General features: G+C 50.8%; 2 protein-coding genes across 2 annotated transcripts; one reads left to right on the forward strand and one right to left on the reverse strand.

The window, feature by feature from the left end:
• Positions 1-33,465: 33,465 nt before the first annotated feature.
• Positions 33,466-92,652, reverse strand: LOC128906121 (tektin-3-like). The gene is made up of 9 exons (XM_054192984.1): positions 92,577-92,652; positions 39,133-39,217; positions 37,814-38,421; positions 37,225-37,308; positions 36,928-36,998; positions 36,535-36,678; positions 35,794-36,016; positions 34,779-34,933; positions 33,466-33,682 (listed from the first exon to the last, which is right to left on the reverse strand). Exons 3-9 carry the CDS (start codon positions 38,390-38,392, stop codon positions 33,466-33,468), a joined length of 1,473 nt encoding a protein of 490 aa, XP_054048959.1. The 5' UTR covers positions 38,393-38,421; positions 39,133-39,217; positions 92,577-92,652.
• Positions 92,653-101,819: 9,167 nt separating this feature from the next.
• On the forward strand, positions 101,820-106,723 carry LOC128906124 (tektin-3-like). Its single transcript, XM_054192986.1, has 8 exons — positions 101,820-101,886; positions 102,578-103,185; positions 103,691-103,774; positions 104,001-104,071; positions 104,321-104,464; positions 104,968-105,190; positions 106,051-106,205; positions 106,507-106,723. Exons 2-8 carry the CDS (start codon positions 102,607-102,609, stop codon positions 106,721-106,723), a joined length of 1,473 nt encoding a protein of 490 aa, XP_054048961.1. The 5' UTR covers positions 101,820-101,886; positions 102,578-102,606.
• The last annotated feature ends 34,639 nt before the right edge of the window (positions 106,724-141,362 follow it).

Here is a 141,362-nt window from a genome sequence, read left to right on the forward strand (position 1 = left end):
CAGCTCCTTCTGATGCTGCGATAAGTTAAAAAATTACAGGCTGATGAGGAAAAAAAGGGGGTCCTGCCCAGCCGAGCGGGGCCAAGGCCAGGATCCTGTCTTTCATGGAATCGGAGAAGCAGAGAATGGCTTGGGTTGGAAGGGACCTTAAAGATCATCTGAGAGATCCCATGGGCAGGGACACCTCCCACCAGACCAGCTTGCTCCAAGCCCCCTCCAACCTGGCCTCGGACACCTCCAGGGATGGGGCAGCCACAGCTTCTCTGGGCAACCTGGGCCAGAGAAGGGCTCACCACCCTCACAGCAAAGAATTTCTGCCCGAGATCTTATCTAAATCTCCCCTCCTTCCCTTTGAAACCAGCACCCCTTGTTCTGTCGCTCCCCTCCCTGATCCAGAGTCCCTCCCCAGCTCTCCTGGAGCCCCTTTAGGGACTGGAAGGGGCTCTAAGGTCTCCCCGGAGCCTTCTCTTCTCCAGGCTGGACACCCCTAACTCCCTCAGCCTGTCCTCCCAGCAGAGGGGCTCCAGCTCTCCCAGCATCTCCGGGGCCTCCTCTGGCCCCGCTCCAACAGCTCCGTGTCCTTCTGCTCTTGGTGGCACCAGAGCTGGATGCAGTGCTCCAAATGCGGGGTCTCACGGGAACCCCCACGGTCCCTAGAGCTGTGCTCTTTCCCTCCCACCCATCGGGCACCAGGGACACAGTGCCACGGAGAGGTGGCCCCCGAGGGGGGAAGGCTCCGGTGCCGCTCCTGTAACACTTCAAAGCACCAAATCACGGCACTCGTCACGCCCACGTGTTTTGGAAACAAAAGAAATCCCCTCCCTGCCTCTAGCATGAGCAATCACCAAAAGAGCATCAGTTTTCACCTTTGCTGTCCCCCCGCCATCCCCAGCCGAGGATGACTCTGCTCCTGGTAGACCTGTGGTCACTGGCCATGCGAGGCCAGGTCTGAGCCAGCCTTGGGGGCTGAGCCCCCTCCACGGCCTTCCTGTGAGCAAGGACCACCTCACGGGGCAGCCGGCAGCGTCACAACTGTGCGAAGCCCCATGGGGAGTGTGTGTGTCCCCTGCCCCGCCGAGGGCCCCAGGGCATTACTCACACCGCACACGCGTGTCCTTACCCCACTCCCCCCTCTGCAGGGCTTGTTTTCTGGTTCATTGGGGTTTTTTCCCCAAAAAAACCCCAAATTCTGCTTTTGCACTCAGCAGAGCACAGGGTCAGCCTCAAAACTGCAGCCCCCAGACAGCGAGAACCGAAGGGAAGGGGAAAGGACAGTTCGAGCATTCAGCTACTGCGTCCTAGCGGTAATAAACAGCTAAAATCTTCCACGTCCTCCGGGAGCCCGGGAAGATGAAGTATCTCCTGGAGGGACAAACCACGACACATTGCCTTTGCAATAGTTCTTCCTTTGGAGAATCTCCTCTGATTTGGGGACGGATTAAGCTCATCAGTTTGAAAGCAGAGAGCGATGTGGCTGCTGACCCACACCACAGCCAAACCACCGCGTCAGCCGGCCCAGGAGAGCAGACCTTCAGGCGAGGAGCAGCACCGGGAAGGCTGATCCCACCCATGGCGACAGAGGGCATGGCCCCAAAATCACCAGCTTTCCCCCAAAGCTGAGGAGAGGAGAGACCGCATCCGCGGGCAGGAATCGCCTCCCATGATGGTAACTGCCATTACAGAGACAACACCACACGGTCATTTATACAAGCGTTCCAACACGGGGCTTCCAAACCACCTCTTGGGCAATTTTTCCTCTGCGATGGTCAAGGAAAGACCTGAAATCCCACTCCAGCTCCGGAGTGTAAGCTAGAGGGGGGGAAAAAATGAAAGGCTTGTCCCTTCAGGATTTTGGGACAATCGCTTGGAGGTTCTGATGCTCTGATACCCAGCCTGGCCAGAGTCGTCTTCCTCCAGAGACTGTGAGTGAGCTAAAACCCACATTGATATGTCAACCTTTTCTTCAATGACCAAACAAAAAAAATAAAAAATCACTCTCATTACCAGATCAAGTTTCATTCCAGCAAGGCTCTTCAAATAATTTAAATATTTATTTTAATAAAAATAAATAAATACTTCTCTTTTCACATTATAAAACTCCCTGGAGACAGAAAAAGACCAAACCAACCCCAACCACAGGGGTTTCTCTCCCAACTCAAAAGACGGTAAATGCTTTCTTCTGATGGTCATCACAAATCCACTTGTAGGCATCAAGTAGATGGTAGATTATTCCAGAAACAGAAGAAAACTCTCTTGGAGGAAACAGTAGTTCAGCACCTTGTTGTTGGGATGAGAAGTTCAGCTCACACAACTGTTGCCACCACCAGATGAGTCCCATTTGTCCATAACGTGACCACGTGTGCTGTGAGAGAAGTTCAGCTCATGCAACTCTTGCCACCACCAGATGAGTCCCATTCGTCCATAAGGTGGCCACGTGCGCTGCGAAGTGGGAGCAGCCCTCTCTGCGATGGAAGTTCACAGCATTTCTTCTTAAGCTTTCCCTTGGCCAGGTGACACCAGCCTTTCCAGCTTGCACTTAAGGTGTGTTAGCTAATTTCAAAGAGAGTTACTGTCTCCAAAATAGGGGCAGGCGGGGGATGGGGGGGCAAATAATCTTAACCACTACTTCTTAACCTACAGAGAAAAACTCTTTCCTTAACCTACAGAGAAAAACTCTTTCCTTAACCTACAGAGAGAAACGTCCAACAACAATAAGGTATGAGAAAAATAACTAGAAGAAGGGTTACTCCTGTAGTGCGGGTCTCACAGCAGCTCTTGGTGGAGGATTTCCCACACCATCTTCTTACGGAAGTAAGGCATGTGGGTCTGAAAAGAAAAGAAAATCCATGAAATACACCTCATGGCAGAAAGAGACACAAAATACGCAGAAACACCCAGTTAATTCTTTACTATGAAGTTCCTTTTAAGAACTGTCAACACTTGCCCTTCGGGTACAGCCTGGCTTTCACCCACACAGCTCCTAAGAGGGTGACATGCCACCAAAACCAGATCTCCTTGACTACACAACAGCTTACAAGCACTTTCACAGAAGAGCACTGCCTTGGAAAAGAACCAGTGTCTTCATTGGTCAGAGGCTGAGACCCATTTCTCCCAAAGATCCAAAGGCCAGATCCCACAAACCCACTGGCTGCGGTATCTCCCCCAAGCGGGATCTCACTGGGAGCAGACACCTCAGCCGCTGCGTAACTTCCCTGGCTCTTGGCTCTGTGCGGAAGAAGCTGGAGCTGTTTAGAACCTTCACTCACCTGTGTAAAGGTCATCGGTCTGTCTCTCGAGATGTAGTCTGTGTATTTGCAGATGAAAACACCGCAGTCGCTTCCGTTCGATTGCTGAGGGATTTCCTAACGAATGCAAAGAAGATGGAGAATTTGCCTCTATCTTCAAGGAAAAGCAACTTGGAAGTAGCACCCATTACCAAAAATACCCTAACCAGACACTCCTGAACTTGCACCATCCCCAATAACCGCTCCCCAACACAAGGAACACACCCCAGGAACTGCACATCATCCCTCCCCTCGGCTTCCTGCGCTCCGATGTTACAATCCAAATTCCTCGCAGGCTGATAAGGGACAGCAGGCTTCCTCCCTGCAAGGTGTCTTGAGGTTTGTACTGTGTCTTTCTGAAGTGACGTTCCTTAAATCGAGTCTTTAGGTGCTGCTTTTCATTATTAACTTGTTGAGAAACATCAGCTCAACCCCTTGCTTTGTCACGTGCCAGGATTTGGGCTGCAAACCAGAAGCCTACGTGCTCTGACAACTGCTAAAGAGACTTGAAATTTGACTTGTGAAATGGGGGCAAAGCCAAATTCACCTTCACGTGGCAGAGGAATTAAAAAAAAAAAACCCAACAAAGTATTCAGCCAGCAAGGAGAGGCACTGCTCAAAGATTTCATCCAAAAATTCATCTGCTGAGATTTCATCCCAGCATGGTTTCCTGGTCCTCTTGCAGCCCGATGTGGTACCAGAAGAAGATGCTTATGGCTGTTCTCTAAAGTCCTGGCCTTATGAGAAAGCGTTAAGAGCTCTGTGACAAGGAGTTCTAGTTCACATTTCAAGTGCAAGTAGTGTTCGCTCACATGGGGCTCCATGCTGTGAATAGTCCACTCTGAAGCATTCAGCTTCACATTTCTTTTTTCGCAGCTTTCTTCTTGCAGGTATTTGCTGTTTAAAACAAAAGAAAAATCACTCTTCATCGCTGTAATTTAGTCCGAGAAAAATACAGCTGCTGAAAGATCCCAGGAAGACGAATGGCAGGAGAGTAAAGTGTCAGAGGATCCTCAGAGCAGCTGATTTAAGGCATTGGGAGGAAAAATCCAAATCTTGAATTTACAAACACTGCGAGAGGCTGTGAGCTAATGACCAGCAATGAGACCGACAATTCCAACAGAGGCCTCCACAAAAGCCTAAGTTCATTGCTTAGTAGAGGTCAAAAAACCCCAAATCACATGTTATCAGAGGAAGAACAGAAAAACCAAGCGAGGAACCCTCATGTCGTCATTCCACCCTGTGCCTGAATCCCACAGACTGCGTGCACCTCCGGAAGAACAAATACAAAAGCTTTTGGGCCAGTACCTCTGGCCGAGGAAGTTTCCAGGCCACCACTTGCTGGAAAAAAGGACTGGATGCAGACCTGTTCTTATACCCTTTCCCAGGCAGCTGCTGTTAACTGGTCAGGAGAGCACCACACTAAACCAACGCTTGGTTTCTCTCTGAGGGGCCGCTCTCCTTGCTCTTGGGCTACAAAGCTGTTGCATTAAGGGTTTTTACTCCTTCTGCATCAGTGGCAGAGACTTCTAAGGATGCCTGCTGGCACAACAGGAAAACCTGTCCCCGTTCCATTGGAGAGGTGTGCGTGCCAGCCGACACAGCTGGAAAAGCTTGCTACACGGTACCTGTCTTGAGCGAGAATGTCAGAATGACAAAGAACACCCAGTGGCATCTTGAAACACTTCTTCCCTGAAACGCTTCCCTTTCGTCAACAGCCCGGTTTTATCGATCACTAACGCAGTTGGTGCCCCTGTGCCACGGGGCTACCATGTCTTTGTCTGGGATATAGGGGGAAGGTGGCAGAAGCCAGGCACCCAAGACACTGGCTGGAGGGGACGACGTGAGACTAGATAAGGAGTCACTGTCAGACAACTCGCAGCAAGCGAATCCAACATTTCTGCTTTGTTTTCTACAAGAAATGGGAAAACTTGCAGCCGTGTCACAGGGGCAAAATCCAAAACCCTTCTCCTAATTCACAACACAACAGCACTGACTGAGCGGTTACTTACAGCAAAGTCTCACAAATCTGGTCCCCTTCTTGTCCCAGGGAGTCGTAGTATTTGACCGTCTTCTTTCTGGTGTCGATGACCTGTTATTAAAAGGTGACTGTTAGACAAAGCGCAACCCTGTGCTGCACAAACCTCAATGATTTTTCTTGCTGGCTTTTTCTCCCCACCCAACTCTAAATAACAAGCCCGTTTGACTCACCGCTAGTGTCCAGTGCAAGCGCAAGTTAATGGGCACTAAGATGATGTCCTTGTGGAAGAGATCCACACGCCTGGTCCATCTTCCTACGGCTTCATAGCCCCCAGAAGTAAGTTTTTGGTAAAAGAAAGAACTAAAAGCGTGGACTGATGGATATCCTTCTTTCTTACTTCTTTCCATCACAAGAGCCATGTAGAAATTAATGACCTGTACCATAAAGAGGAAGCTTGAGATGTAAAATAAGACACTAGCTTACCAAATGAAAAGCACAGCAACGTCTCTTTTCTGGCCACCCTGAAGTACGCAGCTGAGAGAACTCCAGCCTCAGCTGTCAGCTTTTGTTGTGAGAATTTCGCACTTGGTTACAGTTGTTTGTCAAACTGCACTTTGGTAAAAACACCTGCCACCCACTCCAAGAACCTAGACTAACTCCTGGAAGCTGCACAAGACAAGTAAAGGAACTGCCAGAAGCACTGGACCCTTCAGTACCTAAAATAAGAACTGTGCAGAGATTTCTGGGCTCTGCAGTGCAGCTCATCAAATCACTTTGCAAAGACTTCTGTACACCCTGAAGGGGTATTTTGAAATAAACGCTCCGTTAGAAGATCCCTGTGCTGCAGCTACTTTTACCTCATCGTTTAGCCAGCAAAGGTTCCTTAGGGTGCGGATGTCCTTGCGCGTGACCCTTAGTTTGAAGACACTGCTCATGATCTCATCCGGCTCACCTTTGCCTAATGCGGCAATGACCTCTCTCTCCATGGCCTGAAATGAACAATTAAATGGGGAAGGACTTGTGAAACAGAGCATCGAGCATGCCAACCTGTGGGCAGCTTTCAACTCAAACACGGCCTGGAAATGAAGCTCAGGTGACAGAGCAACCGCCTTTGCCGGCTTTCGGCTAAAGTAGCAATCGCCCTTTTTGTTGCTTGGTTGGTTTCAGCATCTTAACCTAGAACTTTAGGGCCCAGGTTTGCCTCAATTTGTTTTCGCCAAGGAAGCTGAGATAAAACGCAGGGACTGGCAAACACACAGCAAACGCCTTTCCCATGTGGTGCTGCAGCCCTCGCAACGCTGAGGTTTAAGCCAACTGCAGCAGGCATTCTCCATGCCAAGGCAGCTGAGTCAGGAGCCTGAAAGAATGTGAGGGTGGGGGAACTTCAAGGGACCTGAAGCACCAGCAAAGGGGGAAACTGAGGCAGCTACACTGCAGTCAGGCAATCGGGAGCCCAGGCTGTGCATGCAACTGGTTGCAATTTGGACGTTTCCATCTAAGTCTGCCTAAGGAATGCAAATAAACCACTAGGTCTGTTAGTATAAAATACTCTGAACTGCAAGAGCATCTTCTTCTCGGTTGAACGTGGGCTAGCAGCATAAGAAAACCCCTGGTTTTCCTTGTACTGAGCATCACCCCGCAGACTTTGTAAACTCTGGACTTGCTAGCCCTTTCCAAGTCAATCCTCTGTAGGCAAAAAAGGGGGCGCTCAGTTAGACTGCAACTCCCAAGAACAAAAGCAGCCAAAATTCAGACAAGCAGGGGAACCTCAACTCCCCCTCCCTGTTGCATAGCGTAACTAAGTGAACTCCTGTGACCACTGCTACACGCAGCGCAACCATGCCCAGTGCGCATCCACGGCTCGGTGAGATCCTGAGGACGTACGCACGCAGGATGCTCAGGTCCCCCACAAGCAAGGCAACACCAGGGATCAGGAAAAGCTTCTCTTTCAAGTTCTATCTTCATGGTAGGACAGGTTGAGAGGCAGATCCCATATAACTGTAGGAATCAGGTTAGCACTGCTCTGGGAGACTGTTGTTAAACCCAGACTCATTTTTGCCCGAGTAACAGAAGCCCCACAAACCCTTAGGTTAGAGCGCAACTGAAGGAGTGCGTGGAGCATAAGATGCTTAAATCCTGTAAATCCTTCAAACCAGCTTTAGTGCTGACCTTTGCACCGGGAAGTCACAGCCGCAGACACTCCCTAACAGGTTAAACCCAAGTTCTTCAGATTTCAAAAAGCCTGAAGAACCACCTATAACAAATGGGGTTCCTTGCAGCTGTTTCACAGCCTTCAGTTTTGTCCAACAGCCTGTCAGCTACAGTACCTCTGTGAGCGGAGTAAAGCCGCCTGCTCTTTTCTGCAGCCTTGGGAGTTTCTTTTCTTCCGCATCAAGGGCGGGTGACTTTTGGGCCCCAGCAGGTGCCAGAGGTACTCGGGATAACCCATCTTCTGAGGTCTGAGCTCCATGCTGTTCCTGTTAGACAAAAGGACGTCAAGCTAGCAATCCAGCACAGATTTTTTTCTAGGGGATAGTACAGAAGATCTTGCTCAGGTCTAAATCTGGAAGGGCTTTTGTACACACAGCCAACCAGCAAACTCCAAAGTTACTTTTTGTCGAGGACTGCATTCCAACTGCGCACCCATGGAGTGCTGCACTCAAACTAAACGGAGGCAAGAGAGCCAGAAAGTTAGTTTGCCTTGGAGCAGCATTAAGAACCCCAGCAAAGCCTCCACGTATAGGTAGGAGGTTGAGACTGACATGAATATTTCTGATTTCCACGACTAAAATGTAATTTTGATCTCAATCCTGACCAGGGATGAAAGTCAAAGAGATGTACTTCCTATCTCACAAAACAAGACACGACTAAAGACACCACAGGCCAGCTTTGCAGGTAACTAAACCTGTGCGGTAAAGGCTTTGAGGCTGTACCCAGCTCATTAAAGGGGAAGAAGAAAAATAGCGGGAAACCCTTTGTGATAGTGCTACTCAACAAACCATGTTCCCGCTTTCCTTGGGGAAAACGACCTGCACAAATACAGATATTGTTGAGTAAGTACTGAAAGTGAGGAGCGCAAAAATTTCTCATCACCAATAGCTAAATTTTCCTAATAAACAAAATAATGAATAATACAAGCTTACCCCTGCAACAGCTTGTTTCACTGCTGCGTCCTGTTCCAGAGACTCTTCTGCTGGTGGGGAGCCCCTGTGAGGAGACGGGGAGAGAAAGAGAGAGAGCAGTGAGCTGTGTACCTGTACTTTCCCACGGAATTCTCAAGAATTCACCTTCGGGATAAGAAATACTTTTTCAAGGCTCCTGCTGACTGGAGCCTCGGTTGCACCCCTGTGACAACATCCTCTCAGCTTCCAGCATGATTCTTTCGGAGCAGCAAGACTGGGATAGAATGAAGCGCTGGGAGCTTTGTAAATTCCTTCCCATCTACCTGTGCAAGACTCCTTTGGTTTCTCTTGATCAGTTTCATTCTTTGGAAAACAGGGAAGCAACCAGCACTTCCTCTGTCAAGTGCTCTGGGATCTACTGGGGATAAAGGCTGCGTGCCAGGGCTTATACTGCAAGGTATAACATGAACGTCTGCAACTCTACCTGCAGCCAAATCGAGTTAGCTTACGGAAACTAAGACCAGCACAGGGAACTACAAATGGGACACCTACAGGATATTTACTTGCCTTCTGTAGGCTAGTCAAGAGAGTGACTGTCCCCATTTGGAGGGAATTATCAGTAAAACCACACAGACTCTGAAGAGCAAACACATGCACAGACATTAAAGTTGTCCGTATACGTGTGCCTTCTTCAAAAACAAGAATTTGCCTTGTCACCAAAGACCCCCTTTTCCAGGAGGGAGACCTACTACAGACTCTCACGGTATTCTCCCCTTTCAGTCCAGCGTGGTAAGAGTAGGCATCACAAGCTTTGTCAAATGACTTCCCTTGGTAGTTAAAGCCACAAAAAAAGGCAAGAAAACGTTCCTGTTACTTGAACCCATCCTACTCTCTCAGTTCCTTTCTTTCCTTCTCTCCCCTCAAGCTTAGGTGAACCACTGACAATTTAAGCACACAACAGTGCTGCACGGCTAAATAGAGCACTAGTGTTTCAAGCGGGGAGAAGAATAGGGACGGAAAAAAGACACGCACACAGAGCCAAAAGAAACAAGAACCACGATTAAAAGAGACTCTACCCGGTCATAAGCTCTCCCTGAGATGGCTCTGGGCAGCAAACGTCTAGCCATTTGATATCTGCACAGAAAAGCAGCAGTATTAAAAAAGTGAACTTTCAATTTCACTTTTCAAGTCAAAAGAAGTACAGAAGCCAGAGTTTTCTAAGGTAGGTGAAACCTAAGAAAGATCAGGCATATTAAATACTTCTGTAACATGCAATACCTGTCCTTCTCTTTTTTGCTGCAGTCTCAGCAGGATCGTCCGCAGGTGTACAAATGCTGAGGAAAGAACACACAGAACAGTGGTTTGGAACTTCCTTCAGCTTCTGCCAGGCTGACTCCCCTTCACAGGACCCAAACTTCCAACGTTACTTTTCATAGCCCAAAGGTTTCCCCCTCCGAGCGCCCCTGGCATCATCTCAGGCACACACACCCAACTGCCACCGCTGAGCATCCCCCACCGACACCCCCCAAACGGACCACTCACACAGAGCTAATTATCCCACTACAGCATATTAGGCCTCTCTGCCTCATTCTGTTAACGCTTTCTAACCTTTGACATTTGTTCCCATCACCAAAAACTCGCGGAAGTTAATATGTCACGTTTCCCTCTTTCCTCAAGGAAAGCAGCGTACCAGCGATTCCTAAGCCATCCGAGTTCATCAGTCACTACACCGAGTTGCAAAGAAAAGACTAAGTAGGACAGGAAAGAAAAGGTGGGAAAGCAACTCATGCATACGCCCACTTCAATAACTCACGGCTAAATCAGTGCCCGTGAACTAGGTTTTGAAACGATTCTCGGCTGCACCCTTTCTTATTAAGCCTAAGTCCAAATACTAGATCAGCTGATAACAACGATAAAATCCAGTAAAACTCTGTACTTTGGGAATGGAGCACAAAGGTTGTTCCCGGCTGGTTTTTTCCTCTGCTTGCCTCCCAAAATGCCATGACAGACGGCAAGGATTCTTGCAAGAATTCTTTGGTCTTTCTTACACAAAATAATTTCTTTTAAACTGTTATGCCCACGAACCCTGCTGGAACCCCTGCGAGCCCACGCCGAGCCCCGCCGCCCCGCAGGGGGGACTCTGGGCGAGCAGAGGGGCCGAGCCCAGCCCAGCAGCGTGGCGGGAACCCCAGGGCGAGACACCCCCCTGCGCCCCAGCCCGCAGAGCGGCTAACGGCTCAAGCCCCTCAGGCCGAGGCGGTGGGGCCGAGGCTCCCGCTCCCCGCAAGCAGGCCCCGGGGGGGTTCCGCAGCCCCCACAGCCGGGGCAGGCCGCGGGCGACGGGCTTGGGCGATGGGGCGATGGGACGGGGCGATGGGACGGGGCGAGGCCCTCGGGCAGCCCGGAGGCGGCGGGGCGGCTCGCTGACCTGGGCGGCGGCCTCTCGGGCGGCGGCGAGACCCTCGGGCGGCGCGGGGCGGCGGCGAGGAGGGCGCCGAGGGCCCCCAGCAGCCATGGCCACAGAGGCCTCGCGCCGGCACGCGGCGGAAGGGCGCCCGGCCCGCGAGCCCGGCGCCGCCTCCCTATTGGCTGCCGGGGAGCGCCCCCGCCCCTGCGAAATGGAGCGGAGGGACGGGGAGGTGGCGGGGCGCGCGCATGCGCGGTGCCATCTTGGCGCTGCCTGAGGGAGGCGGTAGCGGCCGCCCAGCCCTCCGCCGCCTCCTCCCCGCTTGGGCCGGGCCTGTGCCGGCCTGCCTCCGGCCAGGTGAGGAGCCTTCCCTCCCAGAAAGCCCCGAGCCGAGGCCTGGACGGCCGTGGAGGGTGACGGGCTCGTCTCCCTTTAGGGAGAGGCCCCGCAGAGGCCGTAGGGGAGGCCGCAGGGGCTCAACAGAGGCCGAGGGACCTCGCGGGGGACCCACAGAGGCCGGGGGCCCCCATGGAGGACCCAGAGGCCGGAGAAGCCGTTCCGCCTCCCGCAGGACGGAGGCGGGCATCACGGGTCCTTGCGCGCCCCCTGCTGCCTCCTGTGCTCCCCGGCGGTGAGGGAATGGCATTGCCGGGCTTACCCAGCGCTATGGAGGTAGCGCAGCCACCGCTTTTTGCCCATCCGCTGGGGAGCTGCGGTGCCTGCGCCCGGCTCCGCCATGGCAGCGGTGCAACTAGGGACGCGGACGCGGCGTTCGACCATGGTGACGAAGCGTGATGTAGCGGCGGCCAAGGGCCCGCTGCAGGGAGCCCGGCTAAAGCGGCCGCTGTGGGGCTGGCAAGCAGGCTGGCGAGTGCTGGGCTGGCTCCTGGTGGCCTCGGCTGGCTCTCGGGGGCAATCCCTTGCCCTGCCCCGCTGTTAAAGGGTTTTTTTTTGATACAGTGCTTCCTAATGGTTTAAGAGCTGTTGCCTCTGGGGTGGAAATGTGCACGTTGTTGCTGCAGCCACGTCCTGGAGAGACTTTTCTCTCCTGGAGAGGCACATGAGGTGTGAAAACAAGTTTTGAAGTCTAAGAGGAGCAAAGGGGGCAGATGAAAGCTCTCAGGGCAGGAATGGCCGTTTGGAGCAGCACTTGTCACAGGAGGTCCCACTAGCTTTTTATGCCTGCAGGGAGTCTTAAGTGATGGTGGGGTCTGGTTTAATGAAAACGACCTTCCTCATTCCTTTAGGAACTTAATTGCCGCTTCACTTCTGCTTCAGGGCTCTGACTAAGGCTTCTCCCTCCCTCTCCTCTCCCCATCCATTTGTTTGAGTTCCTGGGTAAGGAAAGATGCAAGGTTTTTCTGGGTTTAGCTCTGTGAAGCCAAAACTCACCTGCAGCGCTCCTGTTTCTGTCCACAGCGGAGAGAAAGCCAGAGCGCTGAACCCACCGGACAATATTCCAGGAAAGGGGGAAGGGTGGTCTTTTGGGGAAGGGCTCTTCCCTGCCCCCAAGGCAGATGTGTCCCACGTGAGAGTCGTACAGCTGCCCTGTGGCACAGGGTGATGCTGAGGCTTCTCTCCTGCCTTGGGACCCCGTACCCTGGGCACAGGCGTGGAGCCAGCCCTGGGGCTGCAGGATTCCTCTGCCAGGCATGTCCCCCCAGCCGCAGTTTCTCCCACCCTGTAGCAGAACCCACCACAGGACAATTCTCAGAAAAAGATGAGAAATCTTCTCTGGGAACTGTGTTTGTTATTCTAAAGCAGCTCCTCTGTGCTTCCTGGTAACACCACTTCCTTGTCCTCACCAGGACAGGGGTTTTAATGCTGTTAAATGATTTTAAAACACCTGTGTGAATGGCTTTGTGTGTGCTGGAAAAGTACCTGACAGTGATGGCAGGGTCAGTGTGGCTGCGGTGCCCGTCCAAAGGTTTTGTCCCAATCGGATTCCTTTGTGCGTGGTGTTTGGTGTGGAGACTGTTGTCATCTCTAAACATCAAAAACCAAACACACAAAAAAGTGACAGTTTCATTAAATTAATGCCACCAGACTGAGAGTCTTTCTTTTTGGAGTGGAGTCTCTTGTTGCACCTTACATTAAATTCTTTTTTTTTCCCCTCTCTGTCTCCTGTATATGGCAAAAAATTCCCATTTTTCTAAAGGCAAATACAACAACAGCTGGATGTGCCAGAGGCTGTACGTCGTAATTCCTGGCATGTCTTTACAGTGCAGTTTTACATCAGTTACATTTCTCAGTGCCTGTGATTTATGCAGCTGATGGTCAGGACTTAATTCCTTACTGCGCCTTTGAGCTTCTTGCTCAGTACATTGATGTGTAATGACTCAAAATTAGGATGTTTGGTGCACGTAAATCCGGAATCCCGTTACCAGACATTGACATGTTTACATGGATTACTGGAGTCCCATCTCCAATCCGATAGTGAATGCAGATCATTCCAGAATCTGAGCTCATTAATTGTGCGTTACCCAAAGTCTCCGCCTTTAGAGCAGCTTCAGTGTGAAAGCAGCTTCACACAGCTGGATGCTGAAGCTGCATATTTCAAATTAGTGGCACAACAAACTGAACAATTAACTTTGGGGCTGGAGGAAGGGTTGGTAATTTTAGCTATACCCCTAATTTTAGGTATGGAAAGCGTAATATACTTAACCTGGCATTTCAATCTCTTTATTTCGCATGTGTTCGGGATGATGCCGGGTGGCACAGCGCTATCCCAGGCTCCAGCGCTGCGACTCCCCACAGCGCGCCTTTGCTGGGGCTTTCGCTGGCTAATCTTGGCGGTTCTTTGCCTTGGGCACCTTCCCCCTAAATATGAGTCCGTTTGTCAACAAAGCTGCCTCATGACTCGTGTGTGTTTAGCCGGTCAGCCCGTTCTGTACAGTCGCTCTCTATGGAGTGGGATCGCACGCGGCAGCAGAAGCGGTTGGAAAAACAGCTTATATTTCACGCCGGGTAGCTCTGAGGCTGAAACTCGCTCGCTCTTTCCCACTGCCCCAGTTCAGCAAGGTCACGCGTTACAATGCGGCGCCTGTAGTTAAGGTGCATTCATAATACTGGTTCACACCGGTTGCATTTTTCATTCCCTGTAATTTACAGAGCTGCAGGTGACGTTCACGGCTTCGCTGTGGATTATCCCTTTTGGTTTCCTGCTCGGGACGGGAACAGCTCTCAGCACCTCTCTGTCCCGTTTATGGTGCATCGTAGCCGGTGGGCTGTATTTCACCCAAGCGCCGTCTCTCCAGCGTGCCGGGCTGGGGAACCTCACGCGCATGCCAACAGGGCACCTAAAGGCACATGGTGGGAGCAGAGATGACTTTCCTTTGAGGACCTCGCAGCTTGTCCCTGCGTCCAACCCCAAAACGGGCACTCCAGGAGGCAGACTCCGTCTCGTGGCCAAGCATGGGTCTGGGTGGTCTTACTCGGGGTGTAAAATCGCAGACCGTGAACTCGGCTCCTGCCTGAGCTGAGCAGGGCACATCTGAATTCCTGCCCGTCTTCTCCCCTGCCCACCAACCCCTCCCAGACGTTCCTCCTTCTCCACGGGCTGTCGCGGTGGTGTTTGTCACTCAGCTCAGAAGGGACACCGCCATAACCACCACTTTGTGGACTGAGAAGGACTAGGAGTGCTGGGCAGGGGGTCCCTCAGCTTCCCGCCACCATTGCCGTGGCAGGGGCTTGCATTGGGGTGGCACATCATCTCACCGAAGCCCGGCTGCAGTGCCTGGTCCACATCTGATCTGGGCTGGGAGGATGGGTTTGGGGGAGGCGTGCGGAGACCCTGTTCTGTCCTCCCGGTGTCACCAGAGAGGTGGTCAGCAATCCTGGAGATGGGCTCTGCTCCCTCCCCTGCTGCGTGGTGCATATATATGCATATATACACACACCGGCACAAGTGTCATTACATATGCAGGCTTCACACTTCCAAACAAATCATCATTTTGCACCGACCGAAAACGCAATTCTGTGTAACACACTCAAACACTGTTCTAAAATAACACCCCATCTACTCCATTATTTACTTGTAAGCTTCTTTGGTAATGACAGAACCTAATTAGCCTTTTAGACTTTGTTTTTAATCAGCATAAAGCTTAACTTCAGTCACGTGGCTTAAACACTTGGTTTGAACACACTAGAAGGTTTTCTTTCTTTCAAGATATTAAGACCATTTAAAATTCAGCAGCAGAATTCTATTTGTTCCTAAAGACCAAGAGTTCTAAATTTTGTGTCAATTCTGATCAAGAATGCTCACTCATGACACCGGAGTACCAGATTTTTTTCAAAAATCACCTGGTTTATCTTTGTAGCATCTCTTAAACCTGGATATTCACCCTAATGGGCACTCTATGTTAAGCACTCAGAAATTCATTTGCTAAACCAAAATTTAATCGTGCTTAAGCCACTGCCAAACCACTTCAAGTTCAACCATTTACAATTGCCTACCATAGGACACTGTGGGGACGGCGGGGGACACAACTGGCAGGATAAAGCAGATTTTCAATTAATACCAAGAGCAAGAGAATCAAGGCCGTATTCTTCTCCGTCAAAATATTTAAGGAGGTGTTCTAAACTGTGGCCACCTCACATATTAACCCTGCAAAGGGCAGTGCAAATCCTGAGAACTAATTTAGGTTACAAACAACAAGTTTAACCTAAACGCATGATTACCTTCAAAAGAAAACAATCCACAGACATGAGTTCTGAGTTCATGTATTAATTGAGCTGTAAGAAGTCTTCAACTCTTTGTAAAAGAGTTAGACAAAGCCAGATTAAAGAAGGGCTAAAAACCGAAACTAAGGCTGTTCTTCCTTTGGGGAAAAGTCCTTCTGTTCATAAAACGTAACCCTCTTGGCAGAAGCAGGCAAGGCAGGAGGCAGCACGTCGAAATACAGGTGGTCTGACACTGAGAAGGGCACGAGAAGTGCACGACTGGAGGGAAGCAGCACGGAGACTCTTGCCCATCAACATACCCCACACCCCTTTTTAGCTTTTAGAAGGTAATAAGCTTGGAAGAAATCAGTAGAGAAATCATATTAGCATAAGCAAATGACTGAAGTCTCCATCTCTTTGATATATTTTTACAATGATCTTTGCTCTATTATGTTAAGATGGATGTGGAAGCGAGACACCTGTGATCTGAGAAGAAATAGATGTGTACCTGAAACAGAAAATTAAACAGCTGGCTTAGATTCATTCAGCTCTTTTGGACTTTACAACATTTTCCAGTTTTTAAACATCCACAGTTTTGTTTCCAGATCACCAGTCTTTGAAACCTCTCTCTTCAATCTACCACGTTTTACAGGATTATGCCACTTCTTCATTACTTGCAGCCTCGAAGGAGTTCCCGGCACCTCACCTGCTCCGGGTATCACTAAGACTGGTCACAACCCCTAAAATGTCAAAGCTCTTACCCCCCCGCCCAAGCCCCAGGAAATCCTCCCTACCTAAAATTTCAAACACCAGGAGCCTGCATCGCTCCAAAATCAGTTTCTGCCCCATTATCCTGACACATACTGAGGGCTCGTACAAGCCGCTCCCACAGCTCACAGAAACTGCAGAGTTTCTGCTACCTCATTTGGTTGTTCTTCATCCATTTTCTTCGCCTAATTTTTGCTCTTTTGCCAAACTAGGCTCCTGTAATGAATATGGAAGAAAAAAGAAGAAAAACCAGACTTCTTTATCCTCCCTATATTCAAACTCTGCTGGTAAGCAGGTCACGACTGGTGTTTGCTATTAAACAACCATTTTATTCTAACCTTGAATCTGTGAAGCGTACATTTTAAAAATCACCAGATCCCTTGATGGTTACCAACAGTTCTTCCCCTTCCTTGGGCATTACTGGAATTGAGGTGGAAGCCCTGAACTCCAGGCTTGTGTCTTTCCAAATTATTCTCTCCATACTTGCAGCATATTGAAAACAACGTGCAATGCTGCAGGGATGACGTTTTTAAGCACATTCCTAAAGGTGCGTTACAGTCACCTACTCCAACGGCAGGGAATGCCAGGGCAGCAGGATTATTTTGGGGGCAGTGGACAGAAAAGGTTTCCATGGACAGAAGCAGCGTGTCAGGAATAACAGAAGATGGTGCGAGTGAGACACAAGGGAAAATTACTAAGTGGACCATTCCCATTCCCATTCCTTCCACCTCCCTGCTACTCGATTTAGCAATTGATCCAACAGAGAAGGAACAGCTTTTGCCTCTCTCCCCCTGAAGCACACCATCACCAGAGCAGATCACTGCTGGGGGCGCTGGGAATCCACTGGGAGGGAAAGCAGAGCAGCCCCTTCCCATGACAGTTTCCACACTCCAAAAATCAAACTCACAGACAAGAAGCACGGAAGCCCAGCTTCCTCCCACCACCTCTGCCGCTTGCACTGGCCCTGGGGCTCACTCCGTGCCACCAAGCCGGCAGGTGACTAATCCAGCAGCAAAAAGCAAACGATTTTCTGACAGCTTCGGGCACTGAGCAGCCCAACAAAACGTCAGATCAAGGGCAGCTGATGAAGGAGGAACACAAAGAACGACCGATCCTTTTGGTGGCATCAAGCTGTCAGATTGTTTCCAGCCTTCTCAAACTGCTTCCTTAGTTCTTCCTCCACAACTTAGTAAGAAAAATCAGCATTTTAAAAAATAGATGTGTGGAGTATCTTGTAAGTAGATCTATAAATTGAGCATTTATACTATACAAGTTACTCTGATTTAAAAAAACAACCAACGAAACAAAAGACCTGACTACCACATTAAACAATTTCTGACCAGACACGTACCAAGTAATCACCACCACCATTAACTAATTCACACAATGAGACTCACTATTTTTTCCTTTAACTAGTCTTCTTCCCGACCCTTCCATGCCTGAATCACGTGCACTCCAGTGAGCACAATTTCCATGAATGAAAACACAATCAAAGTGACTTGGAAAAACGTGGCAATTATTACAGCGTACCGATGGTATCTGAAGCGTACTCCAGTATTTGAAGTATCAGTAGCGTCTAATAAAATAACTTAGAGTCTCTTAGTTAAAAAGAGTTTCCAGAGTTTAATCCCACTATGGAGTATAAGCTGTGAAAGGGAATTTGAGTGGGGACTTTTTTCCCCCCTTTCCCCCCCTACCTTTGCTTTGCTGCTGAAATAGCAAGTCCCATTACTTGCGAAAGCACCTCGTATTTCTTCTCCATCCCCAATGCTGACATTAGGGCTCGTGGCTACACAGTCAAGTCAAGCCTGCAAAGCAATGCAGCCGGAAACGGAATCAGGAAAAAAATAATCTTGCTCCTCTGTCTTTTTAATGGTTGATTCATTCTCCCTACTTGCCCACTCGATTGGGGTCTCCAAGGGGTATGCAAATCCCATTTTAGCCCTAAAGCCCTTCCTAAAGTCCGAACCACTTCTGCCGCAAAATGTGGTCCCCTGTCTGATGACATTCCCGTCGGGATTCCAAACCTCAGAATAATTTCCCTCAGTAACACCTTCACTACCTCCCGTGCCTGGCTGGTACGGCAGGGAAAAGCTTCAGGCCATCCAGAAAAAGTACCCACTAGAACCAACAAACACCGGTACCCGACTTGCCCGGGAAGCTCAGAAAAATCAATTTGCCAGTAATCCCCTGGTGTGTTTCCTTTCTTTATTGCTCCTGGTGGGGGTCTCGGCTCACTGCGGGGATTATTCTTCTGACATATTTCACATCTGTTTACAACACTGTTTGCAATACTAGTCATTCCCACTCCCAAAGCTTACGTCTGAGTATTATCTACTAAAGCCTCCATTCCCCAATGGGTTTCTTTATGAGTTTTCTCTGAAATGTCTCTCCCAAGATTCTCAGCTGATATCACACGCTGATCCTTGGCCATCCACCATCCGTTTTCATCCTCACCGGACATTAACAACTTAGCTAATTGCTCATCCCTTCCTGTAGACTTGGGAGGCTGACTTAAATGTTGGGATCTTCCAGGCCACGTCCCCAGGATTTTCTTTTCTGCAGCTTGCCCAGCAGTCAGAGCCGCCTTTCGGTTTTCTGTAATGGTGAAAGAGTTGCCAAATTGATGAGCCTTACAGTGCATCCCAGCAAGTTGTTTAGGCAATTGCGCCACTTCTAACAACTTCTTTATTAAATTTCCGTATTTAGCTGGTGTTCCTTGAGCAGACAGGAGACCTCTTTCCTTCCACAATGCTCCGTGTGCATGTAACACCCTGAAAGCACATCTCGAGTCAGTCCCTATGTTCGCAAGTTTCCCAGCTGCTATTCCCAGAGCTCTGATTAATGCAATTAATTCTGCTTTTTGTGCTGAAGTTCCTGGAGGGAGTGCTTCTGCCGCTATAACTTCTTCTTCTAGGACTGCAGCATATCCTGCCTTTCTAGTTCTGTTAGCAACAAAACCACTCCCGTCCACAAATAGATTCATTTCTGCTGAGTCTATAGGTTCATCCTTTAAATCCGCTCGACTAGAATAAACCTGTTCGATTGTTACCAGACAGTCACGTTCTAATTCTGTCTCACTCGCTAAAGGTAACAAGGTTGCTGGGTTCAGCACTGAAGTCACTTTTAATTCTACATCATCCTGTTCTAATAAAATAGCCTGATATTTCCTCATTCGGCGAGGGGACAACCAATGCCCCCCCTCTTGCTCTAAAACAGTAGCCGCCGCATGTGGTACCTGAACGACCAGCTTCTGTCCCAGGGTTAACTTCCGCGCCTCTTGCATGAGCGTTACGGTCGCTGCCACCGCCCGCAAACAAGAAGCCAACCTTGACTTACTTGGTCCAGCTGCTTGGAAAGATATCCTACCGGTCTTTTCCAGGATCCGGTCTTCTGAATCAGTACTCCCAAAGCAATACGGTGTTTCTCGTAAACAAATAACTCCAAAGGTTTTTCCAGGTTTGGCAGTCCGAGGCGCTAACAAGCCAAAATCAATGATCCACAGGCAACACCATCCGGCCATTCCCAAAAACGCTCTCAGCTCCTGTTTAGAGTTTGGTTCAGGCATTGGACAGATTGCTTCTTTCTGCCCCATTCCCAGGCTCCGTTCTCCCTGCGTAACCGTAAAACCCAGATAAACAACGGTTTGTTGCACCACTTGAGCCGCCTTCTGAGATACTCCATATCCAGCTGCTCCTAGAAAATTCAAGGGATCAATCGTATGTTGCACACAATCAGGTTCTGTCTGTGTCCCCAGGAGAATATCGTCCACGTACTGTAACAAGGTTACTGCCACATTTCAAACCATTGATCTCTTTCCTTTATAGTGGTCAGCAGAGTGTACGGATTAGCCACTACGGAGTACTATTATATTCTGATTGTCGTTCCTGCAACAGTCTGTATTTAATAAACTTTTCTATCGATGGTTCAAGTCCTCTTTTTCCTTCTAATTTTACTGGATATTGTTTTCGTCTTACCGGTCGTGCATTCGGCTTTAAGTCAGTTTTTACCGGTTCTGCTGCTTTAGATCGTCCCGGCGTTCCCGCTTCCCATACGAGAGGATTCACTGCATTCATCACTCCTCCGGGACTGTAGATGTCTGCACATCTTGGTTTTGCTGGAATAAGAAGACTTGCGCCTCCAACGCTTTTTCTTCTGGTATTTGCACATGGATATGATTATCTTCAAATGCAATCTGAGCATTAAGTTTACTTCATAAATCCCTTCCCAATAACAGCATAGGGCAGTCGGGTACATACAGGAACGTATGCACACAGGCTCGAGATCCACATCCACATTTCATAGGCTGAAAGAAAAGCCTTATTTCTCTGTTCCCTCTGGCACCAATAATAGACATATTTTCACTGCTCAGTTTTCCTTTACAAGAGTTCAAAACGGAGCACGCTGCTCCTGTTTCCACTAAAAACTCTACCTTTTCATTCCCCAACTTCAGGGTAACCAGGGGTTCCGTTGAGGACACTTTCTGGTTTATTTTTCCTGGTCCCCGTCACTCGGAATCCTGGTCCAGAGTGAGCAACCCTGTTACCCTGGGATTGTGCCATGTTTTAGGGAAATCGTTTCTGAAATCTGTTCTGGGGACATTCTCTCTTCCAATGTCCCTTTCGTTTACCAAGCACACACTGATTCTTTTCCAGAGCGGGGCAAAAATTCCCATCTATTGCCCCTACGTTTTGGTTCCTTCTGTTCCCATCCCATCTCCTGCCTCCTTGATTTCCTTCTGCAATAGCTGCTGTTAACAACCGACCATTCCTCACTTGCTCTCTGCCCTGTCTCTTTTCTATTGTAGACCCTGAGCCGCCTTCTGCACATATTCTCCGTAAATTCCTGACATTTCCTCCCAAGCTTTTAAATCTGCCTTTTCCTGGAGCACCGCTCCCCCGCCTCGCCCAGTACCACCAGCCACAGCTCATCATGACGCTGCCCATCCTCTATCCCTTCTTCAGCTTCTCCTTTCCTCTCTCGGTGCTGCCACCAGCGACTGACTATCTTCCTCTTCCACTTCATCCTCCTCTTTACACTTATTACATCTTTTGTCAATACTACAAGCCGGACAACATCGCTTCAACAATCTTGATTTCACAGTTTCCTGTTCTAATGCCAGCACATTAGTATCTTTAACTATTAACCCACAATCTTGTCTGCTCTTACAGTCATTTCTTAAGGTAAAAAAAATTAAAAATAAATCAACATAGGGAACTTCATCCCATTTACCTTCCCTTCTACAAAACAACATTAATTGCAACATGGTATTATACTTTAACGTGCCATTCTTTCGCCATTGTTCCTTATCTTCCAACACATTGGAAGGCCCCCATTGATTACAATATTCAATCAATTTCTTCCGCATTAGGGGATCTTTCCCAAATTTTCCCCAATGTTTCAAAATACATCCTAAGGGAGAAGCCTTTGCAATTCCCCCTTCCCAGAATGATGAAACATTTCCCATTATTCCGACCCTTTACCTGCTCCGGTCGCCACCGTACCAGCGCAGGAAAGGAACCAACCCAGCAGCTGCAAATAGCAATTCACCCACCGACACGTACCCCTTCTGGGACGATTTACTCGGGGGGGTTACCATGCAGTTCTTACCACACAATTTTCAATTTTTACCATGCAATATCTCAACTGGTTGCTCCGCTGGTTACTCACCACCCGACAGGGAGTCACCAGGGAAGTCCCCGGAGAAGAGAGAAGAGGTCCGGTGCGCGCTGGAGTTCTGCTTGTGATTCCCCGCAGTGATGAGAAGCCGTCAAACGCCAAGCCTATATGCAAAGTCCCGTCTGGGTCGCCAAAAACTGTTACCTGAAATAAAAGCTCTTGAACCCAAAAGTAGTTTAGAGAGGAGACATTGCTTTATTCGACGTCGGGTTTGAGAAAACCCATACCAATTTAGTGTTGTTCAGACAATTATTCTTGAACCTGATGACCCTCCCCAACCGGGAAAGGGAATCGGGGAAAGCAAGGAAACACAAGGGCTGAAATATTAATAGATTTAATAGGATAGAACCAAATAATTGCCAATGACACTCAAGAAACACTGTTCATGCCCACATCAATATAAGATAAAGAAGAAGGATGCTCAGGCAATTTTATCGGCAGGAAGCCGTGCGCTCCCAACCGGGGACAGCAAATGTGGGACACCGCGAGCGCTGCGGCTTCGGGAGGAAGGGAAGGGCTCCATCGGAGCCAGACGGGGAGCACGTGTGCATCCGCACACACCGGTGGCACCCAGGAGCGCCGGAGGAGAAGAGCTCCGCCAGCAGCACCCGGCACAGGGGCAATGCCAAAAAGCCACGCTGGCCGTGCCCCACAGATAACCCCCAACCCGCCCTCCTCCAGGGACCGTGGCCGCGGGGTGGCACAGGCAGGGGGTCCCGGCCTGGGGCCGCACTCACCCACGGACTCGGTGCAAGCCCTGCAGCTCCCCGCCATCCGCCTTCTCGTACGCGGCCACGGTTTCCCCCCGCTGGAGGACGCAGTCCCAGACGCCTCGGAAAATGCCGGCATTTTGGTAAAAGCGGGCGGTGCCCGATGCCAGCAGCCCGGCCAGGTGCCCTGCCAGCCACCGACGGGGTCGGCGTGAGCGCCCAGACCTCGGGGGACAGAGCCCACCTGCCCCCCGGGCTCACCTGGGCACCCCGGGGCCACCACCGTGCCGGTGCCACCCGGGCACGGCGAGCTGCCCCTTCCACGCAGGACACGCACCAACCTCCCGCCGCCCCTCGCCCCTGCCCAGCCCCGCTGGCCTTTGCAGAGAGCCCGAAAGCGCCGCTCCGCCGGGGCAGGGAGCCCGTGCGAGGGCAGCCGGGGCACCCCGCAGCCAGCACCGGCACCCCCGGCCCGGGGCCCGGGGCAGGGACAGCCGGGGGGACGCGGCCAGCTCGGCACCGGCAGCCGGCACCCACCGGCCGCACACGCACGGCCCCGACCCAGCCACAGCGAGAGGGGACCCGCATCGCCCCCCGCCTCCGCACCCCGGGGAGCGGCCCCTCCCCAGCCCGGCACCCCACAGCCCCCCCCGGGCACCCCGCAGCCCGACCCCCGCCCGGGCAGCCTCCCCCAGGGCCAGCAGCAGCACGGCCCTGCCCCGCCGCCTCCCACCGGCACCGGGCTCCAGCCCCGCCGCTGCCGCTGCCCGCACCCCCGTGGCCGGCAGCGCTCCCCGCCCGCCTCCGGCTGCCGCTGAGGAGCGGCTGTGGCCGCGGCTAATGAAGGAGCGGGCGGGGCCGCCGCTCCCGAGCGCCCGGGGGCAGCCCCGTGCCCGCAGCCCCGGCCCCCCGCGGCTCCCCGCATCCTGCACCCCCGGCCCGCACAGCATCGCCCCCCCTCGGCACTCTGCCAGCAGCCACGGCTCCCCGCAGCCCGGCACCCTGCGCCCACGGGCCCCGCGGCACCTCTGCACCAGCTCCCTCTCCCCAAAGCCCCCCGCAGCCGCCCCCCCGTCGCGTTGAAAGGACCGTAGTTTCCATATTTCTCCGTCAGGGTCCCAGGACTTTCCCTGATTTACTGTCAGAGTCCCAGCAAAGGACTTTGGCTGAGTCACATTCACAAATAATCGAAATTAGTCGAGCAAAATTAATGACAGTCCCGATATTTGTCTGTCAGAGTCCCACCAAAGGACGTTCACTGAATCAGATTCAAAACCAATCGAAATCAGTTATTTTATTGAGAGCGACAGTTACAGATTCGGGATTGTCCTTGATAAATTCACTGACTACAATAGCGCTAATTCATTAAGGTTAATATTGCTAGCAAAAGTAACGATAGTACCTTAGACTTCATTCCTGTCTTAAGCAGCTCTTTCTTTGTCTCATCAAGACCTGGCAGTGTTTCAGGAAAGCATCCTCTGTCGGTGGCCGGTTTGACTGCACGGCAGCTCCGGGGCTGTGCCAGACGCTCACCTGGGGCTGCCCGGGAAAGTCCCAGGAGGTGACAGCCCATCTTTTCTATTCCCACTGCTGCTCCCCTCCATCCCTGGCAGAGGGAACACATCCCCACGTCTCAGGCCACTTTCTGCACAAGCTGCTACCACTTTCCTCTTAAGAATGGGAGTTTTCCCTCTCCCCAGCCCCACGGCACTGGGGGTGACGCGCACAAGGACGCTTGGAGTCTCCCTGTAGGGCTGCCCACATTTTCTGCATTTCCTCTCCAGTAAAACGGGTCCCCTTCTGTCTCTCTCATATCAGGGGACACTAAACCCAGGAATCAGCGCTCCGCAATTGGTTTTGCCACAGCTGTTTCATCCGCATGTTTCCAAGGCCAGGCCTGCAGCCTGAGAACACATCCAAGGTGACAAGGACACTCTCAAAGTTACACCATTGGAGCACCTGAGGAGAGGAAATTTGCCAATTTTCAGAGAATCATAGAATGGTTTGGGTTTAGAAGGGACCTTAAAGATCATCCAGTTCCAGCCCCCCTGCCCTGGGCAGGGACACCTCCCACTAGACCAGGCTGCTCAAAGCCCCGTCCAACCAGGTCTTGATCACTTCCAGGGATGGGGCATCCACAGCCTCCCTGGGCAACCTGTTCCAGTGCCTCACCACCCTCACCGCAAAGAATTTCTTCCCAATAGCCAATCTAAATCTACCCTCCTTCAGTTTGAAACCGTTACCCCTCGTCCTATCACTACATTCCCTGATGAAGAGTCCCTCCCCTTCCTTCCTGTAGGCCCCCGTTAGGTACTGGAAGGCTGCTCTAAGGTCTCCCCGGAGCCTTCTCTTCTCCAGGCTGAACAGCCCCAACTCTCTCAGCCTGTCCTCATAGCAGAGGTGTTCCAGCCCTCAGACCATCTTTGTGGCCCTCCGCTGGACCCATTCCAACAGGTCCGTGTCCTTCTTGTGCTGAGGACTCCAGAGGTGGACACAGTACTCCAGCTGGGGCCTCACCAGAGCGGAGCAGAGGGGCACAATCCCCTCCCTCGCCCTGCTGGCCACGCTGCTTTTGATGCAGCCCAGGATGCGGTTGGCTTTCTGGGCTGGAGTGCACGTTGCCGGCTCATGGTGAGCTTCTCGTCAACCAGCTCCCCCAAGGCCTTCTGCTCAGGGCTCTCTCAATCCATTCTCTGCCCAGCCTGTGTTTGTGCTTAGTCTGAGAAGAAAAAGTTTGCTGGTAATTCACCATTCACCTGCTAAAATGTTTTGTGTCAAGCCCCGCACTAATGAAAGAACTACGCAGCTTGCCGTTAAAATTAATGCGAGTCCAAAAGCTGGGGGTGGGCGATTGGTTCTCTCCTATCTAGGCAAGATTAACCAACACGTTGTGGCTGGGATTTGGCATGGAAAGGAAAGGGCACAGCTGACCAAACGAACGTACTAAACGTAGTAGAATTTTGTAAGGGTGGCTGAACAGCAGCGACACTGACGGTGCTTAGAGGACGCTTTCAGAGGTGGAGATTTCTGAGCTCCAGCTTTTCCAGGGTATTAGAGAGAATGGAATCGGTACCGTTGGCTGGTCAGGTTGAAGGCTTCATTGCGCATTCAGGGTGTACGTGTGCAGCAGGGCAAAAAGCATGCAGGCAAACTTGTGTGGATTTCTCCAAGGTGATGTGGAGGAGGGCCCCTGGGGAGGGAGAGCGTTGTTTTGGGCTCTGGAGCAGGAGGAGAAGAAGGGACATAGCACTGTCCGTTCCTTCGTGGGCACTCTCCCCGACGTGTCCATTCTGGCCCTTCTCTCCTTGATGTGGCGCCAGCTCACATCGTCTCCTCTCTGAATCCCCGGCAGGCCATTGCAGAAGGGCAGCGGCTGTCCTGGCTCTCAGAGAAGAGACTCCTGTCGCAGCGGCTGGAACGTCTGCAGCGAGCGGTTGCAAGGCTGGAGCAGGAGAAGACGGAGCTGAAGCAATACAGTGCTGAGGAGCTCAGGAGGACTCCTGAGGAGGTAAAACAGGCTTTCGCTGCCTCTGCACAGCCTCAGGGCCTCTGGAAGACAAGGCGTTTCCACAGCCAGCACCTTGGAGCCCTCGGCTGGTTTCCTTCCCTCTCCCACTGTCCCCTGTGGCCACACACTTTTGTCTTTTCTCTCTCTTCTGGCAGCCCGTTGCCTTCGCAAATGCACATTCACTGCGGTACCACCCTCCTTGCCCCAGTGTCCCCATACACACACGTTGGACACTCTTGGGTCAGGAACTCTTTCCTCCTGCTCGCTCTTTTCCATTGGCTACTTCGAGTGCCTTTTGGCTTTTTGGCCCCAGCGTCCTCTGGTGCGATTCACAGTCTCTGAGCAGCCATCTCCTTGCCGTGATGTCCAGAGGTCCTTTTGCGCCTTGTTTGGTGGCAGGTTTCTGTGACCCTTTCTGCTAGCCAACGTGCAGGTGGAACGTGAACGGAGGAGACTGGGAGATATTGCAGAGGTCGGGCGCTGCCAGATGCGGGCGGATTTTCTCTCTCCGAGGCTGAGCAGCACAAGATGCCGGCTTTTCGGCAGGTGAGAACGGGACCTTGGTGGGAGAGGCTCTGGCCAGATGGCAGAACGATGGCAGCAGCCCCCCAGTATAGACCTGTGTGTTGTACGTGCGAATGGTGTGCCAGAGAGAAACTCAAATTGTCTATAATCTGAGCTGAGGCCAGGGTGACGCCGGGAACCCGTGACTTCCATTCCCCGAGGACCGAGTGTTTGTCGGCACTGGCGTTAGAGGGTGCGTCTTCCCCGACAGCTGGTACCGTGGAGCTACAGCTGGTCCTACCAGTGTGGGCTTGTCTGAGCTCGGCCTTTGGCCCCGTTCGGGTGTTTCTTCTGCAGACACAGCTAGCGCAAGAACAGGCAGGACTATATTGAGCGCTGTGCGCAGACCGGGCAGGAACTTCAAGACCTTCGCCAAGAGCTGTCTGGCTTCTCAGCAGCTGCCGTCTGGGAGCCCAAAGCTGCTGCTCCGGCGGCAGAGCCTCGGGAGCTGCGCTGAACCTTCTTGTCCTGCCGAGGAGCAGCTGCAGCATCGCGGGGTTCCCGTCCTGTGCCCTTCCCTGCACTGTGTCTGTTTTCCTGTGGGCAGTTGGGGGTGCATTTGTTCTGTGTTGGTTTTGAAGCATCTCCTAGTGATAGCGGGTTTTTACGTTTTTGTAACAAAACCCATTTTGTACTATTTCTGAAGGAAAAAGAGAGTCGGGTTTTTACCATTTCATAATAAAAGCTATTTTGTACTATTTCTGAAGGAGAAAGAGGGTGGCTGGTACATTCACGGGTTGGGAAAAGATCAGAGTAGGGATGGCAAAAGAATATGGTTAAAAAGTTACAGAAGCGCTTTGTATAGAACTGTCATAGAACTTTGATGGAACTTTAGCTGAACTCCTGAAATTAAACCTTAATTGGGCTAAATAGGGGGATCTCCCAAAATGTTCCGAGCACGGACTTGAATGCACAGGGATGATGAGGGACGGTAAGGGAGCTGTAGCTCACCCCTCGGCTCTATCCTGTCACTATAAACCTGGGACTGTCCACGGCGTGTGGTGTGCTGGCTGCTGTTAAACGCCCGGCACCCGATTCTGCAGAACTGAAATCAAGACAACTCTCCTGACTGAGTGCGTTGATTGGTTTTTGCGCAGCGGGTGAAGAACCCTGATTTAGGGACATCTCCTCCCGCCCTGGTTTTTCCCATTCCCGGCTTGCGGCTCCCTTTGGGTGAGCCCTGGCACCGGCTGCTCGACCCTGCTCACCTGCACCATTCTGGGCCTCCACAATAGAGCTGCCTCCCCGCTGCGGAGCGAGGAGACCCAAAGGACATGTGGCAGAGCGGTCCCCAGGGGGAGACGCCACCGTCCGTCCCCGGAGCAGCCAGAAGAAGGGTTTCGTGCAGGGCTGCTTGGTCTGAGGAGAAAGAGCCCTGGAGACAAGATCTCAACACAAACACTGCCAGAACCCAGGCTCAACAGGGCTGGACCAGCCCCTCCGATAGCCCGGCCGCAAAGCTTCCCAAACGAGACAAAAGCTGGGTCTTCGCCTGACCCAGGCTGTAGGAGGGAGGAAGAAGAGGGAAAGCGTTGCAGGGAAGATGCCCAGACAGACGCAGACGGGGGAGTAAACTGTTTATTGCAACACAAGCGGGTAAGGTCTGTCTCTGCTGCCCAGGGGCTCTACACCTCTCTTGCCGCACACCTCCTCAGGACATCGTCCACAAGCCTTCCCACGAACGCCCTCCTTTCTGACGCGGGCGGCTGGGGCTCGCCTGCGACAGGCTTTACACGCAGTGATCTGCGCCGGGCTCCTGTCTGGGCAGGGGGCTTGGGACCCGCTGGAGGGACGGGCTGGCGGGACCACTGCGGGCCCATGGAGGAGAGGGCGTCCTTAGCGGGACAGCACTGCTTCGGATCTCGTGGTGTGTCTGGTTTTGTGACACCCCTCCCGGAACTCGGTTCGGGGGACAGTGCAGGCCCACGTTGACAGATCCGCTGCAATACAGAGTCGACTGTGCGACGTGACCTGGTCCTTACACTCAAAGGGCTGTCTAAGGACGTGTCAGAGTCAGCGTCGCTACTGACCCTCCTGGGCAGCTTGGCACCTTCCTGTCCCCGCTCATGCTGGGGGAAGGTGTGGCCTTCCTCCAGATCTGATCCCGCTCTGCTGCATCGCCCTGATATCAGGGAGATCCTGGAGCTCTTGGGTGGAGGTGGGCAAGCTGGGCTTCGAGCCTGCAGCAGCGGCTGGGCCAGGCGAGAAGTGTTGATGGCCCCCGGCGGTTTGGGGGCATCCTTCAACTTGGTCAGGTGTTGCCGAAGCCTTTCCTGAGAAGGAGACACCAGGTTGTGGCTCGCTGTTGCCTGGACAAGCGCTCGCACCCCTGCGTGCCGAGGCTTCACGCGGGCGCAGGCCAGGGCTCTGCTTCAGCCGTGCCACGAGGGCAGAAGAGAAAGGCTTCCCTCGGGACTCTGCGTGGCTGCCCATGCCCACCCCAGCACCTCGCGCCGGCTCAGCTCCGAGCCCGGTAGTCCTTTCCCCGCCACACCGCCCGGCCCCCCCAGCACAGCCCTCGCCTCTGCTGCACCGACCGCCTCCCCAGCACGCAGCAAGTGAAGCCCCAGCCCTCGGCACCGTGCCGCTGACCGGTGCCCACCAACGCTCGGCTTTGCCTACCTCTTCTGGCCTGGACACTTGCTGGGCGCGCAGCTTGAGCGTGGTCAGGTACTGCCTGTACTCGTTGAACTCCTTCAGAGTGCAGACCACCTCTGGAGAGAGGAGGGGAGAAACCCCCAGGAACAGTCAAGCCAGCAGACTGCCTTCCCCGAAAGAGCCCCAGCCCAGCCAAGGGGAGCTGCTCCTCTGCAGGAGGGGGATCCCTGCTCCCAGGGAACCGCTTCTATCAGCCCGATGACGTCCAAACCTACTCTGCCCTCACTGGTGACCAGGCCCTGTCTCTGCAGCCTCTGCAAGTTGTCTTTGCGCTTGTGATACTCCTGCAGATACGGGTCGTGCAGGCTGTTGTACTCCGTGCGCAGCAGGCGACAGTAGGGATCTCCCAGGTCATAAAAGCCTGAGGGCCGTTGAAGCTGTAAGAACAATGTTCCAGAGCGTGAAAGGGGCAGGAGAGAGCAGCAGGGACGAACGCCCTCCCGAGCTCCTCACGCACACAGGGTGGCATTGCCAAACCCGTGAGGTGTAGCCTAATTCCTGGCTTACTTCCCACCGCGAGGAAACATCTCCCTACTTCGGAGAATCTCCAGTGCTCTTCTCCACCCAGCTCTGGGCAGCTCTGCTATGGGCAGCTCTCCTTTCTCTCGGCACCACGGCGCCAGGAGCTTCCCTCGACTCCCCAGCCCCATCCGATTGAAGGGCTGCAGCCCCCGCCGTAGCGCAAGTGGCCACAAGGACTTCTCCGAACGATGGGGACCCCATAAAAGGGGAGAGCTTTTCTACCCTTTCCTGCTGCCTTTACCTTTTCCCCCAGCTTTGCTCGGCACTTTGCCTACTCGCTACCCTGAGCCAACATTTCATCAAATGTTGATGAAATGCTGTCCTTTGTGGGAACTTTGCTCATTATAACGTACCAAAACACACCTCCATCCCAGAGGCTACCCGCCTCCAAGGTGCGACCACTCCTCCTTGAGTACACCAATCATAATAAAAGTATTCATGACTCAGGTCACTCAAACTCCACTTTGAACATGAAAAATAGTATAAAAATAGCCCGAGAGAGGGGGGATATCAGGGAAGTCACCATCGTGAACAAGGCGAGGAGGACTCCATCACCGACTTCCGGGATCAGTCGACGGGCTGAGCCTTCCTTCCCCCCCACAGGGACGCCTTTGGTAAGACTTGGACTATACCGAGTGCTTCCTCGGGAAACTTAGAAATCTCTCTAGAGAATCTCTCTCCTACAGTTGTAGCCAGGCTGTACTGTTTATAACTTTGTCGCGCGTTTTGTATATTGAACAACACCTTTCTTTGCACGTGCTTTGCAGACAGTGTGTTTCTCACCGGCAATCCTAAGAACCTATAGATGTGTTGTTTAAATAAACTGCACTGTTTAAGCAGCTAGTCGTTCCGGTTTCTCACTGAACGCGACCAAAGACTCGAGAGTGTCCGTGCTAGTTCATGAGCACGACTAGGCTGAAGGTGCAGTCCACTATTAGTGTTTCCAAATCATAACAGTTTAATACATATTAAACGCGACTGGACTGCTAGTGGCGAATTGGGCATCACTCAGAACTTAAACCTGGCCGCACCTAGCCTCCCACCTCGGTGAGGAGTGTTAGAACACAAGGGGGTCTATTTTCTGCCAAAACTCCTTTGCCCCTTTCACGCAACACTCCCATATCAAAGGAGCCAACCCGCTGCAAGCTGCTCTGTCGCACCTACAGAGGATACAGAGCTAAACCAGCTTTCAGCTACCTTTTTGCCCAAGCAATTCAGTTTTAGACTTTTGGCTTCAGCAGTCCCCGGTCTGGCCCCTCTTTCAGCCTCCTCCAGGGACCCAAGAGTGGCCGCCGATGCGCTGAGGGTGAGGATGCTCATCAAGGCTGGCAGCCGGGAAAGCGGAGCAGGGAAGTATTGCTATCTGTCATCGAATTTAAAGTTAACCATGGCTCTGTAGTTAATCAAGTTTTATGTACTGGCTCCATAGTGTGGTGGTGCAGCTCCCCACCCCCGCCATCCTTCAGGCCACTCGGTACTTGGCGTGATCTCCCTCCCAGCCTGGGCCGCAGAACGTGACACAACGGTGTAACATGAAAGAGAAGGTAGAGAGCCACAGAGCAGAGCACAGTAGTGTGCCCAGTCCCCACGGCTCCTACTGTTTGAAGATGATAACCTCAATGGATCGCTCCTGACACCGTATGGATTGTGGCCACAGCGCGGGGAGTACCAGGACCCTCAAGACCTACCAAGCTCTGGGGGTGCGTAACCATCGTCCGAGTCGGGCCGGAGTGGAAAAGTACCTGACAAAAGTCAATTGTCTCGGATCCTGTAGGTAGCGATTCTAGTAAAGACCCTTTGAGCTCTTCTGGATCGCAGCGGGCTGTGGCCAGTAACCGCCCTGAGTTGAGGTACCTCTCAGGCTGACACCTCGAGGCCGGGGCAGGAGAAGACCCTTCTCAAGCCTCAACTGTCGCCCGTTGAGGAACGTCGAGGCATCGTGAGTATTTACCCTAAATCTGAGAAAGGGAAATTTTAGCTATAGGCTAGTCTCTCTCTCTCTCACCCACCTCTCCACCTGTATGCAGTGAGATACACATTAGCTGTATGGATGGGGATGCTCTTCTGTCCACCCATGCGTGTGCAGGACCTAAAAGCGGCACCTTTTGGCTCGCTGGCATTGCCTGCTATTAAGAAATTCCCGACGACAGACCTGTACGTGTGTGTGCTTAGATATTATTCAATTATTTTGTTTGCTCACTTTGTGAATCCCTAAGTCAGTTAATGGTTAAATGCTGCTAAAATTCAACCTCTCAATCTACCTTACATCATTAATAACTTTTGCTAAATCATAACCGTGTCAAGTATTTTCATCCGCGACACAATAGTTAAGGATGATTGCAGGTAGTTGCTAAGGAGAGGATCAAAGGGAATTGTTTGAAGGAACATCTGTAGCCTAATTATTTGGTCTACCTGGGACACTAAGACCTTAACTGAACATCTAATCAAGATGTTTCTCCCAACAATGCCAATTTGGCAGTGAATACCCAAGTCCAGCCGTCCTTGACTGAACCGTCTTCATGATAATACTAAAAAACACAGCCGCAGGACAAGAAGCCCCTTGCCCAGGTGAAGACCCTTCCTCCAGGCAGGAGCAGTGATTGAAGATATGAGGCTGGTGTGTAAATTCCTGAGCAGCCCTTGTAACTGGGAGTGTACTGCCTTGTGACTTTGGTGTCTAAATACATGGAGGAAACCGGCATGGGCTGTGCTTGATGTGTGGGGATCCACCAAGCACCGGGGCCTGAATAAAATGCAGAGTCTGCATCAGTGGACAAGGGAAGAGCTACGGATATCACCTATTTGGACCCCTGCAAGGCCTTTGACACGGTTCCCCACAACACCCTTCTCTCTAAGTTGGATAGATACGCATTTGATGGGCGGACTGTTCAGTGGGTAAGGAACTGGCTGGGTGGTCGCATCCAGAGGGTGGTGGTCAATGGCTCGATGTCCAGATGGAGAGGAGTGACAAGCGGTGTCCCTCAGGGATCCGTACTGGGACCAGTGCTGTTTAATATCTTCATCAATGATTTAGACAGTGGGATCAAGTGCACCCTCAGCAAGTTTGCAGGTGACACCAAGCTGAATGGTGCGGTTGACATGCCAGAGGGACGGGTTGTCATCCAGAGGGACCTGGACAAGCCAGAGAGGTGGGCCTGAGCGAACCTCATGAAACTCAAGAAGGCCGAGTGCAAGGTCCTGCACTTGGGTCGGGACAATCCTCCTTATCAATACAGGCTGGGGGTTGATGTGATAGAGCAGCCCTGCGGAAAAGGACTTGGGGGTGCTGGTTGATGAAAAGCTGAACATGAGCCAACGATGTGCACTTGCAGCCCAGAAGGCCAATCCCATCCTGGGCTGCATCAAAAGAAGCGTGGCCAGCAGGTTGAGAGAGGTGATTCTCCCCCTCTACTCTGCTCTCGTGAGACCCCACCTGGAGTACTGCCATTTAACCACAAAATTTAACACACAAAATGAGCGTTTAATTTCTACTCGGGGCTTTCATCAGGAAGTGAAAATCTAATCATGGATTTTCAAAGCATCTTATCAACACTGGGGATCCCTCCTGCAACAGAGAACATGAGGTTGGCTGAGCCCAGCCTAAACAGAATCCAGCAGCCACGCAGTGCTGGGAAAGGTCTTGCGCATCCCCATGCACTTCTCCTGGTCGATGAAGAGCGAGTTGGCTTTGACGGCCAGGTCATGCTGCAAGACCGACTTGGCATGAGCCAACATTTGCAGGGTGTCCTCGGTGTCTCTCAGCTGCTGCTGAAGGCTCTGGACCGTCTCGTCGATTTTGTGGACCTCATTGACAAGGCTGGAAAACAGCAAGGAACCCTCGTTAACGGTCCCGTCACGAGGGTGGTTTCGAGCCTGGCCCTGCTGAAGGGCGCCTTGGGCACAGGATTTCCCCCTTCAGCGTGCTCAGACTAACTCGGACCCCCTGTTTCTGGCAGATGCATGGGAAAGCTGAGGGCAGAGCTCCTCCAGACCTCAGCGGGGAGGCATGGCTAAGTCTGCGCGAAGGCTTTGGCAACGCGCAGGCACGTCTCCCAGAGCAGCTCGTGCCACCGAGAAGAGGGATGAGCAGCTGTGGTGTCCTGTTCCCCTTTGGTTTTGCAGGTTTGTTGGGTCCCCCTCCTGGATTTCCCTGTGCAGGGGTCCTGCCCACACCCACGGATGCACACAGAGCGAAACAGGACAGCTGGGAGAGGCAAAAATTGAATGGGAAACAAGTGGAGGATGGAGAAAACAACGGTGTGCGAGATGCTAAACAGGCTCTGGGGCTGGGTTTCACTTGCTTCTAAAAGGCTCCATCTGGAGTCTTGCCCAGCAGGCTCCCCGGAGGAGGTGTGAAGTTTGGGGTGCCTCACAGGGGATGCTGCTGGGCACTCAGGGCAGCCTGCTCCTCCACAGCCCCTCGGGGTGCAATCCCACAGAGCTCACAATGTCCTTGAAAGGGTTTGTCCCCAGGGGAGGTGAGGACAGCCCTTACTCCTTCTCCAGAGGGTGCACCCTTCCTGGAGGTTCCCCAAAAGGAAGGACCTAAGTGCTCTCAGCGCAAGCCTTTTGGAGAGTAAAGGCTTATCCTAAAAAACTGAGCACATCCAACTGCTGGGAAGCAGGCAGGAGAGAAGATGAGGTTTACCCAAGTGGGAAAAACCCAGCCCCTCACGGGGTGGCATCAGGCCATGGTGTACAGCCATGGTGTACAGCCTCCTTTGTGGGTGCAGAGCTCTGCCAGCACCCAAAGGCTGGGAAACCTGCTCATTCCTTTTGATTAGAGCAGAGCCCTTCTGGAAGGACTATTTAGGAAAAACATCCCATGACTAGTTTTGTCATCCAGTGATGTTCCTGAGTGCTACTACCCGGGACTCCTCAAGGACCCTACCGGCCCCGTGCTCCTGCCTTACCGGAGCTGGGCAGTGTCCCGGCACAGCTCCATGTTTGGTCTCCGTGTGCGCTCTTCCAGCCGGGTCTGAGCCACTTTGAACGGAGGTCCTTGGTCCCTCATGGCTTTTTGGATGGCTTCCATGTTCATCTCCATTTGGAAGATTTCCCGCAGCGTCTGCCGCAAAAAAGAAACACACGGATGAATGAAAAAATACCTTCTCAAGTGACAACATAATTTCCTTTTTCTCCTGTCCGTCTGCAGAAAAAACAAGCCTGTCTTTGCTGGTGCTGTCACGTCAGAGGAGGTGTTGGAGCAGTGATGGACACAGTGAGTTACCAGCTTCCCAAAGCTACTGCTTGCAGAAACTGATCATCCATCAATAGCAACTCAGAGAGGGAAGGTTTTTCAGGCATGAAAAATTTTCATTTTTCACTGAAGGACGTGGCACCAGCCCGCAACACTGCCAGCCCAGTCTCCGTTCAGTGAATCAATACGGTGTGGAGCACTTTTCAGGAGGCTTTCCATGAGACCCACTGGTCCGAGCCAGGTGCCCGTCACTGCTCTCCACTTCCTCTGCTTGGCAGAGCAAGCACACGGATACCCGTGCAGCAACCACAGAGCACTGAGAGTGAAAGCACGTCCTTGGGGGAGAAGCAAGCCTGCGAACCCCCCGGCAGGCAGCCCAGCAGAGGCCCAGCAAAGACTCTCTGCAGGGCAGCCAGCGCTTCTGAAGTAACTCCCAGGAGATGCAACCAGCGGTGGCCTTTTCTGCTGGAAATCCCTGTGCTGCCAGGCTGTCAGTTAGGATGCGCTAGCAAAAGACAGGATCCCTTGAGATGAAATCACAGTGCCAGCTCCTCCTGCTCCAAGAAGAAAGTCCCCAGGACTTGGAGTTTCTAACAGAAAATGACACTATAACCAGCTTCCTGCGGCCACCGTTCCTCTCCTTGGGCCAGGTCTGCGTGGAGGGTCCTGCTTCGGAGGTGTCCCTGGGAAGTGACAGTGTCACACCCAAAGGGAGGGGTTCAGGCTACCTTGGCCAGGTGGGTCTGAATCTTGCTCTTGGCGTCCGCTGTCTCGGCGATGCGGCTGGTGAAGGCGACGTTCACCCTGTTGAACTGGCACCGCATCTCGTTGGCCGTCACCTCCAGCAGGTTCCTGGTGTTGTCCCGCAGCTTGGCAGAGGCCGCCCGTTCGCTCTGGGAGCGGAGGATGTTGCCGTCTGTGAACTTGGCCCAGGACTCCGGCACCGAGATCCTGGGAGGAAGGAGAGGCCCCTGGTAAGCCCGTGCTGCTGAAGCTGGACGTGGGCAGGCAAGGACCCTGCCAGGGAGCAGCGTGGGTCAAATGTAGCTTTAATCTGTGCTTTTATTTTGACCATAGGTCGTGTTTTAGCCCCAGCCGGCAGCTAGGACCATGCAGCCACTCGTGCAGTTCTCCCCCTTTCCTCCAGAAACCCAAGGAGAAGAAGGAGAATAGGAGGGGAAAGGGAAGGGAAGGGAAAACTTGTGTGTGGAGATAAAAGACAGTTAAATAGAAGAACAATAACAGAAAGGAAAAGAACAGCAACAATAGAATAAGAATGAGAATAATAATGATGATGATAATAATAATAATAATAGAGCAGAGAGAAATGGCCTCTCTGAAGCCGGTGTCTCCAGGCAGGACGGACCTGCCTTTACAGTGGGCTGGGGACCAGCAGCTCCCTGCCAGGGAAAGGCACCGCACATCCCCGGGACAGCTTGCTGCTTGCGTGCCACCCAGTGTGCACTCACGTGGCATCGACCCGCTCCACCCCTCGGTAGTAGCTGATGCCGTGGGAGGTGTTCCTCAGGTGGTGGCACTTGTCATCGATGCGGTGGGCCGCCTGCTTGTTGGCCAGGTCTCTCTCCAGCTCGTGCTGGGCCGCCCTGTTGGACCTTCAACATGCAAACAACAGCCATCGGTGGGGATGTACGGGTGGAACGGCTTCCTCCCCGTTCCACTTCCCCGCAGCTCCCGCCCGGGCAGCTCTGTCCTCCCATGAGCATCACCGCCCGCTTCCCATGGAGCCTGCGTGGGTTTTACAGCTGCGGGATGTGGGTAGAGGTCGGGGTCTGCTGGGGGTTCACATCCCAACTGCAAAGGCCCATCGGCCCTACGGCATGAGATAAGGAGCTTCTCCTTACGCGAGCTGGGCTTTTGCCTTATCCAGGTACTGCTGCATCCTCTCCTGGCATGATCTGATGACATCCACTTCCTGGGCAAAGGCAAAACATGTAATGATGTCATCTCTTTTATTAGACCAACTAAGAGAGCTGCTGCGTGGGGGAACACCGTTCCCTGGCCCAGCAGGTTTTGGGGGTTGGAAGGGTTGAGCACCTCGCCAGCAGTAAGGAGCCAGGTAGGGAACAAGGCTGCAAAGCCTCCTCGGGGCAGTTTACGTAAAAATAGCTTTCACACATGATCTGAGATGCCAAGCTTACTGTGAAGAGCTGTTTCTCCACGTCATCATGGACGAGGTCGATGCCCATCCTCTTCTCCCGCTGAAGCAAGCACTCCTGAGCGGCCTGTTGGGGACATGCCATGACTGTTGGCTGCAGGGGCAGGGTTCTCTAGAGGGACGGGCCCCATCTCAAGATGGGAAGAAAATGGAAGAAAAAAGTGCCCCGGGCAGCTGGTTTAGCTGACAATGAGCAGCCGAGCTGCAACATCAGCGTTAAAGCAACGTGAGGGAGCACACGTGTCCCTGGTGCAACCACAGCTGAATGCAGGGCCCTGTGTCAGCCTTCATGCTGACCTCGCCAGAGCCTTGTAGCAAGACCTGAGCTTGTGTCTCCCAAACCAGGATTTTGGATGTGCCGCTTATAAAAATATTTGGTTCTGGTGGGCTCAGAATGTGCTGATAGGAGATGCAGCAGATGGCAAGGGATTTGTTGATCACTAACTAATGGTCTCTTCCTAAAAGCTTTCTAGATGTTACGGAGCTGCAGTGAAACTTAACTGGACGTCTGAGTGGCTGCAGATGTTTCAGCAGTGGGCTACAGCTTGCAGGCCACTGCACAGGGTGCTTACCTGGAGAGGGGCCTCCGTCTCGGCCAAGGCTCTCTCCAGCCTTTTCTTCAAGTCTGTGAGGGCGTTGGTCTCCCCGATCATCTCACCCAGCTCACGGCAGAGCTCCGATTTCCAAAATCCAATATCATGGACACGAACTCCCAGGCTTTTGGTGCTTTCTCCTTGTGTTTTCTCTGTCTGCTGATATTTATCCTGAATCATGCGGGAGGTATCAACTCTCAGACGCTCCGCGTTGTGCTGGCAAGTTTCTGACTCTGTGTAGTTGGTCAGGTTGGACCTGTGCCAGTCCTCAGGGGTGTACCGGGTGATGAAGGTTGTTCTGTTGGCAATGACAGGAAGCTTCTTGCTGGCGGTCATCCCCTGGGAACTTTTGGAAAAGGGAGCCAAAGTTGGGTTGATGGCAGCTGGTTTGTAGTAGGTGCTGGGCATCCAGGGGAGGCCGGAGCTCTGAGGCAGCGGGTAGTAAGGAAAACGGGCCTTATAGCTTGAAGCCATGGCACTGATGGCAGGCAGAAACTTGCTAGGTGTTGATCGTGGATGGGCGTACGTTGCCGTTAAGGGAGATCGACCAGGCTGCATTCTTGAACACTGCTCTTCAGGTACGTGTCCTGCACAGAGGAGCAGAGAGAAGACAACCGCACTCAGTAAGCTCCTGCACTTGCCTTCCTTCTTACAGCAACACGTGCAACTTGGAACACAAACAGCGATGCACACAGCACCTACACATTGCCTGCACAGGCCTAAAAGTCTTGAAAGCAAATCCCTTCTGACAGCATCCCAAGCATTTGTATCTAGAGAAAGATCTGACTTTGTTGCTCATATCTCGCATCAGGTCTTGAAATGGGGAAAAAACCAAATCATGGCTGCTCAAGAGAGTGACAGATATTGTGCCCTCATTTTCCTTCAGTCTGTCAGTCCCGTGAAACTGTAGCTGCTGATTCTCTGCTGTTCATCTGCTTCTTTTGGCTGGGTTTGGTATCTGCTGATCTTCTAGTACTCCACATGTCATTTTCTCTTTCAAAGTGCCATTACCAGCCCCGAGAGCTGCGCCCCTTTGGACACACAGCTGCTACCAGCCCAGCGCGATTTGTGGGTGAGGGACTCCATCCTCATCCCCTCCATATTCACTTGCATTAAATGCTCAAGTGAGCAGTCTGCAGGTGAGCAGGGCTTTGCAGGACTATATCCAAATTTGAACACACACCCCCCCCCCCCCCCCCCCCCACACACACACCCCGTCCCCTCCCCCGGAATCTATTTCAGCCTCAAAAGAACAGCCATCTCTGTCTTGCAAAAGAAGAAAAATGTCCATGGCTCACCTGATGTAAAATCACTGCGCTTGGAAAGGAGATATCCCACCAAGTCCTTTCAGAGGGCTTTGTAAACACCAGCCTTGCAGTAGCCCTAGGAGGAATGGCCACACGTGAAGATTTTGATACCAAGAACTGTGGGTGCTATTGCTCTTTTCAGATTGAGGTTATCAGTCAGTTGTTATCAGAAACACGATGCAGAGGGCCACCAACTGCACCTAACACACCGAATGTGAGGACAAACACTCAGGAGGGTAAGTTATGCTCGGTGGGAAGCTCTTGTAAGGTTGCAAGTGTCACCCACGGGCAGGAATAAGTCCCTGTGGCTGCCGTAGCCAGCTGGACGTGCCCTTCCCCTAACACCATCCCATCCCCACTGCCCCCAGCCTGGCTCAGAGCCCCAGTGAAAGATTAGGACATAAGATCCCTGGATGGGAGTGGGGTAGGACATAAAACTTGTGCTCAATCCTATTCGTAACAGCACGAAAGCCACTCCATTCCTTTAAAAATGGCATGTTTGCAGGGAATAAAGCTGCCCATAACGGTTTGATGCATTCAGAAGAACACTGTCTCCAAATGCAGCTACTAAATAAATGAACAGCGAATGCAGGAGAATAACGGGTCCTTTAGTTAGGGCAAATCCCAGGAAAATCAGGATGAGTCAGAGGGCACAAGTGCACAGCCTGCAGCTGGGAAATCACTGAACTTTGAGGACTCCAGTTACAAGCCTTGCCCAGTTTTGGCCATGCTGGCATGGGCTGCCCCGGGGCCTGACTTGAGAGCAGCAGCAGAGCCGCGGGCACCGAGTCTCGCCCCAGGATCCAGCCTGGCCGAAGAGGCTGTGGGACAGGCAGCGGGAAACTCTCACCCTCCAAAGAAAGCTAAAAAGCTTTCACAATCACGACCCTGCGAGCCAGTTTGGCAGAACTGAGGGAGAAATGTCTGTGCTCAGGCCCAACAAAGACCACTGTGAGTGCCAGTTCCCTTTTGTTTAGGAAAGAGAGGAAAACCCCTTGGGAATGGACCACAGTCACCTTTCCCTGCATTTCCAGCTGAAGTAAAAGCCCCTGCATCCCCCTGGGGATAAGCCATCCCAGGGTGACACTTTCTGCCACCCCTGAACACAGACACACGATGGGAGCCCCCGACCACCTACTTTGGGTACGTCTGGGCAACAGAAGAGGTACTGGGGAGCATTAGGAGAAATGCTTGCTTTTTCAGCCCTCCCCTCCCAGCCAAAGTACATACTCACCCTGAGCCTCCAGAGGCTTGCGGGTGCCCAGGGCGGCTGCTACTCACTGTGGTGCTCTCGGGTTCGGTGGCAGCACTGCCAGACACGGCAGCATCCCCAGTGCCGTCCGTGACACAGAACCAGGGCAGCGTTGCCAGGGGCACAGGGTGCTCAGTGACCTCACGCATCCTACTGCCTGCCCTGGACAACCTATTGGCCCTCACTGTGCAACTCAGTGCACACTCTGGGCAACCTAGTGCCCTTCCTGGGCAACTTGATCCCACCCTGGACAACCCCCGGTGCCATCAGTGGGCAACCCAGTACAGCCCTCGGGCATCCGCTCTGGCTAGCCTAAGGGGGTTTCTCTCCAATTTGGGAAAACACCCACCAGGTCTGCTGTGAGCACCTCTGTGGCCCACCGTATCCAGAGGAAATGTTTGCATTTGCTTCACCTTACCACGTTAGATTAACTGTGAGCCCTGTGGATGGCTCATCAAATACTCAGCGCATACATCTGTCTTCTCACTGCCTTTCTCAGCTTCCTCTCCTTTTCCCAGCTCCTGCGCTCTGTGCACACGCTCACATGGAGCTGGCCTCCATGAGAAAGCCATGCCTCTGCTGCCAAACATCTGCCTTTAAAGGGAACTCCAACTCTTTCGTGTAGACACACGATTGATTTCACTTTAAAAGACATGTCTTCCTTTAGCCAGGTGAAGAATCAACTTCATCAAACCGAAACGAAAAGTTCAGCACACACGTTGCTTTTCTATAGCTAAACCAGAGAAAATAATTGCAATTAAAGCAAGCCGACCTCTGCCCCTCCGCAGGACACGCACACCCCCTCGGACCAGCCCTGCTCTCTGCTCCTTGCACGCTCCCAGCTCCATCTACGCCCGCTCTCGCTCCCTGCCCGGAGCCAACCGTGTTGAGGTGAATCACTGCATGACCAGGGACACCACTAATTGTTGCAGCAACCACACCCTTTTTGAAGTAGTTGCTAAATCCAGCAATAATCGTTAGATAATATTGTAAATGGCCCACGGGTGCTCTGCAGAGCACACAGAGCAGGACTTCCAGGGCAAGCACCCATGAGCACCCCGATGCAGAGAGACAGCAGGGGACACCAAAATGGATGAAGCTTTGGTCCCACCAGAGCATCCGGAGCAGCTTTTCAGGTGAAGGACTCATGACGTACCTAAAAGCTACAAAGTCGAGGAGAACTGGCCTGAGTAAAACAGGCAAATTCACACGCTCAGTGACCCTCAAGCAAGAAGTTATCAACTGCACACAGTAGTAAGTGGTCCCCAAATCCCTCGTGCTCTGGGTACCACACCAAAGTAAGTAGGCTATTTCCATCATCTCCACTTCTTCAAGTAATTAAACTGGGTTCCCTAATTGTGACTACAACTCCAAGCACCGCAAATTTACTAAAACTACAAAACTGCCATTCCTGGTTGTGCTGGGGCATATGCAGTTCTGACGGACACCTGAGAAAACAGTTTGTCCCAAAGCCTCCAGAATTTTAGCTCAGAATCCGAAAAGGAAAACCAGGGTGAAACCGTGAGGCTGATGTTAAGCAGGGGGGCCAATTTCCCACACGTCACCCAGGTTTGCCTCGTTGACTAAACTGCAATTTCAGGAGATACATTCAGATACCCGAGTACAAAAATATCCTGCCAAAAGCTGTCCATCTTTCTGTCGCAGCTCTACATTCTGGCTGGCTGTTAATCCAGCATTCCTCTGGATCATAAGCTGCCCGTCTGAAAATACCCAGATCCAGATCTTTTACAGCAGCCGTCATGAGTCTACACGGACCCACAACATTGCCCAGTCGCAGCAGTTTTACGCCGCTTTTGAATATTCCTCTCTCTCCTGTCAACACCGTACCTGCCCAAAAGGGATCCAGTGTCTAGTCAATAGCGGAATCATTTCCAAAAGTCACAGGAATTGATGGAGCATTAAAAGAAAATTAAGCTGTGTGTGGTGCATCCCGTGCTGTCACGCCGAAGGACAAGGATGCTCACAGGCAGCGCAGGCTCCCGTCTGTCCCAGGGCTACTTGAAGGCTTCAAAGAGGCTACAAGACCTGATCTACAGCAGGCTGCATCTGGCCAGGAAACACAGGAGACTTTCCCGGGTTTTCCTGGGCTTCCTGCATTCTGGTGAAAATGATGAGTTGTCCATAAAGCATGGAGGGCCAAGGAATCTGGAGGTGAGGCCTGGGCTGCTTTGAGCTCTGCACATGGCCAGTGGAAAAAGATGGTTATGGCCACGACTGAGCCCCCGGCTGCCAGAGCAGAGGCTGGGACTGGCTGGAGGAGGGCGGGGGGGTTGGGCACCAAAATTGGAGGAGAGGGAGAAGGAGAGGAGGCTGAGCAGACTGTCAAGGAGAAAGAGCCAGCTTTGGAGATGGGCAGCCCCGGGAGATCATCTGGGGCTCTCCCTTCCTCTGCCAAGAGCCTCCCAAAGAGCTTGTGTCCTTTTCCCAAGCTTGGAGAAGCTCCAGTGTTTGTGCCGGCTCCTCCACAGCCCCGTGCAGCACCTGGAAGCGCCACCATCCCACTGGTTGGACTTCTAGAACACCAAGTCTGCTGGCAGGCACCTCTCTCTCATGTTCCACCTGATTTATATCCTTGGAATACTGTGGTCCACTTAGACCACTCCAGATGGAGTCCGCGGTGCCTGCTAATGAAAATGAAAAAGCGGGGTAGAAGAGGAGGGTTTCTTCGCCTGCAAGTGGCAAATATGTCCAGGCTGTTGCAGCAAAAGGCCTTTTCTGACTGTATCCTGAGCAGCCTTCAGAAAAAGGTTAATTCTGGCATGTTTTGGGGAGAGGAATGGTGCTCAGACTAACAGGCAAGAGGAGGAAAGCCGCTGGGGTCTCTGCACGCTGAACCCTCCCCAAGGTGTGCTCCAAAAGGCACCGACGGGCCATTTTGGTTTGGGGTTTGAGCCAGCGACAGCTGGGATTGTCACCTGCGTCCCCAACAGTGATGTGCCAGCCTCTCACTTTTCCCCGAAATCCCACGGCTTCTCCCTGACCTTTGCCTCACGCAACTACAGCCCAAGGCACAATCGCTTTGCATCAGTCCTGGGAGATGGAGGGGGGTGAAGCGCAGTCAGGGAATTGTTACCTGAAATAAAAGCTCTCGAAACCAAAAGTAGTTTAGAGAGGAGATAGTGCTTTATTCGACGTCGGGTGCCAGGGGGAAAACCCACAAATCTAGCACACCTTACCGGGGATATGCACCCATTATTTATACACAAAATAGTCTCATAATTCCGCCTGCCTAATACATAAGCCACCTAGGCTTACATAGCCATCTTTTTCCACATGTGTGTTAAACTGTGCTGCTTCAGCTAAACACTTCTGCGCAAGCGTGAGCTTCTCGGTGGTCGTTTGGGTAAGGAGACCCTTCCTCACATTATCCTTTTGAGGTATTGAGTCGTCTCAGGACAGTAAACGTCTACTGTAAGTTTGCCAACTTCTTGAGGATGCTAAGGATGTTCCTTGAAGTAGCCACGGCTCTGTCCTAACGGGTACAGGAGTACATACGTGATGCATAAAAGAGCCTTGAAGTGATTAACGACTTCTTGTTATCCCATCCTGGGTGACGAGCTACTTCTGTTTGTCTCCTCATTATCACTGTCTGTAACATCAGCTCAGCGAGCAACTGTTTTCTCACACAGTCAGAAGGTCAGGAATGAGCTATTTTCTCACACAGTCAGAAGGTGGGTAAGAAACAAGCAACATTTTAGTGAGCATACTGTTCTGAACAAAGCAGAGGCCTGTCTGCGGCCACAGGCGGAGGCTCGGGAGGGGCGGCGCGGCCTGTGCAGCCCCCGCCCGGGCAGCACCTTCCCCGCCCGAAGGCCTGTGAGGGCGGCGGCCCCCGGGCAGGCCGCTGCCGAGCCCGGCCCTCGCCTGCTCTCCGCCAGGCCCAGAGCGCTGCCCAGCGAGCCCTCCTCCTTCTCCGCAGGCCTCGGGCTGCCGGGCGGGCTTGCGGGGCCACCAGCCGGCTGGGGCGGCCGTCGGGGCTGCAGCCCCCGCTGCCCTTGCCGCGCCAGCGGCCGCTGCCGGGGACCGGCGCTGCTCAGGGGCAGCTCGTCGGCGGCTTCCCGCCCCTGTCAGCCACCGCCGGGGAGCGCCGGCCCCCCCCGGCTCTCGGCCGCCCCTCGGGGGAGCCCAGCCGCCCGCCGGCCGGGCCCTCGGCAGGCACGGACCGCCCGAGGGTGCCGGGGGAGCGGACACCCCCTCAGGCAGCCGGCGGCCACGGGCAGAGGCGGGGGAAGGCGCCGGCCCTGGGCTGCGGGGCCGAAGGGGGAACGCGGCCCCCGGGCACCCCCCGCCCGGCCCGGCCCGGCCCGGAGCCGGCGACAGCGGCGTCCTCTGGGGCAGCTGGTGCGGGAGCGTCGGGGCCGGGGCGGGAGCGGCTTTTCTCCGGAGGCAGCGCGGCTCCGCTGGGCCTGCTGCTGCGGTGGGTGACAGCCTCTGCTTTGCCGGGGTTTTGCCTTCTCCCCCGCTCCTTTCTCCTCCCTTGCTGCAGGCGGCACGGTTTGGATTGCTGCAGGCATTGCCCGGCGCCAGCTCGCCTTGTGCCGGTAAGTTATTCCCAAACAGCCCTTAATGCGAGGGGGAAATGGTACTTGAGAGGTAGCTCCTCTGGGGGTGGAGGATGGGAGGGTGTTTGGGTCCATTTGTCAAAGAACTTGTAGCTTTCACGTCAAGGCAAAGACAAATGACTGAGGAAACAAAGCCCGTTCTCAGGTAGACATCTCTTGAGCACATAAAACTGAAAAAAGTGCCCCAGCTCTGTGCTTTTGCCTGCTTTTGTTAGCACGGATTATTTTCCCTTGAGCAAGCAATTCTTAGATAGATAAACATATTCTGTTGCTGTTGGAGAAGATCTGTCAAAGTCTGTTCCTGTCTTGTTCTGTTGACAGCAATATTTCTGGGCATGTTTCTGTGGCTTGTTCTGAGAAGTTTCCTTTCTGTTCCTTCTCTCATTAGAAACAGGAGCAAATAGCCCTTTGTACATCTTTCTCAGATGCTAATTGTCTGTTTGTTTTCTCCAAGTAGTTTTATGTACTTCATTGACATCTGCGAAGGTCTTCCTAAAGTCCACTGTTGTGAGTGAGATGTGAATTGGAGCCTAGGGAAATAGGCTTAGAGAAAAAAGTTGTCACTTCTTGAGTTAGTGTTAGGATGTGCTCTGAATTGGGAATTCCGTGGGTGATCTTATGAGAGCAAGGACGACAAATGTACTCCCTGAGACATTCTTCGATTAGTGTATGGCACAGCAGGCATCCACAAGTCCATTGAATTTTTTCTGCTGCTATTGTACGTGTTCTATGTAGAAACATAAGTTAGCAATTTGCAGGGCTTCCTGCAGACTAACTTTGGCTAGATCTAAACTCAAGAGAGCAGAAATAATTTTAAAATTGTTTTTTAAATTTTTTTCTCTTGTTTTTTTTTTTTTTTTTTTTCCTTTCCTGGGCTTTTAATTGGGTTTTATGCCCTGCTGGGGCAGGGAAGGATGTGAGGAGGGACGAGGAGTTTTGGGACTGGTTGTTGGAGCAGTTTGGAGAGTGCAGCTTGTTGTTTGTGTGCAGTGTCTTAGGGCAAAGTGAGGCTTGTCAAAGGGGCAGGTGTGTGTGTGTTTTTCCAAGAGCCTTGCTGTGCCCAAGTGAAACTGGGAGGATTCCCTGTGCAGGCTGCTCTGCCCCGACTGCCTGTCTCCCTGGGCTCCATTCCGTCCATCCCTCTAGATGTTAGAAAGCAAGCCAGCTTCCATCCCATTTTACTTTTTCCTTGAAATCCAAGAGAAAAAAGGTGGGTAATGTATGTGTAACCATATGTTACAGATATGTATGTGTAACCATGCATGGATACAAATTGCCCTTGAGTACCTTTGAGGTGACAGCGATTCTACTTCCTTGCCCTTGTGAAATGAGGAAAGTTTTTTCGGCTTTGTCCGAGTGTGCTTGGGTCACAGTTTCACCAACTAAGGATGGCGACAAGCTTGTGATTGGTGCGGGAGGAAGTTCTTGTTTCTTGATTGCTCTGCTCTATGGAAAACTTGTTTTGCAATCCTTCACATGGTGGAAACATTAAACATGCTGGAAAAACCTGGGAGGTGGAAATGTATGTATGCACTTGATCCGAATAGGCTGATCATTTCTGACTGTGCCTAAGGATTGAGTTTGTCGATGAACAAAGCGAGAGGCTTGCTGTGATTGTTGCTCTGCATGTCTTTCTTGCTACTTGTGCTCACAAACCCAGGAGAGCAGATTTTGTCTCCGAGGACTGAAGTTTAGAATTGCAGCTGCTTCTGTTTCTTCAGACAGTAGTTGCAGAGGAGTTCCTGTGCTCTTGTGCCGTAAGAAAATGCTGCTGTGGCTTTCCTGTTCCTCTCTCTTGAAAGGTTGTCCATGAGGAGTGGAATAGAGAGGAGTGTTTTTTGAAAGTCATCTAGAAGGGAACCAGAGCAAGAGGAGCAGTGTGGTGTGGTGTGGTGGAGCTGAGTGCTATAGTCATATATGTTTAGCATGATCTCTAAAATCTTCATTAGCATATACGGGAGTGTCAACTCTAATATGCATTTCACAGGTAACGAGGCAAAGGTCAATTACCAGACACGGCAGCCTCTCAAGGAAACAAAGAGCTACACAAGGTCTCTGTTATCTTGATTTTACTGTCTCTGCTGACGAAAAGCAGGGCTGTCCTGGCTCCCCAAGACTACCCCGTCATTTATGTATCCTGTGATGGCCAGACAAGCCTTCACTCCCCTGGGCTGCACAAGAGAGAGCAAAGCCAGTCTTAATTGCTCTTTGAGCACAGAGGCTTCACCTCCTTATCCAAATTCCACAGTTGACTCACTCCATTTACCACCGCATATCCATTACACCTCTTTCCTTCTATCACTCTTGGAGAACCCTCTACGAACAAATGAAGACCCCCAGATAGGGGTTCTTCCCTTAAGTCAGGTTGTATCTTAGTCTGGTACTCAATTTACATCTAAGCATTCCTGTGTAAGTTCTTCATCCTTTGCCACTCTCTCTGTCTATATATATATATATTTTTATTTTTTTTTTCACAAAAAGCTCACTGGGTTAAGGCAAGGGCTGGTAGTTAAAATCAAATCATCCTTTTCAATTAAAATTCCTTCATAGTTCAGTATTCTTGAATTGGTTAGCCGTTTTCCCGTGGTTTGGGCTAAAATGGTTTTTACTTGGTGAGGGGTGCTAACTTCTATCATTCCCCCGGCCACCCTCGGGAGACCAGATCTAAGAGTTTAGATAAATAGGCCACTGGCTGCTGCTTATCCCCCCCCACTCTTGAGTTCCTAACGCAGCCCCTTTTGTCTACAGTTAACAAATAGTTGAAAAGATTTCTCCAAAGAAGATAAGGCTGAAATTCGAGCTCTGAGTAGGCTCTGTTTTAAATCTTACACAAAATCCTCCTCTTCTGTCTAAACCAATACATTTGGTTCTTCAGCTAACAGTTTGGAATATAGTCCTTTAGTCTTTGGAGCATACTCCTCTATCCACAGTCTACAGTACCCAGTCAGCCCCAAAAATTTTCTCAGTTCCCTCTTGGTCTTTGGCAGAGGTAAGTCTACTATTCCTTTGATCCTCTCAGGATTTATAGGATTTATTTTTTTTCGACTCCCTTCACTGACTAGATGTCCCAAGTACTTCACTTCTGTTCCCACGTATTGCAATTTTTTTTTTTTTTTTTGAGACCCTCAAACCTTACTGTCCCAAAAAGTTCAGTAACTCATTTGTGGCTTCTTTTACCCTGCCTTCTTCCTCCTCAGATACCAGTAATCATCCACATACTGAAGCAGGGCTATTCCCAATGGAGGGCTGGATTGTTCAAGCACTTCTTCTAACACTTGCCAAACAGATTAGGGGATTCTGTAAATCCCACAATGATAACACCCTACCGGTGAACCTCGAGCTGCTGGTAGGAGTGGTCGGGGCAGTCCTCGTCCCCTGTTATTCACCTCTCTTCCTCGCCCCCAAGTAACAGTCTAAGGGGTCCCACTTCGGGGATTTAATTTCTTTGTCGATTGAAACATCACCGACAGTCTGGGTTGGGAACATATAAAATGGATTTGGGCGTCCCCGAATCCTGAATCTATTCATCTTGACCCAGCAAAAAGCATATTCACCTTCTTCTACTTCCTTATTATTCCTTATTATTCACATACATGTTTAAAGTCTGACAGACCCAGTCTTCATCAGATCCAAATTTGGGCCAAAATACACTAGGAGGTCTTATGGGTTCTTTGGTCCAAACAAATTCAAATGCAAATGCAAACATGTCCCCCCTGGGAACCTCTGGGATCCTCTAAGGCAGACACAGGACCCCTAGGACACCCCTGAGACCCTTCCCAGAATGTCCACGGCTCCCCCGGCCGCCCCCGGCCCCTCCAGGATGCGGTCCGAACAAAACAAGTCATTTTCTTTTTATCTTTATCCCTTGTACAAGAAGAATCATTCCGAAACCTCAACATTCTCCCCTAAAGGACTGTCTGGGGGAATGTTCCCGGGGTCTTTCTTAGTATCCCCTTTTTCATCCCTAGGCCTAGAATCCTTATTTCCCATTCTGAACAGAGACTTTTCTTACACCCCTTCCTTTCGCTTCGTCCTTCTCCGGCTGCGCCCCTCGCGGGACTACAGAACTGCGGATGCGGACTCCACACTCGCTTCGTACCGCAGTACGTCTCAGTCACTCACACACAAGTCTCTTAGAACGTCCCGACCACCAAGGCAATACTTTAACGGTCCGATTTTTCTTACCTTGGTCCGTGCACGGAGTTGCCTGGTCGTACTCTCTGTGCCTACTGCACCTATCCCTTTTCCCCCTGTGGTTCACAGAGTCTGCCGTCCAACTGGGTCTCGAGATCTTAGTCGATTCCTCCCGGAATCCCTGCCGACGATCCACGAGACCGTTGAAATCAACAGGATGCGTCTTCCCGTCCTTTGGCAACAGGGACTCCCAAGAAGATGACTTCGGATCCCGGACGAGCCCCCAGATTGTGAGAAAGAAGTTCTGCTCCGAATGAAATAGGCTCAGGCAGAATCCTCTGTGAAGCACATTTTTATTCACGTTCTTGCAAGAGCGGGTGACCTAGCAAGCAGGCACCCTTCCAGTTCTTGAAACACACCTTTTTATTCCCTAATCCCGGCTGAATTTTTCCCTCCCTTGTTTCCCATTGGTTGGGTACTCCAGGGTTCACAGTCTGTCCGAGGCGCCTAAAATTCTTCCTGCATGTCCTGTCTCTGTTTACTTCTCTTTATGCTACACCTAAAGGGATTCTCTGACTAGTTTATTTCTTTCCTTTTTGGTAAAAGATTGCTCAATGTCATTAGAGCTGGTTAAATGTTTGACTGCCCTTCTAGACACTAGTCCAGGAGGAATCAGTTTGTCCTGTTGTCTGTGTGATAAGAGATGTTCTACGAGCCTTTGCTGGAGCCTCTTTGTCTTAGTCATTCCCTTATCATGTCACCTCTGATGGAAACGGCTTTTCTCCTCTGCAAAAGCAATACCTGCCTTTCTTACACGTCCACCCCTCTAGATGTTAGAAAGCAAGCCAGCTTCCATCCCATTTTACTTTTTCCTTGAAATCCAAGAGAAAAAAGGTGGGTAATGTATGTGTAACCATATGTTACAGATATGTATGTGTAACCATGCATGGATACAAATTGCCCTTGAGTACCTTTGAGGTGACAGCGATTCTACTTCCTTGCCCTTGTGAAATGAGGAAAGTTTTTTCGGCTTTGTCCGAGTGTGCTTGGGTCACAGTTTCACCAACTAAGGATGGCGACAAGCTTGTGATTGGTGTGGGAGGAAGTTCTTGTTTCTTGATTGCTCTGCTCTATGGAAAACTTGTTTTGCAATCCTTCACATGGTGGAAACATTAAACACGCTGGGAAAACCTGGGAGGTGGAAATGTATGTTTGGCTGAAATCTCTTCCTGGAGGCACGTGTTCATGTGCATGTAGCGTTTTTAAGGTGAAAGTGCCAGGGAAATGCTGCTTTTCAAAGGTCTTTGTGTGATGGGAAGTGGCAGTCCCTGTGCAGGTTAAGCTGCCCCGTGCTCCCTTTGGAACTCCCTGTCCTAATCTCTCTCCCTCTCAGCACCATTACCGATGGTTCTATTTGCTCAGTTTGTGTGCGTCTGGAGGAGAAATGTTTCCTTTTTGAGGCCAGGCCCACGATCCGAAGAGGCTGATCATTTCTGACTGTGCCTAAGGATTGAGTTTGTCGATGAACAAAGCGAGAGGCTTGCTGTGATTGTTGCTCTGCATGTCTTTCTTGCTATTCGTGCTCACAAACCCAGGAGAGCAGATTTTGTCTCCGAGGACTGAAGTTTAGAATTGCAGCTGCTTCTGTTTCTTCAGACAGTAGTTGCAGAGGAGTTCCTGTGCTCTTGTGCCGTAAGAAAATGCTGCTGTGGCTTTCCTGTTCCTCTCTCTTGAAAGGTTGTCCATGAGGAGTGGAATAGAGAGGAGTGGTTTTTGAAAGTCATCTAGAAGGGAACCAGAGCAAGAGGAGCAGTGTGGTGACTGGGTCCAGGCTGGCCACGGAAATGCAGTTGCCCTTTTGTGTACTGCCTTTTGACCAGGGAAGTGTGTACCTTGTGGCAATGAACTGTTTTGTTCTTGTGTCTTGATTTTCAGCCTTGTGGGAGTTTGTCGTTCATCAGAGGGCACCGGCACCTTTGCAAGCCCCAAAAGAGGCAGGTCTCATCAGAAGACCTCAGCAGACAGCCCACAAGCCCATGTATGGCGCATTTTCCTGGAGACTGACTTGGATTCTGCACTTAGTTGCTTCTAACCCGACCTGTCCTTCTGACTGCGAGCAGACTGTACTGGTAAGGTGCTGAGACATCTCTGGCTAATTGTGCAGGTGCGTCACTGGTAGCCTTCTTTGAAAGGAGGTCTGGGAGAGGTGTCTGTGTGTGGGGTGAGTCTGCTTTTGGGGAGGGGAGAAGGTTTCTCTGCCTGCACAAGAGCAACATCCCTGGCGCAAAGGGTGCGGGGGGAATGGCTAAGCACCACTCCTGCTGTGGATTATAGCATCTCCTTGTCTTTGTCCCTAAAGTCTGTCTGGTTTTTCAGGCTGTGAAATGAAACTCTCAATTTCTGGGAGCTTTTTGCGCTCTTTCTTGATTGCAGAGTGGTGTTTTAGCTTGAGAGCTGTGTGCTCTCTGTCTGCTCTGCCTGAAAATGCACCTGAAAGGAGTCTGCCTGGTTTGTACGCCTCTGGGTGAGGTGGCCAGCTGGCCCTTTCCGTGGGGTGGCTGGTGGTGGATGGCCAGAGTGATGGTCATCAGGAATTCCTGCTGTTGGTACTTGCCCTGTATCTGCTTGGGTCCAGGGGTGGAGATGGTGATTTCTGTGGCATCTCTGGGGTCTGGCTCTTGCTGCGAGACCTTTGATGTTGCAGGGGTGGGCTGCTGTAAGCTAAGTAAGCAATCTCTGACGAGAGCGCAGTGCTAGTTCTTGTGTGGCCAAAAGCCTGGCAAGGTTTTCATGGAGTGCTGCTCACTTGCTTCTGGGATGGTCTGCCTTGTCAGTGCTGCCTGCTGTTGACAGCTGTGCTCTGCTGCCTGTATCTTGGCATCCATAAAGACAAGGGGTGTTTGGGGCTGCCCCCCTCCTCTGTCAGAGTTATTTGGAGTGAGAGGTTGCCATGCAGGGTTGCACACCAGGTTCATGAGGAGCTCACAAAGCATGAGGTTCAGATTGCAGGTCCCTGTGGCAGCGTGACATCAAAAGTGCTGTTTTCCTTCCTCCTCTTAGTTTTGTTTCTCAGGGAAGCTGTGAACGGTACAGCTTTTGCAGTGTTAGATGTGAGTGAATAGGCATGCTGCTGCATGACCCTCTGTCTTCTTTCTGTTGATTTTGTGCCTCCTGCTGCACTTGTCGCAGTGATGCCGAGTGATGAGTCCTGTCAAATTTCCCCTTGGGAAAGGGGAGAGAGTAGACAACTTGTTCAGCCGGTACCACGTAATTCAGTTTCAACTCCAAGTGCCTCTTCCACCTTCCTTAGATATTTAGAGCTACTTTCTACTCATTGGAGGTGAAGGGGGAACGGTGTTTGCAATAAAGCAATTGCTGTAAAGCAATCCTTCTTCACAAGTGCCACCTGGAAAGAAACATCCCAGATTTCTCCCCCAGCAGTGCTCTCCGTCCCTGGCCTGGACCAGTTGTGTCGAAAGGAGAAAATAGTGTCATTTCTGTGTCTGCTCATTTCTTGATCTCTTCACTCTCCCTCCCACCCCCCACCCCTGCCCTCTCTCTTTTCTGAAAAAAGCAGGAGCTCCCTTGATTGTGGTCGGTGGCCTTGTGCAAAACATCTGGCCAATGTTTTCAAAGCACACCTTGAGTGTAAGGAGCTCTTGAATGTACTTGCTTCCTTCTTCTGTGGTGCTGCAGAGCTGTCTGTGAAAGGCAGGAGGAGAGGTGGGCAGGTGGGTGTGTGCAGAGGCCCATGTTTAGGTGTGCTTGCCCAGCAGGTGGTTGCCAGAGCAGTGGTGGCCCCTGAGCTCTAGGAGATGTCTGGAATGGATGTCTGGAAGCCTGCTGCCTTGAGTGGGCTTTCTTGACTTGAAAGGCAGTCGGTAGCTGAACGTCTGTGCAGACCTTTGGAGGTTGTCAGGGAAGTGTTGCAAAAGTATTTGAGAGCCGCCGTGGTCAAGGTTTTCTCTAAGTGTGATGCACTGAAGCATTTCCTAGAGAAGTCTTTAGAGCATCTGCAGTCTCTGGAGCCTTTGTCTGTGATGCGCTTGATTTGTGCAGGTGATTTTCCAAGTTGCTGCTGGGGCAAGGAGTTGGGTGGAAAGTGCAGTGAAAAGCTTTCAGTCTCGCTGAGAGAAATGGAAATAACTGATGTGCTTTTTTCCACTGCAGGGCAGGAAGAGAGGGCCCAGGGCCAGGAAGGGGGTGTTGCCTATTTGTTGGTTCTAGGTGGCTGTTGGATCTAGTCCCCAGAATTTATACTATTGTTTTCCTCTTTACGCGTTACCCTTTTGCCCCTTTTGTTTTGTGCTTCATGAAGGCTAGTGTGATTGGGTTAGAATCATGTCAGCTGAAAGCTAAGCCTTCTTGCTTGAGTGCCACCACATAGCTAAGTACAGGCAGAAAATTGCCAGGTTTTGTTTTGGTTTTTCTTTTTATTGGTAGCTCAAGTAGAGCAAGTTATTAAACCGCTTTGGAAATAGACCTGAAGTCAAAATTACAAATATGTTAACTTTCTCTTAAACTACTTGCAGCGCAGTGTTGCTCAGCTCAGAATATTGAGTTTGAGTTTTGGTATTTGATGATCCCTATAGCTACAGATGGATGCTTTACACATAGCAGACAGGACCCTGAAGAAAAACTCACAGGAGTTTTTCATGCAGGCCGTGGTTCTGCTGTTGGATGTGCACATGAAACCTTACTGAAGTCGCAGGGTTTTTCAAACGGGTGGTTCTCAGTTAGTTGCAGGCTGAGGAGTTCTGTTGCGTAGCGATGAAAGTGTGCTCTGTGATTCAGTGAGAGCAACTGGTATTTCTGTCAAATACCAAGTGGGTAAAGTTGCAGTCGTAACACTGTAGGGAGTGAGCAAGGAATGAAAACGCACGGGGAAAAAGGACTGTCTGAAATTTGTCAATGCTAATGTCAGCTCTGCTGCACAAGGCAAAGTGTTGTTTTCCTCCCCCATGAAAACTGGCGCTCTGCGGGACAGGATGTTTTATGTGCTGCTGTGCGTGATGTGAATAGCAGAATACTAAGCCCACTCAGTCGATATTGATTTCCACCCCCACACTCCCAAAGCTATGATTATTACTGGACATGAATGCTGTTGACAATCCCTGTTTCCCTTGAAATGTACTCTGAAAATGGGATCTTGAGGATATTCAGACTTTTTTATTTGCCCTGTATGTCTCAAGACATGATCCAGACTGCCTGATTCTGATTGAAACAGCAACACTAACAGTAAGGCAGTATTATTTACATTTTTTTCTGCTCTTGATTTACCAATCTTTTTATTTTCCTTCACGTTTTAAGATTGAGTTGTTAGATTGAGTTGTAGTTATGACAGTGATTTGGTTTAATGGTCTTTTTGATTTAGCTTCAGTACGCTTTGATTCGGGAGCATTCAGCTATTGAAATCTTCCCGGGAGGGATCACGTGGGGTCTGTGGAATATCAGCATGTGCACGTGGGTGCAGACACCCACGCACACACATACACACCTTAACACTTCTGGGAACATGAGACAAGAGGTCATTTCCCAGGGACAAAACTGGCATGGTTCTGCAAAGCTTGTTCTATGCCAATAAAAACTGACACGACTAAATACTTGGTGAGATTTTGTTATTAGCTGTAGCAGAGAGTTGATACTGGAGGTGTGATTCTGTATTGGACACCAACAGGCTACCCTCAAGAAGCGCTCAGTTCCTGCAGAGTTCTGATCAAAAAGGAATAATTCAGGCTGGCAGAGAGCTCTGTTCATCCCTCCTCCTGCTGAGCGCAGGGCGAACTTCAGAGTTAGGCCAGCTAACTTGAACATTATTTGTTCTATCTTTATTTTGTTATTTATTGATTGATTATCGGGTGATTTTTTTCTATATTTATCAAATGATCTTTCTTTTCTGCTGCCTTGCACCATTGTATGAATGATAAAGTTGCCAAAGTCCCTACTGGAGTCCGCCTGTGGTTTGTTTCTGGGTGCTGGTCTAAGGTGGAAGCCTGAGAAGGCATTTGGATCCCGAAAGCATTTTGCGGCATCCGCTGGTGGTGACGAGACCAGGTGGGCTGTGAGAGAGGGGACTGAATGCCCGTGGCCATTGTGTGAAACTTGAGGAATTATGGCAATTTATGGAGTGTAATAAATAGCCAGATCCCTTAAACAGAAATGGCACTTATTTTATGATAGGGACAAAGTCAGTAAAGCAAAAGCACAGCGCTGGGTGCATGACTCAAGTCAGAGGCACACCAGCTAACACTTCAACCATGTCTTATAGACATTCAATATTGCATACGTATTCACTCTTTTAGACAGAGTAATTGTTGATAATGATTGATTATTATTAGTCCTTTTTCCCTTCTATTTGTGTGTTTCCTTCTGAATCTTCAGTTCCCTTTTCCCATGCGTCTGTTTCCTTCTGGTAGGATCAGCTCCCTTTTCCTATGCATCTGTTTCCTTCTGGTAGGATCAGCTCCCTTCTCCTATGCATCTGTTTCCTTCTGTTAATCACTTGTGGAGTCTCTTGGAGAAGTTCTCTTTTGTTTCTCTCGGATGTTTTTCTTCATGATGTTTTTCTTCATAGCTGCTGTTAGTTGTTATCTTTGAGGTTTCTCATGTTTCCTAATTTACTAAAGGTTAGTTATCCTTATAAGTCAAAGATTTATAGCCTTGTTATTATGGCGAAAGCCAACGATACCTTCACTATTTTTCACAATTCCCCCTTTTTGTCTTTTATACTACATTTGGCTTGAGCCATAACTTTCATTTTGCTTAATCCATTTGTTTTGTTCATAGATCAATTCTGCTTTTTCCAATTGTTGTGGAGCATTTCTTATGTTCCTTAATACCATTATCTTTTTAGTTGAGCCTGAGGCTGCCAATTTTGGATTCTTGGGTATGGAAACTACTTGTGTGCTTTGGACTACTCTTATAATTAAGCGTATAAAACAAGGGATTAAGCAAGGAAGAAATAATAAACAAGCAATTGAACATAAGAGAACGTAGCCTAGTTTCTTCCACCAGGTTCCCCCAAAAACGTTATTCCACCAATTATCATTTAACATAGATTCCCATTTTTGAACCGGTACATGCGCAATTTTCCGGATTTCTTCTGTTATTTCCAATATTGCATCCCCATTATCATCTATCTTTAAACAACAATCTGAAGTGTTCCATTTTCCACAAACGCTCCCTTCTTCCACCAGTAAGTAGTCTAAGGCTAATTGGTTTTGGTAGATAGCAGTCCTCACTATTTTGGCTTTTATCATATCTTGTACCCCACCTCCATCTGATATGTCCCAATGCCCGGCTTTAGTAAAGCAGAGCCATTGCTCCCCTCTAGGACAATGTACTCCTAGTCTTGTTCCAGCTATTCCTAAATTCTTCCCAACCCAATATTCATGTTGGTCGTATTTGCACACTGTTAACTCATGGCAGTTATAACAGCAGCTGTTGATATGCGAATGCACTGTCATCGTGGAAACCATCTTCCTATTCCAGGAGACCTGCTGGTAACACTTCATGCATTCGTTACTGGATACTAAGGATACCGCTAATAACAATATGAGGAGTGGAGGTCCAGTATGGCTTATACTCCTGCCTCTCATGCCTATTGGGGTGCTTCCAACAGCCGAGAAATCATTCTTCTTGGCAGCGAGTACAGTGGCTAACCTGGTCTTGCCCTCCATCCTCTTTTGATCTGGTATCCCTGGCTCTTGTAGCAGGTAGGGTTCTTATCTCTTTTTCCAAGCCAATCGGTTTTTACAGTTAGAGACCACTGTTTCCCACCATTCTTCGGGAATTTCCCACAAAACCAGCACTAGCAATTCCCACCCGCAAATTAATGTTACGATATTGGTATATCATATCCGAGTTTGAGCCAAACTTGAATTTTGCTTCCGGCAATTTAAACAGAAGGGATGTCTTCGGGATGAATGGTAATACCAATTTTGCTTACAACCTAAGCATTCGCACTTTACCCAACTATGATGTCTAGCACAGGGATGTATCAGACAAGCTATACTACAGAGTACTGGAGGGGGCTGTAGTTCTTCCTCAAGGTTAGGATATAGCCGACTATCTTCTTTATATAAATCGCATGCAAGTGCAAACAGAGAGTTTTCAGTTTTATAGAACCCCGACCCTCCTGTCTGTAATGGGAGTGCTCTTCTCAAGGAGGATATTTAATTTTCCTTAAGGTTTGCCCCGGCCGTACCTGAAACCAACGATAAAGTTCTGGTTTCACTTCCCAAGTTTCTGTGATTTCTAAGTTGTTATTCAGTTCCTCTCCCATACATCACCGCGTTGGTTGGCATTTTAAGGTGAGTCTGGTGTCCCCGGGAGCTGAAGTCAGAGTTCAATCTCTAGGTTCTTCTACTAGTCCTTTTGTTCTGCTGGCGTGAGTCCACCCTTTTTCCTTCGTCCGTACTGCAGCTTCCGTAGTCAACAGCACCTGAAAGGGACCCTCCTACTGGGGAGTTAAAGATTGCTCTCTCCATGTTTTTACTAAAACCCGTTCTCCAATTTTAGTGTTATGGATCTTAAAATCCAACAGGGTAGTTTGTGGGAGCAACCCTTTATTTCCTAGTTGTTCCAAGTTCTTTGCAGTCTGCATTACATATTGTTTAATACTAGCCTCCCCTCCTTCATAAGTGAGTGATTTGAGTTTTCGGAGGGGTGTGAAAAGATTGTAACAGCTCCTCCAGAGCCTGTCCAAACAGGTTGGGAGACTCCGTAAACCCTTGAGGTAGCTTTGTCCGTCTAAGCTGCTGTTTACGTCCGGTGTTTGGGTCCTCCCATTCAAAAGCAAAGATATCTCAACTTTCCTCAGCCAGGGGACATGCCCAAAACGCATCTTTTAAATCCTCTACACTAAATGAGCTGTGTTCCGGGGGAACTTTGCTCAGAAGGATATAAGGGTTTTGTACAACAGGGTACCAAGTCAAAGTTCTCTTATTCATCTCCGTAAGTCTTGCACCAACCTATATGTCCGCTGCAGCCCAAACTTGCTGATTAATTTTGGATTCGTCCTCCTGACTTAATATTTTTGCAATCATTTTGCCCTCTTCGGGGATTACTCCAACCCCCAGCTGGATCTGCAAGTCTCTTCCCAACAGATTGCATCCAGCTCCAGGCACTAACAAGATATTCCCTACACCTATTTTGTCATTACCTTCAAAAACCACCTGCTTGATCACCGGGGCTTTAAAACTTTCCCCCTTTGCTCCCATTACATTAATTACTTCTTTACTTATAACGCATCCTTTAAGTATGTTACAAACGCAAGTTCGCTCAGCTCCTGTATCTACTAGACATTCTAATACTTCCTCCTGGGGCCCACTCTTAGGTTTATCAAGGGCTCAAGGTGATAGCTATCCTCCAGGAGGTCGAGCCCCTGACACCCCTAATCCTCAATTTCTCTAAACATATTCTGATCTTTATCCCTTTGAGGACGTTCCTGCTTAAAATGCCCAAGATTCCCACAATAGAAACATCCACTTCCTTCATTCCTTTTCTCAGTTCCCGATGGTCCCCTTCTGGGAGGGATCTGATTCCCTCTAAAAGTCTCCTCCCGCCTCTCAGGATTCCGTCCCATCCCCCCCATCACCCTGGGATTTTTCTGAATATTTCCTTCCCTCATGGTGGCTACTATGATTTTAGCTTTTGCTTTAGCCTTCTCCTCATCTCTTCGTACATATACTTTCTGAGCTTCCCTCAATAATTCGTTCAGGCCCCGATCCTGCCAGTCCTCTAGTTTCTCTTAATTTTCTTCGAATGTCTGGCCAGGCGTGTGTAACAAATGGAACTCTCAGTAATGTTTGCCCCGTGGGACTCTCTGAATCTCTTCCTGAGCACTGTCTCATGTCAGGTCGCAGCGTTTCAGGCCATTCGGTCGGGGTTTCCTCCCTTCCCTGCTGCCCATCAAATGCTTCGGTTACATTCTGCCCTCTAGGAGCGGCTTCTTTTAAACCTTTAATAATTAAATTTCGATAATCACTCATGTTCCTGTGACCCTCTACATCATTTTGATTCCAATTTGGGTGTACTATTGGCATCTTCTGGTCCCCAGGTGGGCCTTGCTGATTTTCCCTTTCCCAAATTCTCATCCCAGCTGTTCTAATCATTTGCCGTTCTTCGGGAGAAAATATTATACTTATTATTGACTGCATTTCCTCCCAGGTATAAATATTAGGGCCTAGGAATTGCTCTAATTTTTCTGATAGGCCTATTGGATCTTCCAGTAACCCTTTTAATTCCTTTTTAAAGTTCCTGACTTCAGTGGGCGTCAAAGGAACGTTTACAAATCCTATCCCCCCCTTGTGCTCCCCCCAGGGGTACTTCCCTTAAGGGGAATAAAGTAACTCCTGGTGTTTCCTGCACCGTGTCTTGGTCTTCCGATTCCTTGACTTTAACAGAAGTTTTCTGCCGTAACCTAGGAGAGTTTGTAAGTGATACTTTTTCAATTAACCTCTGAGAGCTGTCCGACCTTCTCCTAGCACTAGGTGTCAGCTCTTTTCCAGGAGAAGGGGGGGCTGTTGGAGGGAGGTGGTAGGGAGGGGACAAAACTTCCAGAGGATCCCACTGCTTCTCCTTTTCTTCCCTTGAGATCTCAGATATTTTAAAAGTACTAACTCCTTTTGGCCAAATCTCCCCTTTCCAGCAGGAGGCATATTCACTCTCCTCTGGGCTGAATGATTCTTTAAAGTTTACATAAAGGTCTAAAGCCTGGCACATCCACCCTTGAAAGGACCCATATCTAGGCCAATACAAATGGTCTGCTCGTATAGGTTCCTTTGTCCATTCTGTCATATAATACTGAATCATTTTAACTTTATCCTTATTTTTAGTATCCGGATCAATATTCCAATTAGCCAATTTTATCCCCAAAGGACTGTCTTGGGGTATATCTGCCGGCGCTTTCCCGCTCCCCTTTTCCCTGGGGCTGTCTTCCGCTCACCAGAGCAGTCAAGCACCCAATTTTCCCGGGGCTGTCTTTCACTCAATCTCTGACGCTTCGTCTCTTTACTGGCCAATTCCCTCGTGGGAGATTGGAACCGCGGTTAGAAAGACTCCACACTCGCTCCCCAGATCCGGACTGTCCGGTCTGAGTTCCACACACACAGCAATCAAGCCCCAAACCCGCCCAACCAAGCAGTACTTACAGTCCTGTTTTCTTGCCTGGGTCTTCGTGCACAAGAATTATGGACTACCGCGGTTTTTCCTGGGGAGACTTACCCCTTTTGCTTTATGAGTCCCTCCTCTCGTGGGATTATCAGCTTGGAGTCTCAACAGGCACCAGGAAGTCCTCCGAGCAGGCTGCCGAAATCGGTGGGGTGCACCTCCTGCTCGGGGTCTCGGAGCCCACTGGGACCAAGTGAATTATCCCAGACGAGCCCCCAAATTGTAATAAATAGCCAGATCCCTTAAACAGAAATGGCACTTATTTTATTATAGGGACAAAGTCAATAAAGCAAAAGCACAGCGCTGGGTGCATGACTCAAGTCTCTCAAGGCATGAGAGCCATACCTGAGGCTTCTCTTCTGCCAGCTGCACAGCGGCAGTTCCCTCAGCCTGCCCTTGTGTGCCCTGTGCCGCAGCCCCTCACCAGAAGGGGACACAGGAGTCTGCATGCAGCCTCCAAAGTGCCTAAGAAGAGAGGAGAGCATTTTTTTCACTTTTTAAGTCCCCACATTACCACTAGAGTTATTTCCTCAATTTGTGTCCGTGTGGAGGAGAAATGTTCCTTTTGAGCCCAGGCCCATGATCTATAGATGCTAAACATTTCTGACTGTGCCTAAGGATTGAGTTTGTTGATGAACAAAGCGAGAGGCTTGCTCTGTTTGTTGCTCTGCATGTCTTTCTTGCTACTCATGCTGACAAAACAACTACAACAGCTTTTTCCCTGGCCCTCCCTTCCCCTTCCCTTCCTCCCCTTCCCGTCTTCCCCTTCTCCTTGCTTCCCAATGAGTCAAATCATGATGAGCCTGAAATGCCAGAGATTTTTCAGCTCCAAAACCACTTGCAAAGCCAGAGCAAAAGCCAGAGGTGAAGAGATGGCGGGTGCTGGTTGCAGCGTCTTTTTCAGGGAATCTTCCCAGGCATAATCTTCTTCTTTCTTGGAAAAATCTTCCCAGGTATGGTGTTCTTTCTTGGGAAGAATCTTGCCGGGCAGTATCTTCTTCTTTTGTTTCTCCTTTGATCCCCGCTAGGGGCTCTTATTTTCCCCTTTGATGTCTGCTGCATTAGCATGGTCCACCCCCCTTGCCAAGGACAGCCTTGTGTCAGGTTTCTCCCTTCTCCCAGGTGATGTGTAGCATGATTTGGGTGGAGAGAGGAGTGCCATAGTCCTACATGTTGAGCATGATCTCTCTAATCTTCATCAGCATGTGCGGGGGTGTGCGCTTTCCTATGCATTTGGCGGCTAATGAAGCAAAGGTCACTTCTCGGACACAATGGCCTTGAGAACTAGCAAGCTCACCACACGAGTGGCAGAACCATCCTGTCTTCACAAGACAGGTCTGCCACGCTTTCAGGGGCCAGAAGCGTTAGCCTTCTGAGTTCTTTGAAGGCCAGGCCTGCGTTATTTCTTTCCTTGTGGGTGTTTGAGGCCTTCCATTGAAGGCTTGGAGGGCCTTCTGCCCCTCGTCGGGGAATTTGCAGTCTGTCTCATACAGTGCTCCCTTCAGCATGGGTGGCTATAGCTTTGCAATGGGTGAGCCTGATTTCCTTCCTCTTCTTCCCTTCCTTCTCTCCCTCCTCCTTCCTTCCTTCCTCTCTTTCCTTTCCTCCTCTTGGCAGGAAGGAGAGGGAAGAGACAGCTGTTGACAGCTGCCTTCTGTCAAGAGATGCCTTTCAACTGTGGAGATGCCCTGCAGCTCTTGTTGGGGTTTGTGTTGCATTCTGCCTCCTGTATTTTCTTCCGCCCCAGAAACTTGCCTTTGCTAGGCAGCCGCTCTCAATCCTTTTGCTGGGTTTCGGTACGAGTTGCCTGCGCACTTTGGTTTTGGAGCCTTCCGTCAGGCAATCGTGGGCATGAGGATGGCAGGTTTCCAAGTTGCCAGCTGCGCTTGCTTGGGACGAGCCCAGAATATAACCCTTGGGAGCCTTGGCTTTGTTTCCAAGCTTTCTTGGTTGCCTTAGCACGTGTTTTGCACTTTTCTGTCAGCTGTTGCCATTTCTGCATTTGTGTCAAAGCATCTGTAAGGGTTCTTGTTGCCTCTCCAAGAGAAAAAGTCAAATTGGTGGGGCAGGGAAGGAAGGCAGGGAATGGGTTCAAGCTGCAGCAGGGTAGGTTTAGGCTGGACATTAGGAAAAAATTCTTCAGAGAAAGAGTGGTCAGACACTGGAATAGGGTGCCGAGGGAGGTGGTGGAGTCACCATCCCTGAATGTGTTTCAGACTCATTTAGATGTGGTGTTAAGGGATATGGTGTAAGGGAGAACTTTGTAGAGTGCAGCTGATGGTTGGACTCGATGATCCCAAGGGTCTTTTCCAAGCTAAATGATTCTCTGATTCTATGTGAGGAGGGACGAGGAGTTTTGGGACTGGTTGTTGGAGCAGTTTGGAGAGTGCAGTTTGTTGTTCGTGTGCAGTGTCTTAGGGCAAAGTGAGGCTTGTCAAAGGGGCAGGTGTGTGTGTGTTTTTCCAAGAGCCTTGCTGTGCCCAAGTGAAACTGGGAGGATTCCCTGCGCAGGCTGCTCTGCCCCGACTGCCTGTCTCCCTGGGCTCCATTCCGTCCATCCCTCTAGATGTTAGAAAGCAAGCCAGCTTCCATCCCATTTTACTTTTTCCTTGAAATCCAAGAGAAAAAAGGTGGGTAATGTATGTGTAACCATATGTTACAGATATGTATGTGTAACCATGCATGGATGCAAATTGCCCTTGAGTACCTTTGAGGTGACAGCGATTCTACTTCCTTGCCCTTGTGAAATGAGGAAAGTTTTTTCGGCTTTGTCCGAGTGTGCTTGGGTCCCAGTTTCACCAACTAAGGATGGCGACAAGCATGTGATTGGTGTGGGAGGAAGTTCTTGTTTCTTGATTGCTCTGCTCTATGGAAAACTTGTTTTGCAATCCTTCACATGGTGGAAACATTAAACACGCTGGGAAAACCTGGGAGGTGGAAATGTATGTTTGGCTGAAATCTCTTCCTGGAGGCACGTGTTCATGTGCATGTAGCGTTTTTAAGGTGAAAGTGCCAGGGAAATGCTGCTTTTCAAAGGTCTTTGTGTGATGGGAAGTGGCAGTCCCTGTGCAGGTTAAGCTGCCCCGTGCTCCCTTTGGAACTCCCTGTCCTAATCTCTCTCCCTCTCAGCACCATTATCTGTCTGGTTTTCCAGGCTGTGAAGTGAAACTCTCAATTTCTGGGAGCTTTTTGCGCTCTCTCTTGATTGCAGTGTGGTGTTTTAGCTTGAGAGCTGTGTGCTCTCTGTCTGCTCTGCCTGAAAATGCACCTGAAAGGAGTCTGCCTGGTTTGTACGCCTCTGGGTGAGGTGGCCAGCTGGCCCTTTCCGTGGGGTGGCTGGTGGTGGATGGCCAGAGTGATGGTCATCAGGAATTCCTGCTGTTGGTACTTGCCCTGTATCTGCTTGGGTCCAGGGGTGGAGATGGTGATTTCTGTGGCATCTCTGGGGTCTGGCTCTTGCTGCGAGACCTTTGATGTTGCAGGGGTGGGCTGCTGTAAGCTAAGCAAGCAATCTCTGATGAGAGCGCAGTGCTAGTTCTTGTGTGGCCAAAAGCCTGGCAATGTTTTTACCATGCAGGGTTGCACACCGGGTTCATGAGCAGCTCCCAAAGGATGAGATTCAGATTGCAGGTCCCTTCCCTGTAGGAAGTGAGCAAAGAATGAAAAGGCACGGAGAAAAAGGACACTCTGCAAGTTCTTCATGCGAATGTCAGCGCTGCTGCCAAATTAAAAGTGATGTTTTCCTCCCCCATTAAAGCTGGCGTTCTGCGGGAGAGGATGTTTTACATGCTGCTGTGCGTAATGGGTAGAGGAGAATACTAAGCCCACTTAGTTGATATTGATTCCCCCCCCGACTCCCAAAGCTGTGATTATTACCGGGCCTGGATGCTGTTGCTAATGGGCATTCCCTTGATATATACTCTGGAACGGGATCTCTGGGATTTTCAGATTTTTTTATTTGCCCTTATTTGCTGGCACTGTACCACATTTTATTAGTCTACAGGACTTCCCTTCCCCTCTTCCCTTCCCTCTTCCCCTTCTATTTCTTCTTCCCTTTCCCTTTCCTTCTGGCAAAAAAAGACATTGGAAAAGAGTTACAGAGGAAAGTTGCAACAAAATCGTGTCACCTCAGACAAATCTTACACATTAACAGCGCTTGCAGGGGGCTTGGCATGTGCAAATCCTCAGAAGTGAATGGTAGCAGGTGATAACATGGCCAAAGCCAAGAGGGTTCTGTCAATTGTAAAACAAATGTGTGAAGAGTCTTAGGATTGCTTTGATGGAATCAAGAGTTGTAATAGGGGGTCCTTTTGCCACGTTCTCCCACGGCATCCTCCAAAGGAAACTTAGGAAGTGTGGGTTAGATGAGCGGACAGTGGGGTGGCTTGAAAACTGGTTGAAAGCTAGAGCTCGGAGGGTCGCGTTTAGGGGCACAGGGTCTAGTTGGAGGTCAGTGAGAAGTGGTGTTCCCCAGGGGTCAGTAGTGGGCACAGTCCTGTTCAATCTCTTCCTCACTGACCTGGAGGAAGGGCTAGAGTGCAGCCTCAGCAAGTTTGCTGATGATCCAAAAGTGTGAGTGAGTGAGTGATGCCCCAAAAGTGTCTGACAGAGCAGAAGGCTGTGGCGCCATCCAGCGAGCCCTGGACAGGCTGGAGAGCTGGGCGGAGAGAACCGTTCTGAAATTGAAGAAGGGCAAGTGTAGGGTGCTGTCCCTGGGGAGGGATAAGGCCACGTAGGAGTAGAGGTTAGGGGCTGAGCTGCTGGAGAGCAGCTGTGTGGAAAGAGACGTGGGAGTCCTGGTGGACAAGAGGATGACCGTGAGGCAGCAATGTGCCCTTGTGTCCAAGGAGGCCAATGGCATGCTGGGGTGCATCCAGGAGAGCGTGGCAAGCAGATGGAGGGAGGTCATGCTCCCCCTCTACTCTGCCCTGGCGAGGCCGCCTCTGGAGTGGTGTGTCCAGTTCTGGGCTCACCGGTTGCAGAAGGACAGGGAACCGCTGGAGAGGGTACAGCAAAGGGCTACAAAGTTGATGAGGAGACTGGACCATGTCTCTTAGGAAGAAAGGCTGAGGGATTTGTGTCTTTTTAGTCTGGAAAAAAGAGGACTGAGGGGGGATCTTTTCAATGCTTCTAAATAGTTGAAAGGCGGGTGGTCAGGAGGATGGGGCCTGGCTCTTTTGAGCGGTGCCCAGTGAGAGGACAAGGGGTAACGGGCAGAGACTTGAGCACAGGAAGTTCCATGTAAACATGAGGAGGAACTTCTTTACTTTGAGGGTGTCAGAGCACTGGAAGAGGCTGCCCAGGGAGGTGGTGGAGTCTCCTTGTCTGGAGACACTGAAAACCCTCCTGGACGTGTTCCTGTGCAAGCTGCTCTAGTTGAACGTGCTTTGTCAGGGGGGTTGGAGTAGCTGATCTCCAGAGGTGCCTTCCAAGCTTTCTCCTTCTGTGAATGTGTGGGACGAGGAGGGGGCTGGAGGCCAGGGGTGATGAGGGGAGCTGGAGGATGGTCCCTGTCTCCAAGGGACAGCCTTTCTCCTGGGCAAGCATGATGGGAGAGCGGAGCAAGCCCCAGGGAAGGGGCCCTCAGCCCCATGGGCCCTCATCCTTCTGCCAGCATTTGGGCACGTTTCAGGCCACAGGCCCCCCATGCCCAAACCTGCTGTATTTGGCCACAGGCATGAGTCACAATCGACATCAGAGTGGGCTCCTGATGTCAGCAGCCACCTCACTGCCTGTTGCTGGGCACCTATAAAAGCAGGGGCCTGTGCAGCTGGCCCCCAGTTTGCTGAGCTTCCTGGCCCTCCCATGCCAAGCATGGCTGGAAGGAAGAGGAGCAAGGCAGATGGCTGCCCACCTTGGCGTGGGACGCCCCAGAGCTGCGCCCTGCAAGTGTGGAGGAGGAAGGCACCTGCCAGGAGCAGGAAGCGCAATCAGCGCAGGAGGAGGAGGAGGAAGAAGATCAGGCCTCATGGCATGAGCCCCATCCTCCTGGCTTCGGCCATCCACGGCATGCAGTGCCTGGCTTTAGGCCCAGCAGGTAACGGGGTGCAGCCCGAGCGCGTCTGCCTGCCAGGGAATGGTGTGAGACCCAGGCATGGGCATCACCTGGCAGCATTGAAGAACAATGCGCAGGCTACGCGTGTCAATCCAGCAAGGCGTGGCGTGTGGCTAACGTCTGCCAATACAGCAGGGAGCAGCGTGGTGCCCGTGGCAGTGGCTCGACCTCAAGATCAAGAAGAACCCATGGAGGTGGACTAACCTGGAGACATGGAGGAACCCATGGAAGTGGATGCAGCTGCCCAGGGATGATGTGGCACGACAGCAGCACACCCTGGCTCCTTCCATGAGATGGCACCAACGGCCTCGCAGGAGCCACCGGGCCACCTCCCTATGGGCAGCCAAGCCTCTGCACCCAACTTAGGTGGGAGAAGAAAAAGTCTGTGGCCATCCTGCAGGGTCGCCTGCAACATCTCCCACCAATAAACACTTCTTTTGTTGATAGTCCAGGGTTGCATGGGCCCTTCTTTCCCATGCCCCCTCCACCAGCCCTCGGGAAGTGGTGCCACCTCTTCTGCATGGGTAGATGCTGGCATCCCGTCCTGGTAGAGGTGTCTGACGAGGAGCTTGGCGGGGATGCTTTGGAGGAAGTTGTGCGATGGCAAGGGCTCCTGCTTTTTCTTGGGTTTGTTCTTGGCTTTTTAACTGGCTTTGATTGTTTGTGATTGGTTTTCGTTGGTTTTTGAGTGGTTTCTTGACCAGCCTTGCCCAAACTTCCTTGTGTCAGTGCGGAACTCTTGTGCTTGCGCAAAGGAAGAGCTGTGTGTGCATCTTGACTGTTTCCAGGGCTGGGGCATCTTTGGTGCCCTGTTGCTATTGTGTGGGCACAGCGAGGGTGGGTCTGGCTTCTTCTTCAGCCACCCCTTGGTTAGCTGAGGCGAGGGCTAGCTGAGGACAGCCACCCCGCACTGGCTTTCTCATCCTCAGAGTGAAACGCTGCCAAGTCCAGGCCCCAATAACCTGGGTGGCGCAGCAGGGGAGTCTGAGAGGCTGTGGTGGTCTGCAGTGGTCTGTGAGGGTCTCCGGTGGTTTCCAACGTTGTCTGGAGGTCTCTGGTGGTCTCCAGCGGTGTCTGGCCGTCTCCGGTGGTGTCCGATGGACTCTGGCGGTTTCCAGCGGACTCCAGTGGTCTCCAGTGCAAGAGCACCGGAGACCGCCAGATGAGGAGAAATAACTGGACTCCAGATGATCCAATGTGAATCAACAGAAGCCGTTTATTAAGCACAGATCATCATCTTTTATACCCTGTGTTGTAGCCGTACACGCGACTCACTTATTTCTGATTAGGTAGTTACACTGTCCACGCGCTGTGCATGCAGTTCGTTCACACATCAGATTGGTTACAAGAATTCTCATAGTAAATTGCTTAGTCATTAGCACAACATGTTTTCTACCTTCTCAGTTCTCGTTTTTCCCATGTACTAATTCCATCTTCTGCCACCTGTTTTGCTCTTAATCTAATCTCTCACAGTAGGGAGGCTGGCTCACATGGCCATTTTCTCTCAGATACATTCCTTTTTTTTTTTTCCCAGTTCCCCTTCCTGGGTGGGGAGGGGTCAGCGGGTGAGAGAATAACCGTCTAAACGACAATAAATTGTTGTGGGTTTCTCAGAGCAGAAGAGGGAGTTACGTTGGAGCAGTTACAGGAAGCACTTGCCACCCACAGAGGACCGCTGAGACATTCCCAAACAAGCAGGGCTTTCCCAGGAAGCCCCCTGTGGCTGCCCTGAAGGTCCTCGCCCTTCCCTGCCTCGCACCACGCAGCAGGGGAGGGAGCAGAGCCCATCTCCAGGAGTGCCGACCACCTCTCTGGTGACACCGGGAGGACAGAACAGGGTCTCCGCACGCCTCCCCCAAACCCATCCTCCCAGCCCAGATCAGATGTGGACCAGACACTGCAGCCGGGCTTCGGTGAGATGATGTGCCACCCCCATGCAAGCCCCTGCCACGGCAATGGTGGCGGGAAGCTGAGGGACCCCCTGCCCAGCACTCCTAGTCCTTCTCGGTCCACAAAGTGGTGGTGATGGCGGTGTCCCTTCTGAGCTGAGTGACAAACACCACCGCGACAGCCCGTGGAGAAGGAGGAACGTCTGGGAGGGGTTGGTGGGCAGGGGAGAAGACGGGCAGGAATTCAGATGTGCCCTGCTCAGCTCAGGCAGGAGCCGAGTTCACGGTCTGCGATTTTACACCCCAAGTAAGACCGCCCAGACCCATGCTTGGCCACGAGACGGAGTCTGCCTCCTGGAGTGCCCGTTTTGGGGTGGGAAGCAGGGACAAGCTGCGAGGTCCTCAAAGGAAAGTCATCTCCGCTCCCACCATGTGCCTTTAGGTGCCCTGTTGGCATGCGCGTGAGGTTCCCCAGCCCGGCACGCTGTAGACACGGCGCTTGGGTGAAATACAGCCCACCGGCTACGATGCACCTTAACTACAGGCGCCACATTGTAACGCGTGACCTTGCTGAACTGGGGCAGTGGGAAAGAGCGAGCGAGTTTCAGCCTCAGAGCTACCCGGCGTGAAATATAAGCTGTTTTTCCAACCGCTTCTGCTGCCGCGTGCGATCCCACTCCACAGAGAGCGACTGTACAGAACGGGCTGACCGGCTAAACACACACGAGTCATGAGGCAGCTTTGTTGACAAACTGGCTCATATTTAGGGGGAAGGTGCCCAAGGCAAAGAACCGCCAAGATTAGCCAGCGAAAGCCCCAGCAAAGGCGCCCTGTGGGGAGTCGCAGCGCAGGAGTCTGGGATAGCGCTGTGCCACCCGGCATCATCCCGAACACATGCGAAATAAAGAGATTGAAATGCCAGGTTAAGTATATTACGCTTTCCATACCTAAAATTAGGGGTATAGCTAAAATTACCAACCCTTCCTCCAGCCCCAAAGTTAATTGTTCAGTTTGTTGTGCCACTAATTTGAAATATGCAGCTTCAGCATCCAGGTGTGTGAAGCTGCTTTCACACTGAAGCTGCTCTAAAGGCGGAGACTTTGGGTAACGCACAATTAATGAGCTCAGATTCTGGAATGATCTGCATTCACTATCGGATCGGAGATGGGACTCCAGTAATCCATGTAAACATGTCAATGTCTGGTAACGGGATTCCGGATTTACGTGCACCAAACATCCTAATTTTGAGTCATTACACATCAATGTACTGAGCAAGAAGCTCAAAGGCATAGTAAGGAATTAAGTCCTGACCATCAGCTGCATAAATCACAGGCACTGAGAAATGTAACTGATGTAAAACTGCACTGTAAAGACATGCCAGGAATTACGACGTACAGCCTCTGGCACATCCAGCTGTTGTTGTATTTGCCTTTAGAAAAATGGGAATTTTTTGCCATATACAGGAGACAGAGAGGGGAAAAAAAAAAAGCATTTAATGTACGGTGCAACAAGAGACTCCACTCCAAAAAGAAAGACTCTCAGTCTGGTGGCATTAATTTAATGAAACTGTCACTTTTTTATGTGTTTGGTTTTTGATGTTTAGAGATGACAACAGTCTCCACACCAAACACCACGCACAAAGGAATCCGATTGGGACAAAACCTTTGGACGGGCACCGCAGCCACACTGACCCTGCCATCACTGTCAGGTACTTTTCCAGCACACACAAAGCCATTCACACAGGTGTTTTAAAATCATTTAACAGCATTAAAACCCCTGTCCTGGTGAGGACAAGGAAGTGGTGTTACCAGGAAGCACAGAGGAGCTGCTTTAGAATAACAAACACAGTTCCCAGAGAAGATTTCTCTGCTTTTTCTGAGAATTGTCCTGTGGTGGGTTCTGCTGCAGGGTGGGAGAAACTGCGGCTGGGGGGACATGCCTGGCAGAGGAATCCTGCAGCCCCAGGGCTGGCTCCACACCTGTGCCCAGGGTAGGGGGTCCCAAGGCAGGAGAGAAGCCTCAGCATCACCCTGTGCCACAGGGCAGCTGTACGAGTCTCACGTGGGACACATCTGCCTTGGGGGCAGGGAAGAGCCCTTCCCCAAAAGACCACCCTTCCCCCTTTCCTAGAATATTGTCCCGTGGGTTCAGCGCTCTGGCTTTCTCTCCGCTGTGGACAGAAACAGGAGCGCTGCAGGTGAGTTTTGGCTTCACAGAGCTAAGCCGAGAAAAACCTTGCATCTTTCCTTACCCAGGAACTCAAACAAATGGATGGGGAGAGGAGAGGGAGGGAGAAGCCTTAGTCAGAGCCCTGAAGCAGAAGTGAAGCGGCAATTAAGTTCCTAAAGGAACGAGGAAGGTCGTTTTCATTAAACCAGCCCCCACCATCACTTAAGACTCCCTGCAGGCATAAAAAGCTAGTGGGACCTCCTGTGACAAGGGCTGCCCCAAACGGCCATTCCTGCCCTGAGCCCTTTCATCTGCCCCCTTTGCTCCTCTTAGACTTCAAAACTTGTTTTCACACCTCATGTGCCTCTCCAGGAGAGAAAAGTCTCTCCGGGACGTGGCTGCAGCAACACGTGCACATTTCCACCCCAGAGGCAACAGCTCTTAAACCATTAGGAAGCACTGTATCAAAAAACCCCCTTTAACAGCGGGGCAGGGCAAGGGATTGCCCCCGAGAGCCAGCCGAGGCCACCAGGAGCCAGCCCAGCACTCGCCAGCCTGCTTGCCAGCCCCACAGCGGCCGCTTTAGCCGGGCTCCCTGCAGCGGGCCCTTGGCCGCCGCTACATCACGCTTCGTCACCATGGTCGAACGCCGCGTCCGCGTCCCTAGTTGCACCGCTGCCATGGCGGAGCCGGGCGCAGGCACCGCAGCTCCCCAGCGGATGGGCAAAAAGCGGTGGCTGCGCTGCCTCCATAGCGCTGGGTAAGCCCGGCAATGCCATTCCCTCACCGCCGGGGAGCACAGGAGGCAGCAGGGGGCGCGCAAGGACCCGTGATGCCCGCCTCCGTCCTGCGGGAGGCGGAAGGGCTTCTCCAGCCTCTGGGTCCTCCGCGGGGCCCCTCCGGCCTCCGACGGGTCCCCCGGGCCTCTGTGGGGCCTCTCCCTAAAGGGAGACGAGCCCGTCCCCCTCCACGGCCGTCCAGGCCTCGGCTCGGGGCTTTCTGGGAGGGAAAGCTCCTCACCTGGCCGGAGGCAGGCCGGCACAGGCCCGGCCCAAGCGGGGAGGAGGCGGCGGAGGGCTGGGCGGCCGCTACCGCCTCCCTCAGGCAGCGCCAAGATGGCACCGCGCATGCGCGCGCCCCGCCACCTCCCCGTCCCTCCCCTCCATTTCGCAGGGGCGGGGGCGCTCCCCGGCAGCCAATAGGGAGGCGGCGCCGGGCTCGCGGGCCGGGCGCCCTTCCGCCGCGTGCCGGCGCGAGGCCTCTGTGGCCATGGCTGCTGGGGGCCCTCGGCGCCCTCCTCGCCGCCGCCCCGCGCCGCCCGAGGGTCTCGCCGCCGCCCGAGAGGCCGCCGCCCAGGTCAGCGAGCCGCCCCGCCGCCTCCGGGCTGCCCGAGGGCCTCGCCCCGTCCCATCGCCCCATCGTCCAAGCCCGTCGCCCGCGGCCTGCCCCGGCTGTGGGGGCTGCGGAACCCCCCCGGGGCCCGCTTGCGGGGAGCGGGAGCCTCGGCCCCACCGCCTCGGCCTGAGGGGCTTGAGCCGTTAGCCGCTCTGCGGGCTGGGGCGCAGGGGGGTGTCTCGCCCTGGGGTTCCCGCCACGCTGCTGGGCTGGGCTCGGCCTCTCTGCCCGCCCAGAGCCCCCCCTGCGGGGCGGCGGGGCTCGGCGTGGGCTCGCAGGGGTTCCAGCAGGGTTCGTGGGCATAACAGTTTAAAAGAAATTATTTTGTGTAAGAAAGACCAAAGAATTCTTGCAAGAATCCTTGCCGTCTGTCACGGCATTTTGGGAGGCAAGCAGAGGAAAAAACCAGCCGGGAACAACCTTTGTGCTCCATTCCCAAAGTACAGAGTTTTACTGGATTTTATCGTTGTTATCAACTGATCTAGTATTTGGACTTAGGCTTAATAAGAAAGGGTGCAGCCGAGAATCGTTTCAAAACCTAGTTCACGCGCACTGATATAGCCGTGAGTTATTGAAGTGGGTGTATGCATGAGTTGCTTTCCCACCTTTTCTTTCCTGTCCTACTTAGTCTTTTCTTTGCAACTGGGTGTAGTGACTGATGGATGGCTTAGGAATCGCTGGTACGCTGCTTTCCTTGAGGAAAGAGGGAAACGTGACATATTAACTTCCGCGAGTTTTTGGTGATGGGAACAAATGTCAAAGGTTAGAAAGCGTTAACAGAATGAGGCAGAGAGGCCTAATATGCTGTAGTGGGATAATTAGCTCTGTGTGAGTGGTCCGTTTGGGGGGTGTCGGTGGGGGATGCTCAGCGGTGGCAGTTGGGTGTGTGTGCCTGAGATGATGCCAGGGGCGCTCGGAGGGGGAAACCTTTGGGCTATGAAAAGTAACTTTGGAAGTTTGGGTCCTGTGAAGGGGAGTCAGCCTGGCAGAAGCTGAAGGAAGTTCCAAACCACTGTTCTGTGTGTTCTTTCCTCAGCATTTGTACACCTGCGGACGATCCTGCTGAGACTGCAGCAAAAAAGAGGAGGACAGGTATCGCATGTTACAGAAGTATTTAATATGCCTGATCTTTCTTAGGTTTCACCTACCTTAGAAAACTCTGGCTTCTGTACTTCTTTTGACTTGAAAAGTGAAATTGAAAGTTCACTTTTTTAATACTGCTGTTTTTCTGTGCAGATATCAAATGGCTAGACGTTTGCTGCCCAGAGCCATCTGAGGGAGATCTTATGACCAGGTAGAGTCTCTTTTAATCGTGGTTCTTGTTTCTTTTGGCTCTGTATGCGTGTCTCTTTCCGTCCCTGTTCTTCTCCCCACTTGAAACACTAGCGCTCTATTTAGCTGTGCGGCACTGTTGTGTGCTTAAATTGTCAGTGGTTCACCTAAGCTTGAGGGGAGAGAAGGAAAGAAAGGAACTGAGAGAGTAGGATGGGTTCAAGTAAAAGGAACGTTTTCTTGCCTTTTTTTGTGGCTTTAACTACCAAGGGAAGTCATTTGACAAAGCTTGTGATGCCTACTCTTACCACGCTGGACTGAAAGTGGAGAATACCGTGAGAGTCTGTAGTAGGTCTCCCTCCTGGAAAAGGGGGTCTTTGGTGACAAGGCAAATTCTTGTTTTTGAAGAAGGCACATGTATACGGACAACTTTAATGTCTGTGCATGTGTTTGCTCTTCAGAGTCTGCCTGGTTTTACTGATAATTCCCTCCAAATGGGGACAGTCACTCTCTTGACTAGCCTACAGAAGGCAAGTAAATATCCTGTAGGTGTCCCATTTGTAGTTCCCTGTGCTGGTCTTAGTTTCCGTAAGCTAACTCGATTTGGCTGCGGGTAGAGTTGCAGACGTTCATGTTATACCTTGCAGTATAAGCCCTGGCACGCAGCCTTTATCCCCAGTAGATCCCAGAGCACTTGACAGAGGAAGTGCTGGTTGCTTCCCTGTTTTCCAAAGAATGAAACTGATCAAGAGAAACCAAAGGAGTCTTGCACAGGTAGATGGGAAGGAATTTACAAAGCTCCCAGCGCTTCATTCTATCCCAGTCTTGCTGCTCCGAAAGAATCATGCTGGAAGCTGAGAGGATGTTGTCACACATGTGCAACCGGGGCTCCAGCCAGCAGGAGCCTTGAAAAAGCATTTCTTATCCCGAAGGTGAATTCTTGAGAATTCCGTGGGAAAGTACAGGTACACAGCTCACTGCTCTCTCTCTTTCTCTCCCCCTCTCCTCGCAGGGGCTCCCCACCAGCAGAAGAGTCTCTGGAACAGGACAGAGCAGTGAAACAAGCTGTTGCAGGGGTAAGCTTGTGATATTCATTATTTTGGTTTTTAGGAAAATTTAGCTATTGGTGATGAGAAATTTTTGCGCTCCTCACTTTCAGTACTTACTCAACAATATCTCTATTTGTGCGGGTCGTTTTCCCCAAGGAAAGCGGGAACATGATTTGTTGAGTAGCACTATCACAAAGGGTTTCCCGCTATTTTTCTTCTTCCCCTTTAATGAGCTGGGTACAGCCTCAAAGCCTTTACCGCACAGGCTTAGTTACCTGCAAAGCTGGCCTGTGGTGTCTTTAGTCGTGTCTTGTTTTGTGAGATAGGAAGTACATCTCTTTGACTTTCATCCCTGGTCAGGATTGAGATCAAAATTAAATTTTAGTCATGGAAATCAGAAATAGTAATCTCAATCTCAACTTGCTGCCTACACGTGGAGGCTTTGCTGGGGTTCTTAATGCTGCTCCAAGGCAAACTAACTTTCTGGCTCTCTTGCCTCCGTTTAGTTTGAGTGCAGCACTCCATGGGTGCGCAGTTGGAATGCAGTCCTCGACAAAAAGTAACTTTGGAGTTTGCTGGTTGGCTGTGTGTACAAAAGCCCTTCCAGATTTAGACCTGAGCAAGATCTTCTGTACTATCCCCTAGAAAAAAATCTGTGCTGGATTGCTAGCTTGACGTCCTTTTGTCTAACAGGAACAGCATGGAGCTCAGACCTCAGAAGATGGGTTATCCCGAGTACCTCTGGCACCTGCTGGGGCCCAAAAGTCACCCGCCCTTGATGCGGAAGAAAAGAAACTCCCAAGGCTGCAGAAAAGAGCAGGCGGCTTTACTCCGCTCACAGAGGTACCGTAGCTGACAGGCTGTTGGACAAAACTGAAGGCTGTGAAACAGCTGCAAGGAACCCCATTTGTTATAGGTGGTTCTTCAGGCTTTTTGAAATCTGAAGAACTTGGGTTTAACCTGTTAGGGAGTGTCTGCGGCTGTGACTTCCCGGTGCAAAGGTCAGCACTAAAGCTGGTTTGAAGGATTTACAGGATTTAAGCATCTTATGCTCCACGCACTCCTTCAGTTGCGCTCTAACCTAAGGGTTTGTGGGGCTTCTGTTACTCGGGCAAAAATGAGTCTGGGTTTAGCAGCAGTCTCCCAGAGCAGTGCTAACCTATTTCCTACAGTTATATGGGATCTGCCTCTCAACCTGTCCTACCATGAAGATAGAACTTGAAAGAGAAGCTTTTCCTGATCCCTGGTGTTGCCTTGCTTGTGGGGGACCTGAGCATCCTGCGTGCTTACGTCCTCAGGATCTCACCGAGCCGTGGATGCACACTGGGCATGGTTACGCTGCGTGTAGCAGTGGTCACAGGAGTTCACTTAGTTACGCTATGCAACAGGGAGGGGGAGTTGAGGTTCCCCTGCTTGTCTGAATTTTGGCTGCTTTTGTTCTTGGGAGTTGCAGTCTAACTGAGCGCCCCCTTTTTTGCCTCTTGAGGATTGACTTGGAAAGGGCTAGCAAGTCCAGAGTTTACAAAGTCTGCGGGGTGATGCTCAGTACAAGGAAAACCAGGGGTTTTCTTATCCTGCTAGCCCACGTTCAACCGAGAAGAAGATGCTCTTGCAGTTCAGAGTATTTTATACTAGCAGACCTAGTGGTTTATTTGCATTCCTTAGGCAGACTTAGATAGAAACGTCCAAATTGCAACCAGTTGCATGCACAGCCTGGGCTCCCGATTGCCTGACTGCAGTGTAGCTGCCTCAGTTTCCCCCTTTGCTGGTGCTTCAGGTCCCTTGAAGTTCCCCCCACCCTCACATTCTTTCAGGCTCCTGACTCAGCTGCCTTGGCATGGAGAATGCCTGCTGCGGTTGGCTTAAACCTCAGCGTTGCGAGGGCTGCAGCACCACATGGGAAAGGCGTTTGCTGTGTGTTTGCCAGTCCCTGCGTTTTATCTCAGCTTCCTTGGCGAAAACAAATTGAGGCAAACCTGGGCCCTAAAGTTCTAGGTTAAGATGCTGAAACCAACCAAGCAATAAAAAAGGGGCGCTTGCTAACCTAGCCGAAACCCAGCAAAGGCGGTTGCTCTGTCACCTGAGCTTCATTTCCAGGCCGTGTTTGAGTTGAAAGCTGCCCACAGGTTGGCATGCTCGATGCTCTGTTTCACAAGTCCTTCCCCATTTAATTGTTCATTTCAGGCCATGGAGAGAGAGGTCATTGCCGCATTAGGCAAAGGTGAGCCGGATGAGATCATGAGCAGTGTCTTCAAACTAAGGGTCACGCGCAAGGACATCCGCACCCTAAGGAACCTTTGCTGGCTAAACGATGAGGTAAAAGTAGCTGCAGCACAGGGATCTTCTAACGGAGCGTTTATTTCAAAATACCCCTTCAGGGTGTACAGAAGTCTTTGCAAAGTTATTTGATGAGCTGCACTGCAGAGCCCAGAAATCTCTGCACAGTTCTTATTTTAGGTACTGAAGGGTCCAGTGCTTCTGGCAGTTCCTTTACTTGTCTTGTGCAGCTTCCAGGAGTTAGTGTAGGTTCTTGGAGTGGGTGGCAGGTGTTTTTACCAAAGTGCAGTTTGACAAACAACTGTAACCAAGTGCGAAATTCTCACAACAAAAGCTGACAGCTGAGGCTGGAGTTCTCTCAGCTGCGTACTTCAGGGTGGCCAGAAAAGAGACGTTGCTGTGCTTTTCATTTGGTAAGCTAGTGTCTTATTTTACATCTCAAGCTTCCTCTTTATGGTACAGGTCATTAATTTCTACATGGGCCTTGTGATGGAAAGAAGTAAGAAAGAAGGATATCCATCAGTCCACGCTTTTAGTTCATTCTTTTATGAAAAACTTACTTCTGGGGGCTACGAAGCCGTAGGAAGATGGACCAGGCGTGTGGATCTCTTCCACAAGGACATCATCTTAGTGCCCATTAACTTGCGCTTGCACTGGACACTAGCGGTGAGTCAAACGGGCTTGTTATTTAGAGTTGGGTGGGGAGAAAAAGCCAGCAAGAAAAATCATTGAGGTTTGTGCAGCAGAAGGTTGCGCTTTGTCTAACAGTCACCTTTTAATAACAGGTCATCGACACCAGAAAGAAGACGGTCAAATACTACGACTCCCTGGGACAAGAAGGGGACCAGATTTGTGAGACTTTGCTGTAAGTAACCGCTCAGTCAGTGCTGTTGTGTTGTGAATTAGGAGAAGGGTTTTGGATTTTGCCCCTGTGACACGGCTGCAAGTTTTCCCATTTCTTGTGGATTACAAAGCAGAAATCTTGGATTCGCTTGCTGCGAGTTGTCTGACAGTGACTCCTTATCTAGTCTCACGTCGTCCCCTCCAGCCAGTGTCTTGGATGCCTGGCTTCTGCCACCTTCCCCCTATATCCCAGACAAAGACATGGTAGCCCCGTGGCACAGGGGCACCAACTGCGTTAGTGATCGATAAAACCGGGCTGTTGACGAAAGGGAAGCGTTTCAGGGAAGAAGTGTTTCAAGATGCCACTGGGTGTTCTTTGTCATTCTGACGTTCTCGCTCAAGACAGGTACCGTGTAGCAAGCTTTTCCAGCTGTGTCGGCTGGCACGCACACCTCTCCAATGGAACGGGGACAGGTTTTCCTGTTGTGCCAGCAGGCATCCTTAGAAGTCTCTGCCACTGATGCAGAAGGAGTAAAAACCCTTAATGCAACAGCTTTGTAGCCCAAGAGCAAGGAGAGCGGCCCCTCAGAGAGAAACCAAGCGTTGGTTTAGTGCGGTGCTCTCCTGACCAGTTAACAGCAGCTGCCTGGGAAAGGGTATAAGAACAGGTCTGCATCCAGTCCTTTTTTCCAGCAAGTGGTGGCCTGGAAACTTCCTCGGCCAGAGGTACTGGCCCAAAAGCTTTTGTATTTGTTCTTCCGGAGGTGCACGCAGTCTGTGGGATTCAGGCACAGGGTGGAATGACGACATGAGGGTTCCTCGCTTGGTTTTTCTGTTCTTCCTCTGAAAACATGTGATTTGGGGTTTTTTGACCTCTACTAAGCAATGAACTTAGGCTTTTGTGGAAGCCTCTGTTGGAATTGTTGGTCTCATTGCTGGTCACTAGCTCACAGCCTCTCACAGTGTTTGTAAATTCAAGATTTGGATTTTTCCTCCCAATGCCTTAAATCAGCTGCTCTGAGGATCCTCTGACACTTTACTCTCCTGCCATTCGTCTTCCTGGGATCTTTCAGCAGCTGTATTTTTCTCGGACTAAATTACAGCGATGAAGAGTGATTTTTCTTTTGTTTTAAACAGCAAATACCTGCAAGAAGAAAGCCGCGAAAAAAGAAATGTGAAGCTGAATGCTTCAGAGTGGACTATTCACAGCATGGAGCCCCATGTGAGCGAACACTACTTGCACTTGAAATGTGAACTAGAACTCCTTGTCACAGAGCTCTTAACGCTTTCTCATAAGGCCAGGACTTTAGAGAACAGCCATAAGCATCTTCTTCTGGTACCACATCGGGCTGCAAGAGGACCAGGAAACCATGCTGGGATGAAATCTCAGCAGATGAATTTTCGGATGAAATCTTTGAGCAGTGCCTCTCCTTGCTGGCTGAATACTTTGTTGGGTTTTTTTTTTTTAATTCCTCTGCCACGTGAAGGTGAATTTGGCTTTGCCCCCATTTCACAAGTCAAATTTCAAGTCTCTTTAGCAGTTGTCAGAGCACGTAGGCTTCTGGTTTGCAGCCCAAATCCTGGCACGTGACAAAGCAAGGGGTTGAGCTGATGTTTCTCAACAAGTTAATAATGAAAAGCAGCACCTAAAGACTCGATTTAAGGAACGTCACTTCAGAAAGACACAGTACAAACCTCAAGACACCTTGCAGGGAGGAAGCCTGCTGTCCCTTATCAGCCTGCGAGGAATTTGGATTGTAACATCCGAGCGCAGGAAGCCGAGGGGAGGGATGATGTGCAGTTCCTGGGGTGTGTTCCTTGTGTTGGGGAGCGGTTATTGGGGATGGTGCAAGTTCAGGAGTGTCTGGTTAGGGTATTTTTGGTAATGGGTGCTACTTCCAAGTTGCTTTTCCTTGAAGGTAGAGGCAAATTCTCCATCTTCTTTGCATTCGTTAGGAAATCCCTCAGCAATCGAATGGAAGCGACTGCGGTGTGTTTACCTGCAAATACGCAGACTACATCTCGAGAGACAGACCGATGACCTTTACACAGGTGAGTGAAGGTTCTAAACAGCTCCAGCTTCTTCCGCACAGAGCCAAGAGCCAGGGAAGTTACGCAGCGGCTGAGGTGTCTGCTCCCAGTGAGATCCCGCTTGGGGGAGATACCGCAGCCAGTGGGTTTGTGGGATCTGGCCTTTGGATCTTTGGGAGAAATGGGTCTCAGCCTCTGACCAATGAAGACACTGGTTCTTTTCCAAGGCAGTGCTCTTCTGTGAAAGTGCTTGTAAGCTGTTGTGTAGTCAAGGAGATCTGGTTTTGGTGGCATGTCACCCTCTTAGGAGCTGTGTGGGTGAAAGCCAGGCTGTACCCGAAGGGCAAGTGTTGACAGTTCTTAAAAGGAACTTCACAGTAAAGAATTAACTGGGTGTTTCTGCGTATTTTGTGTCTCTTTCTGCCATGAGGTGTATTTCATGGATTTTCTTTTCTTTTCAGACCCACATGCCTTACTTCCGTAAGAAGATGGTGTGGGAAATCCTCCACCAAGAGCTGCTGTGAGACCCGCACTACAGGAGTAACCCTTCTTCTAGTTATTTTTCTCATACCTTATTGTTGGACGTTTTTCTCTGTAGGTTAAGGAAAGAGTTTTTCTCTGTAGGTTAAGGAAAGAGTTTTTCTCTGTAGGTTAAGGAAAGAGTTTTTCTCTGTAGGTTAAGAAGTAGTGGTTAAGATTATTTGCCCCCCCACCTGCCCCTATTTTGGAGACAGTAACTCTCTTTGAAATTAGCTAACACAAGGTTAAGTGCAAGCTGGAAAGGTTGGTGTCACCTGGCCAAGGGAAGGTTAAGAAGAAATGCTGTGAACTTCCATCGCAGAGAGGGCTGCTCCCACCTCGCAGCGCACGTGGCCACCTTATGGACGAATGGGACTCATCTGGTGGTGGCAAGAGTTGCATGAGCTGAACTTCTCTCACAGCACACGTGGTCACGTTATGGACAAATGGGACTCCTCTGGTGGTGGCAACAGTGGTGTGAGCTGAACTTCTCATCCCAACAACAAGGTGCTGAACTACTGTTTCCTCCAAGAGAGTTTTCTTCTGTTTCTGGAATAATCTACCATCTACTTGATGCCTACAAGTGGATTTGTGATGACCATCGGAAGAAAGCATTTACCATCTTTTGATTTGGGAGAGAAACCCCTGTGGTTGGGGTTGGTTTGGTCTTTTTCTGTCTCCAGGGAGTTTTATAATGTGAAAAGAGAAGTATTTATTTATTTTTATTAAAATAAATATTTAAATTATTTGAAGAGCCTTACTGGAATGAAACTTGATCTGGTAATGAGAGTGATTTTTTATTTTTTTTGTTTGGTCATTGAAGAAAAGGTTGACATCAATGTGGGTTTTAGCTCACTCACAGTCTCTGGAGGAAGACGACTCTGGCCAGGCTGGGTATCAGAGCACCAGAACCTCCAAGCGATTGTCCCAAAATCCTGAAGGGACAACCAGGACGTTGTTCAGCAGTGAGAATCCCAGTAACAGACAAGTAGGAGATTATTGCTGCTCTGCCGCAGGCGCTGCCTCCAGCCGTCTGTCCAATGAAGAGCTTGTGTCGATCCTCGCTCTGTTACGCTCAGACCCAGCTAGATCAGTTTAAACATGGTGTTTCCCCCTTTCTTTCTTTTTTTTTCCCCCCCTCTAGCTTACACTCCAGAGCTGGAGTGGGATTTCAGGTCTTTCCTTGACCATCGCAGAGGAAAAATTGCCCAAGAGGTGGTTTGGAAGCCACGTGTTGGAACGCTTGTATAAATGACCGTGTGGTGTTGTCTCTGTAATGGCAGTTACCATCATGGGAGGCGATTCCTGCCCAGTGATGTGGTCTCTCCTCTCCTCAGCTTTGGGGGAAAGATGCTGATTTTGGGGCCATGCCCTCTGTCGCCGTGGGTGGGATCAGCCTTCCCGGTGCTGCTCCTCGCCTGAAGGTCTGCTCTCCTGGGCCGGCTGACGCGGTGGTTTGGCTGTGGTGTGGGTCAGCAGCCACATCGCTCTCTGCTTTCAAACTGATGAGCTTAATCCGTCCCCAAATCAGAGGAGATTCTCCAAAGGAAGAACTATTGCAAAGGCAATGTGTCGTGGTTTGTCCCTCCAGGAGATACTTCATCTTCCCGGGCTCCCGGAGGACGTGGAAGATTTTAGCTGTTTATTACCGCTAGGACGCAGTAGCTGAATGCTCGAACTGTCCTTTCCCCTTCCCTTCGGTTCTCGCTGTCTGGGGGCTGCAGTTTTGAGGCTGACCCTGTGCTCTGCTGAGTACAAAAGCAGAATTTGGGGTTTTTTTTGGGGAAAAAACCCCAATGAACCAGAAAACAAGCCCTGCAGAGGGGGGAGTGGGGTAAGGACACTACCCAGGTCCTCCTGGGACATCCCTGTTAAGCAGAGGGGGCTCGGGGGTGTGATGGAAGGAGCAGGGTGATGCTGCTGTGAACACCTTACCTGGTGCCTTCTCTGTCCTCTCCGCGACCCGCAAAGGACTGGTGTGGAGTAAACCCCGTCGGGGGACACCTGCTGCTGGTCGCATGGCAGCGCTTGTGGCTGCTGAAAGTCTCTGTGTATGAGGGGGTGGGGAAATTGTACGCGTAGCAGCCCCCGTCCCCTCTGTCTACAGGGTCACCTCCTGGGCTCTGGCCCTTCAGCTGGGGCTCGTGTCCTTGTGCCCCCAGGAGGTTCTCTGAGACCAGCCCCTGGGGAGGAACAGCCTGTTCACACTGTGCTCTGCGTGAGCAGTTGTGTGGGAGCTGGGCCTCGCTTCTCCTTAGGAAATGGCCTTTTGGAGGTGACGAGCTTGCTCTTTCCCGTGCTGATGGGCGAGCGCGTGTGCGGTGTGAGTAATGCCCTGGGGCCCTCGGCAGGGTTGTGGGGGGACACACATCATTGGGCTTCGCACACTTCTGACGCTGCCAAGAGTTGGGGGTGTTCATCCTGGAGAAGAGAAGGCTCCGGGGAGATCTTAGAGCCCCTTCCAGTCCCTAAAGGGGCTCCAAGAGAGCTGGGGAGGGACTCTGGATCAGGGAGGGGAGCCATGGGATAAGAGGGAACGGTTTCAAACTGAAAGAGGGGAGATTTAGATCAGATATGAGGAAGCAATTCTTTGTGTGAGGGTGGTGAGACACAGGAAGAGGTTGCCCAGGGAGGTTGTAGATGCCCCATCCCTGGAGGTGTTCAAGGCCAGGCTGGATGGGGCTTGGAGTAACCTGGTCTGGTGGAAGTTGTCCCTGCCCGTGACAGCAGAGTTGGAATGGTAATTTTGCAATTCACTTCTGAGTATTTGCACATGCCAAACCCCCTGCAAGCGCTGTTAATGTGTAAGATTTGTCTGAGGTGACACGATTTTGTTGCAACTTTCCTCTGTAACTCTTTTCCAATGTCTTTTTTTGCCAGAAGGAAAGGGAAAGGGAAGAAGAAATAGAAGGGGAAGAGGGAAGGGAAGAGGGGTAGGGAAGTCCTGTAGACTAATAAAATGTGGTACAGTGCCAGCAAATAAGGGCAAATAAAAAAATCTGAAAATACCAGAGATCCCGTTCCAGAGTACATTTCAAGGGAAATGCCCATTAGCAACAGCATCCAGGCCCGGTAATAATCACAGCTTTGGGAGTCGGGGGGGGAATCAATATCAACTAAGTGGGCTTAGTATTCTCCTCTACCCATTACGCACAGCAGCATGTAAAACATCCTCTCCCGCAGAACGCCAGCTTTAATGGGGGAGGAAAACATCACTTTTAATTTGGCAGCAGCGCTGACATTCGCATGAAGAACTTGCAGAGTGTCCTTTTTCTCCGTGCCTTTTCATTCTTTGCTCACTTCCTACAGGGAAGGGACCTGCAATCTGAATCTCATCCTTTGGGAGCTGCTCATGAACCCGGTGTGCAACCCTGCATGGTAAAAACATTCCCAGGCTTTTGGCCACACAAGAACTAGCACTGCGCTCTCGTCAGAGATTGCTTACTTAGCTTACAGCAGCCCACCCCTGCAACATCAAAGGTCTCGCGGCAAGAGCCAGACCCCAGAGATGCCACAGAAATCACCATCTCCACCCCTGGACCCAAGCAGATACAGGGCAAGTACCAACAGCAGGAATTCCTGATGACCATCACTCTGGCCATCCACCACCAGCCACCCCACGGAAAGGGCCAGCTGGCCACCTCACCCAGAGGCGTACAAACCAGGCAGACTCCTTTCAGGTGCATTTTCAGGCAGAGCAGACAGAGAGCACAGAGCTCTCAAGCTAAAACACCACTCTGCAATCAAGAGAGAGCGCAAAAAGCTCCCAGAAATTGAGAGTTTCACTTCACAGCCTGGAAAACCAGACAGATAATGGTGCTGAGAGGGAGAGAGATTAGACAGGGAGTTCCAAAGGGAGCACGGGGCAGCTTAACCTGCACAGGGACTGCCACTTCCCATCACACAAAGACCTTTGAAAAGCAGCATTTCCCTGGCACTTTCACCTTAAAAACGCTACATGCACATGAACACGTGCCTCCAGGAAGAGATTTCAGCCAAACATACATTTCCACCTCCCAGGTTTTCCCAGCAAGTTGAATGTTTCCACCATGTGAAGGATTGCAAAACAAGTTTTCCATAGAGCAGAGCAATCAAGAAACAAGAACTTCCTCCCACACCAATCACAAGCTTGTCGCCATCCTTAGTTGGTGAAACTGTGACCCAAGCACACTCGGCCAAAGCACAAAAAACCCTTCCCGATTTCACAAGGGCAAGGAGGTAGAATCGCTGTCACCTCAAAGGTACTCAAGGGCAATTTGCATCCATGCATGGTTACACATACATATCTGTAACATATGGTTACACATACATTAGCCATCTTTTTTCTCTTGGATTTCAAGGAAAAAGTAAAATGGGATGGAAGCTGGCTTGCTTTCTAACATCTAGAGGGATGGACGGAATGGAGCCCAGGGAGACAGGCAGTCGGGGCAGAGCAGCCTGCGCAGGGAATCCTCCCGGTTTCACTTGGGCACAGCAAGGCTCTTGGAAAAACACACAGACACCTGCCCCTTTGACAAGCCTCACTTTGCCCTAAGACACTGCACACAAACAACAAACTGCACTCTTCAAACTGCTCCGACAACCAGTCCCAAATCTTCTTGTCCCTCCTCACATAAAATCAGAGAATCATTTAGCTTGGAAAAGACCCTTGGGATCATCAAGTCCAACCATCAACCCCACTCTACAAAGTTCTCCCTTACACCATATCCCTTAACACCACATCTAAATGAGTCTGAAACACATTCAGGGATGGTGACTCCACCACCTCCCTCGGCACCCTATTCCAGTGTCTGACCACTCTTTCTCTGAAGAATTTTTTCCTAATGTCCAGCCTAAACCTACCCTGCTGCAGCTTGAACCCATTCCCTGCCTTCCTTCCCTGCCCCACCAATTTGACTTTTTCTCTTGGAGAGGCAACAAGAACCCTTACAGATGCTTTGACACAAATGCAGAAATGGCAACAGCTGACAGAGAAGTGCAAAACACGTGCTAAGGCAACCAAGAAAGCTTGGAAACAAAGCCAAGGCTCCCCAAGGGTTATGTTCTGGGCTCATCCCAAGCAAGCGCAGCTGGCAACTTGGAAACCTGCCATCCTCATGCCCACGATTGCCTGACAGAAGGCTCCAAAACCAAAGTGCGCAGGCAACTCATACCGAAACCCAGCAAAAGGATCGAGAGCGGCTGCCTAGCAAAGGCAAGTTTCTGGGGCGGAAGAAAATACAGGAGGCAGAATGCAACACAAACCCCAACAAGAGCTGCAGGGCATCTCCACAGTTGAAAGGCATCTCTTGACAGAAGGCAGCTGTCAACAGCTGTCTCTTCCCTCTCCTTCCTGCCAAGAGGAGGAAAGGAAAGAGAGGAAGGAAGGAAGGAGGAGGGAGAGAAGGAAGGGAAGAAGAGGAAGGAAATCAGGCTCACCCATTGCAAAGCTATAGCCACCCATGCTGAAGGGAGCACTGTATGAGACGGACTGCAAATTCCCCGACGAGGGGCAGAAGGCCCTCCAAGCCTTCAATGGAAGGCCTCAAACACCCACAAGGAAAGAAATAATGCAGGCCTGGCCTTCAAAGAACTCAGAAGGCTAATGCTTCTGGCCCCTGAAAGCGTGGCAGACCTGTCTTGTGAAGACAGGATAGTTCTGCCACTCGTGTGGTGAGCTTGCTAGTTCTCAAGGCCATTGTGTCCGAGGAGTGACCTTTGCTTCATTAGCCGCCAAATGCATAGGAAAGCGCACACCCCCGCACATGCTGATGAAGATTAGAGACATCATGCTCAACATGTAGGACTATGGCACTCCTCTCTCCACCCAAATCATGCTACACATCACCTGGGAGAAGGGAGAAACCTGACACAAGGTTGTCCTTGGCAAGGGGGGTGGACCATGCTAATGCAGCAGACATCAAAGGGGAAAATAAGAGCCCCTAGCGGGGATCAAAGGAGAAACAAAAGAAGATACTGCCCGGCAAGATTCTTCCCAAGAAAGAACACCATACCTGGGAAGATTTTTCCAAGAAAGAAGAAGATTATGCCTGGGAAGATTCCCTGAAAAAGACGCTGCAACCAGCACCGGCCATCTCTTCACCTCTGGCTTTTGCTCTGGCTTTGCAAGTGGTTTTGGAGCTGAAAAATCTCTGGCATTTCAGGCTCATCATGATTTGACTCATTGGGAAGCAAGGAGAAGGGGAAGGAGGGAAGGGGAAGGAGGGAAGGGAGGGCCAGGGAAAAAGCTGTTGTAGTTGCTTTGTCAGCACGAGTAGCAAGAAAGACATGCAGAGCAACAAACAGAGCAAGCCTCTCGCTTTGTTCATCAACAAACTCAATCCTTAGGCACAGTCTAAAATGTTTAGCATCTATAGATCATGGGCCTGGGCTCAGAAGTGTAATAAATAGCCAGATCCCTTAAACAGAAATGGCACTTATTTTATTATAGGGACAAAGTCAATAAAGCAAAAGCACAGGGCTGGGTGCATGACTCAAGTCTCTCAAGGCATGAGAGCCATACCGAGTTATTACCACTACCACATTACTACATACTACTACATACATTACCACTAGAGTTATTTCCTCAATTTGTGTCCATGTGGAGGAGAAATGTTCATTTTGTGAAAAATAGTGAAGGTATTGTTGGCTTTCGCCACAATAACAAGGCTATAAATCTTTGACTTATAAGGATAACTAACCTTTAGTAAATTAGTAAACATGAGAAACCTCAAAGATAACAACTAACAGCAGCTATGAAGAAAAACATCATGAAGAAAAACATCCAAGAGAAACAAAAGAGAACTTCTCCAAAAGACCCCACAAATGATTAACAGAAGGAAACAGATGCATGGGAGAAGGGAGTTGATGATAATCGATCCTACCAGAAGGAAACACATGCATGGGAAAAGGGAACTGAAGATCATCTATCCTCAGAAACAACTGCCAGAAGGAAATGCACAAATAGAAGAGAAAAAGGACAAATAACAATCAATCATCATAAACAATTACTCTGCCTAAAAGAGTGAATACGTATGCAATATTCAATGTATATAAGACGTGGGTGAAGTATTAGCTGGTGTGCCTCTGACTTGAGTCATGCACCCAGCGCTGTGCTTTTGCTTTATTGACTTTGTCCCTATCATAAAATAAGTGCCATTTCTGTTTAAGAGATCTGGCTGTTTATTACACTTTCCTTCCCCAATACCACCTTGGAAATCACCCTGCTTAACTCCCACACCCAATTCACTACTGCTACTGTGGGTATTCACAGCAGCAAAGGAGAGCTTGATTTCCCACAGCTTCCACCCCTACTCTCTTTGGCACGACACAAGCCTTGGGCTCATCTCTTCTACCTGCTTCCTGAGTCTTCCTCATCACAGAAGAAGTATGAGAGCTTTCAAATGCGAGTCTTCTTTGCCAATGTGCACAGAAGCAGCATCACATCTCTGGTTCGTGAGAAAAAAGCTTCGTCTTCATGACAGGAATAAAAGATGCAAGTGGAGCTTTGCTGTGAAAACTGGTTCTACAGAAAAGAATACCTCTGTGAGCTCCTGAGCCCCTCTGCCTTTAAGGTCTTCAAGCCCACAGCCAGCAGGGAGAGGGCCATGCTGTCAACTCTCTTTTCACACCTTGCCTTGCTCCCACCTGGAGCCATGGAGTGGACTGGCAGGTAGCCAGCACAGGCTCCTGGAGACCAGGGCTTGCAGCAAACCAGGGAACACACTCAGCTCACGCTCTTGGGCCACCTCAGGGACTTCATAGCAAGTTTGCTCCGTGCATAAGTAAAAACATCAGGGCTTTTGGGTCGGGTTTGCTTTTGGGGGGTTATTTTGGGGTGAGTTGCTTTTTTCTTTTATTTGCTACATCACCTCTCTCCCTCTTAGAGCAAAACAAGCCACACTGTTCCATCGCTTAGTCCTGTATTTTCATATGCTTCCAGTTCTCTCTTTTTTAACACTCTCCCAGCTTTATTGTGCTCAGAGACACAATACGAAACCCCATTCGGCACCGTGGCCATAGGGGCTAGAATGAAACAGCACTCATTCATTCACAGCTGAGGCAGTTGCAGATAAATTGCTAACAGGCTGAGGAGCAGCAAGGTGCAAAAAGGCAGTTCTGAACACACACAGGCAGGAGGGCTGCTGCACTTGGGCAGCTCTTTCCATCCAGTCACTTGTCAGAGCAGAACCGCCCCAAGGGAAAACTGCCCTGCTTCAGCGATTTGCGGAGAAAAAGGGGATCCATTTGCTCACCATTAGAATGTCATTCCCAGTACTCAACATTGCAGGACTCCTACTAACTACAGCCTTCAGTGCATTTTCATTAACTAACGGCCCAAAACAGGGCAGCAGGGATCAGTTGAGCTTCTCACAGGAGGTCTGGAGTATGCATCTGTATGAGTTGCAAATTTGACCTAACTCCTCTTTACTTCAGACACCATCAGCAGCAACTGACACAATTTCTATCAGAATCGGGCAGTCTGGATCAGGTCTTAAGACATACAGGGCCTGACTCCTTCCAAATATGTCATTAGGAAACGCTCCAACTCAGAACTTCAATCACAATTGCGCAGTGGGAAGGGCGCTGGAAGAGCCCATAAAGATCTTTTCAGGACCTGTCCAACTAAGGCTCTGAAAGCCTTGACTTAAGGGACTTAACTTTCCAAACTATTAGCACCTACTGCAAAGTTTTAAATTCCCTGAGAACAGCTGAATCCTCAGGGCCTGCACAACTTGCTTAGAAAGCCAAAGTTTATCTTCTCATTTCCAAGGCAATTCATCAGTCTTTTTTCCCAACTTCTTATGCAACCAATCAAAGCAGCTCTTCTGGTAAAGCCTGTTCTCAAATACTCTTTTAGACTCAGGAAAAAGCAGATTGACTGCCTACCACCTCATTTCTGAGAAATACTTGGTGGCAGTATAGCCATACTGCAAGCAGCTCCTAACTTTATTCTGGTCTAGGGCTCCTAAAACTCAGGAACCTATTCAGAAAGTGAACTGATGGCAATTTGACACACTCTCAGCAAAACTAAGCCATCAGACTAAGTTTCAATGAAATCCAGCCCAAAGTGTAATTCCTGTGTTTAACAGTTAAAATCATTGATTTTCATGGCAATATACACGACTAGAAATTGCAAACAAGCTCATTGGATGCAATTGGACATTCCCTACAACACAAGCAAACAAGCCTTTCCCTCTAACAACTCTATTTAAGATATAATGCATGCTTGATCCCCGGGGAGAGAACACAAATTTCTGCTTCCTACTGGAGTTAGTCTTTCTTATAAGGTCATTCTATTGCTACATATTACTCGGGACCTAAAGCAGTAATTCACCGACTTTTCTCCAAGGCCTGTTCTTTGAAGAGAAAGGCCATTTTAGATGATGCGGGCACGTATGCTTAACCGCAGAGCCAGACACCCTGCAAAGGGGGCAGACGCCAGCGAGGTTCCGCAGTGGTACAGACTCCAAGTGATGGGAACACAGGGGCTGCCGCCCTTCCCACTCTGTCGCTCTCCACAACGAAATGTCTCCATGTGAAAAATAGCGAAGGTATTGTTGGCCTTCGCCATAATAACAAGGCTATAAATCTTTGACTTATAAGGATAACTAACCTTTAGTAAATTAGGAAACATGAGAAACCTCAAAGATAACAACTAACAGCAACTATGAAGAAAAACATCATGAAGAAAAACATCCGAGAGAAACAAAAGAGAACTTCTCCAAAAGACTCCACAAGTGATTAACAGAAGGAAACAGATGCATAGGAGAAGGGAGCTGATCCTACCAGAAGGAAACAGATGCATGGGAAAAGGGAACTGAAGATTCAGAAGGAAACGCACAAATAAAAGGGAAAAAGGACTAATAATAATCAATCATTATCAACAATTACTCTGTCTAAAAGAGTGAATACGTATGCAATATTGAATGTATATAAGACATGGTTGAAGTGTTAGCTGGTGTGCCTCTGACTTGAGTCATGCACCCAGCGCTGTGCTTTTGCTTTATTGACTTTGTCCCTATCATAAAATAAGTGCCATTTCTGTTTAAGGGATCTGGCTATTTGTTACACTCCATAAATTGCCACAATTCCCAAAGTTTCACACAATGGCCACGGGCATTCAGTCCCCTCTCTCACAGCCCACCTGGTCTCGTCACCGCCAGCGGATGCCGCAAAATGCTTTCGGGATCCAAATGCCTTCTCAGCCTTCCACCTTAGACCAGCACCCAGAAACAAACCACAGGCGGACTCCAGTAGGGACTTTGGCAACTTTATCATTCATACAATGGTGCAAGGCAGCAGAAAAGAAAGATCATTTGATAAATATAGAAAAAAATCACCCGATAATCAATCAATAAATAATAAAATAAAGATAGAACAAATAATGTTCAAGTTAGCTGGCCTAACTCTGAAGTTCGCCCTGCGCTCAGCAGGAGGAGGGATGAACAGAGCTCTCTGCCAGCCTGAATTATTCCTTTTTGATCAGAACTCTGCAGGAACTGAGCGCTTCTTGAGGGTAGCCTGTTGGTGTCCAATACAGAATCACACCTCCAGTATCAACTCTCTGCTACAGCTAATAACAAAATCTCACCAAGTATTTAGTCGTGTCAGTTTTTATTGGCACAGAACAAGCTTTGCAGAACCATGCCAGTTTTGTCCCTGGGAAATGACCTCTTGTCTCATGTTCCCAGAAGTGTTAAGGTGTGTATGTGTGTGCGTGGGTGTCTGCACCCACGTGCACATGCTGACATTCCACAGACCCCACGTGATCCCTCCTGGGAAGATTTCAATAGCTGAATGCTCCCGAATCAAAGCGTACTGAAGCTAAATCAAAAAGACCATTAAACCAAATCACTGTCATAACTACAACTCAATCTAACAACTCAATCTTAAAACGTGAAGGAAAATAAAAAGATTGGTAAATCAAGAGCAGAAAAAAATGTAAATAATACTGCCTTACTGGTAGTATTGTTGTTTCAAGGGAAACAGGGATTGTCAACAGCATCCATGTCCAGTAAGAATCATAGCTTTGGGAGTGTGAGGGGGAATCAATATCGACTGAGTGGGCTTAGTATTCTGCTATTCACATCACGCACAGCAGCACATAAAACATCCTGTCCCGCAGAGCGCCAGTTTTCATGGGGGAGGAAAACAACACTTTGCCTTGTGCAGCAGAGCTGACATTAGCATTGACAAATTTCAGACAGTCCTTTTTCCCCGTGCGTTTTCATTCCTTGCTCACTCCCTACAGTGTTACGACTGCAACTTTACCCACTTGGTATTTGACAGAAATACCAGTTGCTCTCACTGAATCACAGAGCACACTTTCATCGCTACGCAACAGAACTCCTCAGCCTGCAACTAACTGAGAACCACCCGTTTGAAAAACCCTGCGACTTCAGTAAGGTTTCATGTGCACATCCAACAGCAGAACCACGGCCTGCATGAAAAACTCCTGTGAGTTTCTCTTCAGGGTACCTGTCTGCTATGTGTAAAGCATCCATCTGTAGCTATAGGGATCATCAAATACCAAAACTCAAACTCAATATTCTGAGCTGAGCAACACTGTGCTGCAAGTAGTTTAAGAGAAAGTTAACATATTTGTAATTTTGACTTCAGGTCTATTTCCAAAGCGGTTTAATAACTTGCTCTACTTGAGCTACCAATAAAAAGAAAAACCAAAACAAAACCTGGCAATTTTCTGTCTGTACTTAGCTATGTGGTGGCACTCAAGCAAGAAGGCTTAGCTTTCAGTTGACATGATTCTAACCCAATCACACTAGCCTTCATGAAGCGCAAAACAAAAGGGGCAAAAGGGTAACGCGTAAAGAGGAAAACAATAGTACAAACTTTGGGGACTAGATCCATTACCACAGCTCAAGAATGCCAGACCCAGAAAGGAAAAGAAAAAAAGAAGGTGAAAAAGTGACTCCATAAAAAGCAATCGGCATGCCACGGGGGGGAACTGCAAGGACTTCAGCTACCCCTGTATGCCGGGAAGAAACGGGTAAAATTCGATTTTTAGAAAGCTTTCACTCCTAACAAGCATTCGTTGTCAAAACTAAAAGAGACATGCCCTGTGAAGACAGGATAGTTCTGCCACTCGTGTGGTGAGCTTGCTAGTTCTCAAGGCCATTGTGTCCGAGAAGTGACCTTTGCTTCATTAGCCGCCAAATGCATAGGAAAGCGCACACCCCCGCATATGCTGATGAAGATTAGAGACATCATGCTCAACATGTAGGACTATGGCACTCCTCTCTCCACCCAAATCATGCTACACATCACCTGGGAGAAGGGAGAAACCTGACACAAGGCTGTCCTTGGCAAGAAGGGTGGACCATGCTAATGCAGCAGACATCAAAGGGGAAAATAAGTGCCCCTAGCGGGGATCAAAGGAGAAACAAAAGAAGATACTGCCTGGCAAGATTCTTCCCAAGAAAGAAGATTATGCCTGGGAAGATTCCCTGAAAAAGACACTGCAACCAGCACCGGCCATCTCTTCATCTCTGGCTTTTGCTCTGGCTTTGCCTTTCTCTATCCCCCACTTTCTCTTTGCTCTTAGAGTTCTTGAGTAACCACCTTAAGGACCACCTTCAGTAACGCTTGCCATAAGTTCTCCTATGCCTGGTGCTAAGGAACACAATGCATACCTCACCATTTGCCAGCGTTTCTCATATACCTAACCAATTCTCTGGACTTGTTAAGACCTATACTAATCATTTGGGGCAGCTAATAAATGGTTCTAGATGGACCTTGAGATTTACCTCACCTTAGTCCGCACTGTTGGCAATTTACAAACCTGAAGTCACTTACCCCACCTCTTTCCTGGGAGTGGCACGTGACAAGCACTCCAGCATTTGGGAAATCCTTCCTTTCTGCTCCTTGGCTCTCTCATCATCCTCACAGCTTGTCCCTTCAGCAGCAGCCGCCTTGCTCTCCCTGCTGGAAGCAGGGCACTCCACATCACTCTTAGCTGCACTCCATTTGATGGGCTTCCACTGCCAGGCAGGACCAACGGAGATTGGGAGGCAGTTCTGGGGGCTGCACTTCACTGCCACGCAGAGCAAGCCATGGATGTCATTTCTAGACCAGCTGGGCAGCACTGACAAGGCAGACCATCCCAGAAGCAAGTGAGCAGCACTCCACGAAAACATCGCCAGGCTTTTGGCCACACAAGAACTAGCACTGTGCTCTTGTCAGAGATTGCTTACTTAGCTTACAGCAGCCCACCCCTGCAACATCAAAGGTCTCGCAGCAAGAGCCAGACCCCAGAGATGCCACAGAAATCACCATCTCCACCCCTGGACCCAAGCAGATACAGGACAAGTACCAACAGCAGGAATTCCTGATGACCATCACTCTGGCCATCCACCACCAGCCACCCCACGGAAAGGGCCAGCTGGCCACCTCACCCAGAGGCGTACAAACCAGGCAGACTCCTTTCAGGTGCATTTTCAGGCAGAGCAGACAGAGAGCACACAGCTCTCAAGCTAAAACACCACTCTGCAATCAAGAGAGAGCGCAAAAAGCTCCCAGAAATTGAGAGTTTCATTTCACAGCCTGAAAAACCACACAGACTTTAGGGACAAAGACAAGGAGACGCTATAATCCACAGCAGGAGTGGTGCTTAGCCATTCCCCCCGCACCCTTTGCGCCAGGGATGTTGCTCTTGTGCAGGCAGAGAAACCTTCTCCCCTCCCCAAAAGCAGACTCACCCCACACACAGACACCTCTCCCAGACCTCCTTTCAAAGAAGGCTACCAGTGACGCACCTGCACAATTAGCCAGAGATGTCTCAGCACCTTACCAGTACAGTCTGCTCGCAGTCAGAAGGACAGGTCGGGTTAGAAGCAACTAAGTGCAGAATCCAAGTCAGTCTCCAGGAAAATGCGCCATACATGGGCTTGTGGGCTGTCTGCTGAGGTCTTCTGATGAGACCTGCCTCTTTTGGGGCTTGCAAAGGTGCCGGTGCCCTCTGATGAACGACAAACTCCCACAAGGCTGAAAATCAAGACACAAGAACAAAACAGTTCACTTCATTGCCACAAGGTACACACTTCCCTGGTCAAAAGGCAGTACACAAAAGGGCAACTGCATTTCCGTGGCCAGCCTGGACCCAGTCACCACACTGCTCCTCTTGCTCTGGTTCCCTTCTAGATGACTTTCAAAAAAACACTCCTCTCTATTCCACTCCTCATGGACAACCTTTCAAGAGAGAGGAACAGGAAAGCCACAGCAGCATTTTCTTACGGCACAAGAGCACAGGAACTCCTCTGCAACTACTGTCTGAAGAAACAGAAGCAGCTGCAATTCTAAACTTCAGCCCTCGGAGACAAAATCTGCTCTCCTGGGTTTGTGAGCACGAGTAGCAAGAAAGACATGCAGAGCAACAATCACAGCAAGCCTCTCGCTTTGTTCATCGACAAACTCAATCCTTAGGCACAGTCAGAAATGATCAGCCTCTTCGGATCATGTGCCTGGCCTCAAAAAGGAAACATTTCTCCTCCAGACGCACACAAACTGAGCAAATAGAACCATCGGTAATGGTGCTGAGAGGGAGAGAGATTAGACAGGGAGTTCCAAAGGGAGCACGGGGCAGCTTAACCTGCACAGGGACTGCCACTTCCCATCACACAAAGACCTTTGAAAAGCAGCATTTCCCTGGCACTTTCACCTTAAAAACGCTACATGCACATGAACACGAGCCTCCAGGAAGAAGAGATTTCAGCCAAACATACATTTCCACCTCCCAGGTTTTCCCAGCAAGTTTAATGTTTCCACCATGTGAAGGATTGCAAAACAAGTTTTCCATAGAGCAGAGCAATCAAGAAACAAGAACTTCCTCCCACACCAATCACAAGCTTGTCGCCATCCTTAGTTGGTGAAACTGGGACCCAAGCACACTCGGACAAAGCAGAAAAAAAAACTTTCCTCATTTCACAAGGGCAAGGAAGTAGAATCGCTGTCACCTCAAAGGTACTCAAGGGCAATTTGCATCCATGCATGGTTACACATACATATCTGTAACATATGGTTACACATACATTAGCCATCTTTTTTCTCTTGGATTTCAAGGAAAAAGTAAAATGGGATGGAAGCTGGCTTGCTTTCTAACATCTAGAGGGATGGACGGAATGGAGCCCAGGGAGACAGGCAGTCGGGGCAGAGCAGCCTGCGCAGGGAATCCTCCCGGTTTCACTTGGGCACAGCAAGGCTCTTGGAAAAACACACAGACACCTGCCCCTTTGACAAGCCTCACTTTGCCCTAAGACACTGCACACAAACAACAAACTGCACTCTCCAAACTGCTCCAACAACCAGTCCCAAAACCCCTCGTCCCTCCTCACATCCTTCCCTGCCCCAGCAGGGCATAAAACCCAATTAAAAGCCCAGGAAAGAAAAAAAAAAAAAAAAAAAAAAAAAAACAACAAGAGAAAAAAATTTAAAAAACAATTTTAAAATTATTTCTGCTCTCTTGAGTTTAGATCTAGCCAAAGTTAGTCTGCAGGAAGCCCTGCAAATTGCTAACTTATGTTTCTACATAGAACACGTACAATAGCAGCAGAAAAAATTCAATGGACTTGTGGATGCCTGCTGTGCCATACACTAATCGAAGAATGTCTCAGGGAGTACATTTGTCGTCCTTGCTCTCATAAGATCACCCACGGAATTCCCAATTCAGAGCACATCCTAACACTAACTCAAGAAGTGACAACTTTTTTCTCTAAGCCTATTTCCCTAGGCTCCAATTCACATCTCACTCACAACAGTGGACTTTAGGAAGACCTTCGCAGATGTCAATGAAGTACATAAAACTACTTGGAGAAAACAAACAGACAATTAGCATCTGAGAAAGATGTACAAAGGGCTATTTGCTCCTGTTTCTAATGAGAGAAGGAACAGAAAGGAAACTTCTCAGAACAAGCCACAGAAACATGCCCAGAAATATTGCTGTCAACAGAACAAGACAGGAGCAGACTTTGACAGATCTTCTCCAACAGCAAGAGAATACGTCTAAATCTATCTAAGAATTGCTTGCTCAAGGGAAAATAATCCGTGCTAACAAAAGCAGGCAAAAGCACCGAGCCGGGGGGCTTTTTTCAGTTTTATGTGCTCAAGAGATGTCTACCTGAGAACGGGCTTTGTTTCCTCAGTCATTTCTCTTTGCCTTGACGTGAAAGCTGCAAGTTCTTTGACAAATGGACCCAAACACCCTCCCATCCTCCACCCCCAGAGGAGCTACCTCTCAAGTACCATTTCCCCCTCGCATTACGGGCTGTTTGGGAATAACTTACCGGCACAAGGCGAGCTGGCGCCGGGCAATGCCTGCAGCAATCCAAACCGTGCCGCCTGCAGCAAGGGAGGAGAAAGGAGCGGGGGAGAAGGCAAAACCCCGGCAAAGCAGAGGCTGTCACCCACCGCAGCAGCAGGCCCAGCGGAGCCGCGCTGCCTCCGGAGAAAAGCCGCTCCCGCCCCGGCCCCGACGCTCCCGCACCAGCTGCCCCAGAGGACGCCGCTGCCGCCGGCTCCGGGCCGGGCCGGGCCGGGCCGGGCCGGGCGGGGGGTGCCCGGGGGCCGCGTTCCCTCTCCGGCCCCGCAGCCCAGGGCCGGCGCCTTCCCCTGCCTCTGCCCATGGCCGCCGGCTGCCTGAGGGGGTGTCCGCTCCCCCGGCACCCTCGGGCGGTCCGTGCCTGCCGAGGGCCCGGCCGGCGGGCGGCTGGGCTCCCCCGAGGGGCGGCCGAGAGCCGGGGGGGGCCGGCGCTCCCCGGCGGTGGCTGACAGGGGCGGGAAGCCGCCGACGAGCTGCCCCTGAGCAGCGCCGGCCCCCGGCAGCGGCCGCTGGCGCGGCAAGGGCAGCGGGGGCTGCAGCCCCGACGGCCGCCCCAGCCGGCTGGTGGCCCCGCAAGCCCGCCCGGCAGCCCGAGGCCTGCGGAGAAGGAGGAGGGCTCGCTGGGCAGCGCTCTGGGCCTGGCGGAGAGCAGGCGAGGGCCGGGCTCGGCAGCGGCCTGCCCGGGGGCCGCCGCCCTCACAGGCCTTCGGGCGGGGAAGGTGCTGCCCGGGCGGGGGCTGCACAGGCCGCGCCGCCCCTCCCGAGCCTCCGCCTGTGGCCGCAGACAGGCCTCTGCTTTGTTCAGAACAGTATGCTCACTAAAATGTTGCTTGTTTCTTACCCACCTTCTGTGTGAGAAAATAGCTCATTCCTGACCTTCTGACTGTGTGAGAAAACAGTTGCTCGCTGAGCTGATGTTACAGACAGTGATAATGAGGAGACAAACAGAAGTAGCTCGTCACCCAGGATGGGATAACAAGAAGTCGTTAATCACTTCAAGGCTCTTTTATGCATCACGTATGTACTCCTGTACCCGTTAGGACAGAGCCGTGGCTACTTCAAGGAACATCCTTAGCATCCTCAAGAAGTTGGCAAACTTACAGTAGACGTTACTGTCCTGAGACGACTCAATACCTCAAAAGGATAATGTGAGGAAGGGTCTCCTTACCCAAACGACCACCGAGAAGCTCACGCTTGCGCAGAAGTGTTTAGCTGAAGCAGCACAGTTTAACACACATGTGGAAAAAGATGGCTATGTAAGCCTAGGTGGCTTATGTATTAGGCAGGCGGAATTCTGAGACTATTTTGTGTATAAATAATGGGTGCATATCCCCGGTAAGGTGTGCTAGATTTGTGGGTTTTCCCTCTGGCACCCGATGTCGAATAAAGCACTATCTCCTCTCTAAACTACTTTTGGTTTCGAGAGCTTTTATTTCAGGTAACAATTCCCTGACTCTGCTTCACCCCCCTCCATCTCCCAGGACTGATGCAAAGCGATTGTGCCTTGGGCTGTAGTTGCGTGAGGCAAAGGTCAGGGAGAAGCCGTGGGATTTCGGGGAAAAGTGAGAGGCTGGCACATCACTGTTGGGGACGCAGGTGACAATCCCAGCTGTCGCTGGCTCAAACCCCAAACCAAAATGGCCCGTAGGTGCCTTTTGGAGCACACCTTGGGGAGGGTTCAGCGTGCAGAGACCCCAGCGGCTTTCCTCCTCTTGCCTGTTAGTCTGAGCACCATTCCTCTCCCCAAAACATGCCAGAATTAACCTTTTTCTGAAGGCTGCTCAGGATACAGTCAGAAAAGGCCTTTTGCTGTAACAGCCTGGACATATTTGCCACTTGCAGGGGAAGAAACCCTCCTCTTCTACCCCGCTTTTTCATTTTCATTAGCAGGCACCGCGGACTCCATCTGGAGTGGTCTAAGTGGACCACAGTATTCCAAGGATAAAAATCAGATGGAACATGAGAGAGAGGTGCCTGCCAGCAGACTTGGTGTTCTAGAAGTCCAACCAGTGGGATGGTGGCGCTTCCAGGTGCTGCACGGGGCTGTGGAGGAGCCGGCACAAACACTGGAGCTTCTCCAAGCTTGGGAAAAGGACACAAGCTCTTTGGGAGGCTCTTGGCAGAGGAAGGGAGAGCCCCAGATGATCTCCCGGGGCTGCCCATCTCCAAAGCTGGCTCTTTCTCCTTGACAGTCTGCTCAGCCTCCTCTCCTCCTCCCTCTCCTCCAATTTTGGTGCCCAACCCCCCCGCCCTCCTCCAGCCAGTCCCAGCCTCTGCTCTGGCAGCCGGGGGCTCAGTCGTGGCCATAACCATCTTTTTCCACTGGCCATGTGCAGAGCTCAAAGCAGCCCAGGCCTCACCTCCAGACTCCTTGGCCCTCCATGCTTTATGGACAACTCATCGTTTTCACTAGAATGCAGGAAGCCCAGGAAAACCCGGGAAAGTCTCCTGTGTTTCCTGGCCAGATGGAGCCTGCTGTAGATCAGGTCTTGTAGCCTCTTTGAAGCCCTCAAGTAGCCCTGGACCAGACGGGAGCCTGCGCTGCCTGTGAGCATCCTTGTCCTTCGGCGTGACAGCACGGGATGCACCACACACAGCTTAATTTTCTTTTAATGCTCCATCAATTCCTGTGACTTTTGGAAATGATTCCGCTATTGACTAGACACTGGATCCCTTTTGGGCAGGTACGGTGTTGACAGGAGAGAGAGGAATATTCAAAAGCGGCGTAAAACTGCTGCGACTGGGCAATGTTGTGGGTCCGTGTAGACTCATGACGGCTGCTGTAAAAGACCTGGATCTGGGTATTTTCAGACGGGCAGCTTATGATCCAGAGGAATGCTGGATTAACAGCCAGCCAGAATGTAGAGCTGCGACAGAAAGATGGACAGCTTTTGGCAGGATATTTTTGTACTCGGGTATCTGAATGTATCTCCTGAAATTGCAGTTTAGTCAACGAGGCAAACCTGGGTGACGTGTGGGAAATTGGCCCCCCTGCTTAACATCAGCCTCACGGTTTCACCCTGGTTTTCCTTTTCGGATTCTGAGCTAAAATTCTGGAGGCTTTGGGATAAACTGTGTTCTCAGGTGTCCGTCAGAACTGGATATGCCCCAGCACAACCAGGAATGGCAGTTTTGTAGTTTTAGTAAATTTGCGGTGCTTGGAGTTGTAGTCACAATTAGGGAACCCAGTTTAATTACTTGAAGAAGTGGAGATGATGGAAATAGCCTACTTACTTTGGTGTGGTACCCAGAGCACGAGGGATTTGGGGACCACTTACTACTGTGTGCAGTTGATAACTTCTTGCTTGAGGGTCACTGAGCGTGTGAATTTGCCTGTTTTAGCCAGGCCAGTTCTCCTTGACTTTGTAGCTTTTAGGTACGTCACGAGCCCTTCACCTGAAAAGCTGCTCCGGATGCTCTGGTGGGACCAAAGCTTCATCCATTTTGGTGTCCCCTGCTGTCTCTCTGCATCAGGGTGCTCATGGGTGCTTGCCCTGGAAGTCCTGCTCTGTGTGCTCTGCAGAGCACCCGTGGGCCATTTACAATATTATCTAACGATTATTGCTGGATTTAGCAACTACTTCAAAAAGGGTGTGGTTGCTGCAACAATTAGTGGTGTCCCTGGTCATGCAGTGATTCACCTCAACACGGTTGGCTCCGGGCAGGGAGCGAGAGCGGGCGTAGATGGAGCTGGGAGCGTGCAAGGAGCAGAGAGCAGGGCTGGTCCGAGGGGGTGTGCGTGTCCTGCGGAGGGGCAGAGGTCGGCTTGCTTTAATTGCAATTATTTTCTCTGGTTTAGCTATAGAAAAGCAACGTGTGTGCTGAACTTTTCGTTTCGGTTTGATGAAGTTGATTCTTCACCTGGCTAAAGGAAGACATGTCTTTTAAAGTGAAATCAATCGTGTGTCTACACGAAAGAGTTGGAGTTCCCTTTAATGGCAGATGTTTGGCAGCAGAGGCATGGCTTTCTCATGGAGGCCAGCTCCATGTGAGCGTGTGCACAGAGCGCAGGAGCTGGGAAAAGGAGAGGAAGCTGAGAAAGGCAGTGAGAAGACAGATGTATGCGCTGAGTATTTGATGAGCCATCCACAGGGCTCACAGTTAATCTAACGCGGTAAGGTGAAGCAAATGCAAACATTTCCTCTGGATACGGTGGGCCACAGAGGTGCTCACAGCAGACCTGGTGGGTGTTTTCCCAAATTGGAGAGAAACCCCCTTAGGCTAGCCAGAGCGGATGCCCGAGGGCTGTACTGGGTTGCCCACTGATGGCACCGGGGGTTGTCCAGGGTGGGATCAAGTTGCCCAGGAAGGGCACTAGGTTGCCCAGAGTGTGCACTGAGTTGCACAGTGAGGGCCAATAGGTTGTCCAGGGCAGGCAGTAGGATGCGTGAGGTCACTGAGCACCCTGTGCCCCTGGCAACGCTGCCCTGGTTCTGTGTCACGGACGGCACTGGGGATGCTGCCGTGTCTGGCAGTGCTGCCACCGAACCCGAGAGCACCACAGTGAGTAGCAGCCGCCCTGGGCACCCGCAAGCCTCTGGAGGCTCAGGGTGAGTATGTACTTTGGCTGGGAGGGGAGGACTGAAAAAGCAAGCATTTCTCCTAATGCTCCCCAGTACCTCTTCTGTTGCCCAGACGTACCCAAAGTAGGTGGTCGGGGGCTCCCATCGTGTGTCTGTGTTCAGGGGTGGCAGAAAGTGTCACCCTGGGATGGCTTATCCCCAGGGGGATGCAGGGGCTTTTACTTCAGCTGGAAATGCAGGGAAAGGTGACTGTGGTCCATTCCCAAGGGGTTTTCCTCTCTTTCCTAAACAAAAGGGAACTGGCACTCACAGTGGTCTTTGTTGGGCCTGAGCACAGACATTTCTCCCTCAGTTCTGCCAAACTGGCTCGCAGGGTCGTGATTGTGAAAGCTTTTTAGCTTTCTTTGGAGGGTGAGAGTTTCCCGCTGCCTGTCCCACAGCCTCTTCGGCCAGGCTGGATCCTGGGGCGAGACTCGGTGCCCGCGGCTCTGCTGCTGCTCTCAAGTCAGGCCCCGGGGCAGCCCATGCCAGCATGGCCAAAACTGGGCAAGGCTTGTAACTGGAGTCCTCAAAGTTCAGTGATTTCCCAGCTGCAGGCTGTGCACTTGTGCCCTCTGACTCATCCTGATTTTCCTGGGATTTGCCCTAACTAAAGGACCCGTTATTCTCCTGCATTTGCTGTTCATTTATTTAGTAGCTGTATTTGGAGACAGTGTTCTTCTGAATGCATCAAACTGTTACGGGCAGGTTTATTCCCTGCAAACACGCCATTTTTAAAGGAATGGAGTGGCTTTCGTGCTGTTACGAATAGGATTGAGCGCAAGTTTTATGTCCTACCCCACTCCCATCCAGGGATCTTATGTCCTAATCTTTCACTGGGGCTCTGAGCCAGGCTGGGAGCAGTGGGGATGGGATGGTGTTAGGAGAAGGGCACGTCCAGCTGGCTACGGCAGCCACAGGGACTTATTCCTGCCCATGGGTGACACTTGCAACCTTACAAGAGCTTCCCACCGAGCATAACTTACCCTCCTGAGTGTTTGTCCTCACATTCGGTGTGTTAGGTGCAGTTGGTGGCCCTCTGCATTATGTTTCTGATAACAACTGACTGATAACCTCAATCTGAAAAGAGCAATAGCACCCACAGTTCTTGGTATCAAAATCTTCACGTGTGGCCATTCCTCCTAGGGCTACTGCAAGGCTGGCGTTTACAAAGCCCTCTGAAAGGACTTGGTGGGATATCTCCTTTCCAAGCGCAGTGATTTTACATCAGGTGAGCCATGGACATTTTTCTTCTTTTGCAAGACAGAGATGGCTGTTCTTTTGAGGCTGAAATAGATTCCGGGGGAGGGGACGGGGGGTGTGTGTGTGTGTGTGTTCAAATTTGGATATAGTCCTGCAAAGCTCTGCTCACCTGCAGACTGCTCACTTGAGCATTTAATGCAAGTGAATATGGAGGGATGAGGATGGAGTCCCTCACCCACAAATCGCGCTGGGCTGGTAGCAGCTGTGTGTCCAAAGGGGCGCAGCTCTCGGGGCTGGTAATGGCACTTTGAAAGAGAAAATGACACGTGGAGTACTAGAAGATCAGCAGATACCAAACCCAGCCAAAAGAAGCAGATGAACAGCAGAGAATCAGCAGCTACAGTTTCACGGGACTGACAGACTGAAGGAAAATGAGGGCACAATATCTGTCACTCTTTTGAGCAGCCATGATTGTTTTTTTCCCCATTTCAAGACCTGATGCGAGATATGAGCAACAAAGTCAGATCTTTCTCTAGATACAAATGCTTGGGACGCTGTCAGAAGGGATTTGCTTACAAGAGTTTTAGGCCTGTGCAGGCAATGTGTAGGTGCTGTGTGCATCGCTGTTTGTGTTCCAAGTTGCACGTGTTGCTGTAAGAAGGAAGGCAAGTGCAGGAGCTTACTGAGTGCGGTTGTCTTCTCTCTGCTCCTCTGTGCAGGACACGTACCTGAAGAGCAGTGTTCAAGAATGCAGCCTGGTCGATCTCCCTTAACGGCAACGTACGCCCATCCACGATCAACACCTAGCAAGTTTCTGCCTGCCATCAGTGCCATGGCTTCAAGCTATAAGGCCCATTTTCCTTACTACCCGCTGCCTCAGAGCTCCGGCCTCCCCTGGATGCCCAGCACCTACTACAAACCAGCTGCCATCAACCCAACTTTGGCTCCCTTTTCCAAAAGTTCCCAGGGGATGACCGCCAGCAAGAAGCTTCCTGTCATTGCCAACAGAACAACCTTCATCACCCGGTACACCCCTGAGGACTGGCACAGGTCCAACCTGACCAACTACACAGAGTCAGAAACTTGCCAGCACAACGCGGAGCGTCTGAGAGTTGATACCTCCCGCATGATTCAGGATAAATATCAGCAGACAGAGAAAACACAAGGAGAAAGCACCAAAAACCTGGGAGTTCGTGTCCATGATATTGGATTTTGGAAATCGGAGCTCTGCCGTGAGCTGGGTGAGATGATCGGGGAGACCAACGCCCTCACGGACTTGAAGAAAAGGCTGGAGAGAGCCTTGGCCGAGACGGAGGCCCCTCTCCAGGTAAGCACCCTGTGCAGTGGCCTGCAAGCTGTAGCCCACTGCTGAAACATCTGCAGCCACTCAGACGTCCAGTTAAGTTTCACTGCAGCTCCGTAACATCTAGAAAGCTTTTAGGAAGAGACCATTAGTTAGTGATCAACAAATCCCTTGCCATCTGCTGCATCTCCTATCAGCACATTCTGAGCCCATCAGAACCCACTATTTTTATAAGCAGCTCATCCAAAATCCTGGTTTGGGAGACACAAGCCCACGTCTTGCTACAAGGCTCTGGCGAGGTCAGCATGAAGGCTGACACAGGGCCCTGCATTCAGCTGCGGTTGCACCAGGGACACGTGTGCTCCCTCACGTTGCTTTAACACTGATGTTGCAGCTCGGCTGCTCATTGTCAGCTAAACCAGCTGCCCGGGGCACTTTTTTCTTCCGTTTTTGTCCCGTCTTGAGATGGGGACTATCCCTCTAGAGAACCCTGCCCCTGCAGCCAACAGTCATGGCATGTCCCCAACAGGTCGCTCAGGAGTGCTTGCTTCAGCGGGAGAAGAGGATGGGCATCGACCTCGTCCATGATGACGTGGAGAAACAGCTCTTCACAGTAAGCTTGGCAACTCAGATCATGTGTGAAAGCTATTTTTACCTAAACTGCCCCGAGGAGGCTTTGCACCCTTGTTCCCTACCTGGCTCCTTACTGCTGGCGAGGTGCTCAACCTTTCCAACCCCCAAAACCCGCTGGGCCAGGGAACGGTGTTCCCCCATGCAGCAGCTCTCTTAGTTGGTCTAATAAAAGAGATGACATCATTACATGTTTTGCCTTTGCCCAGGAAGTGGATGTCATCAGGTCGTGCCAGGAGAGGATGCAGCAGTACCTGGATAAGGCAAAAGCCCAGCTCACGTAAGGAGAAGCTCCTTATCTCATGCCGTAGGGCTGATGGGCCTTTGCAGTTGGGATGTGAACCCCCAGCAGACCCCGACCTCTACCCACACCCCGCAGCTGTAAAACCCACGCAGGCTCCATGGGAAGCGGGCGGTGATGCTCATGGGAGGACAGAGCTGCCCGGGCGGGAGCTGCGGGGAAGTGGAACGGGGAGGAAGCCGTTCCACCCGTACATCCCCACCGATGGCTGTTGTTTGCATGTTGAAGGTCCAACAGGGTGGCCCAGCACGAGCTGGAGAGAGACCTGGCCAACAAGCAGGCGGCCCACCGCATCGATGACAAGTGCCACCACCTGAGGAACACCTCCCACGGCATCAGCTACTACCGAGGGGTGGAGCGGGTCGATGCCACGTGAGTGCACGCTGGGTGGCACGCGAGCAGCAAGCTGTCCCGGGGATGCGCGGTGCCTTTCCCTGGCAGGGAGCTGCTGGTCCCCAGTCCACTGTAAAGGCAGGTCCATCCTGCCTGGAGACACCGGCTTCAGAGGGGCCATTTCTCTCTGCTCATTATTATTATCATCATTATTATTCTCATTCTTATTCTATTGTTGCTGTTCTTTTCCTTTCTGTTATTGTTCTTCTACTTAACTGTCTTTTATCTCCACACACAAGTTTTCCCTTCCCTTTCCCCTCCTATTCTCCTTCTTCTCCTTGGGTTTCTGGAGGAAAGGGGGAGAACTGCACGAGTGGCTGCATGGTCCTAGCTGCCGGCTGGGGCTAAAACACGACCTATGGTCAAAATAAAAGCGTAGATTAAAGCTACATTTGACCCACGCTGCTCCCTGGCAGGGTCCTTGCCTGCCCACGTCCAGCTTCAGCAGCAGGGGCTTACCAGGGGCCTCGCCTTCCTCCCAGGATCTCGGTGCCGGAGTCCTGGGTCAAATTCACGGATGGCAACATCCTCCGCTCCCAGAGCGAACGGGCGGCCTCTGCCAAGCTGCGGGACAACACCAGGAACCTGCTGGAGGTGACGGCCAACGAGATGCGGTGCCAGTTCAACAGGGTGAACGTCGCCTTCACCAGCCGCATCGCCGAGACAGCCGACGCCAAGAGCAAGATTCAGACCCACCTGGCCAAGGTAGCCTGAACCCCTCCCTTTGGGTGTGACACTGTCACTTCCCAGGGACACCTCCGAAGCAGGACCCTCCACGCAGACCTGGCCCAAGGAGAGGAACGGTGGCTGCAGGAAGCTGGTTATAGTGTCATTTTCTGTTAGAAACTCCAAGTCCTGGGGACTTTCTTCTTGGAGCAGGAGGAGCTGGCACTGTGATTTCATCTCAAGGGATCCTGTCTTTTGCTAGCGCATCCTAGCTGGCAGCCTGGCAGCACAGGGATTTCCAGCAGAAAAGGCCACCGCTGGTTGCATCTCCTGGGAGTTACTTCAGAAGCGCTGGCTGCCCTGCAGAGAGTCTTTGCTGGGCCTCTGCTGGGCTGCCTGCCGGGGGGTTCGCAGGCTTGCTTCTCCCCCAAGGACGTGCTTTCACTCTCAGTGCTCTGTGGTTGCTGCACGGGTATCCGTGTGCTTGCTCTGCCAAGCAGAGGAAGTGGAGAGCAGTGACGGACACCTGGCTCGGACCAGTGGGTCTCATGGAAAGCCTCCTGAAAAGTGCTCCACACCGTATTGATTCACTGAACGGAGACTGGGCTGGCAGCGTTGCGGGCTGGTGCCACGTCCTTCAGTGAAAAATGAAAATTTTTCATGCCTGAAAAACCTTCCCTCTCTGAGTTGCTATTGATGGATGATCAGTTTCTGCAAGCAGTAGCTTTGGGAAGCTGGTAACTCACTGTGTCCATCACTGCTCCAACACCTCCTCTGACGTGACAGCACCAGCAAAGACAGGCTTGTTTTTTCTGCAGACGGACAGGAGAAAAAGGAAATTATGTTGTCACTTGAGAAGGTATTTTTTCATTCATGCATGTGTTTCTTTTTTACGGCAGACGCTGCGGGAAATCTTCCAAATGGAGATGAACATGGAAGCCATCCAAAAAGCCATGAGGGACCAAGGACCTCCGTTCAAAGTGGCTCAGACCCGGCTGGAAGAGCGCACACGGAGACCAAACATGGAGCTGTGCCGGGACACTGCCCAGCTCCGGTAAGGCAGGAGCACGGGGCCGGCAGGGTCCTTGAGGAGTCCCGGGTAGTAGCACTCAGGAGCATCACTGGATGACAAAACTAGTCATGGGATTTTTTTCCTAAATAGTCCTGCCAGAAGGGCTCTGCTCTAATCAAAAGGAATGAGCAGGTATCCCAGCCTTTGGGTGCTGGGAGAGCTCTGCACCCACAAAGGAGGCTGGGCACAAAGGATCCTGTGCCCAAGACGCCCTTCAGCAGGACCAGGCTCGAAACCACCCACGTGATGGGACCGTTAATCAGGGTTCCTTACTGTTTTCCAGCCTTGTCAACGAGGTCCACAAAATTGATGAGACGGTCCAGAGCCTTCAGCAGCGTCTGAGAGACACTGAGGACACCCTGCAAATGCTGGCTCGTGCCAAGTCGGTCTTGCAGCATGACCTGGCCATCAAAGCGAACTCGCTCTTCATCGACCAGGAGAAGTGCATGGGGATGCGCAAGACCTTTCCCAGCACTGCGCGGCTGCTGGGTTCTGTTTAGGCTGGGCTCAGCCAACCTCACGTTCTCTGTTGCGGGAGGGATCCCCAGTGTTGATAAGATGCTTTGAAAATCCATGATTAGATTTTCACTTCCTGATGAAAGCCCCAAGTAGAAATTAAACGCTCATTTGGTGTGTTAAATTTTGTGGTTAAATGGCAGTACTCCAGGTGGGGTCTCACGAGAGCAGAGTAGAGGGGGAGAATCACCTCTCTCGACCTGCTGGCCACGCTTCTTTTGATGCGGCCCAGGATGGGATTGGCCTTCTGGGCTGCAAGTGCACATCGTTGGCTCATGTTCAGCTTTTCATCAACCAAGACCCCCAAGTCCTTTTCCGCAGGGCTGCTCTATCACATCAACCCCCAGCCTGTATTGATAAGGAGGATTGTCCCGACCCAAGTGCAGGACCTTGCACTCGGCCTTCTTGAATTTCATGAGGTTCGCTCAGGCCCACCTCTCTGGCTTGTCCAGGTCCCTCTGGATGACAACCCGTCCCTCTGGCATGTTGACCGCACCACTCAGCTTGGTGTCACCTGCAAACTTGCTGAGGGTGCACTTGATCCCACTGTCTAAATCATTGATGAAGATATTAAACAGCACTGGTCCCAGTACAGATCCCTGAGGGACACCGCTTGTCACTCCTCTCCAACTGGACATCGAGCCATTGACCACCACCCTCTGGATGCGACCACCCAGCCAGTTTCTTTCCCACTGAACAGTCCGCCCATCAAATGCATATCTCTCCAACTTAGAGAGAAGGGTGTTGTGGGGAACCGTGTCAAAGGCCTTGCAGAAGTCCAGATAGGTGATATCCGTAGCTCTTCCCTTGTCCACTGATGCAGACTCTGCATTTTATTCAGGCCCCGGTGCTCGGTGGATCCCCACACATCAAGCACAGCCCATGCCGGTTTCCTCCATGTATTTAGACACCAAAGTCACAAGGCAGTACACTCCCAGTTACAAGGGCTGCTCAGGAATTTACACACCAGTCTCATATCTTCAATCACTGCTCCTGCCTGGAGGAAGGGTCTTCACCTGGGCAAGGGGCTTCTTGGCCTGCAGCTGTGTTTTTTAGTATTATCATGAAGATGGTTCAGTCAAGGACACCTGGACTTGGGTATTCACTGCCAAAGTGGCGTTGTTGGGAGAAACATCTTGATTAGATGTTCAGTTAAGGTCTTAGTGTCCCAGGTAGACCAAATAATTAGGCTACAGATGTTCCTTCAAACAATTCCCTTTGATCCTCTCCTTAGCAACTACCTGCAATCATCCTTAACTATTGTGTCGCGGATGAAAATACTTGACACGGTTATGATTTAGCAAAAGTTATTAATGATGTAAGGTAGACTGAGAGGTTGAATTTTAGCAGCATTTAATCATTAACTGATTTAGGGATTCACAAAGTGAGCAAACAAAATAATTGAATAATACCTAAGCACACACACGTACAGGTCTGCCATCGGGAATTTCTTAATAGCAGGCAATGCCAGCGAGCCAAAAGGTGCCACTTTTAGGTCCTGCACACGCATGGGTGGACAGAAGAGCATCCCCATGTAGGAATGTATCTGAGAGAAAATGGCCGTGTGAGCCAGCCTCCCTACTGTGAGAGATTAGATTAAGGGCAAAACAGGTGGTAGAAGATGGAATTAGTACATGGGAAAAACGGGAACTGAGAAGGTAGAAAACATGTTGTGCTAATGACTAAGCAATTTACTATGTGAATTCTTGTAACCAATCTGATGTGTGAACGAACTGCATGCACAGCGCGTGGACAGTGTAACTAGCTAATCAGAAATAAGCAAGTGGCATATACAGGGTATAAAAGATGATGATCTGTGCTTAATAAACGGCTTCTGTTGATTCACATTGGATTGTCTGGAGTCCAGTTATTTCTCCTCAGATAGTGACCCCGACGTGATACCGATCGGCGCTTGGCTTGAGCAATGGAACGCGAGGGGCGGAAGACCCAGAAGGAGATCCACCGGCTGGAGGACGGCTCAGCTGGACTGAGACCGGGCGGACTGGGCGGCAATCCAGAATAAACAGACGACGTGGCCACGGACACCCGGGGCGGGAGATGGGGCAACAAGTAACAAAAGAAGAAGGGGCTATATTAAGACTTCTCCTGCATATCGTCTCTAAGAGAGGGGTGACATACGATGAGCGTATGCTCCGAAGGTTGTTAATATGGTGCAGAGAGAACGGATTCGCACCAGAGCCCCAGACAGCTTTTAAACCAGAAATATGGGAGGCTGTTGGGAAAAAACTGTGGGAAGTGATAAGTTAACGGAGGCAAAGAGGCATCACCGTTAGCGACGACATGGTGGTTGGTGTTATCGACCTTACAAGATATGAAGGCGGAGTGAGCCACGGCAGCCGGGGCTTTTGCAGCATTACAGCCCACGGGAGGGGGATCGAACAGGCCAGGTCCGAAGGTCTGGGACGATCCCCTGCTGATCCCCTCTGCTCCACCTGAGGCCGATGGAGGAGGCAGAACGTCAGCAGAGAAGGACAGAGCCGGAGCTGTTTGCTCCTGCCATTGCCCGCCTCACCTCCTCCCCTCCCCAGTCGTCTCCCTGAGATAGAAGTGCTGGTTTTATAGTCTGCTGTGTAAGTGTGTGTGGGCGCCAGCTTACACCTGCTGATCAGCATCTGTGCTACTGTTTGCTTTTGTTGTGTGCAGTGTCATTAGTGACTCCCCTTGAGCAGGTGTTCTGCCCGGTGTGGTGCTGTTCTCGTATGCAACTAGGGCTGACACTCCGTCAAGTGAAGAAGTTTGTATATACACAGTGTTTAGACGTAAGGCGAGCGCGCCCCAGGTAGATACACCAGGATGGGCCGTAGAACCGATGGAAGTCCTGAAATATTGGGGGAGTTTTCACCAGCCGACATGTTTACGGTCTTGGGAACGGCTCGCCTGTGCAGGGCGTATCGCTGGTTGTTGTTTGTCTGTAAGATCATGGTTGATTGGGAAAAGGAGTTGAGCCAAAATCTATAGGATGCTCTGTAGGAAAATGAGAAACTTAAGGAAAAATGAGAAACTGAGCTCTTGTTGCAAAGGCAGACTTTTATGTCAGTCGTAAGTGATGGAAGAAAAAAAAAAAAAGAAAAAAAAGAAAAAGAAAGAAAAAAAAAAAGAAACCAAACAGGACCAATTAGATTCGAAATGTGCCACGTTAGCACAAAAGTATGCCATACGCATTACGAGAAAGCATCAGAAAAAGAGAAATAGGACACCTGATTCAAAGCAGTACCATAGAGATAAGTTTTTGGTTTTTTCCTATATGTGTCTATGTTATTGCATGCCTTAGTAGATTGCTCTCTGTTATACCCTGCGAGACTAAAATGAACCCAGCAGAAGCGGTCTCTTGAGCAAGGGGGTGGAATATGGGAAAGCAACAGAAGATCGGCGAGGAGGATTGTAAATACACTCAAGGGACTCGCACCTGGGTGCTGGAAAACACATATATCACACCAATTGTTATTCAGTCTCGGGTGCTGGCAAGGAAAACATTTGGACGACATAAGCCTGTAATGGACTCACAGACACCTTATCCAGCTGCTTGAGAATCTTGGCCTGTTGTGGAAAAAGATCAAAGCACAGTACCAGCAAGAACAGGGAGTCCGCATGCGCTCTTGCTAACAAGGACTCTTTTGCTGCCAAGGATTCGTGATAACAAGGACTCTCTTGCTGCCAAGGCTAAGTTTAACAATGCTACTAGTACCGCTATTTCTGAGTTATTGCTAGACGTAGATAGTATTCGATATGCGACGCTGCAAAACAGAGCTGCTACTGGTTTTTTGCTTTCAGCTCACAGACATGGTTGTCAAGATTTTAAAGGACTGTATTGTATGAATCTAAGTGACCACTCCAAATCCATCCATGCCCAGCTGCAGGAACTGCACCGACCGAACCAGCAACTTGTGGAGACCACTGGGTGAAATGTCTTTGCTGGATGGACTTGGGGGTGGGGCTGGTTGAAGCAAATTATACTCATTGCCTATGTGGAAGGAATTTGTCTGTTATGTTTAGTACGCTGTTTGCCGTGTTTAATAAGCATTATACGATCAGTTGTAAATGCCGCTTTGCATCGTACCCTTGTACGAGTTGTAGAATATGTTGCTCTAAAAACTATGTGTGTATCCGTGAGAACCCGACCTTCACAGAAGAAGATAACAAGAAGGGATTACAACAATGTGGTCATGTATCAGACAGCTGCTGTTAGCAAAGCTGGATCATGAGTTTGGTGAGACTCGCTGCATACGCTGGCCATGCGTGCAGCGACTCTGGCCTGTACTTTTCTACTCAGTCCAGTGCAGGAGACTCTGGTGGGACTTGCTGCATGTGCTGGCCATGCGTGCAGCGACTCTGGCCTGTACTTTTCTACTCAGTCCAGTGCAGGAGACTCTGGTGGGACTTGCTGCATGCACTGGCCACGCATGCAGCGACTCTAGCCTGTACTTCTCCACTCAATCCAGTGCAGGATATAGGGGGGCTGTCTCGGGTCAGAGAGGGGGAGAGAGACATGAGCGAGGGGGAGAGAGACATGAGCGCACTTTGAAGGTACAGGGGATGCCCTGAAGCACTGTGCCTGCCCCCGCCCCCCCCATAAGTTCCATGTTCATTAACCCCAACAGCTCCGAAGGCATTACAGCATGTTGCAGATAAGATATAGTCTACTACTGCTGCAAGACGCATTGGACACCTTCCTACAAGAATTTCAACTTTATGCCCTGACAGGACAGTGGGATGATGCACTCGCAAAGGGCCTGACTGCATTAGAGTGGGTATTTTTGCCGATTGTCAGCAGCTGGCTCCTCTGCCATCATTTGCGGGGGTTAACCCACGAGGGCTTACACCTGATGAACTTTGGCAATCCGATGTTACGCGCATTACGGAATTTGGACATGTTTCAGTTGATTTGTTTTCTCACTTTGTTGTAGCTACTGCTCATACAGGAGAGAAGGCTTGTGATGTTATTCGACATTGGTTGCAATGCATTGCAGTCATGGGAGTACCGAAAACTATAAAAACTGATAATGAACCAGTTTATGTGTCCACTAAAGTACAGGCCTTTTTTTTTACAGATATGAGGTATTAAACGTGTCACCAGTATTCCCCTTTCCCCGACTGGGCAAGCAATTGTGGAGCGTATGCATCAAACTTTAAAAACCATGCTTGCTAAACAAAAAAGGGTGAATCCCGTAGGTATGACACCTCAAGAGTGATTGTATAAAGCAACTCATGTTTTAAATTTTGTAAACATGTCTTCTTTGCCATCCACAGCAGTAGATCGACATTTTGTAAGAACTGTTGAATGGCCTGAACAACCGAAGGTGTATTATAAGCACCTTAAGTCGGGGTGCATGCTAACCACAGATAATACTGCAACAAATAGAAGTTGTGAGCAAGAAAATTCTGTAATGATCTGTACTTCTCATCCGTATGTTTGCTTTGGCTCAATGTGCAAGTATACAAGAATGTAATCAATCTTATTGTGTAAATTTAACGCGAGTAAGGTATAAAACAGCAGTAATATGGATAGGGAATCGGCAAAATGCATTAAAAACACGTCTTTCTCTGTATTGTGATTGGGAGTACAACTCTCGAAGACTTTGTGTTACATCTCTCCCCTGGAATACGTTGCTACATGGCTGAGAAATGGTTAAACACCATCTCCAAGGTGCTTTTGACATGTCGTTGCAACAAAATATTCGTCCTTTACATGGTCAGCTAAAAGCTCAAATACTGAAGATTCAAGACTTAATGAACCGCAATGTATTTGAAATATTACAAAAGGATTTCTCGTGGGTAAATCCAAAGAAATTGGCTTTCTGGGCTAAATTTAGGAATCTGGGTATTTATTGCCTTAGCAGGGTTCTTTTTGATTCTGTTTTTAATTGTGTTTAGTATATAACCTGCTAAGAGCGTCACAACAAGTAGAAGCACAAGTCATGGCGACCTTGTTAATAAATGGTCTGGTGTTAAACAAAAAAGGGGGAGATGTGGCAGATCTACGAGCAGAGGCCTGCGTACGGCCAAAGACACAGTGAGCAGAGCACACAGTAAACACAGAGCCAAGAGAACAGTTCATACCTTCACTCCATCCTGTGACGACCGTATAACATTTTCGAATCTCGGACAAAGAATAGGGCTAAGTATTCTTCCTTCGCTAGGAACAGCAACGGCATTAAATATGTTGAATAAGATAGGGTGTTGGGCAAGTAAACAGATAAACCTTACAACTGAAATCATATCTAGCTTGCTTACTGATGCTGATAGCATTCGGCATGCTACGTTGCAAAATCGAGCGGCTATTGATTTTTTGCTATTAGCTCAGGGTCATGGATGTGAAGATTTTGAAGGTATGTGTTGTATGAATCTTTCTGACCACTCCTCATCCATTCATAAGCAGTTATGGGATCTGAAGGATAACATGCCTAAATTAAAAGTGGTCAAAAATGGTTTCGATGATTGGTTAAGCTCATGGGGTATAACGGGATGGTTATCAGACTTACTAAAGCAAGGGCTGATGCTATTGTTGGTTATATTATTATTGATTATGGTAGCCTCGTGTGTTCTCCACAAAGTGACTGACATGACAGAAAATGCCATGCATAAGGTCTGGCTGGCTCAAGAAGAAAAAGGGGGTATTGTAGGAATGTATCTGAGAGAAAATGGCCGTGTGAGCCAGCCTCTCTACTGTGAGAGATTAGATTAAGGGCAAAACAGGTGGTAGAAGATGGAATTAGTACATGGGAAAAACGGGAACTGAGAAGGTAGAAAACATGTTGTGCTAATGACTAAGCAATTTACTATGTGAATTCTTGTAACCAATCTGATGTGTGAACGAACTGCATGCACAGCGCGTGGACAGTGTAACTAGCTAATCAGAAATAAGCGAGTCGCGTGTACGGCTACAACACAGGGTATAAAAGATGATGATCTGTGCTTAATAAACGGCTTCTGTTGATTCACATTGGATCATCTGGAGTCCAGTTATTTCTCCTCAGTGACCCACTTAGTGGATGAGGGAAAAGCTGTGGATGTTATCTACCTGGATTTTTGCAAAGCTTTTGACACCGTTTCCCACAGCATTCTCCTGGAGAAACTGGCTGCTCATGGCCTGGACAGGTGTACTCTTCGCTGGGTAAAAAACTGGCTGGATGGCCGTGCCCAGAGAGTGGTGGTAAATGGAGTTAAATCCAGTTGGTGTCCAGTCACAAGTGGTGTCCCCCAGGGCTCAGTGCTGGGGCCGGTTCTCTTTAATATCTTTATCAATGATTTGGATGAGGGGATCAAATGCCCCCTCAGTAAGTTCGCAGATGACACTAGGCAGGCGTGTTGGTCTGCTTGAGGGTAGGTTGGCTCTGCAGAGGGATCTGGACAGGCTGGACCGATGGGCTGAGACCAATGGTATGTGACCCAAGTGCCGGGTCCTGCACTTGGGTCACAACGACCGCATGCAGCGCTACAGGATTGGGGCAGAGTGGCTCGAGAGCAGCCCAGCAGAAAAGGACCTGTGGGTGTTGGTTGACAGCCGGCTGAATATGAGCCAGCAGTGTGCCCAGGTGGCCAAGAAGGCCAACAGCATCCTAGCCTGTATCAGGAATAGTGTGGTGAGCCGGACTAGGGATGTGATCATCCCCCTGCACTGGTGAGGCCCCACCTCGAGTACTGCGTTCAGTTTTGGGCCCCTCACTACAAGAAGGACATTGAGGTGTTGGAGCGTGTCCAGAGAAGGGCTACAAAGCTGGTGAGGGGTCTGGAGGACAAACCTTATGAGGAACGACTGAGGGAGCTGGGATTGTTTAGCCTGGAGAAGAGGAGGCTGAGGGGAGACCTTATCACCCTCTACAACTACCTGAAAGGAGGTTGTAGAGAGATGGGGGCTGACCTCTTCTCCCTAGTGATGAGTGATAGGACAAGAGGAAACGGGTTCAAGTTATGTCAGGAATTAGGAAACACTTTCTCACTGAAAGGGTTATTAAACATTGGAATAGGCTGCCCAGGGAGGTGGTGGATTCACCATCCCTGGAGGTGTTTAAAAGAAAGGGTAGATGTGGTACTTAGGGACATGGTTTAGAAGTGGTTTTTGTCAGGGTAGGTTAATGGTTGGACTTGATGATCTTAAAGGTCCCTTCCAACGTCAGCAACATGATTCTATGATTCTATGTCCTGACACAGAGCCATGTCCCAGCTGGGAACCGTGGTTGGTTTTCTTGGCTTTTGGAATCAGTGGTAAATTTTGATTTCCTTGAAGCCAGTGGGATTTTTCTCCAGTGATGTCAGCCTGAGCCTCATCAGTGATGACAACTGGCTTGGAGTTGAAAAGAAAAAGTTAGGTGAAGTTGTTTTTTGGGCATGAATGCAGACAGGACTAAAACATTTTAAAAATCCTTCTTGGTTTGTTAGAAAACAACTGTCAGGAGAAGTAAGGAAATGTCTCCAAGATGTATTAGACCTCTTGTTTTAAAAATGGGCTGAATTCCAAAGTCTCCACTTCTGTTTTTTTTTCTGATTGAAAAGTCTTTTCAGACGGCCGTTCCATCAGATCCACCACAGCAAGGGAGAGGAGCCGGATCCTGCTGGGGCAGCCTGCTGCTGGTCTGCCTTCTTGTAGCCATTTAAAGATGGCAAGGAAGTGACTCAAATGTTGGAATTAACCACAAGCTTGAATTTGGCATAGCCCCTTCTTTATCTGTGGATATTTGCCCTGCTGGGGCTCAGCTGTCGGTGTGCAGAGCGCAGAGAGGTGCCTGACCGCCGGCTGGGGAGCTGGGTTTTCTAAGAAGTCCAAGCAGCAGGATGGTGGCGCTTCCAGGTGCTGCATGGGGCTGCTGAGGAGACGGCACAAACACTGGAGCTTCTCCAAGCTTGGGAAAAGGACACAAGCTCTTTGGGGGGCTCTTGGCAGAGGAAGGGAGAGCCCCAGATGATCTCCCGTGGCTGCCCATCTCCAAAGCTGGCTCTTTCTCCTTGACAGTCTGCTCAGCCTCCTCTCCCCGTCCCCGTGACCCCCACTCCGGGCCGGGCTGGACATGTCACGAGGAAAGGGGCTGCCATCTTCAGGCCGGGAGCCCCATAGTACCAGCAGCAGTCCCTTGGAGATGGCTGGAGATGGATAGAGAGTGCCGCAGACCGTTGCAGACCACCGGAGATGACCCGACACTGGTGCTGTCCGGCAGTCTCTGCTGGTCTCGCACTGGAAACCACTGGAGTCCGCTGGAAACCGTCAGAGTCCATCGGAGACCACCAGACATCGCTGGAGACCGCCAGAGACCTCCAGACACTGTTGGAGACCACCGGAGACCCTTGCAGACCACTGCAGACCACCACAGACTCTTGGACTCCCCTGCAGCGCCACCCAGGTTATTGGGGCCTGGACTTGGCAGCGTTTCACTCTGAGGATGAGAAAGCCAGTGCGGGGTGGCTGTCCTCAGCTAGCCCTCCCCTCAGCTAACCAAGGGGTGGCTGAAGAAGAAGCCAGACCCACCCTGGCCATGCCCACACAATAGCAACAGGGCACCAAAGATGCCCCAGCCCTGGAAACATTCGAGATGCACACACAGCTCTTCCTTTGCACAAGCACAAGAGTTCCGCACTGACACAAGGAAGTTTGGGCAAGACTGGCCAAGAAACAACTCGAAAAAAAATGAAAACCAATCAAAAACAATCAAAGCCAGTTAAAAAGACAAGAACAAACCCAAGAAAAAGCAGGAGCCCTTGCCATCGCACAACTTCATCCAAAGCATCCCCACCAAGCTCCTCGTCAGCCACCTCTACCAGCACGGGATGCCAGCCCTGCAGAGGACGAGCAAGCAGGCAAAAGTGGAAGAGCTGAAAGCGTAAGTGTGGCCAGCAGCCTGCCTCTCGAGCAGCAGCCCTGACCGCTGCCTCAGAGCACCGCCAAAGCTGTGCAACACAGCCGCTGCCTCCCACCTGCCTTGGCCGAGCTTCGGCCATGCCTCTGGGCAACACCTGCTTTCTTAACGTTGTCTTCTGTTCCCTCAGGGTGGACGACGAGTTGCCTGCGGCCAAAGGCCTCCTCCTGAAGCGGCTCCTCTCCATCCTGCGCCACATCTGCCGCAACGCGTCCACCAGCGGGAGGAGCTGCACCAACCTGGCCATCTGCGCTGGGACAAACCTGAGGAGCCCACCTCAGGAGGACCTGCTGCTGCTGCTGCTGGAGGCCATGCTGGAGGGGACGGAGAAGGTACGCTGTCTCGAGCAGCCGCCTGCAGCTTTCCAGGCCCATCACAGCTTGGAGCCCCTGCCTCGTCTCTTCAGCAAAAGCTGCTGGGCTGCCTGCCTGCAAGAGCAGCCCCACAGCCACAGCCTGCCTTCTGCGGGGAGCCAAGGGGGAGCCGTGGCAAAGGCTGCTCCACACCTTTTCAGCCACCTGCCCTGAAAGCAAGGCTCTTGTGTGCTGCAGGGCTTTGGGTGGCTTTTGCTTTAGCTCTTGTCCACTTCCCACAAGACACTTTGGTGCACGGGTTTTTGCTCTCCAGAGTTGCCTTTGCAAGAGCAACGTGGCCCTGCAGGGGAAGGTGACGTGCAGCACCAGCACCAGACCAAAGCCTTCCTGGATGCACCACCCTGTCTGCTCGTCCTCCACAAAGCAGCAGGCGTAGATCCGGTGGGAGGATGGGAAACGGCAGAGGTAGGGCTTTCCTGCTGCCCGAAAGAACTGCGGTCGGGTGGTTATATACCGAAAAAGGTCGCCATCAGGTGTTTTCACGGGGAGCGATGGCGCAAAGCAAGGAGGGAGCATCAAGTCAAGGGAAACGAAATCCTTGAGCGCTTGTTATTTAACAGGATTTCTCATTTTCTTTAACGGAGAAACAATTTGGAAGGGACTTGGGATGCGAAGGACTTGGAGGCCAGAAAATACACCCCGTGCCCTTGTTCGTGCCCAGAAACCATCGCCAGGGGACGCAGGAGATGGAAACCGTCCCTCCAGATTTGAGATGCCTTCAGGGGGACGTCACAGTGGCTTCACCGGCTGATTCCCATCTCGGTACCATCCACGACAAGGAATTTGCCAGCAGGGAAGGAGGTGGGTGGTGATTTTAGTGATTTTTGAGTGTATTTAGCAAAAATCCCACGCTGGAATGGCTTCTGTGAGCCACCGGTCAGCAGTTTAGTAGCTCAGTGTCACGGCTCCCTTAAATTCCCCAATTCTATTCAAATAACACAGCAGTAATGGGCTTGGTGGTAATTAACGCTATTGGTAACGGACTTGGTAAAGGTTCCAGGGGCCTGCTGGGTGGAATTTATGGGAAGTAGGTAAGCCGTTAATCACTTTTGCGTTGCGATTTAAGTTCCTCCTAAATCCATGACCTGATCTGATTGTGCGAGTTTGGGGTAACAACTTAATGTAAGCATTAAAAACACGCAATGAAAAATACTTGAGGATGGCAAGGAAGGCTAAAGGATGGTCTTGGCGGAATGATTTTTCTCTCAGGCTTTTTTTTTCATACCTTCCGGGCAGAATGGCCAGGGATTTTGGGGGTTTTGGCTGATGAAACACTAAAATGCGTGCCCAGCCGTCAGAAGAAGAGCAAACTCTGGGAAAACAGGGCACAAGGGAACCGCCATTGAGGAGCCGGCATGTGGTTGGTGCAAGGCCTGGGCTGCGTGGGCCCTCACAGTTGACATTGACCTTCTCCCAGTGGCTCGGCCAGTCCTCAACGGCAGGTTTTTGGAGCCAAAGTTGGCCACAAATGTGCCAAAATGCCTGGCAAAGCGCTGTCATGGAGCGTTGCCGGCCTCCCACATTCTACACAACATTACGAAGCACTTGGTGTTCGGCGGTGGTGGCTCTTGCGGCTCACTGCTCTTCTCGGAGTGAACCTCACCACTTGGGACAGGTTTTGAGGAGGAAAAAACCCCAATTTTCTTGCCCAATGGGGCCGAAGAGGACTCCAGAGGCAGAACAGTAACGTGGTGGTGCTGGAGAAGTTGTTAGAGGAGAGCAATTAGTGTTTTCCTGGGAAATAGGGGCCATATTTATTACAGCTCCTCACATATGCACGTGTTTATCCTGCCGGAGCTGTTCCTCGCTTGCCTTCCTCACCTCCTCTTCCTCACACTTTCAGGCGCGTCAACGTCGGCAGCCAATTCCAAGCGGAGCTTCCCGACCTCCAGGACCCAGCCCGTTTGGAAGAGGAGGAAGAGGGAGCGTGGCTGATCTGGAAACCTTGGGGCGACATTGAAACCAACCTGGAGACGCAGGAGAAAGGTTTTTCTAACGCCTTTCTTCCACTTTCACCCCACCCAGGGATACGAGGGGTTGAAAAATCCACCTTTTTGGGCTTCCCTCCCTCCTTTTCTTCCCCGCCTTCACGTTCGAGGGAAGGAGATGGATGGGTGTTGGTGGGAGAGTGACTAAAGAGTAACAGGCAACGTTCTTGGCAGTGTCTTCCATGAAAAATGGGCGTTTGGAGCCAACCCACCTCATCTGCAGCATCCTCGGGAGAGGGGAGGTTTCTCTCTGAGCTTTTAAAGTAGAGATATTTGGGGTATCGGACTTTTTTCTCTGCCTTTTCCTCATTTCCGGCCTCTGCTGCGCTCATCCTGTTTTCTCTCCCTCTCCTATCACCCCTTTTCTCGAGGAAAACTTGACTTTTTCTCGGTTTTTGTTGCGTTTGTAGTTACAAACCTGCTCAATTTGGCTTCTCCCAATGCCGGGACGGGGGGACGGGTCAACCCGGAGCTCGCTCTGCATTGCCTGCACGAGGCACAAGGCGACGTGCTGGTAAGAAGCGGCAATTTCTAATTAAGAACGGACTTTGTTACTGGTTTGAGCTGGGAGTCGCTCCGAGTTTCCTATTGCGCGGGCTGGAATCTCTTTGCTGAAGGCGCAGGAGGTTCTTGGGTGCTGCCTGTCGCCTCATTAACATCTCTTGGGCTTCCAGACCCCTCTCCTGGTGCATCACTAAGAGTTTGTTTTGATTCTGGGATGATTTGGAGAATAGAATTACTCCCAAATGAAGGGATAATAGATAAAACCTGAGGTCTGCCCTCGATGAGCCCCGAGCGGGTCTGCTTTGCTCCCTCTTCTTCAAAGAAGGGATTTAACATCCCTCGGCGTCTGCTGTGAGAATTTCCCTTTTGGCTCCTCCTCCGGAGGAATCGAAGTCTTTTTTCCCTATTAAATCTCGCAGGAGGCAGCGGAGATGCTGCGTGCTGGGCCGCCTCGGAGACCCGAATCCCATCCCCTGGCTGACTATCATTACACAGGTAAACGAGGAGAACAGATCCCACCGTTCCTTTTGCTCTGATTGAATTGAGTCTTAAAAATGTTCCTTTGGGGTGGGGAAAAGAGTCATTTTAATCCCTTTCTGGGGCTTTTGGAGGCGGGGGATGCCTATTCTAATCATTTGCGTGTTGCTAGTTAATTCCGAGGCTCGGATACTTGGACGCCAGTGGAGGAGCAGTTGTTTAAAGAGGCTTTTTACATCCATAAGAAGAATTTCCGCCTCATACAGAAGCAGGTAAAGCCATTAGAGCGAGGCGTAGCTCATTAGCATGGGCAATTTTAACCCAGAAAGTTGTATTTTGAGTCGTGGGTTGGAATCCTGTTCTCAGGATGCTTCTTCTTGCTAAAAAAGCACTGGTACAAGACATGTTTTTGCTCTCATGTGTGATCACAAGGGAATATTTAATATCTCTAGGAGAAAATACCAGAGATATTAAAAGAATAATGACAGATTATGGTGTGAAATGGAGAATTCTGCCCTGAAAACTCTTCTTGACGGCGTTTTTTAGCAGATGAAGGTTTCTTTTCTGTCTGATCTCACCCAGACGTTGCGTTGCGAGAACCGGAGGAGAGAATCCTCATCAATCTGCCCCTTCGATATTATACTGCCACGTTTCCCTTATTAAATGGTTTCTGCTTTTCCTCCTGGCAGATCCAGACTAAAACTGTGTCTCAATGCGTCGAATATTATTACACCTGGAAGAAAAAAATGCGTTTTGGTTGCACTCGGCCTCGCCTGACGCAGAAAAAGCGCCCGAGATGCCCGGAGGAGGAGGAAAAGGCTGAAGACGAGGTAGAAAAAACGCTGGGGGGAGGGGATTTTGTGCCAGATTCCGCTGCTCCATGAACCCATCTGTGAAAACATTCCTTAAAAAACAGCGGATCTGGTTCACAGAAATATTCGTAATTTTTTGCTGGTAGAAACGGGGTCACCATGTCGCTTTGGTGCTTCGGAATTCCATGTTTTCAACCCGTTGGGATAGATTTTTGCCGAGGAAAGCACTATTCCGCTTAAAATAGAGAAATAATATGGTTTTTCTTTCCAGGTCTGGTCCTCCCAGTTGAATTAAAGTGGCTTTTTTTCGACTGTTTAGTGTTCAGAGTCCACCCGGGCGGGGTTGGGCTGATAAATCATGTTACCTCCGGCGCAAAAAATCTAATTCCTTTGCCGTCCACAGCTGATTCAAGCTGGTTTTTTACCTGATTTACAGGCCCTTTGCAGCGCAAAGAGGAGGCGCTGCATCATCCCCAAGGAAAATCCGAAGCTGGGGATTCGGGAAGAGAAGCCCCGCGATGACGGCAGCTCCTCCATCAATCCCGGTGCTTCCTGGTGCTGGGACAGCGGTGCTGGAGATCCGGGTTTTTTCCCCTGTGGCAAGTGTGGAAGGTCAGCTCTTCATTTGTGTTCTCAAAACCGGCTGTTTTGGGGCTCAAAAACCACCCGGGGGGGGCAGAGGGGGAGGGCAGCTCGAGGATTCCCCTTCCCCCAGGGCCGCTTGGCAGTTTTATTTGACTTTCAACCCCCAAAAAATCAGTGTTTTCGGAGTCGGGGAGACCCTTCACTGAGCCCTGAGGTTCAAACTGGTGCCCCCCCGCCTTGCGCAAGAATCCCAGCGTTTCTCCTTTTTGGCCAAAAAACCCTCAAGTTTCGTGAGGATTTGCGGCCTGAGGCTTCCCCACTCCACTCACCCGCACCGAGCAAAATCCCTCGGGTTTCAATTCAGACTAATTTTAAGCGATCGCACAGTTAATTCCAATATTTTAATCCCCCACGATCTGTCTTGTTGAACCACCGACATCCGAAACTCTGTCTTACCACACAGCAAAGCATAAGAATTCCCAAAAGTAGGAATAACGAAGCTTCGTCTAGCAAATTTAAAAAAAAAAAAGACTTAAAAATCCCTTTCTTTTCAAACTTTCAGGGTGCTTGAGAAGATCCAGGGGAGAAACGCTCACATGAGACTCCATCGCCCAAAAGATGTTTCAAAAGCCCCGTGAGCGTTTTCAAAGGGTGGCGAAGCCACAAAAACCCCACATTCCGCTGACCTCCTCCCGTAACACCTGGGAACTGACACCAAACCAACCACGAGGTCAGTTTTTACCATTTTTCTTAAAAAAACCCACCTTTTTCTCTGCATCCGGGCAGCGGCTGGGCTTTGAGGATTCAAGAACACACGGTCGCCCCCGCTCTAAAACAAGATGGAATAGGGGAAATAGCCCCAAAACGGTCATCATATTTAACAACGTTTTTTCCTGATGGTCATGCGCAGTGTTTAAGATCTGGACTGCAGCACCCTTTTGACAGAGATAAAGTTCGTTTTCACGTGTGTTTTGTTGTTTACTTAATAAATTTGGTTGGTGAATTTTAAAGTTCTTGCCCCGCTCTAGCTCTTTGCACAATAATTAAATGATTTAAAACTCGTTCCGCTGGTTCCAGGGCAGCAGAATTGGGGTGGTTAAAGGTGTTGGGTGGCCGTGAGGCGTCTCGGTCATATTGAAAGCACCCCTTGCGTGTTTATTTTATTGATTGGTGCTTATTTGCATAAATTAACGTGGCGTTTGGGAGGGAACATGGAGGGTTTGATTAGTTGAAGGAAGGAAATGGAAAGAAAGGTGTCTTGTCTCTACCGACAGTGTAACAAAGGCTGATTTTTTTTGTTTCTGGGCCACCAGATTTTCATGACTTTGTTTCGTTTTTGCTGAATATTCATGTTCAGTAGAAGAAAAAAAATCTGTATTTTGGTTCTGTTTTTCTCTTGAAAGGACCAATCCTCAGGTCTGGGCCTCCGTAAACTCCTTTCCCCAAAGCAGAAGGCGGGTGGGAACGTTCTTTGGCTTCTCAAGGCTTGTATTTTTCAAAATAAACCTCAAAGTAACGTTTTTCTCTAGCCCTTAACGATTCCAAAGGGAAACCGGCTGCCTTCCAAAAACAAAGACGGGCCTCCCAGTAAGGCTGGAGTCAGCGGCAGCCCTGCCAGCTGGGAGGACTGGGAGTTTTTAACCAAAAAAACCTGGGGGCTGTTTCCTTTTAAAAAAAGAAAAAGAAGTGGGATGTTGCAGCACTGAGTGATTTTTTAATTCCATCTAAAGGGAGGAGTTTTGAGCAGTTTGGCTCCGGAGGGGAGAGGCTTACAAAGCGAGTGCCAGGAGGCAGCGGTGCGTTCACGCCTTCTCGCTGCCAAAGCGATGCTGAAACCGCAGGAATTTGGCAAAATACTCAGCATCCCAAATCCCCACCACGGGTCTTGATTTAAACCCCACCGGCCCCCAGAAAGGCTCGGCGTGGGGATTCCTGCTCCGCGCCTCATTGCTGTTCCTGACTCATTCTGAAAAATCAAAGTTTTGGTACAAGAAGAGAATCTGGTCCAGGTTCTCCGGCGCCAGGACAGCTCGCCGATGCTCCAGGCTGCTCTCGCTGGCGGCCAAGGCCTGCTCAGGCGAGACGGCGGTGGCGGGGATGGCCAGGTACTGCCGGCTCAGCCGCCCCCGCCATTCCCCCTCCGCCCACCTCCTCTCTCCCCGGCTCTCCATCCCCCGGCCCACACGGCGGAGGAGCAGGTGAGTGGGGGATGTGGGGGTTACACGGAGTTCCCCCCAAGAGAGGCGGGTCAAGGCCCCAAAATGTCTGGAAGTTGGGCAGGGGGGGCGGGGGGTGTGGTTGTTAAAAAACATTCAGACCTGGAACTCTGTGTGCGAGGCACTGGAATAGAGAACAAGCTCTTCTTTTTACAGCTATTGAAAAATAATATTCATTTCTGTATCTCAAAGGAGATCAAAATAAAAAGCTCTCTCTCTAAGGATGCTCCGATTCTGTACGCTATCAAGGAGCTTAGACTAGGAAAAGATTCGGAAAAGCTGTATTTATGAAGAGCTATTCAAGTGTCAGCATCGATGTCTAAACAGAGAGCCAGTCTAATTAGATGTTCCGTATCATAAGTGTCAACATCTAAGTCTAAAGACCTCTGCCTGTTTAGCAGCTATTCTGTAGAAGTGTAAATAGCCAATTTGTGTTCTCTGAGGAGTGTAAATAGATGCAGAAGTGGCAATGCCTGTGCCGTAGGGTTCCTAAAAGGCAAAGAAAGCCTGTTTCTGTCTCTAAGGATTCTATCATTTTTTATTACGTCAAGGAGTTCAGACTACGAAGAGATTGTCGAAAGCTGTATTTAGAAAGAGATCTTCAAGCATCAAAATCCGTGTCTAGCCGGATAGCTAGTGGAGGGCAGTCGCCTGCCGTACGGCCGTACCGCGCGCGCGGGACATCCGCCTGCCGTAACGCGGCACTGCGCATCTTCATGGCCGTGGGGCCCTGGGGGTGCTGGGCTGTGGGGTGGCTGCGCTGCCTCAGCGTCGCCCAGGGGGGCTGCAGAGGTGGGGAGGAAGCAGAGAGGGGGAGCCGGTTTGGGGCCCGACACGGAGAGCGGGACTCCTGCTGCCGGGGCTGGCAAAGGGGCTGGCGTGGCTGGTTTTGGGGCTGAGAAAGAGAGGGAGTTGTGTGGCTTTGGGCTCGGGAAGAGGGCTCGAGATGAAATCCGTGCCAGGCCCCTTCTCTCTGCGCGGAGGGTCCCTCCCGGCCCCGCTCCCGAGGGCAGAGGTGGGGTGGGGGTCCCCTGGCTCGTCCCCCTTGGCTGGGTGTGACAACCAGGCTCATTTCTCTGCTCTTCTTTTCCCAGGGTCACCTTCTGCGGCACGGCAAGAAAATCCTGCACGGCTGATTCCGCTCGCTGCTCAGGTAGTCGCACGCCTGGGGCGAGACACGTTTGCGAGTTCAGGGACGCTACGGATGCTCCCCGTCAAAGCCGCACAAAAGGCAAATTTGCTGCCAGTGCAGAAAAGCTGACGAGGAGTTTTGCGCTCAGTTTTGTGTGGATATTTAGTCGTTTGACAGCCGGAGCCCTCCAAGAGAAGCGTTCTAAAAAGAGGTATTTTTATTAATACTAAAGTGAGAAGTGTAGAGTAACGCGAGGAGTTAAGTGCGTGCTTTTTGTTAGCGTCGACAGCTCTAGATTCACCACTAACAGCACTTCAAAAGCGCTCGCGTCCAGAGCGCTCTGAAAACCATTAACTAATTAATCCAGCGCCAAAGGCTGAGAAATCATTTCAGGAGCTCAAGTCTTGGGATGTTTAATAACGTGAGACGGAGCCTTCGGCTTGGCTTCTGGGATGGGCTCGTGCCCAGGTCAGCGATAATCCGAAGGGGAACCGCTTGCTCCAGTGGAAATAATTGGTGTGAGTGGAAAATAATTAGTGTCTCGTCGCCCGTGGGAGGGAAAAGGGAGATCAAGAGTCCGCCTAAACGAACCTCGCACCATTAAGAGATCGTTCTCTGGGGGGGCCACTGCCAAAATTATGTTTCAGGGAAGCTTGTCTTACCGAGCAACGTGCTGTGGCCGGTTTGGAGACTAAATATCTCCAAACTTTGGGGTTGATTAAGTGCTTTCTGGTTATTAGTTGGATATCTTGCTTTTGTTTTTTTTTTCCTATTTACCACCTTTTACTGCTAAACGAACTGCACAGATTTCCCAACTAGGCCCGAAACGGCGGATCGAACGCTGAGGGTGACGAAATTATATTCTTTAAAAAAGCGGTTCAACTTCCTCCCGTTAATTTCCCACCCAATATAAAGCTGGGGGAAGAAGAAGGAAGGGGGGGACGCACAGAGTGACGGCCTTTGTCTTCCCAAGTTTCCGTTATGTGTGATGGAGCCCTGCTTTCCTGGAGACGGCCAAAGGCCCGCCTGCCCATGGGAAGCAGTGGATGAATTCCTTGTGTTGCTTCTGCTTTACCTATCAAAGTGTCCTTGTCTGAGCCCACAAGTTTTCTCACTTTGACCCGTGCTGTTCTCTCCCCCATCCCAAGCTTAGAGAGATGGGGGTGTTGAGCCTGGAGAAGAGATGCTCTGGGGAGACCTTGGAGCCCCTTCCACCCCCTAAAGGGGCTCTAGGAGAGATGGGGAGGGACTCTTGATCAGGGAGGGGAACCATAGGATGAGGGAGAACGGTTTTAAACTGGAAGAAGGGAGATTGAGATTAGATATCAGGAAGAAATTCTTTGCTGTGAGGGTGGTGAGACCCTGGCCCAGGTTGCCCAGAGAAGTGGTGGAGGCCCCGTCCCTGGAGACATTCGAGGCCAGGCTTGATGAGGCTCTGAGCGACCTGATCTAGTTGGAGATGTTCCTTACTGCTTACTGCAGCGGGGGTTGGACTAGATGACCTTTAAAGGTCCTTTCCAACCCAACACGTTCTATGATTCTGTGATTGCAGACTCCACGTAGAACTGCTTATCGTGGTAGGACTCTGCCCAATGCATTGTTCCTTAATTCTTGGTTTTTTGTAATCAGGCACAAAGGTGTTTAATTCACCTCCAGAGGTACCATAAAAATTCCCCAATAGCAGGAAACAGAGCCCGGCCTCCCCACAAAACCTCTCAAGTCTTTGGTTTAACACTGCCCATCTGCAGAGAGAAAGGAACCCCAGCTGCAGGTAGCCTACAGCAGGCACCTCGAGGGGTGGTCACAGCCCTGGGACACAGGGAACAAGGGCTACGTTGTGCAGAAATTCTTGAGCTCCAACTTCTGGAAGGCCTTGCCACACGAACTGCTCTGTATTGCAGGCTGTGGGCAGTGGCTCAAGCTAAGGCCTCAACTCCCTCTGTGTTTCTCTCCATCCCAGCCTGGTTCCCAGGACAGCTCCAGCCCTTCGGGACCACCAGCACCCACCCCACCCCTCCGCAGCCAGCCCTCTCTCCCAGGCATCCTTCTCTCCTGGCTGGCCAAACCAGAGCTCCCTCTTGTTCCCTGCAAGACAGCCAGCAAGCAGAGAGGGAAACGCTTGCTGCAAGCAGCTGGATCTGCTCCTGAGCAGCTTGGCTGCCGCTGTGAGCGGCCAGCCCCTCAGACCCTCCTCGCAGCCATGTCAGCGCCAGGAAACACCAGCAGCCAAAGAGGTCTGAAACGGAAAAGGGGGTAAAGCTGAGCCAAAACCCAGCATCTGTGGTGTGGCAGTTCCTTGCAGTTCTTACTGGTTGGCGAGGATGCCCGCTTTGCTTCCCAGAATCACAGAGGAGCTGAGGTGGGAAGGGGCTGGTGGAGATGACCTCTCCAAGCTGGGCCAGCAAGAGCAGGTGGACACAGGCCTGCCCAAACGGGCCTCCAGGCAGCCCCCCCCAGGCCGGTGCACAGCAGCCTGGCGGTGGCACGGCAGCACGGTGATACAACAGGATGACGGCGCAGCAACACAGTGATGTCACACTGCGGCAACGCGACGATGCAACAATGCGCGACTGCTCTATATAGCCGCTGGCTGGGGACCGGCGGGGGTGGCCACAGCTGGGTGCCTCTGTAGCGAGAGGTGCCAGCGCAAGGTCACAGTTCCAGGAGAAGTCTTGGAAGGAGCCATGGAACATGGTCTCACTGCTGGCGTCCGAAGGGCAGATGCGCTGCCGAGAGCACTGGGAAAGAGGAGAGAGGTGAGCAGTGGGCCGATGGAGAGGGCTCAGCCTGGGAGCCCGGGACATGGCGTGTTGCTCTGGGGCCTCGGGCCGTGCCCTTTTTGCAAGTGCCATGCAGGAGGCTTCCTGAGCTAGCACCTGAGTGTCTCTGTCTTCCTAGCTCGGGCACATAAGACAGAACCTGGGAGAAGGTTCTACTGTGCTGAGGGACCCTGAGCTGCTGGTGGACCTCCCGCTTGGGGTGAAGATCCCTGTGCTGCGCGGCTCCAACCCTGTCTACTGCCGAGCAAAGCTGGGGGAAAAGGTAAAGGCAGCAGGAAAGGGTAGAAAAGTTCTCACCTTCTACGGGGTCCCCATCATTCGGACAAGTCCTTGTGGCCACCTGCGCTACAGCAGGGGCTGCAGCCCTTCAGTCGGACGGGGCTGGGGAGTCGAGGGAAGCTCCTGCCGAGAGAAAGGAGGACTTGCCCATAGCAGAGCTGCACGCTGCCCAGAGCTGGCTGGAGAAGAGCGTTGCTGTCAGGTCTTCAAACTCCCTTTACCTTTCCACAAGGACAGCTTGGCACCTCTGGGGAGCACAGGCCCATTGGTGCAATCAGAGTGAATTGCCAGAGGAGAAGACATGGCTGTAGGCAGCATTTCCGCTGAGCTCCTCACAGGTGCAGCAGTGGGTACAACTCTCTCCCCCCCGTAGTAAACAGCCCCTCGTCTTCCTACAGCGAGAGGGGATAGCCACCAGACAGGAGGATGTAGGCACAGGGCTTCTCCTCCCTTGGAGAGTCTCCGAAGTAGGGAGATGTTTCCTCGGGGTGGGAAGTAAGCCAGGAATTAGGCTACACCTCACGGGTTTGGCAATGCCACCCTGTGTGCGTGAGGAGCTCGGGAGGGCGTTCGTCCCTGCTGCTCTCTCCTGCCCCTTTCACGCTCTGGAACATTGTTCTTACAGCTTCAACGGCCCTCAGGCTTTTACGACCTGGGAGATCCCTACTGTCGCCTGCTGCGCACGGAGTACAACAGCCTGCACGACCCGTATCTGCAGGAGTATCACAACCGCAAAGACAACTTGCAGAGGCTGCAGAGACAGGGCCTGGTCACCAGTGAGGGCAGAGTAGGTTTGGACGTCATCGGGCTGATAGAAGCGGTTCCCTGGGAGCAGGGATCCCCCTCCTGCAGAGGAGCAGCTCTCCTCGGCTGGGCTGGGGCTCTTTCGGGGAAGGCAGTCTGCTGGCTTGACTGTTCTGGGGGGTTTCTCCCCTCCTCTCTCCATAGGTGGTCTGCACTCTGAAGGAGTTCAACGAGTACAGGCAGTACCTGACCACGCTCAAGCTGCGCGCCCAGCAAGTGTCCAGGCCAGAAGAGGTAGGCAAAGCCGAGCGTTGGTGGGCACTGGTCAGCGGCACGGTGCCGAGGGCTGGGGCTTCACTTGCTGCGTGCTGGGGAGGCGGTCGGTGCAGCAGAGGCGAGGGCTGTGCTGGGGGGGCCGGGCGGTGTGGCGGGGAAAGGACTACCGGGCTCGGAGCTGAGCCGGCGCGAGGTGCTGGGGTGGGCATGGGCAGCCACGCAGAGTCCCGAGGGAAGCCTTTCTCTTCTGCCCTCGTGGCACGGCTGAAGCAGAGCCCTGGCCTGCGCCCGCATGAAGCCTCGGCACGCAGGGGTGCGAGCGCTTGTCCAGGCAACAGCGAGCCACAACCTGGTGTCTCCTTCTCAGGAAAGGCTTCGGCAACACCTGACCAAGTTGAAGGATGCCCCCAAACCGCCGGGGGCCATCAACACTTCTCGCCTGGCCCAGCCGCCGCTGCAGGCTCGAAGCCCAGCTTGCCCACCTCCACCCAGGAGCTCCAGGATCTCCCTGATATCAGGGCAATGCAGCAGAGCGGGATCAGATATGGAGGAAGGCCACACCTTCCCCCAGCATGAGCGGGGACAGGAAGGTGCCAAGCTGCCCAGGAGGGTCAGTAGCGACGCTGACTCTGACACGTCCTTAGACAGCACTTTGAGTGTAAGGACCAGGTCACGTCGCACAGTCGACTCTGTATTGCAGCGGATCTGTCAACGTGGGCCTGCACTGTCCCCCGAACCGAGTTCTGGGAGGGGTGTCACAAAACCAGACACACCACGAGATCCGAAGCAGTGCTGTCCCGCTAAGGACGCCCTCTCCTCCATGGGCCCGCAGTGGTCCCGCCAGCCCGTCCCTCCAGCGGGTCCCAAGCCCCCTGCCCAGACAGGAGCCCGGCGCAGATCACTGCGTGTAAAGCCTGTCGCAGGCGAGCCCCAGCCGCCCGCGTCAGAAAGGAGGGCGTTCGTGGGAAGGCTTGTGGACGATGTCCTGAGGAGGTGTGCGGCAAGAAAGGTGTAGAGCCCCTGGGCAGCAGAGACAGACCTTACCGCTTGTGTTGCAATAAACAGTTTACTCCCCCGTCTGCGTCTGTCTGGGCATCTTCCCTGCAACGCTTTCCCTCTTCTTCCTCCCTCCTACAGCCTGGGTCAGGCGAAGACCCAGCTTTTGTCTCGTTTGGGAAGCTTTGCGGCCAGGCTATCGGAGGGGCTGGTCCAGCCCTGTTAAGCCTGGGTTCTGGCGGTCTTTGTGTTGAGATCTTGTCTCCAGGGCTCTTTCTCCTCAGACCAAGCAGCCCTGCACGAAACCCTTCTTCTGGCCGCTCCGGGGACGGACGGTGGCGTCTCCCCCTGGGGACTGCTCTGCCACATGTCCTTTGGGTCTCCTCGCTCCGCAGCGGGGAGGCAGCTCTATTGTGGAGGCCCAGAATGGTGCAGGTGAGCAGGGTCGAGCAGCCGGTGCCAGGGCTCACCCAAAGGGAGCCGCAAGCCGGGAATGGGAAAAACCAGGGCGGGAGGAGATGTCCCTAAATCAGGGTTCTTCACCCGCTGCGCAAAAACCAATCAACGCACTCAGTCAGGAGATTTGTCTTGATTTCAGTTCTGCAGAATCGGGTGCCGGGCGTTTAACAGCAGCCAGCACACCACACGCCGTGGAGAGTCCCAGGTTTATAGTGACAGGATAGAGCCGAGGGGTGAGCTACAGCTCCCTTACCGTCCCTCATCATCCCTGTGCATTCAAGCCCGTGTTTGGAACGTTTTGGGAGCTGCCCCCGGGCGCTCGGGAGCGGCGGCCCCGCCCGCTCCTTCATTAGCCGCGGCCACAGCCGCTCCTCAGCGGCAGCCGGAGGCGGGCGGGGAGCGCTGCCGGCCACGGGGGTGCGGGCAGCGGCAGCGGCGGGGCTGGAGCCCGGTCCCGATCACGATCCCGATGCCGATCCCGATGCCGATGCCGATCCCGGTGGGGCGGCGGCGGGGCAGGGCCGTGCTGCTGCTGGCCCTGGGGGAGGCTGCCCGGGCGGGGGTCGGGCTGCGGGGTGCCCGGGGGGGGCTGTGGGGTGCCGGGCTGGGGAGGGGCCGCTCCCCGGGGTGCGGAGGCGGGGGGCGATGCGGGTCCCCTCTCGCTGTGGCTGGGTCGGGGCCGTGCGTGTGCGGCCGGTGGGTGCCGGCTGCCGGTGCCGAGCTGGCCGCGTCCCCCCGGCTGTCCCTGCCCCGGGCCCCGGGCCGGGGGTGCCGGTGCTGGCTGCGGGGTGCCCCGGCTGCCCTCGCACGGGCTCCCTGCCCCGGCGGAGCGGCGCTTTCGGGCTCTCTGCAAAGGCCAGCGGGGCTGGGCAGGGGCGAGGGGCGGCGGGAGGTTGGTGCGTGTCCTGCGTGGAAGGGGCAGCTCGCCGTGCCCGGGTGGCACCGGCACGGTGGTGGCCCCGGGGTGCCCAGGTGAGCCCGGGGGGGAGGTGGGCTCTGTCCCCCGAGGTCTGGGCGCTCACGCCGACCCCGTCGGTGGCTGGCAGGGCACCTGGCCGGGCTGCTGGCATCGGGCACCGCCCGCTTTTACCAAAATGCCGGCATTTTCCGAGGCGTCTGGGACTGCGTCCTCCAGCGGGGGGAAACCGTGGCCGCGTACGAGAAGGCGGATGGCGGGGAGCTGCAGGGCTTGCACCGAGTCCGTGGGTGAGTGCGGCCCCAGGCCGGGACCCCCTGCCTGTGCCACCCCGCGGCCACGGTCCCTGGAGGAGGGCGGGTTGGGGGTTATCTGTGGGGCACGGCCAGCGTGGCTTTTTGGCATTGCCCCTGTGCCGGGTGCTGCTGGCGGAGCTCTTCTCCTCCGGCGCTCCTGGGTGCCACCGGTGTGTGCGGATGCACACGTGCTCCCCGTCTGGCTCCGATGGAGCCCTTCCCTTCCTCCCGAAGCCGCAGCGCTCGCGGTGTCCCACATTTGCTGTCCCCGGTTGGGAGCGCACGGCTTCCTGCCGATAAAATTGCCTGAGCATCCTTCTTCTTTATCTTATATTGATGTGGGCATGAACAGTGTTTCTTGAGTGTCATTGGCAATTATTTGGTTCTATCCTATTAAATCTATTAATATTTCAGCCCTTGTGTTTCCTTGCTTTCCCCAATTCCCTTTCCCGGTTGGGGAGGGTCATCAGGTTCAAGAATAATTGTCTGAACAACACTAAATTGGTATGGGTTTTCTCAAACCCGACGTCGAATAAAGCAATGTCTCCTCTCTAAACTACTTTTGGGTTCAAGAGCTTTTATTTCAGGTAACAGTTTTGGCGACCCAGACGGGACTTTGCATATAGGCTTGGCGTTTGACGGCTTCTCATCACTGCGGGGAATCACAAGCGGAACTCCAGCGCGCACCGGACCTCTTCTCTCTTCTCCGGGGACTTCCCTGGTGACTCCCTGTCGGGTGGTGAGTAACCAGCGGAGCAACCAGTTGAGATATTGCATGGTAAAAATTGAAAATTGTGTGGTAAGAACTGCATGGTAACCCCCCCGAGTAAATCGTCCCAGAAGGGGTACGTGTCGGTGGGTGAATTGCTATTTGCAGCTGCTGGGTTGGTTCCTTTCCTGCGCTGGTACGGTGGCGACCGGAGCAGGTAAAGGGTCGGAATAATGGGAAATGTTTCATCATTCTGGGAAGGGGGAATTGCAAAGGCTTCTCCCTTAGGATGTATTTTGAAACATTGGGGAAAATTTGGGAAAGATCCCCTAATGCGGAAGAAATTGATTGAATATTGTAATCAATGGGGGCCTTCCAATGTGTTGGAAGATAAGGAACAATGGCCAAAGAATAGCACGTTAAAGTATAATACCATATTGCAATTAATGTTGTTTTGTAGAAGGGAAGGTAAATGGGATGAAGTTCCCTATGTTGATTTATTTTTAATTTTTTTTACCTTAAGAAATGACTATAAGAGCAGAAAAGATTGTGGGTTAATAGTTAAAGATACTAATGTGCTGGCATTAGAACAGGAAACTGTGAAATCAAGATTGTTGAAGCGATGTTGTCCGGCTTGTAGTATTGACAAAAGATGTAATAAGTGTAAAGAGGAGGATGAAGTGGAAGAGGAAGATAGTCAGTCGCTGGTGGCAGCACCGAGAGAGGAAAGGAGAAGCTGAAGAAGGGATAGAGGATGGGCAGCGTGATGATGAGCTGTGGCTGGTGGTACTGGGCGAGGCGGGGGAGCGGTGCTCCAGGAAAAGTCAGATTTAAAAGCTTGGAAGGAAACGTCGGGAACTTATGGAGAATATGTGCAGAAGGCGGCTCAGGGTCTACAATAGAAAAGAGACAGGGCAGAGAGCAAGTGAGGAATGGTCGGTTGTTAACAGCAGCTATTGCAGAAGGAAATCAAGGAGGCAGGAGATGGGATGGAAACAGAAGGAACCAAAACGTACGGGGAATAGATGGGAATTTTTGCCCCGCTCTGGAAAAGAATCAGTGTGCGCTTGGTAAACGAAAGGGACATTGGATTTATGAAGTAAACTTAATGCTCAGATTGCATTTGAAGATAATCATATCCATGTGCAAATACCAGAAGAAAAAGCGTTGGAGGTGCAAGTTTTCTTATTCCAGCAAAACCAAGATGTGCAGACATCTACAGTCCCGGAGGAGTGATGAATGCAGTGAATCCTCTCGTATGGGAAGCGGGAACGCCGGGACGATCTAAAGCAGCAGAACCGGTAAAAACTGACTTAAAGCCGAATGCACGACTGGTAAGACAAAAACAATATCCAATAAAATTAGAAGGAAAAAGAGGACTTGAAGCATCGATAGAAAAATGTATTAAATACAGACTGTTGCGGGAACAACAATCAGAATATAATAGTACTCCGTAGTGGCTAATCCGTACACTCTGCTGACCACTATAAAGGAAAGAGATCAATGGTTTGAAATGTGGCAGTAACCTTGTTACAGTACGTGGACGATATTCTCCTGGGGACACAGACAGAACCTGATTGTGTGCAACATACGATTGATCCCTTGAATTTTCTAGGAGCAGCTGGATATGGAGTATCTCAGAAGGCGGCTCAAGTGGTGCAACAAACTGTTCTTTATCTGGGTTTTACGGTTACGCAGGGAGAACGGAGCCTGGGAATGGGGCGGAAAGAAGCAATCTGTCCAATGCCTGAACCAAACTCTAAACAGGAGCTGAGAGCGTTTTTGGGAATGGCCGGATGGTGTTGCCTGTGGATCACTGATTTTGGCTTGTTAGCGACTCGGACTGCCAAACCTGGAAAAACCTTTGGAGTTATTTGTTTACGAGAAACACCGTATTGCTTTGGGAGTACTGATTCAGAAGACCGGATCCTGGAAAAGACCGGTAGGATATCTTTCCAAGCAGCTGGACCAAGTAAGTCAAGGTTGGCTTCTTGTTTGCGGGCGGTGGCAGCGACCGTAACGCTCATGCAAGAGGCGCGGAAGTTAACCCTGGGACAGAAGCTGGTCGTTCAGGTACCACATGCGGCGGCTACTGTTTTAGAGCAAGAGGGGGGGCATTGGTTGTCCCCTCGCCGAATGAGGAAATATCAGGCTATTTTATTAGAACAGGATGATGTAGAATTAAAAGTGACTTCAGTGCTGAACCCAGCAACCTTGTTACCTTTAGCGAGTGAGACAGAATTAGAACGTGACTGTCTGGTAACAATGGAACAGGTTTATTCTAGTCGAGCGGATTTAAAGGATGAACCTATAGACTCAGCAGAAATGAATCTATTTGTGGACGGGAGTGGTTTTGTTGCTAACAGAACTAGAAAGGCAGGATATGCTGCAGTCCTAGAAGAAGAAGTTATAGCGGCAGAAGCACTCCCTCCAGGAACTTCAGCACAAAAAGCAGAATTAATTGCATTAATCAGAGCTCTGGGAATAGCAGCTGGGAAACTTGCGAACATAGGGACTGACTCGAGATGTGCTTTCAGGGTGTTACATGCACACGGAGCATTGTGGAAGGAAAGAGGTCTCCTGTCTGCTCAAGGAACACCAGCTAAATAAGGAAATGTAATAAAGAAGTTGTTAGAAGTGGCGCAATTGCCTAAACAACTTGCTGGGATGCACTGTAAGGCTCATCAATTTGGCAACTCTTTCATCGTTACAGAAAACCGAAAGGCGGCTCTGACTGCTGGGCAAGCTGCAGAAAAGAATATCCTCGGGACGTGGCCTGGAAGATCCCAACATTTAAGTCAGTCTCCCAAGTCTACAGGAAGGGACGAGCAATTAGCTAAGTTGTTAATGTCCGGTGAGGATGACAACGGATGGTGGATGGCCAAGGATCAGCGTGTGATATCAGCTGAGAATCCTGTGAGAGACATTTCAGAGAAAACTCATAAAGAAACCCATTGGGGAATGGAGGCTTTAGTAGATAATACTCAGACGTAAGCTTTGGGAGTGGGAATGACTAGTATTGCAAACAGTGTTGTAAACAGATGTGAAATATGTCAGAAGAATAATCCCCGCAGTGAGCCAAGACCCCCACCAGGAGCAATAAAGAAAGGAAACACACCAGGGGATTACTGGCAAATTGATTTTTCTGAGCTTCCCGGGCAAGTCGGGTACCGGTGTTTGTTGGTTCTAGTGGGTACTTTTTCTGGATGGCCTGAAGCTTTTCCCTGCCGTACCAGCCAGGCACGGGAGGTAGTGAAGGTGTTACTGAGGGAAATTATTCTGAGGTTTGGAATCCCGACGGGAATGTCATCAGACGGGACCACATTTTGCGGCAGAAGTGGTTCGGACTTTAGGAAGGGCTTTAGGGGTAAAATGGGATTTGCATACCCCTTGGAGACCCCAATCGAGTGGGCAAGTAGGGAGAATGAATCAAACATTAAAAAGACAGAGGAGCAAGATTATTTTTTTCCTGATTCCGTTTCCGGCTGCATTGCTTTGCAGGCTTGACTTGACTGTGTAGCCACGAGCCCTAATGTCAGCATTGGGGATGGAGAAGAAATACCAGGGGCTTTCGCAAGTAATGGGACTTGCTATTTCAGCAGCAAAGCAAAGGTAGGGGGGGAAAGGGGGGAAAAAAGTCCCCACTCAAATTCCCTTTCACAGCTTATACTCCATAGTGGGATTAAACTCTGGAAACTCTTTTTAACTAAGAGACTCTAAGTTATTAGACGCTACTGATACTTCAAATACTGGAGTACGCTTCAGATACCATCGGTACGCTGTAATAATTGCCACGTTTTTCCAAGTCGCTTTGATTGTGTTTTCATTCATGGAAATTGTGCTCACTGGAGTGCACGTGATTCAGGCATGGAAGGGTCGGGAAGAAGACTAGTTAAAGGAAAAAATAGTGAGTCTCATTGTGTGAATTAGTTAATGGTGGTGGTGATTACTTGGTACGTGTCTGGTCAGAAATTGTTTAATGTGGTAGTCAGGTCTTTTGTTTCGTTGGTTGTTTTTTTTAATCAGAGTAACTTGTATAGTATAAATGCTCAATTTATAGATCTACTTACAAGATACTCAACACATCTATTTTTTAAAATGCTGATTTTTCTTACTAAGTTGTGGAGGAAGAACTAAGGAAGCAGTTTGAGAAGGCTGGAAACAATCTGACAGCTTGATGCCACCAAAAGGATCGGTCGTTCTTTGTGTTCCTCCTTCATCAGCTGCCCTTGATCTGACGTTTTGTTGGGCTGCTCAGTGCCCGAAGCTGTCAGAAAATCGTTTGCTTTTTGCTGCTGGATTAGTCACCTGCCGGCTTGGTGGCACGGAGTGAGCCCCAGGGCCAGTGCAAGCGGCAGAGGTGGTGGGAGGAAGCTGGGCTTCCGTGCTTCTTGTCTGTGAGTTTGATTTTTGGAGTGTGGAAACTGTCATGGAAAGGGGCTGCTCTGCTTTCCCTCCCAGTGGATTCCCAGCGCCCCCAGCAGTGATCTGCTCTGGTGATGGTGTGCTTCAGGGGGAGAGAGGCAAAAGCTGTTCCTTCTCTGTTGGATCAATTGCTAAATCGAGTAGCAGGGAGGTGGAAGGAATGGGAATGGGAATGGTCCACTTAGTAATTTTCCCTTGTGTCTCACTCGCACCATCCTCTGTTATCCCTGACACGCTGCTTCTGTCCATGGAAACCTTTTGTGTCCACTGCCCCCAAAACAATCCTGCTGCCCTGGCATTCCCTGCCGTTGGAGTAGGTGACTGTAACGCACCTTTAGGAATGTGCTTAAAAACGTCATCCCTGCAGCATTGCACGTTGTTTTCAATATGCTGCAAGTATGGAGAGAATAATTTGGAAAGACACAAGCCTGGAGTTCAGGGCTTCCACCTCAATTCCAGTAATGCCCAAGGAAGGGGAAGAACTGTTGGTAACCATCAAGGGATCTGGTGATTTTTAAAATGTACGCTTCACAGATTCAAGGTTAGAATAAAATGGTTGTTTAATAGCAAACACCAGTCGTGACCTGCTTACCAGCAGAGTTTGAATATAGGGAGGATAAAGAAGTCTGGTTTTTCTTCTTTTTTCTTCCATATTCATTACAGGAGCCTAGTTTGGCAAAAGAGCAAAAATTAGGCGAAGAAAATGGATGAAGCACAACCAAATGAGGTAGCAGAAACTCTGCAGTTTCTGTGAGCTGTGGGAGCGGCTTGTACGAGCCCTCAGTATGTGTCAGGATAATGGGGCAGAAACTGATTTTGGAGCGATGCAGGCTCCTGGTGTTTGAAATTTTAGGTAGGGAGGATTTCCTGGGGCTTGGGCGGGGGGGTAAGAGCTTTGACATTTTAGGGGTTGTGACCAGTCTTAGTGATACCCGGAGCAGGTGAGGTGCCAGGAACTCCTTTGAGGCTGCAAGTAATGAAGAAGTGGCATAATCCTGTAAAACGTGGTAGATTGAAGAGAGAGGTTTCAAAGACTGGTGATCTGGAAACAAAACTGTGGATGTTTAAAAACTGGAAAATGTTGTAAAGTCCAAAAGAGCTGAATGAATCTAAGCCAGCTGTTTAATTTTCTGTTTCAGGTACACAACTATTTCTTCTCAGATCACAGGTGTCTCGCTTCCACATCCATCTTAACGTAATAGAGCAAAGATTGTTCTAAAAATATATCAAAGAGATGGAGACTTCAGTCATTTGCTTATGCTAATATGATTTCTCTACTGATTTCTTCCAAGCTTATTACCTTCTAAAAGCTAAAAAGGGGTGTGGGGTATGTTGATGGGCAAGAGTCTCCGTGCTGCTTCCCTCCAGTCGTGCACTTCTCGTGCCCTTCTCAGTGTCAGACCACCTGTATTTCGACGTGCTGCCTTCTGCCTTGCCTGCTTCTGCCAAGAGGGTTACGTTTTATGAACAGAAGGATTTTTCCCCAAATGAAGAACAGCCTTAGTTTCGGTTTTTAGCCCTTCTTTAATCTGGCTTTGTCTAACTCTTTTACAAAGAGTTGAAGACTTCTTACAGCTCAATTAATACATGAACTCAGAACTCATGTCTGTGGATTGTTTTCTTTTGAAGGTAATCATGCGTTTAGGTTAAACTTGTTGTTTGTAACCTAAATTAGTTCTCCATATTTGCACTGCCCTTTGCAGGGTTAATATGTGAGGTGGCCACAGTTTAGAACACCTCCTTAAATATTCTGACGGAGAAGAATACGGCCTTGATTCTCTTGCTCTTGGTATTAATTGAAAATCTGCTTTATCCTGCCAGTTGTGTCCCCCGCCGTCCCCACAGTGTCCTATGGTAGGCAATTGTAAATGGTTGAACTTGAAGTGGTTTGGCAGTGGCTTAAGCACGATTAAATTTTGGTTTAGCAAATGAATTTCTGAGTGCTTAACATAGAGTGCCCATTAGGGTGAATATCCAGGTTTAAGAGATGCTACAAAGATAAACCAGGTGATTTTTGAAAAAAATCTGGTACTCCGGTGTCATGAGTGAGCATTCTTGATCAGAATTGACACAAAATTTAGAACTCTTGGTCTTTAGGAACAAATAGAATTCTGCTGCTGAATTTTAAATGGTCTTTAATCTCTTGAAAGAAAGAAAACCTTCTAGTGTGTTCAAACCAAGTGTTTAAGCCACGTGACTGAAGTTAAGCTTTATGCTGATTAAAAACAAAGTCTAAAAGGCTAATTAGGTTCTGTCATTACCAAAGAAGCTTACAAGTAAATAATGGAGTAGATGGGGTGTTATTTTAGAACAGTGTTTGAGTGTGTTACACAGAATTGCGTTTTCGGTCGGTGCAAAATGATGATTCGTTTGGAAGTGTGAAGCCTGCATACAGAATGCCCCTTGTGCAGGTGTGTGTATCTGTGTCGCTGTGTATTTATGTGTATAGTTGTCTGTATGTATTTATAACCATTCAGTAGAAATGAGAAAGTTTGCTGCAGAGTTCTCTCTCCGTTGCTGGCTGCCATCCTGAGCGCTCCTTGCCCCGGTGCCGGAGCCCTGAGCCCTTCCCTTCCTCCCGAAGCCGCAGCGCTCGCAGGGTCCCCCCTTGGCTGTCCCTGCTGGGAGAGCACGGCTTCTGCTGATGGAATGGGCTGGGAATAGTCCTTGTGCATTTTCTGTTGGTATCGGGATCAATACTGGTTCTTTAGTGTTATTAATGTTAATTGTCTAGTCTTATTCTGTTAAATCTGTTTGTATTTCAGTCCTCGCGTTTCCTTGTTTTTTCCCTGTCCCCTTCCTGGGTGGGGAGGGGTCATCGGGTGAGAGAATAACCGTCTAAACGACAATAAATTGTTGTGGGTTTCTCAGAGCAGAAGAGGGAGTTACGTTGGAGCAGTTACAGGAAGCACTTGCCACCCACAGAGGACCGCTGAGACATTCCCAAACAAGCGGGGCTTTCCCAGGAAGCCCCCTGTGGCTGCCCTGAAGGTCCTCGCCCTTCCCTGCCTCGCACCACGCAGCAGGGGAGGGAGCAGAGCCCATCTCCAGGAGTGCGGACCACCTCTCTGGTGACACCGGGAGGACAGAACAGGGTCTCCGCACGCCTCCCCCAAACCCATCCTCCCAGCCCAGATCAGATGTGGACCAGACACTGCAGCCGGGCTTCGGTGAGATGATGTGCCACCCCCATGCAAGCCCCTGCCACGGCAATGGTGGCGGGAAGCTGAGGGACCCCCTGCCCAGCACTCCTAGTCCTTCTCAGTCCACAAAGTGGTGGTGATGGCGGTGTCCCTTCTGAGCTGAGTGACAAACACCACCGCGACAGCCCGTGGAGAAGGAGGAACGTCTGGGAGGGGTTGGTGGGCAGGGGAGAAGACGGGCAGCAATTCAGATGTGCCCTGCTCAGCTCAGGCAGGAGCCGAGTTCACGGTCTGCGATTTTACACCCCGAGTAAGACCGCCCAGACCCATGCTTGGCCACCAGACGGAGTCTGCCTCCTGGAGTGCCCGTTTTGGGGTGGGAAGCAGGGACAAGCTGCGAGGTCCTCAAAGGAAAGTCATCTCTGCTCCCACCATGTGCCTTTAGGTGCCCTGTTGGCATGCGCGTGAGGTTCCCCAGCCCGGCACACTGTAGACACGGCGCTTGGGTGAAATACAGCCCACCGGCTACGATGCACCATAAACGGGACAGAGAGGTGCTGAGAGCTGTTCCCGTCCCGAGCAGGAAACCAAAAGGGATAATCCACAGCGAAGCCGTGAACGTCACCTGCAGCTCTGTAAATTACAGGGAACGAAAAATGCAACCGGTGTGAACCAGTATTATGAATGCACCTTAACTACAGGCGCCGCATTGTAACGCGTGACCTTGCTGAACTGGGGCAGTGGGAAAGAGCGAGCGAGTTTCAGCCTCAGAGCTACCCGGCGTGAAATATAAGCTGTTTTTCCAACCGCTTCTGCTGCCGCGTGCGATCCCACTCCACAGAGAGCGACTGTACAGAACGGGCTGACTGGCTAAACACACACGAGTCATGAGGCAGCTTTGTTGACAAACGGACTCATATTTAGGGGGAAGGTGCCCAAGGCAAAGAACCGCCAAGATTAGCCAGCGAAAGCCCCAGCAAAGGCGCCCTGTGGGGAGTCGCAGCGCTGGAGTCTGGGATAGCGCTGTGCCACCCGGCATCATCCCGAACACATGCGAAATAAAGAGATTGAAATGCCAGGTTAAGTATATTACGCTTTCCATACCTAAAATTAGGGGTATAGCTAAAATTACCAACCCTTCCTCCAGCCCCAAAGTTAATTGTTCAGTTTGTTGTGCCACTAATTTGAAATATGCAGCTTCAGCATCCAGCTGTGTGAAGCTGCTTTCACACTGAAGCTGCTCTAAAGGCACAGACTTTGGGTAACGCACAATTAATGAGCTCAGATTCTGGAATGATCTGCATTCACTATCGGATCGGAGATGGGACTCCAGTAATCCATGTAAACATGTCAATGTCTGGTAACGGGATTCCGGATTTACGTGCACCAAATATCCTAATTTTGAGTCATTACACATCAATGTACTGAGCAAGAAGCTCAAAGGCATAGTAAGGAATTAAGTCTTGACCATCAGCTGCATAAATCACAGGCACTGAGAAATGTAACTGATGTAAAACTGCACTGTAAAGACATGCCAGGAATTACGACGTACAGCCTCTGGCACATCCAGCTGTTGTTGTATTTGCCTTTAGAAAAATGGGAATTTTTTGCCATATACAGGAGACAGAGAGGGAAAAAAAAAAGCA

Source organism: Rissa tridactyla, chromosome 2, assembly GCF_028500815.1.
Source record: "Rissa tridactyla isolate bRisTri1 chromosome 2, bRisTri1.patW.cur.20221130, whole genome shotgun sequence".
Classification (NCBI taxonomy): domain Eukaryota; kingdom Metazoa; phylum Chordata; class Aves; order Charadriiformes; family Laridae; genus Rissa; species Rissa tridactyla.

What these genes read in the sequence shown, in the direction of transcription:
- LOC128906124 (XM_054192986.1), top strand. Translation starts at nt 102,607, where the DNA reads ATGCAGCCTGGTCGATCTCCCTTAACGGCAACGTACGCCCATCCACGA. An exon ending in AGACGGAGGCCCCTCTCCAG is followed by an intron (nt 103,186 to 103,690) that starts GTAAGCACCCTG and finishes TGTCCCCAACAG; the next exon opens with GTCGCTCAGGAGTGCTTGCT. An exon ending in TTCAGACCCACCTGGCCAAG is followed by an intron (nt 105,191 to 106,050) that starts GTAGCCTGAACC and finishes TTTTTACGGCAG; the next exon opens with ACGCTGCGGGAAATCTTCCA.
- LOC128906121 (XM_054192984.1), bottom strand. Translation starts at nt 38,392, where the DNA reads ATGCAGCCTGGTCGATCTCCCTTAACGGCAACGTACGCCCATCCACGA. An exon ending in AAGGCAAAAGCCCAGCTCGC is followed by an intron (nt 36,679 to 36,927) that starts GTAAGGAGAAGC and finishes TGCATGTTGAAG; the next exon opens with GTCCAACAGGGCGGCCCAGC. An exon ending in GTGGAGCGGGTCGATGCCAC is followed by an intron (nt 36,017 to 36,534) that starts GTGAGTGCACAC and finishes CCTTCCTCCCAG; the next exon opens with GATCTCGGTGCCGGAGTCCT.